The following is a 144179-nucleotide window of genomic DNA, read 5'->3' on the forward strand; positions in this document are numbered from 1 at the left end:
GCTGCAGGATGTAGCAAAGACCAAAAGTATAAATTTGTTCAGAAAACTATTGGATGGATTAATATAACATAGTTTCTGGTGGCTGTTAAGTCATTTTGTGGATACAGCCACTAGCTCGTAAGTCTCTGAAGTGGTGAATAGAAAGATATGCCAGAAAGATTAGACTCTTTCTTCTTATGTTCCTTCTGGGTTAGTTCTTGTCCTGAACTAGAAAGACTTCTATTACCTTCAACTTCTTTTCTCTTTAAGGCAGTTTTACTGAGTCCGCTAGTATTTTAGTCCAGGTAAGTCTTAACGTAGCATAGGTGAAATACTATATATTCTCCCTTGGATAAATTAATAACATTTCACTGGGCTGTGTTGAAGGAAATGTCTTGCTTATCTGATGCCATATGCGCTTATAAATTGCTACAGTTAGACATTACTCTTGAAAAGCTATTCTCTCTCTAAAAGGTTTCCAGTTTTTGTTTCAGAGGCTAACTTACTGCCTAAAACAGACCAGTAGTGTTTGGTTCTTATAACCTATATCTTAAAACCAAAAAAACTGCCTTTAGACTCTACTTACAGCCATCAAAATTTGAAGTTCAAAGGATAGAACTCTACTATTAAAAAAAAAAAAAAAAAAAAAAACAACAACAGGATGTCTTCACTAGCAATTTTTTGGCTTTACAGATTTACATTATGGGATTTCAACAAACGATAACCTGTTTTTTATTGCAGTGCTGTCATTGGTGAAATTGATGAAGAGACAGACTCAGCTCTTGACTTGGGGAATATTCGAGCAGAACCTTTAAACTCAGTTGTGCATTGAAAAGATGAAAATGCACAGGGACTTTGTAAATGTTTGGTTGTACAGACCTATTTAACAACATGGAATATTTTTACAAATTGTGTTTAATTTGTTTAGTCACCAGTTTTTTATTATGAATATGTTGTAGTTTTGCATGTAAATTAAAGTTTCTACGTTTTACTAAAGACGCTTTCATTGTATTTCCTTTGCGGTTACATGCTGCATAATTTTGCTGTAAAATAGATACTGGGAAATGCAAGCAATATCAGTGATAGTCCTGATAATGTGTATATATACCTCGTTCTTAAAATAAGATCTCATTCCTAAAGGTAAATCAAGGCTTTTTCTGTTAACTCAGGATTATTTGGGGGTAGATTGTGTGACAGTCAATTTAACCATCTCTAAATGTAGTTCCAGCTGTAAGTAGAAAACTAGCTTTTTTTTTGGGGGGGGGGGTGGGTGGGGTGGGGTGGGGTGTAATGTAGACAGCAAGAATGTTAAAGGATTTCACAGTCAAAGCAATGACTTATGCATCTAATAGGGTTTTTTTGGTTGTTTATCAAACATTGTTCTCTAGTCCCCAAACTATACTAGGGGTGCAGGAGTTCTTAGTGCCTTAAAGCTTGCAGAGAAATTAAATTGGAGAAAGAAAGGCTTCCGAGCAGGAGCACAGAACCGAAACCAAATATATACCTTTATTTGAAGCCCATTAAATTCCAGACCAACTCATTCTCTATCTTCTCCTCTCAGCAGCTGTCATGTTGCTCAAAACTTGGGTAGGATCTATAGAAAAAATTGTGTGCTTGCAAATGTGTAACTATTGTCTTGCTAGAGTGTAGTTTAGAAGACACAGGAGTACTTTAGATAGAGAAATTATTTCTTTTGAATGAAATTTGCCATATTGAATATAAGGATCACATATAACCATAATAGTCCTCCTCTTACACATCAGCAGCAGCTAAGTGGGACAAGGTCTGTGCAGTATATTGTGTTTTAGGCCACATCCTATTCATTACCCAGCAAAATACTGGTATGGTGGCAGCAAGAGGAAGTTGGTACTATTGGACAAAGTCGTTTTCCTTGTCCTCTAGTGTGCCAACAGGTCCAGTATTTTTCCCCTGCTATATAAATGTGCTGTCAAAAAAAAAAAAGTTATTTTTATGTGCGTATTTGGTTTTTTATATTGATTTTAATATTATATTTGGTACTTGTCCTTGCAAGTTCACTGTTTGGAAACGAAATACATTGAACTGAATATATTTTTCTCCATGAAATCTGGCTCTCAATTCTTGTAGCTTCCAGCTTGTTTTCTGAGATTGTTCTTGGTGGAGCATGTGAAGCCCAGCAAACCTTTTTCTCCTCTATCCATCTTGTGACCTAGGAAAGTAATGTCTTGTCGTTTTCTGTCCCCATTTGTGCAGGGAATTGCTGAGCAGACAATGAATAAGGCAAGTCAGGGTTTTTCTGTGATTACTGAAAGTCCGTAAAGTCTGGCTATAATCCATTATGTCAAAAGAATCGACCAGTTTCATTAAACAGTGAACAAAAATCATGTATAATGAAAAGCACTTTTGCTACTGAAACACTGATATCAGCACAAGAGAAAAGAAAGTATAGAAAGTGAATTGTATTGATAAAGGACAAATAAAGCAGATGATTATGTAAATTAGCTACTTTAGGGCTCAGCAGAAAAAATGCAGAGGCAAACAGTAGAACCGGGATGAGCTGGTTTTAAATGCACTACTTAGCCTTGGATGTATTAGGAGAGTTATAGTTGAAGAACGTAGGTTGAATACTTGTAGGAGCACTGGAATGACTAAGGAAATCTGTTGCTTTACAGCTGAGGAATTAGTTGCAAGCTGGGTTATGGAATGTTAATGCATATGGGGACCATCTGCCTGGAGCACACCATTTGCAATGCAACTCCTTGGTCCTGTGTTTGGTTAAGGACTTAAAATATGATGAGCTGCTGATGTTAGTTGAAACTATTTTCTCTGTCCTTGAAGTGATGATTTCAGATGCAAGGCTGTGGAACCAAGGCGGTGAAGCTGATCAGTAAAATCCAGGGAGTGACCAGATGAGAATTCCAAGTAGCTCAGGAGTTACTGAAGCAGGAAAAACATGATCTGGAAAATAATAGTTTCACACAGATGTTTAAAACCCAGATTGCAAACCCTGTCTTCTTCCCTGCAGCTGAGTGACCTCAGGTCTTGCATTCATTTTTTCTGGACCTGTGAAATTGTGTGTGCAGGGTAGGGGGGGGGGGGTACAGCTCAAAGAAGTTAAAATGTGTTATCACTCACAGGCTGGCCTAAACTTAGGGCATTCTCCAGGGGATTGAGAAAGATAAGTTTAAACTTCCTTTCAGAAAAGGATCGTAACAAAAACTGGCTGCACATAGCCCAAATGGGTTGATATGCAGTGCATTGTCAAATTGATTCTTCTGCAATGAGATAGGCAAAGGCTGGCCAGCTCGCAGCTCGGACTGGGATTGTGGGCAGTAACTCAGCCCTGCCAAGACAGAGCCTGCTCAGAAGCAGAGCTCTGTCTGAAACCTTAAAACTGGCAGCTGTGGAGTTTGCTTACGTTCATGCTTAGACAGCAGCAATGTAAAGCTTTTCAGAGTTGTGATTTTTTGACTTACGCTCAAATTTTGTTTCAATTTCTGCACCAAATTTTGCTTCAATTTGATGCCATTGGTTTTGGTCTGGATTTGACCAAAACCTCTTCTGGATGTACTGGTGAAGGGATCAAAGGCAGGAGACACGGTCAGAAGGGGTCTCTTGAAATCGAATCTAGGGCCCAATATGCTTTTAAAATTTATAAGATGAAATTGCAGCCTTGTAAACTTCTAGGACCTCTAATCTGTAGTGGATAACTAGGTCCCTGTAAGTATATGGTGGAGACAAAGCACTCAGGAAAACAGTATTTGATGCAGGAAATTGAATTATAACAAGTCAGAAACAGTATTTTTATTGAATCAAACCTGTTACGCAGTCCAGCTAAAAAATAGGTCACCAATAAAAGTTAATTTTTTTATATCATTAATTTACTTTCATAAAATGAATCAAAGTAGGAAAAAAAATGTGACTGAAACTAGAAAGTGGATGTAGAGTGATGGCCTTATATTAGTCATTCTAAAAAAAGAAAGCTAGAGAATATTAGTCCCCAGAGGAGGAGGAGGAGTTGTCTGGGGGGGAAGCTCAGCAAGTGTGAAGGCTGTGTAAGTGCCTTGACTAGGTGAACCCACACTGCAGCTAGTGTAGCAAAAGTGTTGAAAGTAGTAAAGAGGTAAAACGTAGAGCAAGTGAAGCAGTAGGGCTGAATTTTTGAGAGGAAAAGTTATCTCCTCAGGTGCTGAGGAGGTATGAAAGAAGACTGGAACGGAAAAAGCACCACGGATCACTGTTGTGTTGAGCAGCGGTATGCCAGTCGGTGTGTGCCAGCCGGCTGGGGTGCAAGTTCTCCTTGCTGTTTCCCGCTAATCATACAGATGCAGCAAAGCAAATGTCTCCTAGGAGACGAGGAGTAACATCGTCTGCAAAAAGCCTTTGCTTTAGTCTTGCTGGAGGGAAAAGTACTTTCAAGAAAAAGAGAGTAACTCCCTTTTCAGACTTGAAGGCACTCGCAGTGAATCCTGACCACTGTGGCCATGGCTGTCAGCTGGATCCTGGGTACATGAAGAGCCCTGCTGAGATAGGAAAAAGGGGTCATAGTCCATAGTGTCCTTGGAAACGGTCTTTTCCTGCAAAGAGCCTAGATTAAAGATCCAATAAATAACAGGTGATGTTCAGTAAAATCCAGTGTGTCCTTGTAGAGTAATAAACCCATTTTACAAAAATGACCACGGCAGAGAAAGGTGATGCTAAGGACAAAAGGAAGTAAGGCTGAATTGGAGGTAATCGTCATATTCCATTAAGTTTCCTGCATTGCCCTAGGTTGGTCACTTCCTTCTTTTGTTTGTTTAATAGAGATCTTGGAGTGAAAGGACAAGCCTTGACTAGTGCTGGAAAAGTACGCCTCCAGTGAAATGACTGAGCTGGCTTATGAAGAGATTAATTAAATTCATTTGGTGTGCATGAAGTAATGCAGAAGGTGGTCCAAGGGCAACTTCCCTAATTGCAATCCATGTGAAGTGCCTCCCTGTCCACTTCACATATTTGCAATCAAAGTTCTTTAAATATTACATGGCCTACAGGCAGGTTACTGGATTGAAAGAACACGGATTCTGTTTTGAGGACGTGTTCCGACAGTGGAGAATTTCTGTATGACTCAACCTTCACTATCAACTACAGCCTGTTATCCTTAGTCCCTGGCGTTAGTGTTATCCTCCAACTCATTTTATAAGTAAAGCGATAGAGAGACGTATCAAACACACTGTGCTAGAGCCGAGGATAGAACATGGGTGGTTTGTTTGACAGATTTATGTCATGACCATCGCCATACTACTTTCATAGCAAATGTACCAGATGTGTATGCTTGAGTAGATGCTTTGTACCTGTGGGAACATAATTCCACCTCTTCGCTGCTGCTGCGTGAAGCTGCACTCCACTGAGAATTTTATTCTGCAGATTCCTACAGAAGTGACCCTAAATACCAGGGTTGTGTTCTCAGTGCAATGGTAAGAGATGATTTAGTTTATTCCACAGTTAACATGACAAATACCAAGCTGTGGGCTGTTGTTCCTTTAGGAATTAAATGACAATGACCATGAAGGTGCTTCTCAAGAATGCAGAAGCCCCACTTGGAGAGACTCAGAAACTACAAATGTGATCACGTCAGTGAAGCATCAAGATGGTTTGTGCTTGCTGGTTATATGTAGTCTATAGTACTTCTGAAAAAGTCTGCCTCTTTTGCATCTTCAAGCTGCAGGTGTAAGGAGTCATGATGCCAACCGAAGAAAGCACAAGGCAAGGAGACAGACAATACTAACTCTATCTCAATTTTTGTCACCTGTGTATGCAACTCTGCTAATTTTTACTAATTGTGTTCTTGTTTCTGCTTTCCAGTTGGGGAAACTGCAGTTAGTGATTAGAACCATGAAAATAAGCCTGTGGACTTTTTTTTTTTAAGTGGAAGAGAGTTCCTCAGTCAGAGTAAAGATCCAGAAAAGCTGTGTCATATCAATCAGTCTCAGCTTCCCTGTTGCTTAAATAGTAAGATATACTTCATGTATCAGGTATCTGATCTGAATTCTCTCAGTGCCAGGAGGCACACAAGGCGCGAACATCATTCTTCCACTTCGATCGGTCTGCGGCTGCGTGCTCTGGAGTCCCAAGGGCCACAGCGCAGTCTTCTGTTGGTTTTTTCCTCAAGACATGACCGATCCAGCTCCATCTCCTCCTCCTCACTTCATTACTGATTTTCTCCATCTCCGAGCTGATGCTCATCGTTTCTGCAACTTTTTATTTTTTTTTTTCCGGGAGGAGGTAGTTGGCCTCCTGCCCAACCCCCATGACTTGGAGGGCCAGTGGTTTTTCTGTCAGGGTGGCCTTCCCTTAGGCTGCGTTGGTTCGCGGCACCTTCTTCAATTTTATCCGGTGCACCCTCCAGAGAGGGATCCCCTATCCACCACCCAGGGGACGCGCCTTCTAGCCGTGCAGCCCCAGCCGAAGGTGTATCAGGTATTCACAGACAAAAAAAAACCCACAAAACCCAGATGTGCCAGAAGGTGGTATCTCTACAGACCAAGCCTTGAGGTGAGGGAGGGAAAACTGGTACCAGGCTTAGGTTAAAAACATATGACAGAAGATAGTAAAGAGCCAGGCATTTGTCCTGGAAATCCTGTTCCTGATAGCCTCTTCCAGTGTGCTATATTGTATCTCAGGGTCCTTTTCAGAGGCCTTTTTTTTTACAGTAATTTTTATAGAAATGCTGACATTTCTTCCAGTAGTAGCACTTTGCCTGAAGAAAAGCTCCACTTACAAAGGTAGAAATCAAAGCTGAAAACAAAATAGCATTCAGACTTTTGCCAAGAACTACTTGCTAGCACTAAAAGCCTGACCTTATCTAGGCGGTAATATCTTCCTTCCTGGAGCCTTGCAGCACGTTCCAGGAACTCTGGAACTTGCGTTGAACAACGTGCTGCTGCCGTTCAGCCTTACATCAGTAACGGTGCCACTGATTGCCAAGAAATTTCACTCCACCTGAACTTCTTGCCTGCTACTTGCACTTTTATCTAAAAGGTGTTCGTTACTGGAGGGAGCGCAAGGGCACGTGCATCTACTGGTTTTGTCCACTAAAACATCTTTAATGGTTGTCCTACCATCTTCTTTTTGTTCTGTACTCTAGATTTATCTTATCTTTGATTCAGTGTTGATTTTTCCAGCAGTGATGATTACGGTGCTCTGCATAGAAACTGGTTTGGAATTTATACAGGTGGAGACATCGAAGAAGCTGGATTTGAAGTAGTGAAATTCATAAAAAATAGAAGTAAGCAGGATAGAAACCTGTTGAACATGGACAAAGTTAGGTTTTACAGCACTGCTCATTATAGCCAAGTTCTCTTTAACACAGATACAATTATTGTGCATGTCATTCATATTGTAATACTGAGAAACTGTGAGAAAACATTCTCTACTCAGAAATATTTTAAGGCACTGTAATTTCATATGGAAGCTTCCTATCCTAAAATGTTATTTTTTAATTATGCATCTTGCTTTGGATTTTTGTGCTTCAATCTTTGGGAATTCTCACTTGTATAATTTCAGACTTCAACTCTGCTTATGATGCAGATGGACACCTGTATGCAGATGAACACTATGATGTTTCTGCAAACTGTCCGACCAGAGTTGCTGGTGATACATGGCAAGGATCTGGAGTATTTTGCACTGATGGGACATGCAGGTGACATAGTGTCCTCAGATACAGGGGACAGATTGCTAAAATTGTATTCAAGGCAACATGCGTGCAAAAGACTAGGAAAAAACATGCAGCATTGAAAACCCTAGCTCTTTACAACCATTTCAAACTCAGTTTACAGCATTTCCAATGAATAAAACCAGTTCTTGCCAACTGCCACCTAGGTACCACTGCACCTACACCATTTCATCTCCACAGACGGGATTTATGGGAGTTCTGTTTTGCAGCAAGTTGCAGTGCTGAGCAGAAGCCAAGGCAGGAAGTGATTATGGCTAAGGAGCTGATGCTGATTGAAAATGTGTGATGCTGCGGAGGAAATATCACACAATAGAACCTCGGTTAGTTTGGAAATAGATTTCAAAAACAGGGCACATTAAGATGTAAACAGTCAATAGGACTGGGGCCCGCCTTTCTCCTAACAATCAGATCATCAGCAGTAGGAGCGTGCAGAATGATTTCCATGATTAAACTGCAAGTGCAAAATGCGTGAAAGCGCGTGCTCATCAACGCCAAACGGAAACAGCCTTCTTGCTTTTTGCCATGTTTCGTCTACTGCTTGTCGTAACTCATCCTGGATACAAGAGTCAGGCGTAAGTGCAGCTTAAATCTAGGAAGTGCAAATGCGCAAGGTCTTTGAAAAGGCAGGCTTAAGATTCTTTTGTGTAACTATAATGGTGTGGGATTGCCCTCTGGAATTGCACTTCTGATTTTCAAGACTGCTTCCCTGAAAAGTCATCAGTTCACATTCAATTAAAATTGTCAGGATCCGAGTGGAAACAGTCTCTGATGACAAATGGAACCAAATTCTAATACTTGGTAGAGTTAGCTATTTTTGTAATTTAAGTGATGATTGTTATGTGGGTGAAGGGGACAGCTTCCTGTTTTATCTAGAGACTAGTTTAACATCTTGCATAGTTTATAACATCCGTCAAGTAATTTTGAGTTTTATGCTCTAACTTCTCATTCTACCATTTTTCAGAAGTCCAGCCAGTGCAGAAAGCAATAAGAAAGACAAACTTCAGTCTGGGAGTCGTACCATTTTATTGTGGATAAGACATGTATGATGCTCTACAACCACATTGTGGATGTCAGTAGTTTGGGTTTCATTCTAATTACGCTTTTTCTGAGTATCAACAGCAAAGCAGAGATGCCAGCAGAATTGCCCTTAATTGCCAGGCTACCCTACTCCTAATGCCACACTTCAACACACAGATGTACCCAGAGCAATGTTTAGAGCCTCAGCCCTTCCTGGCTGGCCCTTCATCATCTTGGGCCTTTAAGCAGCAGAGCATTATTTATGAAACGACTGAAGTTTCCATGTACTCTGCCATGAGCCACCTGAGCCTTAGAAACTTCTAAGATGACAAAAGTTCTACTACAGCACCAATAAAGGCTTAATCAGTGAAGATAATCCAGACATAAAGAAGTATAGATAAGTTGCAAACACCAGTGATCCATTCATTTTTTCTTGCATTTCTGGTACATATTTTTCTCTGTTTGATCCTGTCTGTGTGCCCAGAACACCTACACATCTTGTCTTCCGTGTCCAAAATGAAAGCTGATTTTTCTCACAGTGGCGTGGGCCCCTCATGTGACAGATGGCAAAATGCAGGTGCAGGATTTTGCTTCAGGAATAAAGCTGAAAAGTAATACCGCCAATCGTTTATAGAGAGGGGATTAAATTCAGCCCATGTCAAAGTAACTTCTTCCTTGCCCCAAAATAGATGGGTAAAACAAAAATCCCAAATATGTCCTTTTCTTGATTGAAGAAGGCTCAGCTCCATTGTGGATGCCAAGAAATAAATGAGGTTTTAAAGCCCAGCTTCTCTGAAATATTGGTGCGTTTCCAGGATACAGCCCTGCAACTCTTGAAAATTAGAGGACAGCATAAAACAATTCAAGTTTATTAACAGTAAATACAAAGACACATTGATGATCAGGTTGGTCTGAAGAATTGTATGGAAAAGGGAGCTGGAATGGGCCTGTGTGATTCAGGATTCCTTGGTAAATAATCTCTGTTGGGGCTACCTTGCTGCTGTGAAAGGACTGTTAGCTTTGTACTGCGTTATTTTTCCCTCAGTGCTCTAGGAATATGTAAGCATGATCCTGTTTCATGAAAAGCCATTGAAGAGGAGCATTTGAGTTGGATTTGTCTATGCATTCTTGCAACAGGGAATGCAGTTGTATGCACAGGATTTTGACAATATAACTGGAGAATAAAGTGACTTTTTGCTAAGGCTATGGCAATCGGCAGTTCATCAGCAAGAAAGTGACTGGCAGTAGTGTCCCTGTAGATGGCACGAGTGTCTATAAATGTGAAGGAGGCATTTTTCTGTTTGTTTACAAAGATGCCTAAAGCTCTGTTCTACATAAAGGCATTGCTATAGACGCCTGGGGATGGGCCTATGAAGTGGGAGCCAAATTTGTACTCCATTTCTATGTTTAAAACAGAAATGGCAAGAGAAGATAAAAAGTGAAAATTGTCATTTGTGATACACAGCTGTGCTCATAAGGCCTGACTAGTATGTGGTCCAAATTATCCTGAATAAAAGATGGACCGTGCTGCTTGCCTGTGTAACAGTCACTGTCCTTGTTGTGCTTGTAGCAGTGATTAAATTAATAGCAATAGTTAATGATTAATAATTAATCGTAGTTAATAGGTAGTAGAATGGTCAGCTATTATAGTAACATCAGCTAAAGTAGTGCTTAAGTTTAGGGAAAGGTGGTGCTATCAATGAAAAGCAATTTGCACATTCAAGGGACAGTGTCAAGAACTATAGTTATCAGCTTGATTTGCAAGTGCAAACAGTGAACACCATCTGCTACGGGCAACATGTAACCAAAGGGCGAGAGGAGGCATAAGCCAAACTGACGGTACGGTAAAGGCTGACTAGCAGGTTGTTGTCAACCCCTTGTCCTAGGGGCCTTTTCCAGGTATCACGCGATACCTCCCAGTACCTGCAGGTTGTGCTGGTGGGCTTCTGGCTGTCATTTAGAAGAGGTCTATTGCAATGATGATTTTCATAATCTTCTCAAACGAGCTGTGCTGGGAAAAGGCATGCAAAGACATTATAATTATAAGCAGATTAAGAAGGAGTCTTTCACACTGCTATTTCTTTAAGCATTCTGCATTGTTTATCTGTTTCAGAAATTAAATCGGTGAGCAAACAGCAACATTAGGTTAACAGACACTGGGATTACAAAAGATTGGGACAGCCACAAAGACTGTAAACTGACATCGGCCAAAGGTCGTCTTGCCAATTATTTTGGGTTTTATGGGTAAATAATGGGTACAAGTGACACAGCCGTGAGAAACCTGACCCCTGTGCAGGCTGGAAGGCATTGAGGCACTGCGGAGTTAAGTGTTGGGTTATGTGATAAAACCTCCTCTGCTTGAGGATGGTGATGGTGGGGAGGAAGGGACACTGGAATAAAACCCTGCTCCAGCTGCACCCAGGCCCATCTACACCAGCCCAGGGGAGCAGAGAAGCCCAAGGGTGGGCGGGAGCCCAAATTAGGGACTCAAAGGAAGGTACTTGCTGTCTGGGCTGCTCCCAGGAGAGCCTCAGCCCCATGATCCAGGTGTGAAACCATCAAGATGAGACACCAGCTCAGCTACAGGGCAGACTGACTGTCTGTGCTCTGCTGCTGGAGGGATCCACACTGTATGTACCTACATCTAGATATCTATGTGTAGAGACCTATCTATATGCATATACATATCTTTGTATCTATAGCTATACATATCTTTGTACCATCCCCATCAGGCTACTGGGTTTGGCAGCTTGCTCACAGTAAGCACTGGGTAGCTGGACTGCCCTGTTAGGATGAACTGTAAACAAGTAAATGATCTTCCAGACAAAAGAAGAGCCCCTAACAGGGCTGAGGACGTGCTTGATCCTCTTGTAGGACAGCATACCTAAATCAGAGAGTTCAAGGCAATAAGAAATGAGCTTTCTGACAGGAGTCCTGGGTAACCGGATGAGTTGGTGCTGCTGAGGAGAAAAGCTGATTGATTCACTGTTGGTTCAGCATCGTATCAAGCCTGTGCCTCATGAACACTGAAGACCTGTGGGCTGATGCTGCAGCCTGGCCCTGCCCAGCCATCCTGGGGCTGTGTCTGACCCCAGTCACCCTCACAAGGCCTCATCCTGAAGCTGACCCTGCCCTGGGGACAGACTTCCCAGCCGACTTGTTACCCGGAACTTGCCTGGTAATCTGCACTCCTGGTTGGACCTGGCCACAATCTTCAGGTCCACCCTGCTTGCCTTGCTCCAGAGTGGTGGGACTGGGCTCCGGCTGACAATACCCCTGCTCCCACAGCTCCATCACTGCTCACAGCTGGAGCTGCAGCTCAGTGCTGGGAGGTACCTCCAGGCCAGACCTGGGTGGTCCCAGTCCCAGCAGCCGCTGTCAGGTACAGCCTCTTCCGGGCCTCAGGAGCTAAAGCCATGGTCTCAGGAGGGTTTCTTCTGCTTCGCAAGATTGACACCAGGTGCACAACTGCCTGTTCAAAAGAATTGGCATCTATGCCAAGACAGATATCCAGACCTCTGTTTTGGCCCCCAAAGATCCTCATGCGTGGCTAGGTTTTCAATGGAGACCTTGCCCTTGGCTTCCTCTTGATAGTATATCACCACTGAAGACCAGCGAGCAGTTCAGTGTGCCCATTAACATCACACCTCTCCACCCTGGTTTCAAGCATCACGGACACCAAAGCTGTTGAGATGTACCAGTGGCTGGCTGCAAGACATGAAAATATCGTTCGGCCTCTGTAGAAACTGAAGAACATGGCATGAAAAATAGCTTGCTATAAAAAATGAAACCATATTATCTGTTCCTGAAACAAGATCTCTAAGTTTTAATGTCATTGGAAGGCACCAAAGGCTACACATAGCCATGTACTGGTGCATTCAAGGCTTTACAGAAGGCACATCTCATATGGTGTTTCCCTTTTTCATAGCTGTGATGCTCCAGAGCAGCTGGAGTGGTATAAATTACAGAACCAGGATTCCCTCCTGTCATGGAACCTCATGCTGCAATTCCAGTATATAAGCCATAACTGTCCAGCACTGAAGCTTTCTTTGGTGATGGCAGACTGGGAAAGGCAAGGTTTTTTGCCCTGTGTATCTGGAATGGCCTCAGACTCCGATTTCTCCAACAATCTAATTTGACCTTTCAGGACTGAATCAAGACTGTTCATCTTTCTTCTTACTACTACCATGTAAGACATCAGGCATGTAAAAAAAATTGCTTAGTTTGAAAGGATGGGAACACAGGAACTATAATATGAATAAAATTGTATAATATGCTGAGAAGCAGACAATGGCTGGAGCTGCAAGGGTTGGAGAGAAGAGACTGGAGACTGCGTGTTGCATTGCAAAGGAAAAGACACTGCCAATGCACAGGTAGACTGGCATACCATAAACAAGTAGCTGGATGTTATTTCCCAAAGTACGGAAAACAAGGCTGCACCTTGCCTGGAAGAGGACTGCCTGACACTATGCTCTGGAGCTGAAGGCGCGATGGATATGGAAGAAGAGAAAGCTTACGTTAGAGAAAGAGGTCCCTAAATAGGCACAGTTGAAGAGATGCAGTTTGGTAGTGAGAAACATTTCTTCACATGCTGCATTTTCTTGTTCAAAGTCTCATACAGTTCAGTCTTGCTTAAGAAAGGCATTCTTTGTCTGATGCAGAGCCAAAACCCCTTTGTTCTGGAGTGGAAAAAACAGCAGCAGCGGGGTGGAGGAACAAGCTGAAATTCCTTTGTTCACATTCAATTTGCCTATATTGCTTGCATTGTACAAACCAACAAAAAAAAAAACCCTCAACATGCACCCGCTATGTGCCAGTAGTACGTGATCAAGCACTAAGACACCAGGGAACTGGACCAGAGGCTTAGACAGAAATTATGAAAGACAGCTGCAGAGAAGATTGATTCCCTGTTTTATAGAACAAGATACAGCTCTGTTTCAGGATAAATAGCAACCTTGTGTATTGTCATGTAATGTGGTAGCAGCACCACTCTCAGGGCAGCTGGGGCTGCTTCCAACAAGCAGCAAGAACCAGGTACCCACTTTTGCAAATAGGTTTTTCATTAGCGAACAAGAAAGCAAACACATCAACTTTGGAGTTAATTAATTGAGTATACTTTCCTTTACCCGCTACCCTCATGGTAACAGTTACGAACAACTGTTATGCTAGATGTTAACACTGGCTTTCAGTTCAGTTTGTCCAGCAGCCAATAACCTTCACTTCTCACTAAGAGCCAGCAGTAAAGAAGCATTTACCATTGGCTTTTATAGGGAAATAGAACTTGTAGTTTGTTTCTAGTAACAGGTGGTTTATCTCTATATCCTGGGTAAGGGTGCTGAGAGATGCCTCCAAGGTAAAAGGGAAGGTGAAAACAGGACCAAGTTGGTCAGTATGCTTATAGGAGACCAGATTTAGATTCCCTCTGCAAAGCACCAGTGAAGCAGTTGGAGCAGCAGAGGTCAGCAACGAATTATAAGCAGATGCCGGAATATCTCATAAGTCAAGATGGACACACCACCACTATGGTGGTGGACACATTAGTGCTATGGCAGCACTACTCAAACAGCCTTTAATCGATCTTTCAAGCCACCACTCTGCCAATGACTAACAATGAAAAACTCATGTTTTGTGGCCACAATTCAACGCAACATTTTGAAAAGAGCAAAACCTGGACAACTTCTTACACTGCTCTTGAGGAAAAAACAAGTGGCATAATGATATTTTCTGAAACAGAATTGTATATTCTGTGCAACTGATTTTAAATATCTAGCAATCCTCTTATAGCTACTGGCCCGAAAGTGTTTCTAGCATACCTTAGCAAAGAAATTAAGAAACACACTTGCTTTCTATTTGGAAAGAGATCAGGAATTTCCAAAAGCTGAACTTGACTGTTACGGTGCAAGCCAGAGAAAACCTTGCTAAAGTCAAGATAAGCAACATGCACTGCTATTCCTCTGTCCACTGAATTACTCACAACATCGTAGAAGGCTACCAGATTGGCACGGCATGATTTCCCCCTTTGCAAACTCATGCTGACTCCTCCTTATCACCTTCTTCTCCCTAACATCTTTGGAAATGGCTTCCAGGAGGATGTGCTCCATGACCTGACAACTGGCAGCACAGGGCAGGTTAAGAACAAACTTGAAAACCAGTCATGTCCGAGTTTATCACAAGGACAACACAAAGTGAAGGCCAAGATGTCCTGCACCTGCTTTCTCTGTGGAGAGACTCTAGAAAGTACTAAAAGCTGAACTTCTCTTTGACCGCTCCGGTGCGGGCTGAAGAAATTTCTTCACACCTTTTCCCTTTGCAGGCTACAAATTGGTCCACTCCCCATGGGATCAAAACCTGTGGGATTTGCCAGCGTTTCATGGCTACCAGAAGCTCACCCACTACCTTCTGCCCAGAGCACAAGGATTGCTCTAAACCAGCGGAAGAGTCTGGGAACTGATTCTTTGCCATACCTCAACTCCAGTCCACGATCTCAACACAATTGTGCTTCAAGAGGAAAAGGACACAGACGCATGCTGGCCATGTGCCTGGCCTCCAGGACAAGCTGCAGACGCAGCTGTGAACAGAGCTGAAGTGAGCAGAGGCGAGCTCTGGAGAGCTCTATGGGCAGGGAAGGGGGTGGAAAGCAAAGCCAGGAAGGGGAGCAATAAAACAAAGACATGTACTGGATTACAAAGTTTATTAAATATTAAGTGGGAACAGAATATCTAGAATGAAATAGAGTGTCTTACCTTCACAAAAAATGTCTTAATATAAAAAGGAACAGAGTGTCACAGCAGCATTCATTGCCTTCCTCACTGCTTGTTAACTCAAGTCCTTGAATTAGTGGGTAAAACCCCCAAATTTTTCCAGTCTTAATTCATCTCGCTACAGCCATTCTTACTTTTCCAGAACTGGGACTTTGCTCTATCATCTTCTGATCGCTAGTGACTTTTGCAGACACAAAATGACAACTGCAGACCTTCAGTGCCAGCAGGCAGCTCCCTGAAATAAGTAAAACTGCGTGTTTTATTGACACAAATTTCCCACAACACTGGCCAACGTCTGGGCTACAGCCACCATGTCATCAGCTGCTAGCAGCAACAAAAAGATTGGCTATGCTATCACACAAGTTTTGGAAAGCACTGAGGAGACTGAAGGTCGATAGATGAAGATTCCTTTTTTCCCCATATGAAGTGTTTCAGGTGCACCACAGGTGTTGACATAGGAACTGCAAATGTCTAAAGCTGCGGCAGTTTTGGATAAAATCACCATGAATACCATGAGAGACAATGGGCTCAAACAGAAACACAGCAGGTTCTGTCTGAACATCAGGAAACACTTCTTTACTGTGGGGGTGACTGAGCAGTAGCCCAGGTTGCCCACAGAGGCTGTGGAGTCTCCATCCTTGGAGATATTCAAAAGCCAACATGGTCCTGGGCAACCGGCTCTAGGTGATCCTCCTTGAGCAGGGAGGTTGGACCAGATGACCTCCAGAGGTCCCTTCCAACCTCACTCATTCCATGGTTCTGTGATACAAGACAAACGTACCAAAAAGACCACGTAACAACTGTCTTGGCACCTCCTATACGCTCGGAGTGTTTTTAAACCTGAGGCGCATGAAGGGACAGCAGTGTAAAGTGCCCTATTCTCCAGCCTGAACACCGGTAAAACTTCCGCTTCACCAGCAGAAATACTCGCTGCATCAGGACTGAAGCAGCGGGCTCAAAGCACATCAAGCAATGTCCTAGGCATTAAAAGAAACACCGGAAACATCCAAAACACATAGAGGGAAAGGATTAGACAGAACAGAAGGAATGCTTTTGTTCAAACGCAGAACAGAAGTGGAGCAAAACAATGCATCTACCTTAATAAGAAGCATTTTGATAGTTCTGTCAAGCTCAAGACTCAAGACCAGTCAATCTGCTAGTCAGAAAAAATAGATGCGGTTCTTATTGTGAGTGCAAAAGAAAGCAACTACGCATCCATAAACCAACAGGGAAGTGCAATGTGCTTGACATCCATTGAATAGACTTAGAGTTGACATTCCGACGGCAATAAACACGTTTTCACATCTGAACCGTGGAATGGGAAACCCTAGATGCACTAGGTAAACAAAACGATTTCCAGAGCCTTTCCCTAGCATTTTATTCAAATCAGGTAATTTTTGGTTAAAACATCACGGTACTCCTGTATTGCCCTGGAAAGGGGATCCTGGTCAACGTGGAACTTCTTTGAAGAACCGTCAGTAGACACCATGGGAGAAGCTCCAGCAGATCCAGTTTCAAGTTCAGCAGTGGCTAGGGAGAAAAGAGACAAGATTCCTGGTGTTATTTTCACAGTAGACAGGGCCATATAAGTCACTGCAAAAACATTACGGGTAACTGGAGAGACTACAACCCAGAAAGAGATTTAAAAACTTCCAAGGGAACTTAATAATGAAAGGGCTAGGCACAAAGGAAGAAACAGCTTTTTTTCCACATTGGCTTATCAGTCAACGGTATTTCTAAAGCTAGTGAAAGACATTCCAGAGGCTACGAACACTGAACCTCTTCAGGGAGTCCACAAGCAACTTCTGCTTACACCAGTGCTACATTTGGCCCCCTGCAGACCTCTTCAACCTCAAGTGCCTGTCTTCCTTAAATGTTCAAACCCGTGATTTATTGGAACACTACTCCTAAAAACCAGCTTCTGCATTCGCTGTGACAAACGTTAAAGGAATCTGCCTGTGAAAACGCAAACACCTTTGCACTGCAGTCAGGCCAGGCCAAGTCTCCCAGGCTGGCACCTTCTCTGAGGGGCGTCTTTGTAACTCGCTCTGGCACAACCCTCTTTCCTCCATGAAAACCCATACTCCATGAAAGCAAACCCACCTTTGCCATCTTTCTCCGGCCACCTTTTTCAGACAAGGTCCCCAAACCAAACACACTCTATGACTCCTGGCGGATGCGCAATTCCATTCAAAATGCACATGGATGCAACGCAATGGCTTTGCGTCCATTCAGACACACAGAAAGAGCTATGAAGCAACAGCTGAACACTATATGATTAAAAGCATTCAGGAACAGAAGGCAATGCTTTGAGGGGCTACCTGCTTTGAAATAGGACCAGTCACTGCAAAGCAGTCACTCTGGAGGAACGATTGTCATGAAATGGGTGGAATTCCTCTTTGGACACCTGGCCTCAGGTTATGGAGCATGTTTTATGCTATGTATTCGAGGCAATCAACTCATCGTATGCTTGCCTAAACACTACTGAATGATCTTTTCCTAAAGAAAGGATGCACTTTGTCATGGATTATATTCTTCTTGCTTATTCAAAAAAGACTGCAACATAATTCTATATAAGCTACAAATACAAGCAAAGAGTAGGAGACATAGCAAAAATCAAGAACTAACAGCAGAGAACGTGTATGGTAGGGTTTAGTGCTGAATGCAGTTGATGTCCATGGAAGAAGTAGTGATGGCTGAGGTCTATAAAAATTTTATCTCGGGGCCTCTTTTATGTTTGATGTTTGTGCTTGAGGATTAACTGTAGTGAAAGGTGACTTCAGCTTAATCCACGTGTATCTGTGGGGGGGAAATGGGTTCGTTTGCTTTGCACTTGTTTTTTTTCATGCAACTGCATAACGTTCTATACAATGTTTTGGTAAGCAGGAAGTTTTCACATTCAAGTCTAAACCGGAAAGCTAGCGGAAAAAAACCTGTGCTTAGCACAGGAACTTGACGACTTTCAAGCCATTCTTTTCAAGAGCTAGGAACAGTCATCTTCTTCCGTAAAAACACTCCTAACATAATGACACATTACCCTGTTCAAGTTCTTTAGTGATTTTTTCATCCAGTTCCCGCCGTACCTGGAATTATATAGGAAATATACAGTTAATATTTTAAGTTACATTTTGTAACATTAAACTTCTAAAACACTCTTAAAACCTGTACATAACACGGGAGAAAAACGAAAACTATCATCCCAAATAGAGACACCTTGGTTTGGGGTTTGATTTTTAATGACGAGAAACTCGTGGTCAGCCAGGCTGTAGCATCTCACGGCTGAGCAACATTAACTGTAGCACAAACAGTCTGTAACTCACCAGTCGGATTATAAGAGGGCATTTAAAAAATATACCGGAAGAAAGCACAGTAGAGTTATTGCAATGAAGGTATGGCTAAAGTCTATCACCAAATACACAAGCAGAACGTCAGCTGAATGCTGAGATATGCACAAATGCCACCCCTGGGGACAAATTCAGTCGAGGCTGGCTTCTGCAACTTCATAAGAGACGAGGTGCAACAGCAGCTGCCGCAGGATTGACATAGTCCATTGTCCAGAAAGAAGCATGCACCAATATTCTTTTCTCCGCCTTAAGATGGAAGCTTGAAGGAGCTCCTCCAGATCATGCCAAGACTTTTCTTTACTGTTACTGCAAATACCGTGACACACATACATAAAAATATACAAACACACACAACTTTTTCTTGCAAACTTTGTACTAAGAAAAGATGGCAACAGCCACAGCTTCTACACAGCAAGGGCTGTGGGTTTTATTATGTAACCAAAATCAGCTTGGATGACTAGAAAGGAACACTTACCCCTTTCTCCCCTAGGTGGTGGTTATTGCTACCAATTAACTTATTCTCACTTATGATTCTGACTTCAAAGTCTTCCTAAGAAGAAACCAAATCTTTTGAAGAGTCATAGTCCAAGCGCTGTATGCCGTTGTTTACATTTGATGATACTTGTGACTCATAGATGTGTTTTTTTGATCAAGTCTGTGACACCCAGAAGTGATTTTCAAAATAGGTACCACACAGCTTCCAGGCCTATGGCGGCCACGAAGATGCCGAAGGGCTTGGACCACGTGAGCTATGTGGAGAGGCTGAGAAAGCTGTGACTTTCTTTACTGGAGTAGAGAAAGCTCAGGGGAACCTTATCTATGTGTATAACTACGTGGTGGGGGCAGTAAAGAGGATGGAGCCAGAGTCTTCTCAGTGGTGCCAAGTAAAAGAACAAGAGGAAGGGGCACAAATCGAAACAGAGGCAATTTCATTCCAACATAAGGAAGTTTTGTTTTCTTTTCCTTTCAATTGTTAGCGTGGTCCAACAGTGGAACAAGTTTCCCAGAAAAGGTTGTGGAGTGTCCGTCTGTGGAGATGTACAAAAACCCGGCTGGACATAACCCTGAGCAACCTGCTATGGCTGACCCTGCTTTGAGCAGGGGTGGGGTTGGACTAGGTGATCTTCAGAGGCCCCTTCCACCCTCACCCATTCTGTGCTGCTCTGATTTTAGTACCGAATCCCTGAGGGAATAAGTATTTCTTTTATGAAATGAGCAGGCCCACCTAGCAACATACCAACAAAGAGAAGAACAGAAACACTGTACAAGGTACTCAACGGGCCACAGAGAGTAAAAGCCTCAGTAAGGGAAGCACTCTGCAAACCCTCACAAGAGGAGCAGTAACAGGCAGAAACTCCAAGGGGCAAAGAAGTGGGTCTGTAACTACAGTCCACAGGACTGGAAAGCAGAACAGTGATTGCTCTCCCTTCTGCACTAAGTTCTACACTGAGGTACTTCTCATCTCACCGCACATCTCTTCAGGCAGTAAGATACTGGGTTCCCTTGCAGCAGTCACCTTCTCAGTAATTCTTCTTCAGAAAGTGGTATTGACTTACTGCTTACCCACAGGGGCTTACTGAGCACAGACTAAGTTGGATCTTGTAAGACTCCATGAGCTGATACTCAGAGTCGAGGAACTCAACTTCAGAACAGTACCGGCACTCCAGACACAACCGCTGTTACTACCAAGAACTGTTTGAACGTCCGAACTAGCAAGGAGGGTAAACCAGCCTACTCCTATAGTTTAAAGAAGTTCCGTTGTAACAGATGAAATCCAGACACTGTCGCCTCACAGCTGGTTGACTGCCACAGAATCCATAACATGACAAATACATAAAGCATGAAAGTACTCTGCAGCAGTCATTCTTTCACTTGGACAAACTAACAAGTTCCAACTCTTTGCAGTGTTAGGAAAATGGGAATGCATCAGTAAGTTTTAATCAAAACCTAACAGCATAGACAAAACATTTCCAGCATGACATACCACCCAACATTAAACAATGCTGGCTACAAACCTTGTTGTGTATCTGGCTGCAGAGAAGAGAGAAGAGGTTTTTTTATTAAGGAGCTGAAGAAGAAAGAAAAACAGCCTTCAGTTCAAAGGGCTTCAGTGCGAAATAAGAACATGGCCTACATGTAAATGATGCAAGTAAAAAAGCTAACAGTACAAAGACTGCTACAGTACAAGAGTGCTTCTACGCATAGTATACGTCCCGCACTGAAGTATCAAGTGAGAAGTTATGTGATCCTGTTCACATCCTCCTATTTTTCAAGCATCCCTTTGTTGGTATTAATGTACTAAAACAAGTTCCAGCAAAGCAACTGCTAGAACGAAGATCAGTGAAGAACAAAAAGGTGTCTCAGACAAAGCTGCCTGATAGGATTTTGCCCTCGTCATCAAGTTAGCTGTTTTAAAGAGGTCATACATACTACACATTAAAATTTCACAAAGAGCTTAGCTGGGAACTTACTATGCCACAGTATTCTTTTTCACAGTTTCTCTTGTCAAAGAACGTAGTTACACAGTTTGTTATTTAGCTGTCAGTATTTTGTGGTCTTTGAGCACTCTTGGAAATTTGTGCGACCCTGACGACCAAAAGTCTTCACCCTTACCACATACAGTTGCGTACCGTTTTGATGATTAGCAGTTGTTTTGGCGTATTAGACCATAGGGTTTGGAACTCGAAATGGATTCTAACTTTAGGCTAAAAAGCATAACCTTGCTTAGGGATACTCTTCAGCAGGAGTTGAGAACAGTATTTCAAAATGCCTACCTTAGCCACATAGGCTTCAACACTGTTTCTTGATGATAACGCGTTCCCGCTTGGGCTTAGGAAGCTTCCTCCTAGACTCAGACTTCTGTTCAGTGCCAAATTGTCGCCAAGATGTCCCGGTTCAGTTGAATACAGAACTGGACTTGCATCCAGACCTCCACTGACAGTGCTGCTTGCGATTAAAGATTTGCTTCTATGGCGCTCCTGAAGGAGCTTAGCGTTGGCTTCTGCTAGTCTCTCATTAGCTCTGAAACATTCAGAAGCATACAAAGAGTTATCTTTGGTAGTAACGCTTTCACAGTTACCCTCCAGGTCCTTGACTATTATTTGACTCCTGACAGTGGAAGGGATTAACAGCGTCCAAAACAGGAATATCATTTGATCTGAGGTTTTTTGGAGAACTTCTTTCGAAGAAGTCACACTACGTGCAAGGAGCAGCAAGAGTGACCAACAGTGAGGACTTCTCAGCATTAGGGCTTCAAAGCCATCTGCAAATGCCATGTGTTTACATAGCTTCTTGTGAAAGGAGCGTCACCTGCATAAGAACTCTGGGCTACCCTCCCTTTCCCAAGGAAAGCTCAAACCTCAGACACGCTGTTAAAATGGAAGCCAAAAAAGACTTTTTTTTTTTTTTTTTGCTTCACAGAATCAAATTCTGTCCTCTGAAGGGCCTATCCTTATCCAAGCAGTAAAGGACATGAAATTTATCTTTTCTGCCATACACAGAGTAAGAGGAGGAGATTATTAGAGATTGGCAAAAAGGCTGCCTGTTAAAACACAATCAAGTTAAAAAACACACTATGAATGCCACGATCAGTGGTGTTACTGCTGGAATATTACAGAGAAATGAAGACAGTTCTAACGAAGGGGAAGGGTCTTAAGGTACTTTCCTCACAAGTATGCCATTTTATGCTTACGTACAGAATGCTGACCAGATGTAGAAGAGGGATTTTAGGAGGAAAATGCATGAGGAAGAAGCAGCATCTTATTACCACTCCAAAAAAGCACAGGCTTACCTTTCCAGTTTATTCGCTAGGCCTCTTCTAATTTTGACTTCCTCCTGATACAGCTCTTTGTACCTTTCCACTTCTGCCTGTGTGGATTCTTTTTGAAACATACTGTCTTGCTGGGTATTCTTTATCCTGTCCAATTCACATTCGAGATCTCTAATTCTGTCTTTTAGCTGGTTTCTCAGTGAAGCATGGTGACTGGCTCGGGTTTGTTCTAATCTGTCCTGGGAGGCTGCCTGCATCTGAAGCAGATAACGCACCTTCAACGACCGCAAAGAAGAAGAGATCTCTCCCCGCCAGTTAATTGCATGTACCCAATTTCAAGGGCCCAGCTTTACTGAGTGGGGCAACTGTGCCTCCTCACTACCATCAGCAAAGAAGGCAGAACCCTGGAAATACCACGCTAAGTCATTCTTTTAATTCAGAAAGAAGCCCGCTCTTAGCACTATTATTCATCAGAGCTACTAATGAAAGAACACTATCTCTGTAGGACAGGGCATATAGAAAAGGATTCCTCAAAGAAATTAGGAGGATCCCTCACCTCCACGGCCCCATATTCTGCCCTGCCCCCCGCCCCCCAACTTTGGTGAAGTATATAATAGAGACTACAGACACAAGTGAGAACTTCACTTACCTGCAAAAAGAGATTGACTTCTTGCAGTTTTTGTCTTATTTCTTGTGTGGCTCGTTCTTCCATCTCTCTCTTATATTGTTCTATTTGGCTGTGATCCACCATGTTAGTCTCCAAACGGTGTTTGAGGTTAGCCACCTCTTCTTTCAGCTGGCATCTGCTCTTCTCCAGTTTTTCATGGTTGCCACGCATGGTGGACAACTCTTCTCGCAAATCCTGATTTTGCGCTTCTAGCTGCATGCATTTGTTAGACTCTGCCTCCAGCTGCTGGGAAAGTTCACCAACCTGTAGACAGAAGAAAAACAAACAAAAAAAGGAACTGAGAGGGATCTGAAACGAGTCAATTGTGTGAAAATCCGTACAGGGGTTGGCCATCGAGACTGTATTTGTCATCTGCTGACTCAGCATTACAACCAAAGTGAAACCGGGCCCTTCTTTCAAACCAAGAACAGCTTTCACATCATTTCTGATGGGATGGGAACCTGAGGGATCCTTTCTCAGTCCTTCTGCAGTAGGTCACAGACCAGGAGGGAGCAAACTAGCAGCATTTCACCCATAGGGCTAGGTGGAAAAGCACTAGGGCCATTCTTCCGTGAGATGCTCCTATGCTCATGGGAAATCAAACACACCCATACCTAGCCACCTTCTGGTTTCATCCGAACCAACATGTATCATGCTTTAGAGGAATTTCTACATGCTGTCAGCACAGTCAGAGCTTCATTACAGAACTGACAAGACAAGAAACAGATACTGTTTTTTTCCCATTCCACTGAAAGATTTGTAAATAGTGGTTTTACTTTAGACTTACTTAAAACTGCCTAGATTCAATGCCCTTCCCTGTCATTCAAAATAACTCTTCCACCTGAACCACAAAAACAGTACTAACTTTTGGACTGAACATGAGCCACTGCAAAGGCAGCTGACTTATTCTCCAGTACCTTCTACACATGAACAGAGCTCTGAAACGTGGCTGCTTTAGCAACAAACCTGAGTAACGAGCGGAGAAGCAGGTAAAAGGTTACATGCTACTGAACAGGCAGAGCGACCTCAAAAGCACTTCTGGGAACTTTACTTCGGGGTGCCTGTGACAAGGGAAAGATGGGCTGCGACCACTTCTAGTGAGCAACAAGTTACAGAACTTTTTCTGCATCACCTCACCGCATCGTGGCCTGGGAAGCAACGACACAGCAAAACCTGAACTGCCTGCTGCTCCACTTGTGCCGAAGACAGGGCTCAAGGGGTGATCTTGGGCAAAGCCAACTTCATATAGTTGTTTGAGTTATGGCGGTGTTACTCCCCTCTCTTCCAGAGAAGGAGTTCATCTGTCAGCCCTAGAAGATGCTGCCACCGCCTCAAGCTGCAGCCAGGCCTGTGCCGGGCCACATTGCTCTCAGCCCTGACCCTCACCCCTGGACGTGACTGGGAGGAATGCAGACCTGCGTGTCGCTACGGACTGGCCTGGCGATCTGTACTCTTGGCTGACCCCGCTCACTGTCACCGGACCTGTTGTGCTCTTCTTGGTGAGGGCCTGTGGGACTGCTCCCTGGCCCGTGAGCACACGGACCTTGCCACCTTGTCACGAACCCTGCCAGTCTTGCTGCGACTGTCAGCTTGTCCTTCCTCTACAGGACAGCTTGCCCTTGATGTGCCCTTGCAGATACTGCTTTGCATATAGAGTTTTCATCCTTACCCATAACAATAACTACATCAGTATTAGTTATAGTCGTCTACTAGTGTAACAGTAGAAGGAGCATCAAGAAAAGTCAATCAATTCCAAAATATAGCCAAGAAAAAAAAAAAATCACCAACATGAGAAGAAGTATAGGGAAAGAATAACAGAGGTTTCAAAAGAAAAAAACACCACCACCAAAAATACCCCAAAGAAACCAGTGCTCACCTTTGTTCTTAATCTACCAACTTCATTGACAATTTCAGAATACCTGTTCTTCATTTCTCCCTGCAAATTAAGGTGGGACTCTCTCTCTCTCTCCTCATACACCCTTTGTTTCTTCATAGCTCTGTTCAGAAGCCTCTTCAACCTGCACAGCAAATTAGTAAAGAAAACAATGAACAAACTGTCCTTTTTCACATACTCTCATGCAAAGAGCGCAGACATAGCTTGCTCCATCTTTAACATGCTTGACACACCAGGAATTACTGAGAAAAAACAGCATTCCCGTACTACAAGTCACTTGCAGTGTCCAAACTTCACCTTAAAAGAGGAATAAGAGACTTTGTTCCCTCCCTGGAAAACCGAAGGGCAGCCTGCATTTGCAGTTCTTTTCACAGCTATTGAAAACTATAGGCTCATGTACAGAAGCGCCTTGCAAGAACTAACATGGGGCTTGAATTTGCTCCCCTAGAGTTACGTACACCTATTTTTTACGTTAAAGTTCAATAAAGCTTGACTTCTACTCGGGGATACCTCTTTGCCATGCTAAAAAGCCATACCTCTTACAGTCTTTCTGCAGTTCAATGTTTCTTTTCATTTCTTGGTCCAGACGCAGTTCGACTGGGCGTTTCAACTCTACCAGCTTTTTCACTTTCTTTCTTTCACTCTCACACTTTCAAAATAGAAAAGATACATGACACGCAGAGCATAGGAACAGTGTCTACATGCAGTATGTGCATCTCGCGTTCTCCACAGGGAAGCTGCAGTATGTCTCTATCTGTTAGCCAAGCTCCACAGAATGCCAAGGGACAGAACTCCTGAGAACATTTAATCACTTCAGGTTTTACATCAAACAGGCCAATACCTAACAACAGAAACAGATGCCCCCACGGAAGCAAAGGCCACCCTCTTCTAATGCTTCAAGGCAAAAAGGTGGAAAAGATGCTGAAGAACACTTCCAGCAGTTCCTCTGCTCATTGCAGGGATTATGTAGGTATGCACATCATGGGAGAGCATAGGTCAGTCTAGAACTTTTGTGGGATCTTCAGTGACCAGCAGGCAGGGACTTGCCAAGGAATCTGACCTTTGGGAATTCTTCAATGTTTTATTCCCCTCTGCCATTACCTCCATCTCCTCTTTGTTGGGATTTACTTATTCTCATGTTGTTCTTCCTCTTGGCGTTTTCTCAGCCAAACCAGAGGAGAGCTGGCAGCTGTTTTGACTTTGTACTTCCATTTTTCCTCTTGGAAAAGGAGAAAAGGGAAAGACTGCCCCTTGGAAACTGGCAGCCATTTCTTGTTTCCTAAGCACCAGGTTCATTTGGCCAAAATTCCTTCAGTATGCTTTTCTGCAAGGCTTTTAAGCTCCTGCTACCCTGAAAACATGCAGCAGCTCCTCCAGGCATTACACTGGAAACATGTAGCATTTTAACCCTGCCCAGAAACCACAGGGTCAGAAGATAACCAGAAGGAATCCAAGGAAAGAACTGGGGAACTGCAGACTTGCTCCATGTGCTCAACTGATAGTAAACCACACTGAGAACTCTTTCTAATAGAGCCACTCCAGAATTTACACAAAGATACCCAGCTAGCTTTTATTCGCTTCCTGGATGATCCCCAAATCACAAGATATTCAGTGCCTGTATGGTAGGGATAACAGAAAAAGCTGAGCATGTCAGAACTCAACAAAAAGGTGAACACAGTTCTCCTAGGTATGGACTAGGTGTCTGAAGAATTTTCTGGGCTCACCTGTTCCAAGAGTTCAGCCTTCTCCCTGTCAAGCTGAGCAACACGCCCTTCAAGGTGGGATCTTGACTTCAACTGCTCTTCCCACATGCTGTGCAAGTCCTTTGATGTCAGAGTCAGCACATTCTGCTTTTGCATCTGTGAAAGCAACAGCGTAAAACAGGAAACACAACCAAGAACAGCAATTGAAGCTGGTGGAAAGAATGAACACTCTACAAGTAACAAGATGAGGGTGCAACTTTGGGGGAAAAGACATACACAGAGGCATGCACAAAATCACTCTACAACTTTCTTCCAAAGGTCCTCCAGAGTTCATAATGATACATGCTTTATAATCTAATAATTCCTCTAGCGCCCGCCACAGAAAATACCCTACCCTTGCTGCTTCTGTAACAACTGTACATCTCCTGAGAGCACGGAAATGCTTTCAAATTGGCAGTGCTACTTATGCTTCTCCCCGAAGGGGCAAAGGTTTGCCTAACAGATGCATTTGAGTGGAACAGAACTTGCTGATTCCGTTCCAAGCATAAAGAACGCAAGTTGACTAGATGCTTTTAGTGGCATTCTGTAAGAAAAAAAAATGCCTACCGATCTACAGAAAGTCATGAAAACCTTAGCACAAAGGCTTAGATAAGAAATCCTCAGGGTGTACACTTTCTCAAGCGTCCTTACAGAGCAGGTGAAACACTGGGTCTTACAGCAGAAGCTCACAGGGTCTCAAGGGCAAGCTCTGACAAAGCTGCAAAGATACCATGGCTCTCCCAAGTCCAGTCTCCTCTCTCAGCTTTCAACCACAGATCTCCCCCCTGCCCACAGCATCCATCCTATCCATCATCTGCCATGGTTTAACTCGAGTAGGCGGCTAAGCACCACACAGCCGCTTGCGCACTCCCTCCCGGTGGGATGGGGGAGAGAATTCATCACATGAATCCTGCTGATGAAGACAAGTATCTTGCACGCCACCACACAGATACAAAAGACAGCAGCAGGGGAAGGAGGAAATGTACAGCCTTTTCCCTTGAGGGTGCCTTGCCCTAAAACTAGAAGGGTATTTGTCAGCTGAACTGTACCTACACAGCCCACTTGGTCTTTTCATCAATTACCTGCTCCCAGAAGATTCAAAGACTAAAACAGTCATTCACAGATGCCAGTCACGTACCTGCTGCTGGTGGTGGTCCTCTGCAGCTGCCTGTGTTGTTTGTAAGCCAGTTATCAAGTCTTCTAGGCGATTGTGAACCTACAGAAGCATTAAAAGAAGCAAGAAGGCACACTGTGACTTGCCAGACTGACGTTCACACCCCATTACCAAAAAGAAATATTACAGAGACCTCTTCATTCCTATAGTGTTCACACGCAGCACCAGTGATCAAAATGGCCTTAGCTTGATGCCACTGTAAAACTGTTAGCAATTACCGCCTCCGCCGTTTGCTTCAGGGAGAGAGACCACCACGTGGGATACAAAGACTCTTCAATGAAGACAGAGAGAAATAGCTTTCCTCATCCACAGGACACTTGAAAACCATGCCCTATTAACCAAGGGGGAAGGACCAGCACTGTGACTGCCTTTCCTCTTCTCTTGTCAGTACCAGTACATTACAAAGTTCAACTTTCACATGGAGTTATTTTCAGAATCTCTTCAGCACTAATTAATAACTACAGCAGCAACAAGAGCCCTAGCTCACTGGTTACCATACAAAAATAATATGCTTCGTACAGGCCACAGGTGAAGGCACCTTATCTGAGCTAAAATTAACCGCTGCGTAGGGGCACTGGTAAATTCCAAGGCTCTGCAAATGATGCCACAGTCATTCCTCTTCACAGTTTCATGGAAACAAACACACACCGAGTGGCCAAAGCAGAAAAGCACTTCTGCCCAGCAGAAGCTCTGGGGAGTATAATTTTTGTTCCAGTCTGATGATGCCAGTCAGGCCTGTGGCACGACGCCCTTGCCATCAATACCCCCTGTGGAATTTCCACAAGTTCACTTGATGAATACCTTTAACGATACGCGTTGCCACAAGTGTCTGAAGCAGCATCTGATGTCATGACGGGTCTAAAGCAGACAATAGTCACACCAGTGTATTGGTGTCAAGTCCTTACCTTTTACAGCGTTAAGTAGGACTTGCTATAGTGGCATGGGAAAACTCTCAAAACCAGAAGACTGGGGAATGGACCAGGCTGCTTTCCAAGCAGCCTTTATTCAGTAGAATGCAGGAACTGAGTTCCCCATGGCTCTCGAGGAAAACCTCATCTTAAAATTTCCCCACAGAAACAGGTAACTGGGCTCGGGAGCTCACAAAAAGGGAAGTCTATGACCAGCTTACTGAGGCAGAGGCTTGCAGGTCTCTGTGAAGGGCTTCAATCCTATTGCTTTGTTGCTGGACTGTGGCTTCCAGTCTGGCATTTTCAATTTCCAGGCTTAAAAAGAAATACAGGTCTTATTGCGGAAATCCACCAGAGCACCAATTCTGAAAGAACAGCGTGAAATAACACAATCTAAAAGAAAAGCGGCCTACAAAATCGTGTTTTAACTTGCTGTCATGCAACAAGGCTATCCCGTTGTTTGCACGCAATCCCAGAAAGCGACAGACAACTTGCTTCGCCGTGTTCTTTTCTTACCGTTGCACGTGTTCTTCCAGTTGTTTTATAGTAGTAGTAGTCCCAGAAGATGCCAGCAGGAGGTCCTGCAGTTTCTGGGAAGAAGCTATTACTTCTCTTTCCTTATGATCCAAGGCAGCCTTCAAGTCACGAACACAATGCTCAGACTGAAGATGCTCTTCTTCCAACTCCCGCACCTGTAAAATCACAGTAAGAATCCACAGTAGTCAGGTGAGCTTTTACACAGAGGAGTCAACTGCTGCCGAAGAAGTTGAGTACTGCATATATCTGCACATACCCTCTACCCAAAGAACTGTAATCCTTTCAAGTCCCTTCAAACCTTCACTTCTACTCGCAAATGAACACCAACTGTGTTACTTCATCACCTTTTAGACTGGCCTCTCCCATCCCTACATTGATGTCCTATAGCACACTTCTAAGCACCGACACTGCCCCTCCCACCCTTTCAGTGACTCCTGACACTCTTTGTAGCCACTTGTTTGCTCCTCCATTGAAAATCTGAATGAAAAAGTTCATCCTTCTCCTAAAGTGACTTCAAAACTGCCTCCTAAGGAGATTTAAGGTGATTTCTATTTCAGCACTCCGAGGCCTCTATACTTCAGTTTTTGTAAGAACACTGCAAAAGGTGGTCCCCGCCTCAGAAAGGAGCTTACAATTCACTTGCAAGAAAGCTGCTTAAGGCTGGCAAATTACAGCAGGGCCAAAGAAGGGGAAGGAAAGAAAAAAAAAAATATGCAGAATAAGTTACAAAAGCATTCAGAGTTGACAACATGTTATCTCGTGCTGGGGGAGTGGGGAAAAGCATAGAGAGCATAAAAAAGCCCAAATGCAGTCCACTAGTTCTACTGTTTTTCAGAAATCAGATAACCTGCTTGGTCAAGCCAAATGCAATAAGCTATAGACACATCAGTTGATTTTGCAAAGCACCTTAGCAAATATAAAACTTTGTTCAAGTAAGGAGATAGTATTCTCATGTCAAAGACCTCCCAATCATGGACACCAAGGTTATAAAACAGTGCAATTCATTCACACATCATATCTATCCTGTTGAAGTTTTTTCTAGGTTTTAAGACAACATTCACTCCTACTTTCAACAGCCACCCTCAGATTTATTCATATAGTTACAGACATTACATACCTTGTTTTTCACCTTTTCCAATTCCTTTTGCAAGCGCAATTTGTCTTCCTCTAGGTCACTGCGGTACCGTGTAGTAACTTCAAGTGAAGCTTCTGACATAGATTGCCTTTTAAGAGCATCAGCAAGCTCCTGCTGCAGCTGTCTTACCACGCCCTAATGAAATAGTTAAATGAGCCTTCAGAAAACTGTAAGACAGTGAAATATGCCTTTAACTTATTTGATTATACAGTTAGAACTGTCTTAGACCTGTCTTCAGATTGAACTCAAAGGTATGAAATTTTGCCTGCCAGCAGGAGGCATCTGCACAGATTATGACCTCTCTTCATCTTTCTCAGCTGAGCACCTCCAAACTATCAGCAGCTGTTCATGAGCATTTCTGTTTCCTAATACATAAAAAAGGGTCATGTATTATTCTTCTTGGAACAATATACAAGCACACCCTGCAGTCATATTTTTGGCTAACAAAACTCAAAGAAATCTGTTGCAATGTAAGAGCTATAGTTTGACTGCAGATATTACTCTGATGACCAAAGGTAGGACTTTGTACTAGATCATTCTTTGTTCTATTCCTCCACTATACAAATATAAGTAAATGAATACATACATCTGAAAGCTCTTTTGAAATACACTTTAAGTGTATGTTGAATCACATCCTCTTGCAGTCTATTTACCGAGTTCATTTTAGAGTAACAATTGCCTTTATACTGACAGATTAGGTTTACAAAAATCTGGACAGTTTATCTACATATCTAGTATCTTCAAAAGGAACCTGTTATTTTGGTAGTAAGAATACAAAGCAATTCACTGATTAAAATCATCGACAGCACTGCTCGAGTTCTTTCCCCCTGCCCCGCCTTAAAGTAACTGACAAATGAAGAATAAGGTGGTTATCTGAGACGTGCAGGTATTTACCTCACTCAAAAAGTCTGGATTTTTTATGAAGAAATGTAATTTTAAATCACTATTTAAATCATTAAGGGAGACAAACCTTACACCAGAGTGTCTACATACTGAATGTGATTAGTTCTATTTTCAAGAAAGTAAAGAAAGATTAAACAAAATGGCTATGGCAACTTTTAAATCATTGCTCTACCTGGAATTGGTAGAATACTCTATCAATAGAGAAGACCCTACCTACTACTAGGAGGATATATAATAATGCATTCTCCCATTACCTATAACTTTTTCAACTGTCTACCTATTCCTCACTCCAATCCCCACCTTTATTTTCTTCCGCCCTTTTTCTTGAAAAAAAACCCTCTACATGCAGAAATGGGAGCAACACTTGGTTCATGCATACTTGAGTGACATAAAATTATGCTAGTGCTCTGCATAGGAGCACGTTTCATACTCATGTACTGTGTCAATTTGCAGAAAGACAGTTTAACTGATTTCCTAATTAGTCTTCTGTTCACTTAATTAGTCTTTCACAGAGCCACAAAGAAAGAACACATTCAAGTATGGCTACATATCGTAAAATATAGAAGAGAAAGCTTAGGTCAGTGTTTGAAATGAACTTGTCAAGGAACAGGCAGGCCCCTTAGAACTCCCAAAACACATATATAAATTAACACTTGGACACTACTAATACTCTTCAGTTTTTTTGAGAAGCTTTTTTTTATCTCTGTTGGAGCTTAATATAAATTCATCCCCCATCACTTCACTTGTCTGCATCTTCATTTCTCAGCCCTTGCATATTGGATGGTTCTTCCTTTGATACCACTCTTATTCATGTCATCAGTGTAATACATATATAAACCCCATCAAATACATAAAACCATTCTATAGGACATAAAATGGACAAAGGAAAAGAGATGAAAAAAGTTCTAGAGAAGAATCACCATTCTTGATCAAAGCTTAGACTTGGATACTTTTTTTTCTGTTCTCTGCTCAGATTTGAGCATTAACATCCTGTTTGCCAAAACCTTCCACAATTCCAAGAGAAACACAACAAATCAGAAAAAATCAGCATTATTTGGTCCCATGCATATAACATATATTAACTGGTATACTTTAGAAGTATAAAATAATTTCAAGAACTGACAAACCATAAATTGTTCTTTCTAAGTGCATAGTTTACCTCTCTCTCTACTTTGTCAGTCTCATATTTAAAGACTTGTTCTCTTAAATCAGTACACTTGGCATTTAATTCCTTGTTTCTCTCTTCCACTAGGTAAACTTGCTTTTCAGTATCAGCTCTGAGTTTGTTGAAAATATCGTTAAACCGGTCCTGCACATCATTCACTACTTTTTCTTTGATGATCCCCTTGTTCTGCATATCTTCCAGTTGCTGGCGGAGTAAAAGGTTTTCACTCTGGAGCTGGGCCAGTCGTTCCTGCATGGATTCCTGCTTTATTATAAATTTGCTTACTTGATCTTTTTCAAGTTGTCGAGCATGATTGCATTCCTTTGCCTGAGACTGGGCTTGACTTAATTCTTTTTGTGTCATTTCTAAAAGCAATGTTTTTTCTGTGAGTATTTGTTTCGACTGGTGAAGCTCATTTTCTAGACTATTAGCTTTGCTTTCAGCTTTACTCAGCTGCTGAGACAAGTTCTTATTGGTTTCTCGCACATCAGAGAGGTCATGATGGAGCTTGTCTTGCAAGCGAAGCCATTCATCACGTTCTCTCTGAAATGTTCGTTCAACATCACTTTTTGATGACTGATGACGTTCAAGTTCTTGAACAGTAGTGTTCAGGCGGGAACGAAATGATTCAATTTCTGTCTCTAGTCTGTCTTTGCTTTCTTTTGTTTGCTCAAGTTTGGAAGTTAGCACTGCAGATTCTGTCTTTAATAAGTTCAGCTGTCCATTGTACTGAAAAACTGTTTGTGTTAAGGCTTCCTCATTCAGTTTAAGTTCCTTTTTGAGATCTTCATTTTTTTCTTTCAAGGTCTCATTTTCCTCTAAATATTTTCCTTCTTCCTCCTGGTGCCTAAGTCTTACTTGATCAAGTTCTAGTCTTAGCATAGCAATCTCATCTTGTAGTAACTGATTTTTGAACAGCAGATCCTTTTCTCTCTCAGTGTCAGATTCCTGAATGACAGGGAACACGAATAAATAGCCAGTTGGGAAATGAACCTACAAAACAACTTCAACATCAAACTGCATTTTAACATTCCTAATACTGAAGCATGACTTCAAAAGATGAGAGTGAAGTTTCAGGTAATACATAAGCTACTCTACGAACCCATGCACATGTACAGCGTGTGTGCAGACTAACATACCCTTAAAACCTAAATGAACATCCCAAGTATACAATGCCTTCCCCCCCCCCCCCCCCCCCCCAAACCAGCAACCAAATAATAAAATTATTTAAAATATCTCAGGTATAAAGCTTCTAAAATGACAGTGCTTTCTTGTACGTGCATGCCTTTAAAATATTCCCTTTAAGGTTAATTTAGCTGTGTTACAAATCCAGTAAAAACAAGGCTTTTTACCCTTTCACCTTTTTAGGCTATTTTCCTTCTGGGACATTTAGCAAAATTGCAACAAATATAAATGCTACCTTTCATCTTGTGTCAGTTGTCAAATGTCATCTTAACATTTATCTTTTGTATTACTGAAAGTTAGCTATACAAGTCAACCATCCCCAGAATGCAATAGTCTTGTTATTTCCTGTTTATTATATATACAACCTTTTTCCACATAAACATATTCACCCTACATTTATTGCGCAGCACAGCAAAGAACAAATAATTCTTCCAAGCACTGCACATTCCTAGTAAATTCGGTAATCTCTTTTCAAGATTTTTTTTTTTTTATACAGTGTTTATGATTGCTTATTCTCCTCCAATTATTCTAACTCCTGCAGAGAGTTTAATTAATTGCTGATACTCCTTCATAAAATTTTAGTATGTTGAGGTGGAAAAGAAAGGCATACTTGAAGTAAGCAAGTTTGGTAAGGGAGTAAGTCATTAAAAAAAAAAAACAAAAACCACCAAACAAAAACAAGTAATGGGAACACAAAGAGTGAGCATCAAACAACTTTCTTCCTGGTCAACCTTGACGTAGGTAGCTAGGTGTTTTGCTGCCAGAAACCTTAAAAAGTGATGATAAAATGTCTATGAAATGAAAAATAACAGATAGCTTAAGAAATGGGGTAAATAGTGTCTTCTATTAGTTTCCTACTTGCACATACAATTCAGGTACACACAGGACTGATGATGTTTTCTAGAACTTTTAAAGACATAAGGGAAAACAGAAAGGGTATTTACACAGTTAAGTTACATTGGTAAACTGTAAATAATCCATCAAGAAGCAGAAAAAAATTGTATAAGATTTATTATGACTTTAGAACAAACATGATGAAATTTAATTAATTAGAAAAACACCTTGCTTACCTCTGAATTTTTTCCTATAGTTCTTCTTGTCTCTTCTTCTAGTTCCTTCTGTCTCCAAAGGTGGTTGTTCAAAATTCCTTCTTGCAAGGCTCTGGCACTTTTTTCCTGAGAGAGCTGTCTCTGTGTTTCATCACGCTCTTCTTCAACCTATAGTAATAGAATTAAACTACTTGCATCTTGAGAAAAATCAGAGCTAGCAATACCTTCCCACTCTCCTTTGTATTCTTTCAAATATTTTTGCTTCCCCACAGTTACGATAATTCATCTGTAAATAATAAATTTTAATTTTCTTCTGAAAAATTAAGAAGAAATACAGAATGTTTTGTAGTAATTTAGAAAAATAACTCAAAATGGGGCTTTGCCTGAAATACAAGTGAAACCTGAATTTTGAAAGAGGAGAAAAGGAATCATGACTTTGCAAATTAAAAAAAGAAAAAAGAACAGTCACTTGTTAACCAACTGTTCACAACTGTCCTCAAAATTTGGCAGTAGTTATCCAATGCCTCTTCTGTGAACAAAGCACCTCCTTCTTTAGCCATACTGGAATACAATGTCAATTAAAAAGAAGCAAAAAATAAGACAAGTGTTTAACTCATTATTTAATATACCTGTTTCAAGAGCTTTCTCAATGTTATCAGCTCCATTTCTAAATTCCTTGAGTGTAACTCAAGTTGGTGTTTCTCCTCCATCTCTTTACAATATTGATCTTCTTTCCTTCTGAGTTTTTCTCTTGTTTTCTCATACAGTGTTTCTGCTTTGAGCCTCTTTTCCTCCTCTTGTTTCAAAGTAAATCTGGGATTTAACAGAATATTTGAGAAAGTAAAGCACTGATATAAAAAGTAGGTATTCCACATTCTGAACTTGCAGAGACAACTTAAACCATAAAGATGTTAAATCTTTTCAGATTTAATATTTTTGCTGTAATTTAAAGAGTTCTAACTTCATTCTATTATCCATGGTATCAGTTGTACAAGATACAGAAATAGACCACTGAGTGATTTATTATTTATTTGTAAGTAAGTTTACATAGGTAAATATACAGTAGAATGCACATTTCTGTAAATTCTCAAAAAAAATCTTCATATTACAGACACTTAATTCAAAATGAGTTCGTTGTCTTATCAGATCAAAGCACAATAAACTATTATGATTAACATACATTTTCTTCTTATGCTGAGCATTGCCTACATATTACTGATTCAGTGACTGCAAGTAATACTGATGAAGCGGCACACCACTTATCTATGAAGACAGGAAGAGTGAGCAGTTTCTATTTACTCAAGAGTGAGGTCAGTGTTCAAAAATAGATTTAGAAATGCATAGGGTTTAAAACTTAATACGATTAAAAATAGCTTTAAACCTCAATGGATCTACATCTGGGAGAAACAACAGCCAATTTAATTTTGAAGCTAATTTATAATGAAAGCCTTAGGGAATGTCAACTTCTTTACTATCTGAAATAATCAGCAATAAGCACCAACACGGTAAAAAATGGTCCATGGTGTGTCCATGGTACTCAAACAAGAAAGTAATTTTATGTTTGATAATTATTTTGAATATTTTTTCTGATATCCTTGCAACAGTGAACAAGAAAAAAATCAAGTATTAACATAAGGAAAGAGCTGCCAATTGAAAATCTGCTTTAGAAATTCTGCAAAACAAGTATCAGCAACCACTAACAAATTATTCGAAAGATTGACAGTAACATTTATATTTGAATGGTATATATTGCAAGGAAAAAACTTTACATATAATTTGTAGTGTAATTTCACAAAAAGTATAGCTTTTATAAGTGTAAAGGTAACATTGCTTTAAGAATTTATTTTGAATGAAAAAATTAATTCTTTGTAATCAATAGATATTCGAGAATTTTGAAAAACAGTTGGGAGTCAAATCCAGGCCAAGTTGGGACTGGCTTTGTTTTCCTCATAATCCTCTTCCACATACTGGGAGGCACAACTCCTTGAAGCTCAGTTCCCTCAGCCTCTCCTCACAGGGCTGGTGCTCCTGCTCCCTGACCAGCTTGGTAGCTCTCTGCTGAACTCACACATATTGATTAAAATCTCTCTTGTCCTGGGAGGCCAAAAATTGGACCCAGTGCTCTAGACACAGTCCAGTGAGTGCTGAGTAGGGGCAAACAATCACTCCCCTCAATCTCCTGGCTCTGCTGCTCTTATTTTTTTAATTAATTAATTAATCTTAAAATGCCATTGGCCTTCTCAGCTGCCAGCTCATGCTGGCTCATGTTGAGCTTGCTCTCTGCCAAGACCACCAGAGCCTTCTCAGTAGGCTCCCCAGCCAGGCCATCCTATGGTACATCATCACAAGGGCATCTTTCTTCCCAACTGCAGGTCTTTGCATTTGTCCTTGCTGAATTGCATATGGTGCCTGCTGGCCACTCCTGTCTGAAGTGATGTGAACAGTGATTAGAAACCTCACACCATCCAGGTCTAGCTCAGGAGTATGGGGTAAGGAGCAATCCCAAATTTGACTTTTCCAATAAACAAACAAGCAAGCAAACAAATGCTCTAAACGCTGTTCTGAGTTTCATTCCGTGGAGTTACCAGAACTCCTGATATTATACACCAACAGAAGCTGCGAAGACAAAATAAAAAACCAAACCAAAACAAATCTCATTTTACCCATATGTACTCTCTTGTTATATTCTCTTGCTATTAAAAAAAAGTTAAAACAACATCCAGAAGATTTTACATGAAGCTAATATCCAGGCATTTTTCTCCCCTGACATTATGTCCTTTATAACATAACTTGCCCATGGGATTAAAAAAAAACAAACCCAAAAGACTAGAAACTTCTCATCCTATTGCCTGTACCATCAGCATCTTCTGCAACATGAACACTGACAGGATAACACATTATCAGAATGCAAGGTTACATACTTAAGGCTTTGGATATCACTTCTCCATTCCACTTCTTGGTGAGCCAATATGGATTTCAAATCCTGAGTCTCTTCTGCTATTAACTGTGACTCCTCCTTTTCACTTTCCAATTTCCTTACTTCTCTCCAGACAGCTGTATACCGATTTTTTTCACGTTCTATGATCTGTTCATATTCAAGAAGTATGTTTTGAATTTTCAACAAAATAGCAGAACCTATTTTGAGATAGAAAAGACACAAATCTGCACATACATACAAATACTTTCCCATGTATAAATTATTTAAGGCTTTGCTGTATTGGGTGTCGGTGGCAAGGTTTTGGTAGTGGGAAGACTGCAGGTAGTGGGGAGGTCTCTGTGAGAAGAGGCCAGGGGTTGCCCTGTGCTGGACACAGCCAGTTCCAACGGACCCACTGCAGGGAATAGCTGAGCCTCTTTGCCACTCTGGTGGCACCTCAGGGAAAATATATTTAGGGAAGGGCAAAAACGCCACGCAGGCAGAGGAGAAGGGGAAAAGAATGTGAAAAACAGCCCTGTGAACACCCAGGTCAGTGAAGAAGGAAGGGGAGGAGGTGCTCCAGGTGCTGGAGCAGAGATTCCCCTGCAGCCCATGGAGAAACCATGGTGGAAGAGGTATTTCCCTGCAGCCCCTCGAGAGGACCGTGCTGGAGCAGATATCCACAATGCAGCACTGTGGAGGATCCCATGCCAGAGCAGGTGGATATTTCCTAAAGGACCTGTGGCCCATGGAGAGCCCAGGCTGGAGCAGATTTTCCCTGAAGGACTGCAGCCCCTGGAAGGACTCACACTGGAGCAGGGGAAAAGTGTGAAGAAGGAGCAGCAGAGGGAAACTGCTATGTCCTGACTGCAGACCCTAGCCTCCCTGTGCTGCTTGGGGAGGGGTAGGGGAGTCAGGACTGAGGGAATGAAGTTGAGCTTGAGGAGGGGGCAGGGGGGAGGTGTTCTTTACATTTTTTTGTCTTGGTTTCTCATTATCCAAACCTATTTTAATTGGTAATGAATTAAGTTAAGTTTACTGGAGTCTGTTTTGTCTGTTACAGTAACTGGTAAGTGATAGCCCTGCCTTTATATTGATCCTCAAGCTTTTTCATCCTACTTCATCCTGTTGAGGAGGGGCAGTGAGAGAGCAGCTGGGTGGGAGTTTGGCCTTTAGCCAAGGTTAGCCCTTGCCTAACAAAATTTTAGCATAGTTTAATAGGTGTAGTAAGTGACGCTTATGTTTATATAATGCTATGTGTATATATGCAAGCATTTTATGACACTTGATTTTATATATATACACATATAATATTCAAAGCCGTTATTTTGCTGCACTCTTTGTCGTTAGCTATTGGGTGGATATAAAGAGGAAAGAGGAGATCTTGCTAACTTCTGATGACTGCATTAGAAGGAGCTGAACTGTACTTTGCAAGAACCTGCTTCTCCAGCTCTGACTAGACAAAGAACCAATGATAAAGTAAGGCATGTTTGCTGACAATACAGGCAGACATCTAAGGTTAGGTGAGATAATGTAACGTCTTTTGAGGGGGATCTCTAATCATAAAGAAATACCAGATCAAAATATAAAACTGAAATAGCTAGGAGTGCCTATAAAGAAATCATGTTTTAAAAGAGGAACTTGTAACAGTGGAAGACAAAGTGACTTGAAAACATACCCGTATGATCCACACTAAGCTGTTCTAGAAGCAACATAGCCTCTTTGTAGGTTGAAGTTGGTAATTCGACATCCTCTGAAGTTGTGTCAGATGAGTGACTTAAATCAAGGTCATCAGTTACATCCATTTGTATGCCCACCTACAAACAATACAGTATTTTCTGTATACAACTATACAGTATTACAGATCACTACAAATGCATGAATGATTCATTCTGTCATTCACAGCCCATATATTTGTCTCAAATATGATAAAGTTGCATACTAGCAGCACTTTGTGCATCTGGTTGATCACTACATAAACGCTGTTTCCATCTAAGTGATTAAAAGCTGATATAAACTATTTATCAGGAAACTAATTTTACAGTACCTTGTTCTTTTCACTCCCTGTTTTTGCTGCAGGTCTGGAAAACAGAAATATATTTCAGTACTGGAATGCTTATATTGCATTATGAACAATATCTAAAGTTGCTCTGAAAACCTCATTTCAGAAGTGAATTAAGCTAAAATTTAATATAAGAATTTTGTTAGATGTAGTTGAAGACTGAAAAAAATTGTGTACTATTACGTCTATTGGAAGGCTATTTTTCTGACAAGATATTAGGCAAATAGTTGAAATAAATGTTCTCTGCACTTCACTCAAAATGATAGGAATCTTATAGCTACAGATAGGTAGATATACAAATATACAGTTTTGTGCATTCCCTGTTTAATGCTAGAGGTTAAGCTCTCTTCAGTATTGAGAACCCTTCTCTTGCAGGTCAAAGAACCATAATTTTGGATTCTCTAGTATACTGGGTCTGGCTGGGATGGAGTTAATTTTCTTCACATAGTGCTGTGTGTTAGATTTCTGACTAAAACAGTGTTGATAACACACCAATGTTTTAGCTGTTGCTGAACAGTGCTTGTACAGTGTCAACACCTTCTGTTTCTCACTTTGCCTCCCACACAAGTAAGTTTGGGGTGGGCAAGAAGTTGGGAGGGGACACAGCTGGGGCGGGGAGGGAGGGGGCAGGAGGGAAAGGGCAGAAAAAACTGAGATACCTGCAATGAAAGAGTAATTTTGCTCTTTTATAAGTCTCTCCTCACATATATTTATGCACACACTCAGGTAATTCAGAATTTGTGCACATCTGACCTTATGATTAACTTGGCTAGTATGTTGAAAGCACTCTCAGCAAAAAGAAAGTGGTTTTGAACACAAAAGGCCATCAGGTAGTGTTACCACAAAGAATAAGAATCATTGTACACATCAGGTTTACAAAACTTACCTTTAGCTTTCAGGTCAATTTGTACCATTAAGTAAGTTTTAATTATAACATTCCTTATATTCAGTACCTTCCTTCATCTTGAGATGTTTCACTGAAAGTGCTATCATCCAGTACTTGAAAATGATTCCCACTGGAAGAGCTCATGTGCTGATTAGCCTTCTGCTTTGAAGTCTGTCTTTTATTTTTCTTTGCAGCTTTGGCATTCAGGGCAAATTTACTACATTAAACAGAAAAAAAAAAGTAAATCACCAATTGAGTAGCTTTATATAAAATATTTCTGTGAAACAGACATACTTAAGATGATGTCCAGAAACAACTGAGATGAAAAATATATATGACAAAACACAGACTTGACTCCAAAGATCATGGAAGATACCTAAGTATTTAAAAAACCTTCCCCTAGGAACGAGGGAGGAATGTGGAATCTGAGCTAGATTCAGGTAAGCTGGAACATATCTGATATCCTCATTAGAGGAAGTATCTAGAGTGGAGATTCCTTTGAAGGACAGACAGGAAAAAACTCCTGCTTAGGGTTACATAAAAACATCTGTGCCTTCTTCAAACTTTTGAGATTGGTTTGGTAATATCATCTTTTCCCTTTTCCTGACAAAGAGCATCTGAACTTGAAAAGGAAAACACTAACTGCATGGAGATCACTGAAACCACCTAGAAAAGGGAGAAAGCAAAGTTAAACGCAAGTTCCCACTTTTCTTTTCTGGATAGCCATTTCCTACAAAAATAACTTTTTTCCAGTCTTCAACTCTGGTTTTGAAGATGTGTTTTGCCTCAGTATTGACAAGGAAATCCACAGGAATTTGGTTTCTCTCTTTTTTTTTTTTTTTTAAAGAGGACAATAAATTTGAACCTCCATTATGAGCTCAGTTTTTTCTTAAAAAAAAAAAAAAAAATATTTTTTTTTCTTAAACGTTTGAGAAACAGTGGACTACTCAGTCCATTTAGCACTGAGGAAACTACTTCAACTACTACAATATCAGAAAACCTGAAAAATACTGAAGTAGTACTACAAATAAGGATTAGAGATTATTTCCTTAGTTTACCCTTTCATTGGCATTTTAATCAATTTTGATCTCTTCTCAGATGCAAAATTCTTTTTGTCTTTTTCTTCTATAGTGTTTTCCTTCTCCATTTTCAAACAGTCATTCTTCCTCAGAGTAAGCTTTTGTTTCATTTGCTGATTAGTAACGCTGCCTGCCGGTGTATTTAATTTATCAAGATCTTCCTGTTCTGCCACCGCCTGCATTTCGAAACATCTTTGTTTGCTTTTTTCCTTCTCAACCTACAAAAAGAAAGTTAAGCTTCATATATTTCTCTGTATTTCTAGAAGAGCGAAACACCTTATCCAAGATCAAATAATTCAGGCTTTACCTCTGAAATCATGTAAAATGAAAAAAAAAATTTAATTCAAATAGAGAAGCATTTTCACAAAACTACACTACAAAGTGTATCAAGTAATTGAAAGTATTTTGAATTCACCTATGATTAAGGACATAAGAAAAACATAGCCCTTATAAAGAAAACAATAGGGTATCTTAAAACATGAACAACAAAAAAGTGAAAGCATTACTGATAGACAAAGAGTTAGAAGGACTGCACAACGTTAGTTGTAAAAACACAGCGGGGGGGGGGGGGGGAGGGGGATCAAATGGAAGTGCGTGGGGCTACTGCTTCCTTAATGTGGGGGACGGGATGTGTGGGGGGGAAAGAGATCCCAAACCCGCAAGCAGAATTGGTTTCACAGCAAATGAATTTTAGTGAAGGGCAATGAAGACACATCATGCAGAAATCACAGCAAATTAACAGATTAGTCAAGACCCTGTTCAGAAGCTATTTTCATTCTTTGATTCAGAATCAGAACTGATGTAACTGTGTGCATGTCTTTTTATGGCAATGAAGCGGTAACTACTTACACTGGGACTGAGTGCCACCTATTGTTAAACTGGAACAATAATGCATTTTGTGTTTTCCAAAAACCTTCTAATCACATAATGGGGAAAAGGACAACTCTCCACTGCTCTCTTTATTCATAAATAATGTACTTCCATTAAAACAAACCCAATTTGCACAAAGCATCTTCCCTTAATGATGAATAGCTAAAGTGAACAGGACCATTGATATGGAGAAAGACTAAAGAATAAGGAGTAGCAGGTGAACTTCTACCTCTTTTTGCAGCTGTACCTTCTCTTTCTCCAAAGCCAGGAATACTAGTTGCAGCATTCCTACCTTACTCTTAAATCTTTCCATATCTTGTTTTAGTTCTTCATCAAGATTCCTTTTCAGCATGCCACATGATTGCTGAGCATTTGCAAAAAGACTCTCAATTTCTGTTTCTCCTATTTTATTATTGTCTATAAGGCAGTCCCTGGGAACATCATCATTAAATCCAGAGTCTTTTCCAAGTTTCCTTTCTGTTACAAAAAGTGCATTTTCATCACTTGTAGAAACAGGTCTTATTTTAGGAAGAGTATTAGAAACGTCATCCAAAATACTTGTTTTTAAGCTACGTCTCAGGGAGTATTCAGGATTTCCCTCTACATTTCTATTACTTCCATTTTCATTCTCTTCCATTTCCATAGTAGGCATTTTCTTTTCTGCTCCTTTTGCCAGAGGCAGCTTTGTATTATCTGTATCGTTTGTGCTGTCTTCTTCATCTGTACTCCAGGTATCTTCCACGTTTGCATTTAAGTTATTTTGATCACGAAGGACACCAAGACTTGGAATTACAATTTCCATTTTGGGTTCTTTTCCACCTAGCATAGGTTTAATATCTCCAAATTCACCTTTACTTTCTAACTTGTTATTTGATTCTGTTGCATGAGATGAAACAACACGGGAACTCTTCAATTCTTCACTGAAGGCATCTTCTGACATTTCTTCCACAAGGGAAGTAGTTTTCCCAGTTTCATTAATTTCACCAAACAGCTGCTTCAGCTCTGCTGTAATGTTTTTAAAATTTGTTTTCAATTCCCTTTTCTCATTTTCAACCCACATTCTTTCATATCTTTCTTCCCAAGGTTTTGGACTTAACTGCTTGGCAGCACTGTGCGATTCCTCATTTTCTGCTAGGGCTTCCTGATGTGAAATTTCTGCTTTGTCAGTCTGATTTTCATGTGCTGTTTTTTCTATCAAGTTGGTAGTTTCTAAAATATATTTATCCTTAAGTAAACAGGTACAGACAGAAAGATTACCAAGAAAAAGGAAGTTACAGTTAATCTAGGTAATTTCTGTTGCAAACTCATCCTATCATATAACAGAAATAATAGAAATAAGACATTTTGAAAGCAGCTGTTTATAATAAAAACCAAGGGATACTAAATTAAAGGTTCACTGAATCATAATTTTCTTAAAAATAGAGGGACTTACTTGAAGACAACAGTTTTTCTTGGATTAGATTTGTCTGGACATTAGGGTTGCTTTTACCTTTTAGCCTGCCTGCTTTCTGTACCTGGTGGCATTTGTCACAAAGCAATGTGTTTTTTCACATTTTGTTGCTTTAATACCATTTTTCATTACAACTGCCTACTTTTTCCCCATTCTCCATCCTCCATCATTCTCTGGTCTGGTATTTTACCCTGCCAGCTGAGCTAATACAATGTAAATGAACATGACAAGCTTTTACTGTCCCCCACAAGGAGAACTGGCTAAGTTAGGACTATTTCTTCACCCAAGACTGAGAAATATTAAATTCCATTCCAAGCTCCAAAGAAAAGCATTTATTAGGGAAACCTGTCCATTCCTTCCCTTATCCCAAAAATCAGGAACCCAATCTTGTATGAAAACCGTACCATGCCTCAACCCCACCCACCCAGTCTCCTCACGTCCCTGACCCCATGCTCTGCTCCTCAACAGTTCTGACTGCTCCTGTCATGTGTCACACTCCTCCCAACATGCTCCCTCCCCTCATGCCTCCTTAGTTCGTGGTCCTTTTTAAATAGGGCCTGCAGCACTGGTGTCCCAATGGGCTAAGACCATCCAACTCCTCACTGTCTTTTCTCGTTAGCCAGGCCCTTTTCTCCCTCTGCAAATTTCCTCCTTTCAGAACAGAGAAAGAGCACCTCAGGCAGTCACCATCTGTCTCAGCCTCTCCATTCCCAAGTTCATTGCTCAACTACTACCATCTTTCAATAGGCTTAAGTTCTGCGCTCCGCCTGTTAAAATTAAGCACGTCCCTCTTTCATGGTGCCTGGGTGTGGGGTGGAAATTTGCCCCACTGTCCCTTGAGGTGTTACAGAAGACTCCAGATCCCTCTGTCCAGCCCTGTTCTTTATGCTCAACACAAACAGGATGCCTACCTTATTCCCCTCTAGAATGCCCTCTGGAAAAAACCCTTTTCAAACACTTACTAACATGCCCAAACAAGGGTATATTTTGCAGAGGCAGGGAAAGCATCAGGAAGGTCACCAAATTGAAATTTTTTTTTGTTTGACCTTTCTCTTACAAAGGGGAAGACCGGGTGTGTTTAATCAAACAGATCAGAAGATTACAGACAAATCTCCCTCTTCACCTGAATGTGCATTTTGCATAGGGCAAAAAATGCATTTGACTGCACTGTTTCTCAACACTGCACAAAAGCAAAAGCACTGGTCAAAATTTAAGCAAGCCAGCTGGACATAAATCAGTATAACAGTAAGTATCCAACAAATGACAAGGACTTTACCCACCATAAGAAGATTGCATCCACCTTTACTTCAGACTATAACACAACCTTCTACCTACATGACTCTCCTTTCAGCATTACTCGCTGACTGCTAAGTCTTCTTTACCTTAGTGTTTGTACACAATTTACCAATTCAGACTCTAATTCAAAATATTTGGTTTTACATTACCTGCATCCCATAGTTTTCAATGGCATCCTTGATGTCTTCTTTTTCAGCTGATGATGACATATGAAAGGTAGATCCTGAGTACTCACCTACAGTGAAAACCACATATTTTTATAACCAGCATGACTTCATACTACTTATTTACATCCAGAGTGCATCTTGAATCATCGTATTTGTAAGAAAAATCTTAACACAAAATAATACATACCTCAAATTTGTGAACTCCTAGAGAGAAAATTATCATAATACAGATTTAAGATGCATCTGTGTGAATTCCTTTCTTCCATAGCATTTTACTTTTTAATGTATAAGGGAAATTTGCTGAAAATCACTATAAATGGTCACAAATAAACCATTCCTGTTTCTTAAGGGAGGAGGTGGGGGGAAGGGAGAGAGGGAGAGAGAGATGAAATGCTGTGTGCCATGCAGTAACTAGCTACATTCCTCCAGCAATTTTAATTTCCCTATGTGTCGTGCACAGAAAATCACGAACAACAAAATCACAGGCTTGAAATCTTTAAGGCCCCAGCTTTACTCCATGCATGAAACAAATCTGTCTCTAGACATGGATTTGGACTGAGTATTTCAAACTGCTGCCTCATCTGTTGCAGAAGAATCCGATGGAGCACTGAATGAGAGACAGGCTTGTGAAATGTTGAGAAACAACCCATGATCCAAACGTTTCGCTTGTACCGTTGAAAACTGGATTCCACCCTTTCCTCTCTCAGAATTTCTAAGTAATATTGGACAGATCACGAACTCCTCAGAAGCAGTCACTCGGTCTGGGCTCCCCATTATGGGGTGCCTACCTTGAATCTCCTTACATCCTGAGAACTGGACTCCAAATAGTCCCACATACAACTCAGAAGCAGCAACTCATTGTCATTGTTTGCGTGAAAGGCACACTGAACGCTTTGAAGTAGCAAATATTCAGAAAGAAACAAGTTCCAGCAGCTCAAGTGTGGCATCCAAAAACAGAGATGGAGGCTTTTCACCTTAATCGCTCTGCACCTCCTTTTCTGCTCCATAATTCTATGGTTTCCATGCAATAGCCTTTCTATACACAAAGCTTCACTGCTAAAGAGGAACACAATATTCTATTCTTCCTATAAGAAAAAGTGAGCAAGACAGGAGAAAACAGGTATCATCATAAACATACAAAAGGTCCAGTATTAACAAGTCACATGGACAAGCTCACTTCTGGCATTTTCTGCTTTAGGTGACTCCTTTTGCAAGCTTTCATTTCTTGAAGGGGATTACATTGGATACAAGATTAGAGTTACAACTCTCATGTCTGAATTGAGAATCTAAGCTCTTCAGTCAGTCATACAGGTCTCCAGAGGTCGATTCTAACCTCATGTTACATGGTGTGAAATAACAACCTTCTCCTCCCACCTCAACCACTGGTGGGTGCAATTTCCTAGATCTTTCGTAAATTTGTTTTTTGGCTATTTTAGCACAAGGCATTTCCCAACACACATTAGTCATGAGTGGGTTGACAGCACTAATTTCACAGGGGTTTTATGATGACCTGTTGATGACTATGACGCATTTCAGACAGTCTGATGAGTATTAAACATAATAATAACAACAATAATTGATTATCTAAGGATAGTGTTCTATAAGGAAAACAGGCATTTTTTGCTTTTACTTCTTTTTCAAGATCACAGAGTAGATTTAGCCTTCACTGATGCTTGTAGATATCCCAATACCAAGCTGTTTGCTGGTGCAGATGAAGGCTCCAACCAGCATTAGAAATAGAGGACAGATGTGCTGGTGGTCAAGGAACATTTGTAGATAGCACCATAGAAGGTACTGTAGACAGTGTCATAAATTACCAATACCAAGACGCTTAGAATAAGTAAATGCTTAGCTCCTATACAAATAACCTCCATAATTTGGAGATCAACATCTTCCTTTCCTCCAATAGTTATGCATAGTTTTTGTAATGGGTCCTTGTCCCTCTTACTAGAATTGTAATGGGGCTGGATAATTTGAACCAGCAAGTCCCTCCCTCACTGAGCATACAGTTCTGGGAGTGCCAACTGGAAGGGGTGGCCAGAAGCACTGGAGCCTGATGAAATCCAAGACAAGTATCTGCACAGACGTCACACTGATTTGTAACATCCTTTCAGAAAACAAAAGGAAAATAACTCATGGGAGCAAAATAACTCAAGAGAGCAGAACTGGGCACAGTCAGGCACCCAGTACATTGGTAATTTGCACATAAGCCTCTTAGGTGGTAACAGTATCTCCTAGAAAGAAGAGTCTAAACACACCAGTATGCTCGGAGTTTCTGCTACTCCTAGAAACCTCTCCATCCCAAGCACAGCAGGCGGTGGTCAGTCTCTCAGACAGATAGGGCTGCTCCTACACGGTTTCCATAAAGGTATGCTTACAAGATTTCTTCCATCACTTCATCAATGTTCATTCAGGTCACAAACTGCAACATGCATGCAGCTTCCCACCATACAACCTGCTATGTGTGATCACTCCCACCATGTAACATGGGCACCACAATTTTGCTTAAAAGATAGACTAAGTCTTTTGTGAATGCAGGAGAGCTCTGACACCTTTTCTGAAGAATACTGCACAACACAGACTGAACAAGCTTTTCTGGTTGACTGTATCTGCCTGAAAGCTGGATAAAAGCAGACCTGACAGCACCCAGAGTTTTGTACTGACCTTCTAAATATGCAATTCACATTCTCTATTCAGGGTATGTAGGTTTCTTAATGTTTTGGATTCTGTTTCAGAGTCCAGACACTTCAAAATTAGGTGCCATAATGCTATAATCAAAAGCAATCCGAACTCCTATTGAGTCTTATCTACCATGGTCAACAGTAAAATTTTCAGCAACAACTATTTGAGTCTGAAGTCTCAGTCTTTAGATAAGATTTTAGGCTCTGTGGAGCCCATAAGATTTCTTTTCCATAGGGTTTAATCAATCTTGAAATTTCTGTACGATGGGAACAGAACAAGGAAAAAGGTGGAAAAGATGAAAGGCAACAATGTTCTTTCATCTGTAAAATTCCAGTTCTCACAGTGTCAGTAACTCTAAGCCACTGGAAAAATAATTCAGAAACATATTCTCCCATTAGCTGTTGCAAGTAAAATTTCTTCTCTTCTTGGAGCAGTAATTAATGAGTGTGTTCTGTATTACTGGCTTCTGTCAACACTGTGAAAGAGGGATGACTCCTCATTGTCAAGACTTTCTCATTTTTAGCACAGGGAGAAATTTTTAGTTAAAGCACTGGTAGAACCCTAGTCTGAAGCTTCTGAAGAGCCTGTCATTTAAAAAAAAAAAGTATATCAAAAATTCATAGAGTAAATTAAATTCCAGTATTTTTGCCAGTCATTTATTACTAGCATGTGTTTTTATTAATGGGTACCTGCAGTCCGGTTCGATGAATCTGGCTTCGTGCCTAACACATAAATACACAGAAATCCCTGTGCATACAAAAGATGCAAATCCCCCACCTTTTACTCTGCCTGTTCTCTAGCTAGCATTGAAAGATGACTTTAGTGTTCTTTCCAATTAGCCTTTACCTCTCCTCTCTCTTCTGAGACTTCCCTGCTCATGAATTGTCTTACATAATGACTTTTTGCAGATTATAGTGCAAAGCAGCTACTCTTCTATACAGAAAACATGAGAACACCACTACTTAATTTTAACCCAAAATAGATTTTAAGAAGCTATTACTATGAGTCAGTAACGAAGTAAATAGAATGGGAAATTTAATCTCTCATTCAACATTTAATTGTGCAAGATACTATACCTGTTTTCCAGATTTATGAAATAAACTTGTGAAGGGTGGCATTCAACCCTTTTAAAGTTAGAAATATTTGTGCCACAGGAATCATGATGCTTTGCTGAAGCAATCTAAAGTGCTTAAACCCAAATTGAAACATAAAAGTTTGAAAGAAATTTTCACATGTACTTCTTAACACCTGATCTTCAAGATAACACATGGGTAAAAAAACACATGACCTAAATCAATAAAGACACATAGGAAAAATAGCTGACATGAAACAAGCTATGAAAAGGCAGTCTTTACGTTCTGCATTTGTAATTTTATGACATACTGGTACATTATGGGGCTACATTTCACATTACCGTGTAACACAGACAAAACCAAAACTCATGTTTTAACTGAACAACTTTTAACAATCCTCTATGCATCTTACAAAAACACTATCACTGCAAAATAAAGGGCAAAAGAGGACCTGTTATTGCTTACCCATTGTGAATACATGAGAGAGAGGAGGAGGAGAGAGAGATTTTTTCTTAGAGAGAGGTTTAATCTCTATTATTGTCAAAAGAACAATGGTACTTTTTTCCCCCCTAATACAAGGATGCCAAAGAACTTGGAACTATTTGTATTCCATACCTAGAAGTTACAATAATTTAAAAAATTATTTCCAATTACCCACTTTCTTGCCTACATATCTGTTCACCTCTCTCTGGTTTATATTTTCACTAGCTGATTGTAGAAACTCTAAAACCAGAATGGGAAATTGTTTCTCATCTCATTAACAAATATGCAAATGAATAAATGTTAGAAGAAAGAAACTAAAAAACCAATAAAGTCATATATCCTCTCTCCAATACATGGTGGACTAGCTAGCTGCTTCACTTATAGCCTTGTTTCCAGAGAAAAGAGAATTCCTGACAATATGCTGACACTGTAATTTCTTCCACCTTGTCTCTCTCTTCCCCATTTCCTTCCCCTACCTCTCAACCTGCTGGTCAGCTTCCATGAAACAAGAGGGGGAGGCCACAGAGAAATGTATTTGCTACATGTTTCGAAACAACTGCCAGACAGGTAGAGAAAAGCCAGGCAAGTAATAATTCCTGCTAAGTGCAGCTACAGCATGAGCCCAAGAACTACCCTTTCTGTCTCACCTGCAGCTCCTGGACAGCTTAGCTTCCAGATCCCTAGCCTGGAGTCAGCCACAGCACATGCTCAGAGAACCAGGAATATCAGGAAGGGTTTTTTTTGAGAAACTGGAAGGAAAGCAAACTTGAGGAATGCCTGAAAAGGGGAGATGACAGCAGATATGGTAGAGGAAGCCTACATCATGGAAGGGTATTTACAGTGTTGAATGGCAGACTACAGGAGGGAGCACACACATGTATAGAGGCATATTTCAGTAGACCTTCTGCTCCCAGAACACCTTGCTAGAACCATTAATCTAGTATTAGGAAAAAATTTGCAAGTACAATGTGTCTGTCCATAAAAGAACACTACAAGAAGACTGTTATGAATACCTTCAATATCCTCTCCATCTCCTAAACCAAATTCCTCCAACAGATCTGCAAAACAAATAAGTCATATGCTTTATTAAATACTACTATCCAGAAAGATTATGAAGCTAAACCCAGAACCACGTGAAGTGAACACTACCTGATTTCTGCTGCCTTCTTTTAGGAGAGGTTTCATTCATTTTCAAAATGGATTCAGGAATCTTCAGCTATGAAAGACACAATCCAATGATTAAAAAAAAAAAATTAAAAATAACCACATATTATTTAATGAGCAGAACAAGTAGTCAGTCTGACATGAACCAATACTTACTTGGGAATTGTTGGGTTTCTCCAAAAAGCCTAGAGGTGAAAAATGTTTTGGGAAGTGTTATTTAATTGAAGGTATCTTTTACTCCATTCAACACCAGTAGTTTCTACAACTAAGTATTAGTTGCAAGCATTATTTCATCAAGAGCACAATACCTAACATTCAATTTACCTCATCATACACCATACAAGAAATGGACAATGTGCACCATTGTGCACCTTGGATTTAAAAAATAATAATCACAGAACTAGGACAATTCATGTGAAGCAATAAGGTCATGCTCGTTAACAGAACAAGATCAAAATATTTAGTCCTTTTGAGGAGCTGAATTCTGCTTTCTAAAAGGATTGTTTCAAAGCCAAAGCTGGTCTGCTGTAATGAATAATCATAATACAGTCCAACAGCACTATGACTGTGATTATCCTACAAGCGTTTAATGTTGAGGAGTACTTTCCTTTCCATTGATGGAACAGAGAAAGCACGGGTGCAGACGCAGAAACCTCATACATGTGTCATTCAGTGAGGTAAAAATCAAGCTAGTTCTCAACAGATTGTTCTGGTTTAGCTTGCAAGGAAACAAAAGAAACAAATGTTGTTTGATTGTAATCTCCATTTATAGCATAGTTCCAAATACTTTTTTTTTTTTTTTTTTTTAATTTTTTTGTCCAGCATTAAATCATTTCCAAACCCATACAATCTACTGGCCCACCTATATTTCTCAAATCCTCTGCTTTAGTCATCTTACAGTTTGAGTCCCGTCATGAAAGAAGTATATGAAATGTTACTAAGAATGGCTCACCAGCAGAATTTTTATATTTAAAAAAAAATCATTAAAAACCAAACAGTATTTGATTTCAGTAAACTTGGTGGTCTAGCAGTATGGAAATACCTTAAAAAGATTACTATAATCACCTTTTACCCCCTTTTCACACCAATTTTAAACTTATCTTAGTAGAATCATACAAAGCAGACTTTCATGACAACTACTCAATATGCAGGTTTTACTTCCAGCTTACTAAACTAAAACAGGATTAGCTTCTTCAGCTATTCTATTGTACGCATACTGCAAGCAGGACTGACAAACCATTTGTTAGAGGAGAAATCCTTCAGAAAAGAATTCTATCCCAATAGCAAAACTTCCCTACCATCCTATGCTCAGGATGCTAAGAGACAGTGTCACAAACTACAGGCAGAAACCCATAGCAACAAAACATGAACTTTTAGCCACATTTTAGCTCCTAGGCAAAGCACAACAGAAAGCTATCAAAAATTAAGCTAGGAAAAAAAAATGGTTAGCCAGATCACAGCTTTCTTCTGCTGCATTATCATCCAAGAATGTTTGAATTTTCAGACATGTCAGTCCTAAACCACATACACTTTCATCACTATGCAACAAGAACCTGAATCAAAAAAAAAAAAATACAAACACGTCCAAAGAACACACATAATGCAAACAAGACAACTTCCTTTACAAACTGGCCAGCAAGTGCTGTGATAACTTGTGTTAATTAAGAAATACTAAGCACTTCATTGCTACAGCGCACACCCACATCATAACAGCATTCCTAAGACAGACACTGACAAAAGTTCACTTTAGCCTATAAATGCTTACAGACAAACATTTAGTCCACCATGAAGTTACCATTGTCGCATTCCCCTGAAACAATCTGTGAGCATGCTCCATGTCTGTCTGCAGCTGGGAGCAACACACCGGATGATACTTTTCTCAGACTTTCAGAATCCGTCTGTATAATCTAAAACACATGCACGAGAATTGGTACAAATGCATTTTCAACTCATTTCTGTGTAAAAAGCTCCTGCTAAGCCAACTTGCATAGCATCGTTTATCAAGTATATTAGAGATACAAAACCTTTGATAAGACCCTTGGAAAGGACACATTGAGGCACAGTATATTGGAAAATCACAGCAGTTGGGTATGTTTTCAGATATTAGGCAAAAAACCTCACAAGTCATCTAAACTATCCTGTCAGGTTGATAAACCTTGACAGACTGGACAGCCACAAAAGAGCATTAACATGGTAACTCAAGATGTGGGCTGTGAACCAATAACTGCAGTTCTGTGGTGATCCAACATTTGTACTGAACTTGTACCTGACATTTAAGTTTGTGTTTATGTTCCCTAGGCGCGTATCCTGCAGTGGTGAGTGAACGCATCACTGTTCCCAACGGCAAGGGTGATTTGGGTTGAACAAAGACTAGCAAGGCATATCTTACAGAAACAAAGGCTAACAACAACAAGAAAAATTTAGTTTTGTATTTTTAAGAAGGGGGTGAGGAAGAGTTCATTTTTCCTCACAAGAAAAGCCAGAGGGGGTTAGCTACAGACTCCAGTCATTTTCTTCTAGCCCATTACCACAGACAAAGAACTAAAAGGGCAAACACAGACAGCATGTGTGGTATCTCTGTTGAACATGACTTTCAAAAAAGGGCTGAAGTATACCTACAAAAGGTAGAGAGGATCTATTCAGAAGCAGCTAACCGTCTAGGTTGTAGACCCTAAGAGCTGCTACAGACCAGTTCAGCAGAATAGAGCTGTATGATGAAAAAGCAACAATCCTGCCAGCCCCTGTGAAAAGCTCAGAGTATTTTAAGCAGCAAGAAACTTCACTGCTTCAATACTATAATAGAAACCAAATTCAAAGGCCAGTTGCTATGAGACCCAAGTTGCTAGCTTGACCTAACTTCATCCCAATCCTAACTGAACAGCTGGCCTAGAGCAGAAGTATTTCAAGGGCCCCCAGTTAAAAAACATACAGCAGAAGCAGAGGAAATAAGCCTCATCAACAGTAGGGCCCAAGTCAAAAGTAAGCTCTCAAGTGCTTCTGGATCTTACTCCTACCCTCCCCACACTCTGGTGGGAACCTCCGTGTCCTTCACAGAAAGTACCTCAGAATCCCAGGGAGATTCAGCATCTTCCTCTTCCTCTGCTCCCACTGCTGGCAGGGCACCTACAAACGAGGTAAGAAGTGAGACGCTGAGTGTTTATATTTCACTCTGCTTTTCCCCATCAGTCAAGCCCTGCATCCAAAAGATGCGCAGTGGTTCTATTGCTGAGGACAAACTAAGAAGTGAGTGTTATTCAAGGGTTTCTTCACACCCAGCCACATCATGGTATTTCCTTTACATTGCCACCTCCTCTTGCCTCCTTTCCAGTGGAAGATGGCTACGCACAACAGCAAACACAGCTACAAGCAACACTCAACACATGTTTGGGTAACATTCAGGAAGAGACTCCAGAACGCTGCAGCCCTGTGGTACACAGAGTTTAGGTCACCTGCCCTCCAGCCTACAGCTCCTGAATTTGGCATTTACTACCACTTTCCACTGTACAGGAGGTACCATAGAAACACTATCCAAAACATCCTCACACTAACATCACTAAAATCACCAAGAAACAATGCTCCTTTTGTAGTGCTACCAGGAAAGATCCTCCTTGACAGAGAGTTGTTAACCTGCGCTTTCCCAGAAGCCAGACACCCAAGCATTGCCCTTTAAAAACAGAGTAGAGGCTCAAAGCTTAAACACTCACCCCAAACACACAAAAGCCATTTCTGTCTCAGGTGGTTAACATCCAAGTCTCTTCTCTACCAGACAAACACAAGGCTCAGTCTCAGTGGGTTTCTGGCCAGACGAGACTATCTTCATTTCTCTGTTTTAATTAGGTAAAACTGATTCAGGATTCACTCGTGTGGAGACATACACACACAGAAGGGGGAAGGAACTGGAGAGGAGTGAGGGCAGTGAGGGCACCCACCCCAGAAGAGGGCAACTGCTGGTTCCAGCCTGGGTTCTGATTACTTACACTATACCAAACTCAAGCTTACAGTAAAATGCATAGAGACAGAAGAGCATGTATAGGCACAACACTTGAACACAGCAGGTTCTGCCAGGCCCCCTGTGTAGCATTTGATCAGCAGCTACACATGCTCTGGTAACATCCACCACACCAAGCTACTCTCTGGAGACAGACAATGGAAACAGTGCCTTCTCCTCCTGCTCTAAGACCTGAGGTGAGTATCAAAGTGCTCAGCTCTGACCAAGATGGTAATGCTTTCAACCACACACAAGTGTGGCACTGGAGAGACCTTCTACATTCTAAAACTGGACTGGAATAAGGCACTGGAATAGAACAGCTATCTCTCAGCTTGACTCAAATCTTTCCCAGGCTTCAGCCAAGAGCAATCACAGCTTTTCTATCCAACAGTACAGCCCAGAAACAGGAACACTACTGTCACACCCAAGACACTCTAGTCCTCCTCCTCTTTTTCATCTGCGCATTTTGTTCAGACTGCTTCAGGGAGAACACAGCAATAAAAGCAAGAATGGCCCTTGCTTCATATAGCATCATTTGGAATCCAACACCACAATTTCAGTTCTTCAAGAATGAATGAAAAGGAACAAAAGCTGCTTTCCTTCTCTGCCAATGCCCACTAGGATTCACAGGCAAGGGAAAAATTTGCTATCTCAGAAATCAATCAGCATTTTAGTTCATGTACTGTGCATTAATATTTATAGAGGAGAACTGGGATCAGAACTCATTTCTCTCACCAGCATTGTCTTTTGAAGCATTGTGGACTTGATGACTATCATTACAAATAGAATTTTTCACACCCTCAACAACTGCAGTTTGTAGCTCTTCACCCATGTCTTCCTTCTCCTGCTCTTCCTCCTCTTCTTCCCATTCAGGTGATTCTTCCTAAAAGAGATTGACCAAAACAGCTGGAAAAAACAGAAACAAGCATCTTCACAATCCATCAACAACTTGAAAACTACTTTTCTTGTGTAAGACAAAAGGGAAACTTTGTTGAGCTTTGTTTTACAAGGCATTCAGTTTTTCCACAGGAATCTGTATGAGTAGACAGCAATGTCTAATGTTATAAGTCTCACCCCTGGTTCTGCAAAGCCCCTGAGAAGCACTTCCTCATGCCAGTCTAACTCTAGCTGCATTTAAGGTACATCCTCCTTTTGCCCTACTTTGCTCCAAGGAAAATCACTAGCTTCCTGCTCTCACTCTTACTCAAAGTTCTTTGTTTCCTCACTTTCAGCCATCACACCATGAATTTTATTAAATGGCAGTTAAAACTCCACAGATAAAATCTGTACATACAACTGAGAAAAAAATCTAATTGATTCCAGAAAAAGTCTACTGCCTATTCTTTTTCCTGTAAAACCACTGTAATCAATAGAAAAAAATCATTGAAAATACTGCCTGATGATATTCTTACACCTAAGAAACTGCTTTGGCTAGGAGTAAGATATTTTCTAATATGAAAAAAGGATGATCAAAAGATGGATATATGTGAAGAATAAGTATTAACAGAAATCCAGTTTACCATTTGTTTCTTACCTATAATACCCTTAGAAAATACCCTTGTGATTGAATCATTCCTATATACTTACTTTGGTGCTTGAGTGAAATGCTGCTCTTAAATTTTCTTCACACCTATTTAAGCACAAGTTTTCACCTTCTTGTTTCAGTGCTTCACAGACTTTATCGTCTACTTCTTCATATTGCTCTTCTTCAGTATCTTCATTATCCACATGTTCAAGAACGACAGAGTTCGGTCTTTGACTTTCAAGCTTTGGGTTTTTTGCTGCTGACCAAGAATTATTACTACTTTCAAAGCCATCACTGAAGCTTGACTTTTTCTCCTTAAGACAACTATCTGAGAGACGCTGAGGTATCTCTTTTTTAATTTCAGAGTCTGCAAAACAGGAGTCAGCATTTCTGTGAAACTTCTCCTGAATCATGCTTTTCCTGTTCCAGCTTTCTTGTGTATCTTGCAAATTATTTAGATTTTGAAAGACAGCTTGTTTTGGTACCGACTTGCAAGATACTTCATTATTCATTCTCTTTGGCGACATGGCAGTTATATTTTCTTGCAACCTTTCATAACACCCAGCTATAAAAGACACAGGAGTATCAACAGATTCCTCCACGTTTTCATCAAGTTCTTTATTTCTTTTATGATCATCATCACAGACATCTCCAGTTCCACACTGAGCTTCCCCTTCATACTTAGTGTTACTAAAATACACCAATTTCTGATTAATTTCCCCTTTAGGTTCTGTTTTCTCCCCCTGCTTCTCCTCCAGTATGTCATTAGACTGAGTTTCTTCATCTTCCAGATCTTCCTCCTCCTTTTCATCTTGAGTAAGATCTTCATCCTCCTCCTCTTCTTCCTCTTCCTCCTCATAATCTTCATCATCATCTCCATTGTCATTTTCATCATCATTTTCCTCCTCCTCCTCCAATTCTTCTTCCTCCAGGTTGCTTGCATCTGAGACATCTTGATTCAACAATTCTCCACGTTCTCCTTTGTTCACGTTTGCATCTGATGGGGTTCTTTGTTTGAGGCTTTTCTTTGGTGACTTAGGACTCCCAATTCTAGAACCATCACCATCATCTTAAAGCACAAGAAAAAGAAAAATGCATGTGAACAAAAGGAGTTATGCAAATAGCAATACACATGTTACCAGATTAATGCACAGGAGAGGACTCATTTGGGAATGTCTGAAAAAGCAGTCAGGTAAGGGACAGGCAGGATGAAGGAAGGCCTTGACCAGGGACAAAGGCTTCATTTTAATGATAAGACTTTTTTTTTTTTCTGGAATGACTAAGTGCTGTGTTTTCAAAATGCTACTTTTCTCATTTACAATAGCAAAAAACCAAAACAAACAAACAACTTAGCAAGTCTACTTTTATATATCAGTATATCATGCAATCTTTGCCAAATAGCTTACTGTTTTTCCTGAACTGCTGGGAAGCATTCATTAACAGTGTCAAGTTTGGCTTCTGCAGCTTCTGTAAATAAAGATTTATTTAAGCAAAAACATTTTTTTTAAACAGTAACAACAACAAATCCTTTGTTCACATCAAATCTTGAACAGTAAATATAATCAGGCTGTCTTTTTGATAGTGCTCAGGTGATGGCTCCATCCTATAGTTGTAACTACACAAACACTCCCCACATATGCAATTCAGTGAGTATTTTACCCCAAAACAGTATGCAGGCACTCTTCTGCAAATTGTTTCCAAAACTATGCTGACATGCATAACAGTTCTCAAAATCTGTTTTTAATATTTGTAATACTTAAGTAAAATTCAGCTGTATTTAAGATTGCAGCTTCAGGATGCTTACTTGCAAATGTGCATAACGCAAGTAGCTGTTAAGATCCTTAGACTTAATGCATTAATTAGTCCCTGCAAATACACTTACCAAAATATTCCTACATTTCAAAATCATGCCAGAAAAATGCATCATTTCTATTTAAATCAGTGCAGGAAAATGAAATCATGTTAAAACTAAACATGCTTGCATCTCCAGCATTACAGAGTGGGTTTAACTACCACACTCAGGTTCCTCATTACTGCAGAATCCCAGTGCAACAGAATAGATGCTCCAGACACCACTGAAGAAGTTGATGACCCTTCAGAACATTAGTAAAAACAGTATGCATGAGAGCTTCTAGCTGACAAAAAGAATACTACCCGAGCGTTCAAAAAAGAGGGAAAACATGCAATGTGAGATTACATGCAAGATCTCATAGAAGAAAAAAAGAGGACCCATTTGAGTAACTCATCCACTGAGTGCTCCTGAGGAACCTGACGAGGAGGAAAGGAGAACTAGGTGATGAAGGATTTCAGTAGATCTTGATAAATAAATGCCCTTTTTCTTTATCAGTTAGGATTCAGTTAGGATCACCGAATTTACAGGAAACAATAACAATGTTTGGAGAAGAATAGAATAGGTTATAATAGTAACTTATAAGCTTTTAGAGTCTGCAAATCTGACTCAAATGAACAAGAACAAATAAAACAATGTGGTGGTTTATCTCATCCCCTATTGCTCTTTTGCCCCAAACCACAAATCTACTGCATGCTCTGCCACAGCTACAGGTCTTTTAGGAAAAACTCACAGCAGAAGAAAGGCTGGCAGGCCAGAGACTGCTTCTAAGGAGAAAACAATATTGGCTGGAACTGCAGTTTCTTTCAATCCCAGAGAAAACTTGCCTTCAAGTCACTTATTTTCACAGGATATTTTTCCTGTAAACGCACCATACCTTGGGGGCAAAATCGAGTTCTTCTTCCTCGGAAGTATGCCAACTGTCATCACTCCCCTCTTTCTCAGAGCTTCTTAAAAAGCAAAGCAGAATGAGTACTGTGTCTCTCAAATCATTCCTCAGGTAAGGGTTAGGCATTTTTAAAGTCTCACCTTATTGAGTCTCCTTGGGAGAAGTCATCTATTGCTGTTCAAACATTAATTGACATGTTGAAATTAGATTTGGCATGCTAAAAATTAACCAATACATATAAACATTTAACATGGACAACTCTACAGGTCTTAACAGAATGAAACTTTGTGTTGAATTGACTAGCCAAGACAGCATGAATGAATGCATTTCAAAAACAACTGCTTTTCCAAGCCAAACTGAAAAAAAAAAGAAAACAAAAAAGACCAGAGTTGTATCTCCTTTGGACCCTCATACCTAGAAGTTTAAGAAACATCTCTAAACTAAAAAAAAAAAAGCATAGCATGAATATGCTATTTTAGTAAACAGCTAACAAAATGGTGGTCGTGTAGCAAGACAGTAAGTAAATGAACCTCCGAAGTACTCATATTACACACAAATACACATCACATACAGAGATTTTACTATTTTATGTAATATTATGTATAACATTATGCTATATACTACACCCTCTGCTGCTCTACCCAGTTACAGGTTATCCTGAAAAGGTAAAGAAAATCAAAAAGCATCATCAAGATCTAAAGCTTATCCTCAGGTAGAAGAATCACCAGAAGTTCTTCACTGCACCAAAAAGGGTACTCAACAGACAAAAGGGGCATAACCAGGGCATTCTATACTATACGCCAAGCTTTCATCAGTGTTATAAAGGCAACTTGGCCATAGGATCATAGGATAAATCAGGTCGAAGGGACCTCAGGAAGCCTCTTAGCCAACCGCCTCAAAGCAGGCTCAGCTAAGAGGTCAGATAAGGTTGCTTAGGGCTTCATCCAGTCTGGTCTTGAACACTTCCAAGGAGGGAGACTGTACAACCTCTCTGTTTTACTGTCCTTATCGTGGTGAAGCTTCTCACATCCACTTAGAAACTCTGTTTGCATTTATTCCTCTGGTATCTCTGCCTCCTGTCATGCACCACTGGAAAGCACCTGGCTGTGTCTTCTCCTCACATGTACTGGAAGCTGCTGCTAGATCCCCTTCAAAGTCACCTCTTCTCCAGGCTGAACAGGCCCAGTTTCCTCAGCCTCTCCTCAAAGGGGAAGTACTCCTGCCCCTGCCAGGTTTGATGGCCCTCCACTGAACTTGCTCACTGTTGAAAGACTAATCTCTCTTGCACTGGGGGCTCAAAATTATACCCAGGCAGCTGGACACAATCCAGTGAGTGCCAAGTAGGGGCGGACAATCACTTTCCTCAGTCTCTTGGCTATGCTGCTCTAATCTGAACTCTACAAACCCAGCTGGAAGAGCGCTAAAACCTCTCAACTATCAACAACTAAGATGAAATAAAAGGGCTCTTCAATTCCCCAGACAGAAGGGAAAAAACAAACAGATATAACCTCCACACAATAGCTATTTCAGCATTCCTCAAGCTCTCAATGACTAATTCTTGTTAACTATCGTAACAAAATGAAGTTGCTTATAAACAGGGATAGATGACCTTCCATAAAGTCACATGACGACAACCAAACCGAGGTCTTGGATAAAATCATTAGAGGGAAAAGAAAACAAAGGCATACCATGCCTGAAGACATCACTTTTACTACCAGTAAACCACAAAGGAGCATGGAAATTTTGTCTGTCCTAAAGACAGGGTTTATGTGGGCACTTTGATGAGTACATCTCTTGACCTGAACAGGGCTTTCAGACAATGAAATAGAGTATACATGTTCAGTGCAGACATGTCGTGTCGACAAAACCTAGAGGCTGAAACTTCCAGTGCGAGGACAAGCTAAAACAGTTAAAATACCAAACACAGTCTCTGATTTTTAATGTTTCCTATTACAAACACAAAATATTTAAAAATAGTAATTAGTTTTATATACCATAGTTTTCTGTTAACACACTCAGTACCCACAGTCTAATCTACCTGTTAACCTCTCAAGCTGAATGAAAACCTGTCTCTCAGAACTGGGTGGATAGGGTAGAGCACTCAGTTATAAACTCTTGACAGGTGACTTCAGTTATATTTTCAATTAGTGCAGTTTTAATTAATCAAACCAACTAAGTTATCTGAACTTTAGCTTTCAATGTATCAGTTATCTGAACTTTTGCTTTCAAATGTAAACTTTAAGCAATGATCAAAACCAGGTCCTACTGTCCTTTAGAAGGCAACAGAGGAAGTTCATGAGCTAGCTTTCAGACAGACCTTGATGCCCTACCATAGAAATGGGATCTAGAAAAGCAGCCTTTGGGGATTGCTTGTTTCCACTTTAATTGAAGTCCATTTCCATTTTGGAGCAACAGAAGAACATATTTTTTAAAAAAATTATTTACTATCACTAATGACACAAAGCAAACACTCAATTCAATAATACAGGACTCATGCAAAACATGCAAACAAATAAAAAGCGCCCAAAGCCTGCTGTCAAATCTAATTTATAACATCAAACCCATCAAAACAGGGTCCTCCAGGATAAAAAACCATCACAGATGTGTTAGTATTTGTATATCATACAACATGTTTCATATTTGAAATGCTACTGTACAGAATACCTTTCCTTGATTTTCCTGTTCTCGATGTCTGGTTAGGAGATTGTTGCATTCCTATATCCATTTAGGAGAAAGCATGGAAAGGACAGACGGAACAACGACATCAGAATAAATCTGAAATCCCAGAAATTTGGAGAACATAAGCAGCACATCAACAAAGCTATAGCAATGGGAGAATGTACTGTGACTATCACCCTACTCCACAGTTATAAGCGCTAGAAACAAAACCAATCACAATCTACGGAACTCTACTCTCAAGTGACAGTGTCAAAGTGTCACTTAATTTACTTGCTCCAAGTAAAATACCCACATTCCAATATTTTGAAATACTGCAACAGATATCAGAAATTTACTCTACTCCCAACTTGACCAGTCCTCATCTAGAACAGACTGCAAAGGCAACTCCTTCATATTTGTAGAGTGCTTTATACATACAGCACACTTGAAATCCCTCCCTCTAAGTATCTGAAAAATCCTTAGCTGCCAACAACTAAACTTTGGAGATACACTATCCAGAAATTTTTAAGGAAATCTCGGCTCCACCACCACACAACTTCTAGCCATTAGGTTATTTACAATCACTCATCTCAAGTTACAGATTTAGCATGTTTGTTATCCCTCACTAAAAAAGTAACCCAGAAACTTGTTGCCTTAAACCAGCTCACCTAAGAAGTTGTGTCAGTTGGTGCCTGATGCAAACATAGGCCTCTCCTACCTCAGTCTGAAGATAAGAGAGTCCTGCTTATATTGATCTGACCATGCTGAACTGTTCACATATAGAAGCTATGCCACCAGCCAGAACGCAGACATGACAACCAGTGAGAACGAATACCCTGTTCCTCCAGTGCTGTAGGGCAGGCCACAACTGGACTAAAACACACGCATTGACTGGTGTGAGTGTCATGCACGAGTGCTTGTGTGCATATGCATGTCTTGTGTGTTGTGGAACACAAGTTTTAGACTATAAACCACTATTCACCTGCACTGCCCATCCTACTTAATAAAATTTTGTATTTTAAGTCAACAAATGGTGTGGTTCTGTTATTGCAGCTACCTGACACCAAATTTCTTTGTGATAAGGCCATAACATTTGTCTCCGAGCAGAAGGGAGTCCTGCTTATATTGATTTTACCACAAATTCATGGAATGGATGTGGCAAAAGGACTCCTATCAAAAACATACACTTAAAAAGTTAAGAAAGGATCTCAAGATGGTTTCTTATCCCTTCTCCATTTCTCAGTTTTCTTAAAAGGTGATACAGGACAACTTTTCCTCACCTCAGCAGATGTAAATCACACTGAAACACTCATTTCTTTTCCAAGAGCTCTACGATTCAAAACCAGCAGTTTCTGTAGGGGCTCAGGGAAACACTGAAGGAACAATACACTAATATACAGCACAGTAGCCAAAAAAAATGCTGCCACTGCAGACATACTAGAAATCTGAATCCTTGCCTTTAGAAAAACTTCATAATTATTATTTTTTGCTAAAGAAATTCCAACTTCACATCTAAGAAGTCTGTCATTCAATATGCTAGGGCTGGAAGCCATTCATCTAGAGGTTTTTGCAAACCCGTCTGTGATTAATAAAAAGGTTCATGTTCTGACAAAAAGTATACATTCAAATAAGCATGAGCCAACTTCTTAAGTATGCTGACTTGCTCATTAGAGGAGAATATTTTGAAGAATGTTCAACAAGTGCAAAAGCAGCAAAAGGAATAAGGACAACACTGAAGATCCCAGAAAAATACTACAGAAGAGCAAAAGAAAAGAAAAGAATTCCAAAGTGGGTGCTTCTCTGGTCTCTCAAGATCATTTCAGCTTCTCCTTTAACAGAGGCTTCAAAGCCTGTTACTGCAGCATATCAAAGGGACTCTCATGATGCAGGACCTGTGCTTTGTGGGTGCAAGCCAAAGACTATGCAATTAATGCCAATAAATGTCCCCTATATGCTACTAATCTCTTTTGCTCGGCACGCTGAGGTCATCTTTTAAGAGACTGAGCACCAGGAGAAAAGTATTCACACTACTCAGAAGAAAAAACAAGCCCTACTAGAAATAGACTGAGAACAGAGCATACTTTTTCTCCTCACAAGTCCTTAATCCACATAACATTCTCCTCACACTTACTATGCCTCTTCAAATGAAGATAAGTAAAGATTTCCCATAATATTGGGGACTTATATTAGTAGTATTATAATTTTCAAGGAATGGGGCAAATTATTTGATTCAAGAACCCGTATTTCCCTGAGGGTATGTCAGTTTTGGAATCACACAACAGTATTCTTCTTCAAGCCACATATTTTAAAATAACCCAGGCCTGTCAGCCACTACAATGTGGTACCACAGAAATTATCTACGTGCACAGGAGGCAGTAACAGAGAGCGCTGTTTGGGTGAAAGCAATATTTTGCTGATTAAACTAACTGTACCAAGCCCTTTCCCCCCCAAAACAAACAAACAAACAAAATCTTCCTTCAATCTATCAAGAAACTTTACAAATCTCTGCCTAGATCAAAGCAACTGTTCCCAAGTCAAAGGAACAAAGTTTGACTCTAAATTCTCTGAATTAAATTCCCATATCTGGGAAAAGTCAATGAGGAAAAATATCCCACGTTTTGCTCATATTTCTTGACATATTTAAAAAAGGAGTAATGAACTGTGTTTGAACACTGTCTGCTGCCCATTTGTCACATAGTTCTACATAACATCCTTAAAAAAACAGAAAGAATAAAACCTCCCACTGTCGCGCCTGAGATCTAAAGTACAAGTCAATTTCATTTATATGAAAATATTAATTTTCTAAGATTACTCTAGGACTGTGTGAGCTCACAAGCATAGACTGGATTTTATAAACTCACTGGAGGAGTTAATTTTTTGATCACAAGGCAATTTAATTGTTTTTCTGGATCACAAGGTATTATGGATTTTTTTGAAGTTTATTTTATAAAATTACTGAAAGTGGAAGAAAAGCATTATTTTTATTGCAAATCCAACTATGTCCAAGAAGATATGGTATACACAGACATGGCATTGTTGTTGCTAACAAAGTTACTTCTCCAAGACAATTTTTCCTAAATACATCTCTATAGCACCTACATGGAAACAATTGTACCTGATGCTGAGAAATAAGATGACTCACTAAAAAGAAGCTTAGCACAGGTGAAGCTAATATTGAAACAAAGACACACAAATTCAGTGGAAATCAGCAACACATATATTTTCCTGCTAACTCATCTGTTGCTTCCCAACTACAGAAAGATGAACAACTACTCAGGATGAACCTACTCCTATTGCAATTGGATTTTCTGAATGGCCATCTATAGGTAAAAGTACACACCTGAAAACCAAAACTGCTCTGCTCCAGTGCTTTCCCTGTCCCCCTTCTCTCTCTCTAGAGGAAAACCTATATAGATGGGCAATCTGACAGGCAGAAGACAACAACCCTATAAGCGGACATGTAGAATGCAAATCACAACTGCCTCCACAGCCTGACAAGAAGCACCTCCACCTAGCAACAAATAAGCACACTCACAAAACTCTTGTGCTACTCCATCTGATGCCTCTGCTAAAGTCAGTGGTGAACACAATAAGCTTTAACAATACAAACCACCTAGAGAAAAGGCCATAGTGATTTTCCTCATGAGCTCCTCAATGGTTAAGGATCCTACCTCCTCTGTCCACAGCAGGTGCACCCAATGTAAAGCCAGCAGCTCCTGACCGGTGAGGAGTGTTAAGTACCATGATGCCTTGTGGACCACCTGCAGAAGTTTCTCCTGTGTTTTCCCAGTCTGTGTATTCTGCCAGTTGTTTACTAAGACTATACAGAGAAAGAGAAGAAATATATTTGGAAAAAATAACCACATACTTGCATATACCATTTAATAGAATAGTTAACAGCCACTTATTATCCATTCTACACATATTCATAGCCATATGAATTCATATAGTCATATGTTTTCGCTAAGGGTAATACACACAGCACTTATTGCATGATTATTACATGCTTCAATATTCACTACAGTCATGTTCATTCTATAGATGCACATTCATACCTACGAAGTTATTAACTCCTACTTGGTACATTTTTTTCAGCCTAGCTTTTAAAGCACACATAACCACCTTAGAGAAGGAACACCCACAAGTACAAAGCTATGCGTAAGAGGAGTAAAACTGCTTAAGAGTTTAACCAAAGGTGTATCAGTTAGATCTCCTCTGAAGCAAAAGCCTGGTAGTTCCTGGTCATTGTAGTGGGAGTCAGTAAGGACAATGGTGCTCGTCTGAGGGGAGGGTTTACATGCATTTCAGTTTGCCAAGTTCTACCTCTGGAAAACTGTAGACTACAGACACTTCTTAGAGTTTATACTGGGCAGATGTGAGCTTAGTAACAAAACTTGAAATCTAACAGAGAATCCTGGGTGGAAATTTTCTTCAACTTCCAAATTAACACTAGACACAGGAATGATATGTATCAGAAGACATCACTGAGCACAGCTTCAAGATGGTCTCAACACACTATTAAACCTTGGTGCTGTTAGCAACAATGTTCAAAAAGCACACTGATAACTGACAACTTACTCTAACGATACACTTAAAAAATTTACCTAGAGTATCCATGAATAACAGCATAATCCTCAGCTGTCCATCCATTAGTGTCTTTATGGGAAACATCAGCACCATACTGAAGAAGAACTTTTATCAGATTAAGCTCCCCACCAGAAGCAGCAGTCATAAGTGGGGTTCTGAAACATCCAAAATATGAAGCGAAATAGATCATTTTACACAGACGCTGTAATTATTTTTATTCCTATTTGCTCTCCAAAAAGTATTTTCCCCATTACTTTAAAATGAACAAAAGAAAAAGTAGTTTTCATTAAGTATTAAAAGCAACAATAAAATTGGACAGGGAGTCAAAACAATAAAATGTTCAGTCTTCAGACAAAGCTTCCACATGGACAACACTTACATACAAACTATGCTGCTATGCAGGAGGGGCGTTTCTGAATTGAGGCAATGCTGCTGAGCAAATGGCACGTTTCCTGCCAGAAGGGCCACCACAGACAATGCCTTCCTGCAATCCTCAATGCGAAAAGCATCCACTGAGGTACGACAGCAGCCAAGTGCAGACCTGCTTTCACAAGTCACACAGAAATCGCTCCTTCTCTGTGGCTCCTTGGTTTTTTTCAGAGCATGCCTCTCATCAATCCAACCTAAAGAATACTAGAGACACCTGTGCACAGTTTTGACAAATCCCTCACCTTTCACACTGATCTCGAGCATGCACATCAGCTCCTTTTTTAAGGAGAAACTCTACCATCTCTCCATGATGTTCGGAGACGGCAAGAATAAGCGGGGTGTATCCCTCCTGAAAGGACAGACAAATAAATCAAGTTAAAAATCAAAGTCAAAAAACCCTTCAAGAGAAATATTAATGCAACTTTTTGAAAGAACTTGCTTAACAAATAAAAAAATTTACCTTATTCTGGGCATCAATATTGGCATTATGCTCAAGTAACAGCCCCGCTATAGTTGTATTAGGAGATATGACAGCAAGGTGAAGGGCAGTGTTGCCATCAGCATCTGCCAGATTTGGGTCAGCACCATGCTCTAGCAGAATAGCCACACATTTTTCTTGCTGGCACTGTACTGCCTGGGAACAACACACAAAAAAGACAAGACTTCCAACATTTACATTTCACTGTGTTACAATTCTCTCAGCTTCCCAATGCTGGAAAATAAGAGCATCTTCAAAGATTAGCTAACATATGCCTATTCCACACCAAGTACAACATGCATGTTTCTACACAGTTCTGTGTAAAGAATCCTGCAAGATACATATCATTTAGTGCATAATCAATAAGCCCTACTTGCAAGAACATAACACGTTCCACATACCTTCATCAGTGGCGATCTGTTATCATTGTCAAAAAGATTTAGCTTACACTTGTTTTCTACGAGATATGTAACGACATCCACATGGCCGTTTGCACAAGCAAGATGCAGAGGTGTCCTAAAAATTAAATATATTAAATTAGCACAGACAGACAACTAAAGAAATCATTTCAGGCCGAGATAAATGGATATGGCCACAAGTTGCACTTTGCAAAAAGCCAGCTTAAGAAAAGATTTCTCATTCCATTACCAGTAACAGCAGTTGCACCCCAAATGCCTGAGGCTGGCTAGCAAAAACCCTCCACAGCATCTGTTTAGTAAGGTGACATTTCCTTCACTGTGGAACTGAATCTGCACAAACAGATTCCTGTGCCCAGGCATTGATCACCTCCTCCAGCAGGACTACACACATGCCACAGCAACACAGACCAAAGCCTGGGAATCTTAGGACTATGACAAGTAAACCTCTAAGTTCTTCTATGATCACTCACATGTCAGAAGCATATCGGAGATGTAGGAGATGGGTTTTATAGCAAGAATATTCGTGTTTCCCTGCACTTTGAGAATTTCTGCTTTTTCTCTAGCTTGCTTACTACTGCAGCCAACACAAGAACACACTTGCACCAAAGCACCTCTGATGACATGTAGCAAATCAGACAGCAGAACACTGTAATCTTGGCTACAGGAAAGTAATATTGGACCTTCCTGACACGTATAACTATCATAGTCATAAAAAGCCTACTACAGAGGAAGTCCTCTCCAAGGAGGGAAGACTGTGTTTCCACAATACATGACCAGCATAAGAAAATGAAGCTTTTTTCTTCAAGTTAAAGCCTTGCCAGAAAGAAAAGGGCTCCTTCAAACCACAGAACATCTTAGGTCTGATGTCAATTAACCTGCCTACTTGTACCCAAAGACACAATCATCCAGAAAGTCCTTGCATGTGTTTCCCTCTAAATCACAGGCACAAAGCAGCTCAAGATTTGCTCTGTGCAGAAGGCAAAGTGCCTGCTGCTCTGCAGGACACCTGTCCCAACAGAGCAGGAGACAAGCTAGAAAACAGCCGGGACCTTCCCCCGTTGAAGGTGATGCAATAAAAATCCTGCAGTTCCTCAAGAACTGAGGGGGATGCCAGCACTAGTTTTGAATCGCATCACTGTGGGTAGGTCCTTCTCTGTATTTAGGAGAGCTCAACTAACCTTGCAATTGTTCTGGTACCTTGATGAGAGACAGGAGCACAACAGCTCACTGGCTAAGTGGGAAGGGAAAGGGAGAGGTACACATATGCGGTGGCATGTGATGCAGAAACACAGCAGTTTGTAATGCAGACACTTGTTACAGGGCAGCTGATGAGCCTCCTCCATGGCAACAAGGATGAGGACAAGAAAAACACACAAAACTTCAAAGAACTTGTACATCTTGCTACAGACAGGGAACAGACTGAAGCATCAACAGAAAAGAGTCCCTCAAGAGCTACTACCACTACTTACTTGAGAAATTCCTATGTAAGTATGCAGGATCCCTCACCTCTGAAGAAATGACTGACTGAGATTACCTGAAAGCTAACCAGAACTGGTTATGAAAGAGTCCACTATCATCAAAAAGCTGCTACTACCAAGCACTAGGAAACATGACAAACCTGAAGACGTCACTATAAACTTTGCAAACAGAAAAGCCTTTGGGAAACCTGCAGACTCATTGCTGCTCTCCTCAACCAAGCCTCTCAGTCTGCCAACAGCAAAGGAGACGGCTCTGCTTGAAGCAAGGCCTGCTGAGCTCCGCAGAAGATCCACTTCACAGAACAGGCTGGCAGAGAACACGGGAGTGTTCACAGCTGCCTGGACCCACAAGAGGCCTCCAGTAACACCAAAGCTGTTCTGCCACCCAGCCCTAGGGACCCTGCCCAGGCTCTGCTTCTCCTGCTGCTGCAATCCTCCGCTGATCACCCATGGGGTAGAAGAGAACTGCTGGTACCTGAGCAGCTGCAAAACGACCCCCCTGGGAGACCACAGGGAAACAGCAGGTTGGTGGCACGTATTTCCAACAGCACTTGAGCTGACGACCCAGCAGCTACAACCTAAGCAATGAAAAGCTCTATGGTTCACTCTGACAGACAGCTGACAGGGTAAATCTCTCTCAGAGATTAGCTTTGACCCAGGATTCATGATTACCCAGCATCGTGCCCACAGTGCTTCCAACTCTGCTGTTTTGCCCATCTCTTTCAGCAATGCTGTTCCAAAAGCATTTTTTGGGAATTCCTGTGGGCTACAGGACCCACTTTATGGAAGGAGCCTGTAGGTGTGATACTTGCCACATCCCTGATGCAGGATTTTGCTTTTGGAAATCCTGAGGAGCAGAACCGAGAAATTCATATGAACAATGCACACATTTTAGCCATTACTACCCACATTTCCTATTCTTTACATCGATTTCCAGTGATGTCAACTCTTTCAGTCCCTGGAGGACACGATGAAGCTCTGAAACACAATTGCATCTGGTGGTCACTCATGACACATATCACACCCACAAGCACTAAGAGGGCATAGGTGGGCCTGCAACTCTCATGGCTGGTATAGCGTACAGGGGCTGCAGCACACAGGCAGACTCCGTCCACTGAATTCCTCTCAGGTAAGCTTTTCAGCAGCTTTTCAGCACTGGGCATTGTCACGCCAAAGCCATCACAGTGCTCTATCGTACTTACAGCACCTTGTTTTTTTTACAGTGTGTTACTTTATTTGCCCAGTTGTAACACTGATAAAAGCATGACACACAGAAGGAAACCCTTCCAGAGGAAGCAAAGCTTTCTAGACGAGATGAACTTAAAATGCAAAAACTAGCCAAATTTCATACCAGGGTCTGCTAAGACCTGATGACTGACTTAATCAGCGACAGTGAAAAAGAACATAGTAAGAAGAAAAAAAGAGAAACAGTCAGCAGCTATTTCCCTAAATGTCATTGAGCACCTTGACTCAGGCAGCTGAAGTATGCACAAAACGCACTCCGTCCACCTTAAACTGCATCCCTCATCTCCAGCTGCATAAACAAACACTGACTGGCAACACTCAGGCACACAAACCCCATTACTAAAGTGCATGCTTACTGTGCTCTTCCTTGCTTCTCCTACAAATCTAGGTGGTTTTAGGTGTTTTCAGGGCAATAAGCTAGCTGGCTGGCAAAAGTCCAGTCTTCAGGATAGACAGCCTAGGAAGCTGAGCTACTCTGATAAAACGAGCATGTCTTCAGAATATCATGAAGGTTTTGATTCTGAGTCTTTTCAGAAAAGGCATTAAAGGGTTGACACATACAAGACCCAAAAACTTCAGCTGATTTCCTTATGGAAATCCAATGGATCACTAGGAGCTATGCTGCAGTCCAGGGCTTCTCCTTAAGATATAATTGCCAAGTAGTTGCTGTGCTTGACTCAAAAACCCACACAATAACACCTGCCAGAAGAAGCAGCTTCTCCTGAAAAGCGCTGCTGAGATCTTCCAATCCAAGGTGCTGATTAGCTGTACCAAAGCCTCAGAGCAAACAACCAGCTAACTGCCACCTCATATCAGACTGCTGCTTTGGCTGCCACATCACAGTCACAAAAGGCACATCAGGCAACTGTGCATGCAGAATCAATATACAACACATTTATTCTGTGCCATCTCTCTTTCCTAACTGCTGTGCCTACCTCTCCTTAAGTTACTCCCTGTTAAGGCAGTGCAGCTTTCTCAGCTCAACTACTAAACCTGCATGCTGGGCCCCCAAAGACGCACAGAGATGCATGCGACTGCACTTTGACTTCAAAGCATGGCTGGAGAACAGCCCTGAGGCTCCTTCTGCAACCCACCTTTGCCAGGCTGCTGCCAGCTCCCCTCCAACTCCTGCGCCCCCAGGCAAGGAAATACGACTCCGGGAACGAGGGCACTGAGGAGGCCGGGGCAAAAGGGGCGAGGCGGCAGCGGGATGCTAGGCCGACTTCAAGGGTTCCTGGCAGCGCAACCCCGATTCCCACACCCAGCCCGAGGGCCGAGCTCGGCTGCGGAGCAGAGCCCTCCCGCTCCTCGCAGCGACGCGGCCGTTCGCCCCCAGCACCCCTGAGCTGCCGGGGGCTGCGGCCCGAGGCCCCTGGCGCTGCGGGGACCCCCCACCGCGCCTCAGCGCCCGCCCGGCGCTGCTCCCCGCTTACCGCTCCGCCTTGTCCCGCCCGTCGATGCCGTACTTCTTCAGTCCCTGCCGCACCTGGGCCAGGTCGCCGCTGGCGGCCGCGCGGTGCAGCTTGCCCAGGTCCTTCTGCCGGAGCTCGTAGGCACCGGCGGAGCTGGGCAGGGAGGCGCTGCCAGACGGCGGCTGCCCCTTCCTCTTCCTCCCGAAGGCGAAGATCCTCTTCATCCCGCGGCGGGGACGCGGGCACGGTCCCCGCTCAAGGGAGCGACAGCGGGAGGCACCCGGCGGGCTGCGTCGGGCCCCGGGCAGGGGCAGAGGAGCGGAGCCCCGAACAGAGGACTCCTCACAGTACGGCTGCTGCGGAGCGAACCGCCGGCGGGCCGGAGCCCGAGGACCGGGGCGCAGCCCCGCGGTGACAGCCGCAGCCCCCCGGGCCCCCGCCTCCCCCACGACGGCGAGCCCCGCGCAGGCGCGGCGGGAGGAGAAGGGAGGAGAAAGGCCCGCTCCGCCCGCCGAGCGGGGGGCGCGCGCGGGTCCGCGCATGCGCGGCCGCGGGAGGGCCGGGGGTGGTAGCGGGGCGCTTAAATCCCGAAGCGGGTGGCGGCCTGCCTGGCTGAAGGTCAGTTCCTGGTCTGCGCGTGCGGGTTGTTTGCCAGGTGCGTTAAACGGTGAGTGGCGCCCCTCTCTGCCCCTCAGGCGCCAGGCTGCGACGACGGGTCCGGAGAAGGAGGCGCCTGGCTGCGGCTCTGCCGAGCGCGGCGGGGGCGGGGGGATCGGGCACCCCACGGAGCGCTCGGGGACCGCTGCTCTGAAGCTCGTGGGGGTGTCGATGGACCTGGCCGCAGCAATTCCCCGCTGGCCCCCGGCGGGGTCTGTGCTGCGAGCGCATGGGGCGGCTCGGCCTAGTTTGCTTTCAAAGCAAATCGTGCAAACTGAGAAAGCGCATTTAGTGCAGAACAAGGAAATCTCATAACGGAGTTACGGACGAAGTAATTCTCTGATGAAATTCACGTCCTGGTTTATTTAGCAGTACTGCTACAGTGCTGTTACCAGGCTTGGGTGAATGGATGGCAAAGGCACAAACAGTAAGGATTAATATAATGAGAAATGTGATGGAGAGGGACTTCAGATATCATCTAGTTAGATGCCTTACTCATGACAGAATCAGTAAGTTACTTTCCAGTAAATGTGGCTGAGTTGGCACCGCCATCAAAGAGTACAAACATGCACGCACACTGTACAAGAATGTAGTACAGAAATCAAAACACAGGTCGTGCCTTTGGTATAGATAAGTTGGGAGTCATTCTCAGTATTGTCCTGCTACAGTGATGCCGCTAGGTAGTTCAGAGTGGTGAAACCTCTCTATAAGATACCATATGATTTTGGGGTAATGTCATCGTACAGTATGCCCTAGATTATTTGGCTAATGGAATGCCTTGCTAGAACACTTCTTCCTATCTTTAGGAACTGCTTCTTGCTTGTGAATTTGTGAACAATGAAGAGATTGCAAACAAAACCTAATTAAAACAGAGGGACACATTTCACTATGATTAGCAGTGAAAATATTTATTGCAACAGAACAGGAATATAGTGCCGCTTTTCAGGGAGGAGATTCAGCCCTTTGAAATATTTTCTTCTCCTTCATCACTAACAATGGTACAACTATTAAAACCTTCCTTTTTCTTTCCAGAATGAGTCTTTACAGCTTTATCAAGCCTGTTTGCTTCTGGCAGTGTTCTCTTGTACCAAAGTGGCTGATGTACAGTCACTTTTCTTAATTGATTCTCAGTGTATTAGAAGTGTTTTGTTGTTTCAGACCTGATCTCTAGAAGAAAGAGCTAAAATAATAATAATAATAATAATTTTAAAATGACAGAAAAAAACCCTTTTGCTGAAACCACAGCTAAGTAAATTCAGTTTGCAAAACCTAAGTTCTATGAGTATTGGGAAATGGCTATGAGTAGCCATTTTGAGAGTATCTCTATAATTTGACCATTTAAAGGAGAAATGGAGAGCAAAATGCATTTTTTAATTGGGTAGATTTCTTTTCTTCCAGACATCTTAGAGGAAAGGCAGGATTTTATTTACAAGATGGCAATATAGAATAAACACAATCCATCTCTACCCTCTTTCCAGGAGAAAGTATTTCTTCTCAAGTTCTTTTTCAAGTGGACATATGATCAGCCACAGAAACTTTTGCTTTTTGCAGGTCACGCCCCAACGAAGACCAAGAGACCCTACAGTCCCTGTCAAATGTGAAGCATTTCAGAATAGTATCAGTAAAAGACCCTGTGATTAGAGAGTCAGCTTTAGTTGGTAGGGACTTTGGTAGCTGGTTGGGCTGAAATTTAATTTAATGCTTTGAAAATAAGGGGGGCTGATGGGGCCTGTGGATACAGTCATATGGGCACAACAGGAACTGTTCATGCATTATTAGCCAAAAAAGATGCAAAATGAATAGCTGGAATCTATCACTAAATCAATTATCAGCTGTTTGTATTAATTTTTGCCAGCTTTTGGATCTTTTGTTCATACTATTTCTTTAATTTCTTTGGCTCATGCGTGATGTTGAACATACCAATTTTTTGTGCTTTAGTTTTAATCTGTTCCTATTTTTATTTTTTAATACTTCCTTTTTTATTTGTTTTTGTTTGTTTGTTTGCTTGTTTTTTTAAGATGTTGGTATTTCCTAATGTGTTGCTTTGTCCTTTCAATATATTCTATATAGCTTACCTGTAGCTTTCTCTCAGTACCATCTAGCAACTACCGTTCCTATTCCTGTCTACATGAAATGCTTCATTCCTGTTCTGATACCCTGCACAAGACCCGTGTACCACAGGAAGCTTTCCAAATACGGCTTAAGTGCGGCTTAAGTGTTGCGTAAGCCTTGGTATTTGAGTTAGTCTGCTAGGTACACCTTTCCTTTGACGTGATTCACTGTAGCTGGATAATTTACCTCACAGTCTTTGTACTGCTGAGGTACAAAATGGCAGTCTAAAATTCCCTTTTTCCAATCTGTATTTTCCCCCTATTAAATCACCCTGTGTATTTTGTTTACCAAGAAGGAAAAATTTCAGTAAAGACTTGTTGGGCTCATAACCATATGCTGCTAGTCATCTAATTTAGTACACCTGCTTTACAATCACTGCATTTGTAGGAGGATTGGTACAACTCAGAAAAGCTGCCTGGCAAGATTGCATTTCTTGGCATTGCTTGCCCTGAGGCTTTGAAGAGAACTGGGTTGTTACAGGTATCCTGCAGGCAGTGACTGTAACTGCTTTTGCTCTGTCTAGGTGGAGAGCTGGAGCTGTGGTGGTGCTTCTGGCTTGCTACCTCTGGAGGTCTGTACAGTCAGTGCGTATGCTGAGTTGAGTAGTGGCAGTTTTACTTGTTCCCAGTCCAGTCTGACACTCACACCATATCCCATGCGCACATGTGCACACAGTAGGGTTAACAGCTAGCTTTCTATTGACAATGTGGAATGGATTTCTTTTGGCTTCCTGTAAGTGATGGAAAAGAAATGTTATTTTTCTTTTCAATACTGTAAAAGACTTAATGTGTAACAGAAGAGACTTACTAGCATATTCAGAACCACATAGATTCACTGGTTCACACTTTTTGGGCAAGCACATGCATATTGTACCTATATACAGTTATTGAAATGGACTTATTGCGGAGCCAGGTAGATGATAATTGGATTTATTAGGTTTCGTTCCATTTTAGTTGAGAACAAAGCGCAGTAAAACTTTTGTCTTCCTTCTTTTAATTAAACTGCTTACAGATTCTAAACCATAAGAAAGTGAGAAATGTCTGCTAAAAGTAGGACTGTAATGCATTGAGAATTTATTTCAATTCCCGAAGGAATAGAGAGTAGCATTCCTGCTAATGTGGTTATTCTCAACATTTTTTAAAAATCATGTCCTATGAGTGTATACCTGCTACTAAAATTGTTTTTTCTTATGTTTAAATGGAATTTCCTGTATTTCAGATTTCAGTTTGTGACCCCTGCCTCTCAGCCTGTCACTGGGTGCCAAAAGGCTGCTGTTCTTCTTTACTGCCCCCTTCCCCCCTGACTAATGATTCGCCTTGAGCCTCCCCAAATTAAATTCATTACAAAAAGCTCTTTACTACCTTGAGGCCTCTCCTGTTCTCATACCAAGAAGCAATAGAAGAATGGTTTTGTTGCCTCTGTCTCACTCATTTTTCGTTCCAGTCTATTGATCATCCTGAAAAATGCTGAATGCTCAGAATCCAGTCACAGGAAGACTTTACATACCAGTTCAATATAAAGTCTACCAGTGATTCCAGTGATGTTAGTGAAATTATTTGAGCTACGATGCTTTGTTGGGTCAGAGCTATGGTTGGGTTTGGTGCATCCACACACTTGATGTAACATATCAGTTATTCTGAGTCTACAGTGTTCATATCAGAGCCCTGCCCGGAGGCGTTCATGAGTATGAAGAACTTGTGAGAAAGATTCTGCTGGAGAGGTATGGTGACCTTATTCATTCCAGCAGTAGACCACTATAGCAAACAGAGTAGGCAGAAGGTTAATGATGTATTTATTATTCGCTTTGTTGGTTGCTGAAATGCATAGTGTTTGTGCTTAGAGTTTGTGCCAGCTGTATTTCAGATGTTGATAAACTTGAGTCTGGAACGGGCTTAGAGATTGTTTTCCCTTAGTGTTGAGGAGGAGAACCATGATTGTTCCCAGTAAAGTGCCCTGAAAGCTTCAGTGGGTAAATGGTTTTTCTGTGAGCCTCACATACTGATTGCATCTACCACATCTACCCGTCTTTCAAATGCCTGCAGGGATGGGGACTCAACCACTTCCCTGGGCAGCCTGTTCCAGTGCCTGACTACCCTTTCAGTGAAGAAATTTTTCCTAATATCCAGTCTAAACCTCCCCTGGCGCAGCTTGAGGCCGTTTCCTCTTGTCCTGTCGCTTGTTACCTGGGAGAAGAGACCGACCCCCACCTCGCTACAGCCTCCTTTCAGGTACTTGTAGAGAGCGATAAGGTCTCCCCTCAGCCTCCTTTTCTCCAGACTAAACAACCCCAGTTCCCTCAGCCGCTCCTCATATGACTTGTGCTCTAGACTCTTCACCAGCTTCGTTGCCCTTTTTTGGACATGAAATTTCGTATCTTCCAAGGGCCATTTTGGTTTTCCAGCCCAAGACATTCACTAATAGGCATAACTGTGAAGGGTGATCACCTGGAGAGGAGGTGGAACATTATTTCCATGTGTTTTTGCCAAGTGTGCTTCGGTGTACATGTGCAGGGTGATTTGTCGAAGTCGTAATGCCTGTCTTCCTGCATTTGAGGACATGAGGACTGGTTAGGTGGACTTCCATAGCTGGCTGCTTCCCAGCCAGACCTGGAAAGTGGTGGCTCTTCTCTACTTCCAGGTATCAAATAGCACTGTAGAAAACAGAAGTCCAAAAAGTATGAAAATGTGGCTGCGCGTCGGATTGTGGCAAGCCGAATGAATCTAATTGAAAGCAGATCACTGCAGCTGTTAACAGAAAACACTGTGACAGGATAGAACAACTCCACGTAATGGACACTCAAGGGTTATAATGCAGCTGGTTTCGCTTGGTGAGCAACCAGTGTCCACGGGGGTGCACTCACTCCGAGGCTGTGGCGTGATTTTTGGCAGTAGTCTGAGAAATTGCCACTCCTAGCTGCTTGCTGCTGCGCTCATGCTGCCTTCTGCATTGGCCTGACAAAAGCATGGTGGAAAACTGATTTGGCTGAGAGATACTAATTTCTTTCTGCTGGAGCATTTCCACAATCCTGGTTCGGCATGTAGCAGCACAGGCACCTGTACTGGTCCACAGCAGAGAAGTCATAAACTGGTGGTGGCAAGGATATTAGCATGAGGACAGATACTTTGTCGCTGCCACCCAGCGGTTGCTCACCCACCAGCGCTTCTGGGGCGCTATCTCAGCAGCTCAGAAGGTACACAGATGAGATGAAGAAGAAATGGGTGGGGAAGTGGCAGAGTTCCAAAAGGCACTTTCCTCATGACCTGGATTTAGAAATCAAGGTTTCCTTGGCAAACTCTATGGCCATTCTTCAGTGGTGGCGTCACGCCTCACAGCATGACTTTGTGCCTAAGAAGGGTGTTCTCATCTTTGTGCCTTTGTGCTTGCAGATGTTGAATACATTCTGCAGTTCTTTTGTTTGTTGCATGTAGTCAAATGAAGCCTACAGTTAAAGCTGAGATTAGGCCAGACTCAGGCAAAAGGCTCATTACATTGGGCAGGAGGTCTAGCAGAATAAAATCAGGCCTGCAACTTGAAAGTTTAGGATCACTGGAGACATTTGCCCTGTTTTATTTTGGCTGTAAGAGCAAAAAGCTGCTAACAATAGGCTTTATCCAAATTTGTCTGGCCAGTCTTAGGGTGGTACGTTAGACACAGCTCTGCTGTTACAAGAGGTGCTGTGTGTGGGCAGGTCTCGTGCACAATGCAGTATGCTGTGAAGATCCCGTCATCAGTGCTGCACATTCTGTGTCTTCCAGGCCTCAGGAGCCTCCCCCGACTGCCACGGCCTTTCCAAGGTCATCAAGAGTGGCCCCACAGTGACACGGGAGATGGACTTGCAAGTGAAGGAATTGACTGGACTTCTCTTCACCCCTTCACCCCCACCCCATTGTGACTGCCGTCAACTCCCGTTACGCCAGATGCCAACGCTGAATTTCCATTCTGCTGCACCGCCAGCCAAGAACTTTCCCCTCTCGCTGACAACTGGCAGCACAGGGCAGGTTAAGAACAAACTTGAAAACCAGTCATGTCCGAGTTTGTCACAAGGACAACACAAAGTGAAGGCCAAGACGTCCTGCACCTGCTTTCTCTGTGGAGAGACTCTAGAAAGTACCAAAAGCTGAACTTCTCTTTGACCGCTCCGGTGCGGGCTGAAGAAATTTCTTCACACCTTTTCCCTTTGCAGGCTACAAATTGGTCCACTCCCCATGGGATCAAAACCTGTGGGATTTGCCAGCGTTTCATGGCTACCAGAAGCTCACCCACTACCTTCTGCCCAGAGCACAAGAAGGATTGCTCTAAACCAGCGGAAGAGTCTGGGAACTGATTCTTTGCCATACCTCAACTCCAGTCCACGATCTCAACACAATTGTGCTTCAAGAGGAAAAGGACACAGACGCATGCTGGCCATGTGCCTGGCCTCCAGGACAAGCTGAAGACGCAGCTGTGAACAGAGCCGAAGTGAGCAGAGGCGAGCTCTGGAGAGCTCTATGGGCAGGGAAGGGGGTGGAAAGCAAAGCCAGGAAGGGGAGCAATAAAACAAAGACATGTACTGGATTACAAAGTTTATTAAATATTAAGTGGGAACAGAATATCTAGAATGAAATAGAGTGTCTTACCTTCACAAAAAATGTCTTAATATAAAAAGGAACAGAGTGTCACAGCAGCATTCACTGCTTTCCTCACTGCTTGTTAACTCAAGTCCTTGAATTAGTGGGTAAAACCCCCAAATTTTTCCAGTCTTAATTCATCTCGCTACAGCCATTCTTACTTTTCCAGAACTGGGACTTTGCTCTATCATCTTCTGATCGCTAGTGACTTTTGCAGACACAAAATGACAACTGCAGACCTTCAGTGCCAGCAGGCAGCTCCCTGAAATAAGTAAAACTGCGTGTTTTATTGACACAAATTTCCCACAACACTGGCCAACGTCTGGGCTGCAGCCACCATGTCATCAGCTGCTAGCAGCAACAAAAAGATTGGCTATGCTATCACACAAGTTTTGGAAAGCACTGAGGAGACTGAAGGTCGATAGATGAAGATTCCTTTTTTCCCCATATGAAGTGTTTCAGGTGCACCACAGGTGTTGACATAGGAACTGCAAATGTCTAAAGCTGCGGCAGTTTTGGATAAAATCACCATGAATACCATGAGAGACAATGGGCTCAAACAGAAACACAGCAGGTTCTGTCTGAACATCAGGAAACACTTCTTTACTGTGGGGGTGACTGAGCAGTAGCCCAGGTTGCCCACAGAGGCTGTGGAGTCTCCATCCTTGGAGATATTCAAAAGCCAACATGGTCCTGGGCAACCGGCTCTAGGTGATCCTCCTTGAGCAGGGGGGTTGGACCAGATGACCTCCAGAGGTCCCTTCCAACCTCACTCATTCCATGGTTCTGTGATACAAGACAAACGTACCAAAAAGACCACGTAACAACTGTCTTGGCACCTCCTATACGCTCGGAGTGTTTTTAAACCTGAGGCGCATGAAGGGACAGCAGTGTAAAGTGCCCTATTCTCCAGCCTGAACACCGGTAAAACTTCCACTTCACCAGCAGAAATACTCGCTGCATCAGGACTGAAGCAGCGGGCTCAAAGCACATCAAGCAATGTCCTAGGCATTAAAAGAAACACCGGAAACATCCAAAACACATAGAGGGAAAGGATTAGACAGAACAGAAGGAATGCTTTTGTTCAAACGCAGAACAGAAGTGGAGCAAAACAATGCATCTACCTTAATAAGAAGCATTTTGATAGTTCTGTCAAGCTCAAGACTCAAGACCAGTCAATCTGCTAGTCAGAAAAAATAGATGCGGTTCTTATTGTGAGTGCAAAAGAAAGCAACTACGCATCCATAAACCAACAGGGAAGTGCAATGTGCTTGACATCCATTGAATAGACTTAGAGTTGACATTCCGACGGCAATAAACACGTTTTCACATCTGAACCGTGGAATGGGAAACCCTAGATGCACTAGGTAAACAAAACGATTTCCAGAGCCTTTCCCTAGCATTTTATTCAAATCAGGTAATTTTTGGTTAAAACATCACGGTACTCCTGTATTGCCCTGGAAAGGGGATCCTGGTCAACGTGGAACTTCTTTGAAGAACCGTCAGTAGACACCATGGGAGAAGCTCCAGCAGATCCAGTTTCAAGTTCAGCAGTGGCTAGGGAGAAAAGAGACAAGATTCCTGGTGTTATTTTCACAGTAGACAGGGCCATATAAGTCACTGCAAAAACATTACGGGTAACTGGAGAGACTACAACCCAGAAAGAGATTTAAAAACTTCCAAGGGAACTTAATAATGAAAGGGCTAGGCACAAAGGAAGAAACAGCTTTTTTTCCACATTGGCTTATTTCTAAAGCTAGTGAAAGACATTCCAGAGGCTACGAACACTGAACCTCTTCAGGGAGTCCACAAGCAACTTCTGCTTACACCAGTGCTACATTTGGCCCCCTGCAGACCTCTTCAACCTCAAGTGCCTGTCTTCCTTAAATGTTCAAACCCGTGATTTACTGGAACACTACTCCTAAAAACCAGCTTCTGCATTCGCTGTGACAAACGTTAAAGGAATCTGCCTGTGAAAACGCAAACACCTTTGCACTGCAGTCAGGCCAGGCCAAGTCTCCCAGGCTGGCACCTTCTCTGAGGGGCGTCTTTGTAACTCGCTCTGGCACAACCCTCTTTCCTCCATGAAAACCCATACTCCATGAAAGCAAACCCACCTTTGCCATCTTTCTCCGGCCACCTTTTTCAGACAAGGTCCCCAAACCAAACACACTCTATGACTCCTGGCGGATGCGCAATTCCATTCAAAATGCACATGGATGCAACGCAATGGCTTTGCGTCCATTCAGACACACAGAAAGAGCTATGAAGCAACAGCTGAACACTATATGATTAAAAGCATTCAGGAACAGAAGGCAATGCTTTGAGGGGCTACCTGCTTTGAAATAGGACCAGTCACTGCAAAGCAGTCACTCTGGAGGAACGATTGTCATGAAATGGGTGGAATTCCTCTTTGGACACCTGGCCTCAGGTTATGGAGCATGTTTTATGCTATGTATTCGAGGCAATCAACTCATCGTATGCTTGCCTAAACACTACTGAATGATCTTTTCCTAAAGAAAGGATGCACTTTGTCATGGATTATATTCTTCTTGCTTATTCAAAAAAGACTGCAAGATAATTCTATATAAGCTACAAATACAAGCAAAGAGTAGGAGACATAGCAAAAATCAAGAACTAACAGCAGAGAACGTGTATGGTAGGGTTTAGTGCTGAATGCAGTTGATGTCCATGGAAGAAGTAGTGATGGCTGAGGTCTATAAAAATTTTATCTCGGGGCCTCTTTTATGTTTGATGTTTGTGCTTGAGGATTAACTGTAGTGAAAGGTGACTTCAGCTTAATCCACGTGTATCTGTGGGGGGGAAATGGGTTCGTTTGCTTTGCACTTGTTTTTTTTCATGCAACTGCATAACGTTCTATACAATGTTTTGGTAAGCAGGAAGTTTTCACATTCAAGTCTAAACCGGAAAGCTAGCGGAAAAAAACCTGTGCTTAGCACAGGAACTTGACGACTTTCAAGCCATTCTTTTCAAGAGCTAGGAACAGTCATCTTCTTCCGTAAAAACACTCCTAACATAATGACACATTACCCTGTTCAAGTTCTTTAGTGATTTTTTCATCCAGTTCCCGCCGTACCTGGAATTATATAGGAAATATACAGTTAATATTTTAAGTTACATTTTGTAACATTAAACTTCTAAAACACTCTTAAAACCTGTACATAACACGGGAGAAAAACGAAAACTATCATCCCAAATAGAGACACCTTGGTTTGGGGTTTGATTTTTAATGACGAGAAACTCGTGGTCAGCCAGGCTGTAGCATCTCACGGCTGAGCAACATTAACTGTAGCACAAACAGTCTGTAACTCACCAGTCGGATTATAAGAGGGCATTTAAAAAATATACCGGAAGAAAGCACAGTAGAGTTATTGCAATGAAGGTATGGCTAAAGTCTATCACCAAATACACAAGCAGAACGTCAGCTGAATGCTGAGATATGCACAAATGCCACCCCTGGGGACAAATTCAGTCGAGGCTGGCTTCTGCAACTTCATAAGAGACGAGGTGCAACAGCAGCTGCCGCAGGATTGACATAGTCCATTGTCCAGAAAGAAGCATGCACCAATATTCTTTTCTCCGCCTTAAGATGGAAGCTTGAAGGAGCTCCTCCAGATCATGCCAAGACTTTTCTTTACTGTTACTGCAAATACCGTGACACACATACATAAAAATATACAAACACACACAACTTTTTCTTGCAAACTTTGTACTAAGAAAAGATGGCAACAGCCACAGCTTCTACACAGCAAGGGCTGTGGGTTTTATTATGTAACCAAAATCAGCTTGGATGACTAGAAAGGAACACTTACCCCTTTCTCCCCTAGGTGGTGGTTATTGCTACCAATTAACTTATTCTCACTTATGATTCTGACTTCAAAGTCTTCCTAAGAAGAAACCAAATCTTTTGAAGAGTCATAGTCCAAGCGCTGTATGCCGTTGTTTACATTTGATGATACTTGTGACTCATAGATGTGTTTTTTTGATCAAGTCTGTGACACCCAGAAGTGATTTTCAAAATAGGTACCACACAGCTTCCAGGCCTATGGCGGCCACGAAGATGCCGAAGGGCTTGGACCACGTGAGCTATGTGGAGAGGCTGAGAAAGCTGTGACTTTCTTTACTGGAGTAGAGAAAGCTCAGGGGAACCTTATCTATGTGTATAACTACGTGGTGGGGGCAGTAAAGAGGATGGAGCCAGAGTCTTCTCAGTGGTGCCAAGTAAAAGAACAAGAGGAAGGGGCACAAATCGAAACAGAGGCAATTTCATTCCAACATAAGGAAGTTTTGTTTTCTTTTCCTTTCAATTGTTAGCGTGGTCCAACAGTGGAACAAGTTTCCCAGAAAAGGTTGTGGAGTGTCCGTCTGTGGAGATGTACAAAAACCCGGCTGGACATAACCCTGAGCAACCTGCTATGGCTGACCCTGCTTTGAGCAGGGGTGGGGTTGGACTAGGTGATCTTCAGAGGCCCCTTCCACCCTCACCCATTCTGTGCTGCTCTGATTTTAGTACCGAATCCCTGAGGGAATAAGTATTTCTTTTATGAAATGAGCAGGCCCACCTAGCAACATACCAACAAAGAGAAGAACAGAAACACTGTACAAGGTACTCAACGGGCCACAGAGAGTAAAAGCCTCAGTAAGGGAAGCACTCTGCAAACCCTCACAAGAGGAGCAGTAACAGGCAGAAACTCCAAGGGGCAAAGAAGTGGGTCTGTAACTACAGTCCACAGGACTGGAAAGCAGAACAGTGATTGCTCTCCCTTCTGCACTAAGTTCTACACTGAGGTACTTCTCATCTCACCGCACATCTCTTCAGGCAGTAAGATACTGGGTTCCCTTGCAGCAGTCACCTTCTCAGTAATTCTTCTTCAGAAAGTGGTATTGACTTACTGCTTACCCACAGGGGCTTATTGAGCACAGACTAAGTTGGATCCTGTAAGACTCCATGAGCTGATACTCAGAGTTGAGGAACTCAACTTCAGAACAGTACCGGCACTCCAGACACAACTGCTGTTACTACCAAGAACTGTTTGAACGTCCGAACTAGCAAGGAGGGTAAACCAGCCTACTCCTATAGTTTAAAGAAGTTCCGTTGTAACAGATGAAATCCAGACACTGTCGCCTCACAGCTGGTTGACTGCCACAGAATCCATAACATGACAAATACATAAAGCATGAAAGTACTCTGCAGCAGTCATTCTTTCACTTGGACAAACTAACAAGTTCCAACTCTTTGCAGTGTTAGGAAAATGGGAATGCATCAGTAAGTTTTAATCAAAACCTAACAGCATAGACAAAACATTTCCAGCATGACATACCACCCAACATTAAACAATGCTGGCTACAAACCTTGTTGTGTATCTGGCTGCAGAGAAGAGAGAAGAGGTTTTTTTATTAAGGAGCTGAAGAAGAAAGAAAAACAGCCTTCAGTTCAAAGGGCTTCAGTGCGAAATAAGAACATGGCCTACATGTAAATGATGCAAGTAAAAAAGCTAACAGTACAAAGACTGCTACAGTACAAGAGTGCTTCTACGCATAGTATACGTCCCGCACTGAAGTATCAAGTGAGAAGTTATGTGATCCTGTTCACATCCTCCTATTTTTCAAGCATCCCTTTGTTGGTATTAATGTACTAAAACAAGTTCCAGCAAAGCAACTGCTAGAACGAAGATCAGTGAAGAACAAAAAGGTGTCTCAGACAAAGCTGCCTGATAGGATTTTGCCCTCGTCATCAAGTTAGCTCTTTTAAAGAGGTCATACATACTACACATTAAAATCTCACAAAGAGCTTAGCTGGGAACTTACTATGCCACAGTATTCTTTGTCACAGTTTCTCTTGTCAAAGAACGTAGTTACACAGTTTGTTATTTAGCTGTCAGTATTTTGTGGTCTTTGAGCACTCTTGGAAATTTGTGCGACCCTGACGACCAAAAGTCTTCACCCTTACCACATACAGTTGCGTACCGTTTTGATGATTAGCAGTTGTTTTGGCATATTAGACCATAGGGTTTGGAACTCGAAATGGATTCTAACTTTAGGCTAAAAAGCATAACCTTGCTTAGGGATACTCTTCAGCAGGAGTTGAGAACAGTATTTCAAAATGCCTACCTTAGCCACATAGGCTTCAACACTGTTTCTTGACGATAACGCGTTCCCGCTTGGGCTTAGGAAGCTTCCTCCTAGACTCAGACTTCTGTTCAGTGCCAAATTGTCGCCAAGATGTCCCGGTTCAGTTGAATACAGAACTGGACTTGCATCCAGACCTCCACTGACAGTGCTGCTTGCGATTAAAGATTTGCTTCTATGGCGCTCCTGAAGGAGCTTAGCGTTGGCTTCTGCTAGTCTCTCATTAGCTCTGAAACATTCAGAAGCATACAAAGAGTTATCTTTGGTAGTAACGCTTTCACAGTTACCCTCCAGGTCCTTGACTATTATTTGACTCCTGACAGTGGAAGGGATTAACAGCGTCCAAAACAGGAATATCATTTGATCTGAGGTTTTTTGGAGAACTTCTTTCGAAGAAGTCACACTACGTGCAAGGAGCAGCAAGAGTGACCAACAGTGAGGACTTCTCAGCATTAGGGCTTCAAAGCCATCTGCAAATGCCATGTGTTTACATAGCTTCTTGTGAAAGGAGCGTCACCTGCATAAGAACTCTGGGCTACCCTCCCTTTCCCAAGGAAAGCTCAAACCTCAGACACGCTGTTAAAATGGAAGCCAAAAAAGATTTTTTTTTTTTTTTTTTTGCTTCACAGAATCAAATTCTGTCCTCTGAAGGGCCTATCCTTATCCAAGCAGTAAAGGACATGAAATTTATCTTTTCTGCCATACACAGAATAAGAGGAGGAGATTATTAGAGATTGGCAAAAAGGCTGCCTGTTAAAACACAATCAAGTTAAAAAACACACTATGAATGCCACGATCAGTGGTGTTACTGCTGGAATATTACAGAGAAATGAAGACAGTTCTAACGAAGGGGAAGGGTCTTAAGGTACTTTCCTCACAAGTATGCCATTTTATGCTTACGTACAGAATGCTGACCAGATGTAGAAGAGGGATTTTAGGAGGAAAATGCATGAGGAAGAAGCAGCATCTTATTACCACTCCAAAAAAGCACAGGCTTACCTTTCCAGTTTATTCGCTAGGCCTCTTCTAATTTTGACTTCCTCCTGATACAGCTCTTTGTACCTTTCCACTTCTGCCTGTGTGGATTCTTTTTGAAACATACTGTCTTGCTGGGTATTCTTTATCCTGTCCAATTCACATTCGAGATCTCTAATTCTGTCTTTTAGCTGGTTTCTCAGTGAAGCATGGTGACTGGCTCGGGTTTGTTCTAATCTGTCCTGGGAGGCTGCCTGCATCTGAAGCAGATAACGCACCTTCAACGACCGCAAAGAAGAAGAGATCTCTCCCCGCCAGTTAATTGCATGTACCCAATTTCAAGGGCCCCGCTTTACTGAGTGGGGCAACTGTGCCTCCTCACTACCATCAGCAAAGAAGGCAGAACCCTGGAAATACCACGCTAAGTCATTCTTTTCATTCAGAAAGAAGCCCGCTCTTAGCACTATTATTCATCAGAGCTACTAATGAAAGAACACTATCTCTGTAGGACAGGGCATATAGAAAAGGATTCCTCAAAGAAATTAGGAGGATCCCTCACCTCCACGGCCCCATATTCTGCCCTGCCCTCCCCCCCCGCCCCCCAACTTTGGTGAAGTATATAATAGAGACTACAGACACAAGTGAGAACTTCACTTACTTACCTGCAAAAAGAGATTGACTTCTTGCAGTTTTTGTCTTATTTCTTGTGCGGCTCGTTCTTCCATCTCTCTCTTGTATTGTTCTATTTGGCTGTGATCCACCATGTTAGTCTCCAAACGGTGTTTGAGGTTAGCCACCTCTTCTTTCAGCTGGCATCTGCTCTTCTCCAGTTTTTCATGGTTGCCACGCATGGTGGACAACTCTTCTCGCAAATCCTGATTTTGCGCTTCTAGCTGCATGCATTTGTTAGACTCTGCCTCCAGCTGCTGGGAAAGTTCATCGACCTGTAGACAGAAGAAAAACAAACAAACAAAAAAGGAACTGAGAGGGATCTGAAACGAGTCAATTCTGTGAAAATCCGTACAGGGGTTGGCCATCGAGACTGTATTTGTCATCTGCTGACTCAGCATTACAACCAAAGTGAAACCGGGCCCTTCTTTCAAACCAAGAACAGCTTTCACATCATTTCTGATGGGATGGGAACCTGAGGGATCCTTTCTCAGTCCTTCTGCAGTAGGTCACAGACCAGGAGGGAGCAAACTAGCAGCATTTCACCCATAGGGCTAGGTGGAAAAGCACTAGGGCCATTCTTCCGTGAGATGCTCCTATGCTCATGGGAAATCAAACACACCCATACCTAGCCACCTTCTGGTTTCATCCGAACCAACATGTATCATGCTTTAGAGGAATTTCTACATGCTGTCAGCACAGTCAGAGCTTCATTACAGAACTGACAAGACAAGAAACCGATACTGTTTTTTTCCCATTCCACTGAAAGATTTGTAAATAGTGGTTTTACTTTAGACTTACTTAAAACTGCCTAGATTCAATGCCCTTCCCTGTCATTCAAAATAACTCTTCCACCAGAACCACAAAAACAGTACTAACTTTTGGACTGAACATGAGCCACTGCAAAGGCAGCTGACTTATTCTCCAGTACCTTCTACACATGAACAGAGCTCTGAAACGTGGCTGCTTTAGCAACAAATCTGAGTAACGAGTGGAGAAGCAGGTAAAAGGTTACATGCTACTGAACAGGCAGAGCGACCTCAAAAGCACTTCTGGGAACTTTACTTCGGGGTGCCCGTGACAAGGGAAAGATGGGCTGCGACCACTTCTAGTGAGCAACAAGTTACAGAACTTTTTCTGCATCACCTCACCGCATCGTGGCCTGGGAAGCAACGACACAGCAAAACCTGAACTGCCTGCTGCTCCACTTGTGCCGAAGACAGGGCTCAAGGGGTGATCTTGGGCAAAGCCAACTTCATATAGTTGTTTGAGTTATGGCGGTGTTACTCCCCTCTCTTCCAGAGAAGGAGTTCATCTGTCAGCCCTAGAAGATGCTGCCACCGCCTCAAGCTGCAGCCAGGCCTGTGCCGGGCCACATTGCTCTCAGCCCTGACCCTCACCCCTGGACGTGACTGGTAGGAATGCAGACCTGCGTGTCGCTACGGACTGGCCTGGCGATCTGTACTCTTGGCTGACCCCGCTTACTGTCACCGGACCTGTTGTGCTCTTCTTGGTGAGGGCCTGTGGGACTGCTCCCTGGCCCGTGAGCACACGGACCTTGCCACCTTGTCACGAACCCTGCCAGTCTTGCTGCGACTGTCAGCTCGTCCTTCCTCTACAGGACAGCTTGCCCTTGATGTGCCCTTGCAGATACTGCTTTGCATATAGCGTTTTCATCCTTACCCATAACAATAACTACATCAGTATTAGTTATAGTCGTCTACTAGTGTAACAGTAGAAGGAGCATCAAGAAAAGCCAATCAATTCCAAAATACAGCCAAGAAAAAAAAAATCACCAACATGAGAAGAAGTATAGGGAAAGAATAACAGAGGTTTCAAAAGAAAAAACCACCACATTTCTTAGTTATGCCTAAAGGGAGTAAGTGTGTCCACTCGCCAGAGGAGCACTTCTTCCTCTTGTTTGTAATCAGCACCATTTACCAGTGTTTTTTCCAACAGGTGCATGGACAAAGAATTAGTACCAGCATTTGGAATAATAGCAGGGTGAAGTCTTTCCACCTCCTTGCCCCTGAAGCTATTTAAAAACTTTTGCACAACCCAAATTCACATAAACATCCTCCTCTTCAGAATGGCATGTCCTCCTTCTTCAAATAGCCTTTCTCCCCTTGAGGAAGGGACTGACACGAAATCTGCACAGAGCGCTTTGACTCAAAGAAGAAGTGCAAGACGACTGCCGGAGGCACACTGCAATTGAAGCGCCTTAACTCCCTGTCCTTATGAGCTTTGGTGGCAGGAACACTTGTAATCTCCAGCCAAGGCGGCACTGCTCAGCTTGAATTTAAAGGCAAGACAAATTCTGTAGAAGGGAACCAGGCTACTGGAAAAACTCTGAGGCATAACTGAAGCAAACGGTGAAGTGAAGAAAAGCCCGAGAGTCATAGAAACTCTTCTGTCTTTAAACAATCCGATGGACAGGCAGAGGACTAAGCAGCACAACCGGCAAAGTACTTCAAAATAGCCTAAAACTGTCATCTCTGAATTCTTTCCTCATGCTCCAACTTGTCTACTGAATGACACAGGACTCCTGCAGAAATGACAGCACAGACTGTGCTCTGATAATTTGGCATTTGGAAACTGAGCGAGGTTCACCACCCGTTGTTGTACGCAGAGGGATACAGGCAGTTTTTCCCTTTTGTTACTTCCTGACTTAAAGCCTTTCTTGCAATGTGGGTGGGACCACTGACCTGAGATGGACTTAGAAGTGAAGGAATACTGCCCCCATTCATTCAACCACAGAATATGCGAGGGATAGAACACTGACTGAATAGAGCAGCTTGTCCACGCCTCAGTCCTGTGCTAGGTGGGAAACTGATTACCACTATTGAGACCTGCTTTCCAAATCTCATGATAAAATGTGCACCATTCTGCGAGGGATGGGCTAGCACGCTGACTGCTAATTACAGGGCATTCTTTGACCAGGGGTATTGCAGAGGTCGCAGCATTGCTGCAAAATTAGAAAGCTGTGAAGACTTCCTGAGGAGCAGTTAACTTCACCTTTTCATGTACTAACACATAGGAGGAACTACAAAAACAAATGCCTCCTACGCATAGTATACGTCCCGCACTGAAGTATCAAGTGAGAAGTTATGTGATCCTGTTCATATCCTCCTATTTTTCAAGCATCCCTTTGTTGGTATTAATGTACTAAAACAAGTTCCAGCAAAGCAACTGCTAGAACGAAGATCAGTGAAGAACAAAAAGGTGTCTCAGACAAAGCTGCCTGATAGGATTTTGCCCTCGTCATCAAGTTAGCTGTTTTAAAGAGGTCATACATACTACACATTAAAATTTCACAAAGAGCTTAGCTGGGAACTTACTATGCCACAGTATTCTTTTTCACAGTTTCTCTTGTCAAAGAACGTAGTTACACAGTTTGTTATTTAGCTGTCAGTATTTTGTGGTCTTTGAGCACTCTTGGAAATTTGTGCGACCCTGACGACCAAAAGTCTTCACCCTTACCACATACAGTTGCGTACCGTTTTGATGATTAGCAGTTGTTTTGGCGTATTAGACCATAGGGTTTGGAACTCGAAATGGATTCTAACTTTAGGCTAAAAAGCATAACCTTGCTTAGGGATACTCTTCAGCAGGAGTTGAGAACAGTATTTCAAAATGCCTACCTTAGCCACATAGGCTTCAACACTGTTTCTTGACGATAACGCGTTCCCGCTTGGGCTTAGGAAGCTTCCTCCTAGACTCAGACTTCTGTTCAGTGCCAAATTGTCGCCAAGATGTCCCGGTTCAGTTGAATACAGAACTGGACTTGCATCCAGACCTCCACTGACAGTGCTGCTTGCGATTAAAGATTTGCTTCTATGGCGCTCCTGAAGGAGCTTAGCGTTGGCTTCTGCTAGTCTCTCATTAGCTCTGAAACATTCAGAAGCATACAAAGAGTTATCTTTGGTAGTAACGCTTTCACAGTTACCCTCCAGGTCCTTGACTATTATTTGACTCCTGACAGTGGAAGGGATTAACAGCGTCCAAAACAGGAATATCATTTGATCTGAGGTTTTTTGGAGAACTTCTTTCGAAGAAGTCACACTACGTGCAAGGAGCAGCAAGAGTGACCAACAGTGAGGACTTCTCAGCATTAGGGCTTCAAAGCCATCTGCAAATGCCATGTGTTTACATAGCTTCTTGTGAAAGGAGCGTCACCTGCATAAGAACTCTGGGCTACCCTCCCTTTCCCAAGGAAAGCTCAAACCTCAGACACGCTGTTAAAATGGAAGCCAAAAAAGATTTTTTTTTTTTTTTTTTTGCTTCACAGAATCAAATTCTGTCCTCTGAAGGGCCTATCCTTATCCAAGCAGTAAAGGACATGAAATTTATCTTTTCTGCCATACACAGAATAAGAGGAGGAGATTATTAGAGATTGGCAAAAAGGCTGCCTGTTAAAACACAATCAAGTTAAAAAACACACTATGAATGCCACGATCAGTGGTGTTACTGCTGGAATATTACAGAGAAATGAAGACAGTTCTAACGAAGGGGAAGGGTCTTAAGGTACTTTCCTCACAAGTATGCCATTTTATGCTTACGTACAGAATGCTGACCAGATGTAGAAGAGGGATTTTAGGAGGAAAATGCATGAGGAAGAAGCAGCATCTTATTACCATTCCAAAAAAGCACAGGCTTACCTTTCCAGTTTATTCGCTAGGCCTCTTCTAATTTTGACCTCCTCCTGATACAGCTCTTTGTACCTTTCCACTTCTGCCTGTGTGGATTCTTTTTGAAACATACTGTCTTGCTGGGTATTCTTTATCCTGTCCAATTCACATTCGAGATCTCTAATTCTGTCTTTTAGCTGGTTTCTCAGTGAAGCATGGTGACTGGCTCGGGTTTGTTCTAATCTGTCCTGGGAGGCTGCCTGCGTCTGAAGCAGATAATGCACCTTCAACGACCGCAAAGAAGAAGAGATCTCTCCCCGCCAGTTAATTGCATGTACCCAATTTCAAGGGCCCAGCTTTACTGAGTGGGGCAACTGTGCCTCCTCACTACCATCAGCAAAGAAGGCAGAACCCTGGAAATACCACGCTAAGTCATTCTTTTCATTCAGAAAGAAGCTCGCTCTTAGCACTATTATTCATCAGAGCTACTAATGAAAGGACACTATCTCTGTAGGACAGGGCATATAGAAAAGGATTCCTCAAAGAAATTAGGAGGATCCCTCACCTCCACGGCCCCATATTCTGCCCTGCCCCCCTCCCCCCCCCCCGCCCCCCAACTTTGGTGAAGTATATAATAGAGACTACAGACACAAGTGAGAACTTCACTTACCTGCAAAAAGAGATTGACTTCTTGCAGTTTTTGTCTTATTTCTTGTGCGGCTCGTTCTTCCATCTCTCTCTTGTATTGTTCTATTTGGCTGTGATCCACCATGTTAGTCTCCAAACGGTGTTTGAGGTTAGCCACCTCTTCTTTCAGCTGGCATCTGCTCTTCTCCAGTTTTTCATGGTTGCCACGCATGGTGGACAACTCTTCTCGCAAATCCTGATTTTGCGCTTCTAGCTGCATGCATTTGTTAGACTCTGCCTCCAGCTGCTGGGAAAGTTCATCGACCTGTAGACAGAAGAAAAACTTCTGTCTGACTTATTCTCCAGTACCTTCTACACATGAACAGAGCTCTGAAACGTGGCTGCTTTAGCAACAAATCTGAGTAACGAGTGGAGAAGCAGGTAAAAGGTTACATGCTACTGAACAGGCAGAGCGACCTCAAAAGCACTTCTGGGAACTCTACTTCGGGGTGCCCGTGACAAGGGAAAGATGGGCTGCAACCACTTCTAGTGAGCAACAAGTTACAGAACTTTTTCTGCATCACCTCACCGCATCGTGGCCTGGGAAGCAACGACACAGCAAAACCTGAACTGCCTGCTGCTCCACTTGTGCCGAAGACAGGGCTCAAGGGGTGATCTTGGGCAAAGCCAACTTCATATAGTTGTTTGAGTTATGGCGGTGAAGTTATGAGTTACTCCCCTCTCTTCCAGAGAAGGAGTTCATCTGTCAGCCCTAGAAGATGCTGCCACCGCCTCAAGCTGCAGCCAGGCCTGTGCCGGGCCACATTGCTCTCAGCCCTGACCCTCACCCCTGGACGTGACTGGGAGGAATGCAGACCTGCGTGTCGCTACAGACTGGCCTGGCTATCTGCACTCTTGGCTGACCCCACTTACTGTCACCGGACCTGTTGTGCTCTTCTTGGTGAGGGCCTGTGGGACTGCTCCCTGGCCCGTGAGCACACGGACCTTGCCACCTTGTCACGGACCCTGCCAGTCTTGCTGCGACTGTCAGCTCGTCCTTCCTCTACAGGACAGCTTGCCCTTGATGTGCCCTTGCAGATACTGCTTTGCATATAGCGTTTTCATCCTTACCCATAACAATAACTACATCAGTATTAGTTATAGTCGTCTACTAGTGTAACAGTAGAAGGAGCATCAAGAAAAGCCAATCAATTCCAAAATACAGCCAGGAAAAAAAAAATCACCAACATGAGAAGAAGTATAGGGAAAGAATAACAGAGGTTTCAAAACAAAAAAACACCACCACGACGTTAGTCTCCAGATGGTGTTTGAGGTTAGCCACCTCTTCTTTCAGCTGGCATCTGCTCTTCTCCAGTTTTTCACGGTTGCCACGCATGGTGGACAACTCTTCTCGCAAATCCTGATTTTGTGCTTCTAGCTGCATGCATTTGTTAGACTCTGCCTCCAGCTGCTGGGAAAGTTCATCGACCTGTAGACAGAAGAAAAACAAACAAACAAAAAAGGAACTGAGAGGGATCTGAAACGAGTCAATTCTGTGAAAATCCGTAAAGGGGTTGGCCATCGAGACTGTATTTGTCATCTGCTGACTCAGCATTACAACCAAAGTGAAACCGGGCTCTTCTTTTAAACCAAGAACAGCTTTCACATCATTTCTGATGGGATGGGAACCTGAGGGATCCTTTCTCAGTCCTTCTGCAGTAGGTCACAGACCAGGAGGGAGCAAACTAGCAGCATTTCACCCATAGGGCTAGGTGGAAAAGCACTAGGGCCATCCTTCCGTGAGATGCTCCTGTGCTCATGGGAAATCAAACACACCCATACCTAGCCACCTTCTGGTTTCATCCGAACCAACATGTATCATGCTTTAGAGGAATTTCTACATGCTGTCAGCACAGTCAGAGCTTCATTACAGAACTGACAAGACAAGAAACCGATACTGTTTTTTCCCCATTCCACTGAAAGATTTGTAAATAGTGGTTCAGAATACAGCTTCTACAGCAGGAAGACGTATTCTCTCTAGGTCAAAGCTGCAGTTTGTTTTCAAGAAGTTTCAGGAAATATCAGACTCTCAATAGGTCCCAATGGTCAACTACAGCTCCATCCTCCTCTTCTCCCCTCCAGAAACATACCTTTCCTATACCTATTTAACATCCTGAACACAAGGAAAAAACTTTTCACGATGAGGGTGGTGAAACACTGGAATAGGTTGCCCAGAGAGGTGGTAGATGCGCCATCCTTGGAAACATTCAAGGGCAGGCTGGACGGGGCTCTGAGCAACCTGACCGAGTTGAAGATGTCCCTGCCCATTGCAGGGGGATTGGATTAGATGACCTTTAAAGGCCCCTTCCATCCCAAAGCATTCTATGATTCTATAAAACATGATGTTCTGTCTTTTCTTAAAAAAGTAGTGGAGCAAACTAGCAGAGTAAACACTTGAAAGAGTCTCTAACAGAAAGTAGAATCTTCAGACTTATTTAAAACCGCCTGTGGACCTTGCCACCTTGTCACGGACCCTGCCAGCCTTGGTGCAGCTCTTGGAGCAGAGAGCTCATAGCAGGCATTACGTAGGTACACACATCAGAGGAGAGCGTAGGTCAATTTAAAGCTTTCGTGGGATCTTCAGTGACCAGCAGGCAGGGGCTTGCTGAGGAATTTGATCCTTTGGAATTCTTCAATGTTTTCTTCCCCCCTGCCATTACCTCCATCTCTTCTTTGTGGGGATTTACTTATTCTCATGTTGTTCTTCCTCTTGGTGTTTTCTCAGCCAAACCAGAGGAGAGCTGGCAGCTGTTTTGACTTTGTACTTCCATTTTTCCATGTTTTTACATGCTTTATAATCTAGTAATTCCTCTAGCGCCCGCCACAGAAAATACCATACCCTTGCTGCTTCTGTAACAACTGTACATCTCCTGAGAGCACGGAAATGCTTTCAAATTGGCAGTGCTACTTATGCTTCTCCCCGAAGGGGCAAAGGTTTGCCTAACAGATGCATTTGAGTGGAACAGAACTTGCTGATTCCGTTGCAAGCATAAAGAACGCAAGTTGACTAGATGCTTTTAGTGGCATTCTGTAAGAAAAAAAAATGCCTACCGATCTACAGAAAGTCATGAAAACCTTAGCACAAAGGCTTAGATAAGAAATCCTCAGGGTGTACACTTTCTCAAGCGTCCTTACAGAGCAGGTGAAACACTGGGTCTTACAGCAGAAGCTCACAGGGTCTCAAGGGCAAGCTCTGACAAAGCTGCAAAGATACCATGGCTCTCCCAAGTCCAGTCTCCTCTCTCAGCTTTCAACCACAGATCTCCCCCCTGCCCACAGCATCCATCCTATCCATCATCTGCCATGGTTTAACTCGAGTAGGCGGCTAAGCACCACACAGCCGCTTGCGCACTCCCTCCCGGTGGGATGGGGGAGAGAATTCATCACATGAATCCTGCTGATGAAGACAAGTATCTTGCACGCCACCACACAGATACAAAAGACAGCAGCAGGGGAAGGAGGAAATGTACAGCCTTTTCCCTTGAGGGTGCCTTGCCCTAAAACTAGAAGGGTATTTGTCAGCTGAACTGTACCTACACAGCCCACTTGGTCTTTTCATCAATTACCTGCTCCCAGAAGATTCAAAGACTAAAACAGTCATTCACAGATGCCAGTCACGTACCTGCTGCTGGTGGTGGTCCTCTGCAGCTGCCTGTGTTGTTTGTAAGCCAGTTATCAAGTCTTCTAGGCGATTGTGAACCTACAGAAGCATTAAAAGAAGCAAGAAGGCACACTGTGACTTGCCAGACTGACGTTCACACCCCATTACCAAAAAGAAATATTACAGAGACCTCTTCATTCCTATAGTGTTCACACGCAGCACCAGTGATCAAAATGGCCTTAGCTTGATGCCACTGTAAAACTGTTAGCAATTACCGCCTCCGCCGTTTGCTTCAGGGAGAGAGACCACCACGTGGGATACAAAGACTCTTCAATGAAGACAGAGAGAAATAGCTTTCCTCATCCACAGGACACTTGAAAACCATGCCCTATTAACCAAGGGGGAAGGACCAGCACTGTGACTGCCTTTCCTCTTCTCTTGTCAGTACCAGTACATTACAAAGTTCAACTTTCACATGGAGTTATTTTCAGAATCTCTTCAGCACTAATTAATAACTACAGCAGCAACAAGAGCCCTAGCTCACTGGTTACCATACAAAAATAATATGCTTCGTACAGGCCACAGGTGAAGGCACCTTATCTGAGCTAAAATTAACCGCTGCGTAGGGGCACTGGTAAATTCCAAGGCTCTGCAAATGATACCACAGTCATTCCTCTTCACAGTTTCATGGAAACAAACACACACCGAGTGGCCAAAGCAGAAAAGCACTTCTGCCCAGCAGAAGCTCTGGGGAGTATAATTTTTGTTCCAGTCTGATGATGCCAGTCAGGCCTGTGGCACGACGCCCTTGCCATCAATACCCCCTGTGGAATTTCCACAAGTTCACTTGATGAATACCTTTAACGATACGCGTTGCCACAAGTGTCTGAAGCAGCATCTGATGTCATGACGGGTCTAAAGCAGACAATAGTCACACCAGTGTATTGGTGTCAAGTCCTTACCTTTTACAGCGTTAAGTAGGACTTGCTATAGTGGCATGGGAAAACTCTCAAAACCAGAAGACTGGGGAATGGACCAGGCTGCTTTCCAAGCAGCCTTTATTCAGTAGAATGCAGGAACTGAGTTCCCCATGGCTCTCGAGGAAAACCTCATCTTAAAATTTCCCCACAGAAACAGGTAACTGGGCTCGGGAGCTCACAAAAAGGGAAGTCTATGACCAGCTTACTGAGGCAGAGGCTTGCAGGTCTCTGTGAAGGGCTTCAATCCTATTGCTTTGTTGCTGGACTGTGGCTTCCAGTCTGGCATTTTCAATTTCCAGGCTTAAAAAGAAATACAGGTCTTATTGCGGAAATCCACCAGAGCACCAATTCTGAAAGAACAGCGTGAAATAACACAATCTAAAAGAAAAGCGGCCTACAAAATCGTGTTTTAACTTGCTGTCATGCAACAAGGCTATCCCGTTGTTTGCACGCAATCCCAGAAAGCGACAGACAACTTGCTTCGCCGTGTTCTTTTCTTACCGTTGCACGTGTTCTTCCAGTTGTTTTATAGTAGTAGTAGTCCCAGAAGATGCCAGCAGGAGGTCCTGCAGTTTCTGGGAAGAAGCTATTACTTCTCTTTCCTTATGATCCAAGGCAGCCTTCAAGTCACGAACACAATGCTCAGACTGAAGATGCTCTTCTTCCAACTCCCGCACCTGTAAAATCACAGTAAGAATCCACAGTAGTCAGGTGAGCTTTTACACAGAGGAGTCAACTGCTGCCGAAGAAGTTGAGTACTGCATATATCTGCACATACCCTCTACCCAAAGAACTGTAATCCTTTCAAGTCCCTTCAAACCTTCACTTCTACTCGCAAATGAACACCAACTGTGTTACTTCATCACCTTTTAGACTGGCCTCTCCCATCCCTACATTGATGTCCTATAGCACACTTCTAAGCACCGACACTGCCCCTCCCACCCTTTCAGTGACTCCTGACACTCTTTGTAGCCACTTGTTTGCTCCTCCATTGAAAATCTGAATGAAAAAGTTCATCCTTCTCCTAAAGTGACTTCAAAACTCCCTCCTAAGGAGATTTAAGGTGATTTCTATTTCAGCACTCCGAGGCCTCTATACTTCAGTTTTTGTAAGAACACTGCAAAAGGTGGTCCCCGCCTCAGAAAGGAGCTTACAATTCACTTGCAAGAAAGCCGCTTAAGGCTGGCAAATTACAGCAGGGCCAAAGAAGGGGGGGGGGGGCGGGGGGAAGATGCTGAGATGCTGCTTTGCATATACAGTGCAAACACCCCACCTACAAACAAGCTCTGCTTCTTGCTTAGTTCAATCTACATGGTTCTGACACCTGTACTATAAAAAAAAGCCCAAACCCTACCAACTCTTCAAAAGGTCCTTCAAGCATGAGGAAGGTTCACATTGTTTTACACACTGTGTAAAGACAAGGACCTTCACAATTATTTAGCAAGCTACAAATAAGGAACATCTGTTGTATACAAACAGAAGAATATAAAGAAAGAGTGCAATATCCTGCACAGGGAAATAGTGCCTCAGAGCAGAGGTGAGTTTTGAGAGAGAACAAACTGCTCTCTTCATACCTGGCCACCAGAAGGCTGCTCCTAATGCACTGCCTTGCCCCTCCAGCTTGCGAGGAGCTCGCCAAAGGGCCAGGTGCGTTTATCACCAGGGTAGGGGAGGAAGAAGGGAAGAGAAAGGCTATTGCTGCAACACTACCCCAGAGCCTGAACAAGAGCTTGTGCCGTGGGGTTGACGAGCAAGATTGTCTCTTACTTGCAACAGAGACCAGTTGGCTTTTTGATGATTCAAGTAACACTGTCTTGCACTCTGGAAGAGGAAGAGGGGGCCACCTGGCTGAAGGTTTCACTGGCTTCACGAATGAAGGGGATCATTTAAACTTCCGTAGCTCTCTCTCCTACTGTCTCCCAGCATACTGTCTTGTCCTTTTTCACAATGTACAGGAAGGAACAGCCAGCCACAGGTTTATTCCTCTAGCGACAGACTTTCCATACCTCAGCTTCAACCCTGTCCAATTCCTGTTGCAAGCGCAGCTTGTCTTCCTCCAGGTCACTGTGGTAGCGTGTAGTAACTTCCAGTGAAGCTTCGGCAGTAGCTTGCTTTTTAAGAGCATCGGCAAGCTTCTGCTGCAGCTGCGTGACCCAGTCCTAAAGAAATGTTGTTACATGAGCACGAAGAATGCGATAAGAACATGAGAATATTAGGAGTGCTTTTACTTCTTAGGTTACGTAATCGGGTCAGTCTTCAGAGTGAATGCAAAGATAAGAAATGTTGCTCGCCACCAGCAGGCACCTGCAAAACCGATGGCCTCTCTCCATCTTTCTCAGCTCAGCACCTCCAAGCTACCAGGGGGAAGCAGGGGGAAACTTCACTCCTTTTATACTACACTAGAAACGAAACTCAAAGGCCAGTTGCTACAAGACCCAGGTCATCCGCTTGACCTGCCTTCGTCCCAGTCCTAAATGAACAGCTGGCCTGGAGCACAAGTATTATTTCAGGGGCCCCAGTTACAACTGTGTGGCAGGAGCCGCAGAAGAGGTCAACGAGCCCAGAGGGAAACAAGCCCAAAAGCAAGCGAACCTAGGGGGACCCCACTGCGTCCCTCACAGATAGTACCTCGGAATCCCCAGGAGATTCAGCATCTTCCTCTTGCTCTGCTCCTCCCACTGGCAGGGCACCTACAAAGGAGGTAAGAAGCAACACACTGTGAGTGTTTATCTCACTCTGCTTTTTCTCATCATCCAAGCCCAGCATCCAAAAGACAAGGAACGGTTCTACTACAGGCCACAGCGATTTTCCTCATCGGCTCTTCCACAGTTATGGATCCTACCTCCTCTGTCCTGAGCAAGGGCAGCCCATGTAAAGTCAGCAGTCCTCACAGGGCAGGAGCTGCTGAGAAATGCCTTGTCTGCTGCACTGCCTGCAGAAGATTCTTCCACGTTTTCACTGTCCGCGTTTTCCACCAGCAGCTTACTAAGAATATAAACAGAAAGAGAGAAAGTAGTCAGTAAAAACAACCACATCTTTGCATACATGCTTGACTAGGACAGCAACAGCCATTCCTTACCCAGCCTCTCCATTTTCATTGCCAGCTGAGAAACGGTAACACCACCACCCCACCCCCCCACCCCCCCACCCCCCCTTACTCTTGCACTGCTGCAAGAGTACGTGATGAAATATTCGCTGCAGGCATGTTCATTCTCTAGATATTGGTATATTGCATATTGGTTATCTGTGAAGCACTACAGCCCTGCTGGCTACAATCTAAACTGATAAACAACCCCTCCATAGGGAGCACTACAAAAATTAAGAAGCCCTCTGGCAGATTCACATCTAACTGCAAGGGTGCTACGTCCGCAGGATGCTACATTAATGCTGCGACTATTCACGTCAAGCCAGCCTATGGTCTCCTCAAACGCAGTCCTGACTTGGAAGGACTTCAGAAACCTTTATGGTTAGTCTGAGGACTTGAGAGTTTAGACAGCTCCTAAGTGTGATCAAGCGGCGGTTGCATCCTGAGCGCTGCATGTGTTAAGTACGTTGAATAGGTGTTCTGACAACCTTGGGAGAGAGTAAATTGGGGCTCCTGAGAGAGACCCCTTTCAGGATTGCTTTTTAACTGAAGCTTAAACTCGCCCCAGCAACAACAAAAAAGCACTCGCTCAGACCAAGGCTTCTTTGAAAACCAATGCATTAGCACAACGTTTATGCTGTGCCAGAACACTGGAGTAAGGAGCGAAGATCATCATTCCATCATCTATCAGCGGTCCTGGCTAATGGGGGAGGTCCCAGCTGACTGGAGGTTAGCCAATGTGACACCCATCTACAAGAAGGGCCGGAAGGAGGATCCAGGGAACTACAGGCCTGTCAGCCTGACCTCGGTGCCAGGAAAGGTTACGGAGCAGATCATCCTGAGTGCCATCACACGGCATGTACGGGACAGCCAGGAGATCAGACCTAGTCAGCATGGGTTTATGAAAGGCAGGTCCCGCTTGACTAACCTGATCTCCTTCTATGACAAGGTGACCCGCCTAGTGGATGAGGGAAAGGCCGGGGATGTTGTCTACTTGGACTTCAGTAAAGCCTTTGACACCATTTCCCACAGCATTCTCCTGGAGAAACTGGCTGCTCGTGGCTTGGACGGGCGTATGCTTCACTGGGTAAAAAACTGGCTGGATGGCTGGGCCCAAAGAGTGGTGGTGAACGGAGTTAAATCCGGCTGGCAGCCGGTCACAAGTGGTGTTCCCCAGGGCTCAGTACTGGGGCCAGTTCTGTTTAGTATCTTTATCAAGGATCTGGACGAGGGGATTGAGTGCACCCTCAGGAAGTTTGCAGATGACACCAAGTGGGCCAGGAATCTTGATCTGCTGGAGGGTAGGAAGGCTCTACGGAGGGATCTGGACAGGCTGGATCGATGGGCCGAGGCCAGCTGTATAAGGTTCAACAAGGCGTGCTCCTAGGGATAATGTAGTGCTTTCAGCTGGCTACCACCATGAAGAAAAAGGGCTATTTTCTTCAGCCTAGCTTTTAAGCATACATAACCGCCTTCAAGAATGAACGCCCATGGGTGCAAAGCTAGGCACAAGCAGATCCCCACTGAAACAAAAGGCAGGTAGTTCCTGGGCAGGAGGGTTGCATAGAGCTTAGCAACACCTGTGGGAATTCTAAGAGAGTGTTGTGGGTGGAAATTTCCACATCCACTCTTGACATGGGAAGGAGATGTATCAGAAGACATCCATTGAGCCCAGCTTCAACAAAGGTCTCAACACATCGTTAAACCTTGGTGCCGTTACCAAAAAGGTTCATAAATCAGTGCAGACACTCTGGCAACTCAGCCCCTTTAATGATAACGTAAACCATTTACCCGACATGTGTAGACACGCGAGCATAATCCATGCGGGCACAGCCATGAAGCCAGAGTTATCTTTCTAAGAGTATCAGCACCACGCCAAAGAAGAAGTTGGATTGCATTCATATCCCCTGCAAATGTGGCAACCGTAAGAGCAGTCCTAAAGCATGTAAAAGGTGATATGAAATATACCCTGTTTCTGCAGGCACTGCACTGCCATCATTTTAATCCCTGCTTGCTCCCCAAACAATTCTTTCCGCCTTTCCCACAAGCACAGCGAAAGCAAAGCCAAATACAAGGAAGCGTTGGAGAATTCAGGTTGGAAGGGACCTCAGGAGGTCTCCAGGCCAACTGCCTCCCCAAAACAGACTCAGCTACGAGGTCAGGCCACGCTGCTCAGTGCTCCTTCTGCTCTGCTCTTCAAAGCCTCCATGGATGGAAATCGCACAAACTCCCAGGGCAAGCTGTTCGACTGCTTGACCGTCTTCACACCAAGAAGTTTTCTCCTTACACGTGGCTGGAAGCCCTCACGTCTCACTTTATGCCCCTTGTCCCTCGGACAACATTGCCTCTCTTTCTCCCAGTGCTTCCGCTGACAACACCTATGCACCAACTATGCCTGCACTTAAAAGATGCTCTCTTGCAGAGCAGCGATGCTGCTGAGCTAGTGACGAGTTTCCTGCTGGGCCTGTGTCTGGGCCTGTGTCTGGGCCCGGGCCTGTGTCTGGGCCTGGGCCTGTCTCCGGGCCTGGGTCTAGTGGGGAGGGGGCACCACAGGCAACGCTTTCTCATAGTCCTCAGCATGGAAAGTATGAGAGCAGTCGAGGTGTGAGAGCAGCCAAGTGCAGACCTGCTTTTACAAGTCACACAGAGAACTCCTTCCATGTGGCTTCTTCTTTTTCAAAGCGCATCCCCACGCCTCTCATCAATCACACTTGCAGCCGACTAAGGAGATGTATGTGCCGTTTTGACAAACCTCTCACCTTTCACGCCGATCTTGAGCATGCCTGTCAGCCCCTTTGCTTTGAAGAAACTCTACCATCTCCTCATGGTGTTTGGAGACAGCAAGATTAAGGGGGGTATATCCCTCCTGAAAGGATAAATAATCCCAGTTAGAAAATCACAGACAAGTTCTGCACCTTTTCAAAAGAGCAGCTTTACCCAAATGCCAAGGTTACCTGGTTCTGAGCATCAGTATTGGCATTATGCTCAAGTAACAGCCCCGCTATAGTTGTATTAGGAGATAGCACAGCCAGGTGAAGGGCAGTGTTGCCATCAGCATCTGCCAGATTCGGGTCAGCACCATGCTCTAGCAGAATAGCCACGCATTCTTCTTGCTGGCACTCTACTGCCTGCGAACAACACACAAAAAAGACAAGACTTCCAACATTTGCGTTTCACTCTCTCACAACTGGCCCAGCTTCTGAATGTGGGGAAAGAAGAGCATCTTCAAAGATGAGCTAACATATGCCTACTCCACGCTGATTACAACATGCATGTTTCTACCCAGGTCTGTGTAAAGAATCCTGCCAGACACCTCTCATGTAATGCGCAGTTGATGAGCCCCACCTACAAGTGCATGATGTTCCACATACCTTCATCAGTGGCGATCTCTTGAAATTGTCGGCGAGGTTCAGCTGGCAGTTCTCTTGTACTAGAAGTCTAACGACATCTGCATGGCCCTTTGAACAAGCGAGATGCAGAGGTGTCCTAAAAATGAAGCGTGATGAGCTTAACATAGACCGACAAGGAAAGATCCAAAGCTATGTCACCACCCAGCCCTGGGGAGCCTGCCCAGACTCTGCTCCTCCCCCTTGCTGCTGCTGCAGTCCTGCACTGATCACCCACAGGGCAGCCGAGAATTGGTGGTGCCTGAGCAGCTGCAAACCAGCGCTGCAGGGAGACCACGGCTAAGCGGCGGGTCGTTGGCACGCACTTCCAACAGCACTCGGCCCGGCAGCTACAGAGTAGCTCTAGAGTTCGCTTTCCCAGGCGACAGGGCAAATCTGGCTTTTCAAGCAGTTAGCTTGAATGTGATCCCACACAAAGCCTTAAGGGCAGATGCTTCCACATGGCATCCAAAAGCTGCCAGGGGTGTTGGTCGCGCCATGCTGATGCTCCCACTGGATCAGGAGGCTCTGCATCGTAACAGACTGCTTGTGCTCGAGAGAGGGCTGCTCCTGAGAACCTCCCGCAGCAACGCCTGCCAGAAGCAGCCAAGGTGTCCATCAGCGGCCCACAGCCCCTCACCGCTTCTCCTTGTCTCGCCTGTCGGTGCCGACTCTCTTCAGCCACCAGCGCCACTGCTTCAGTGAGGCCTGGTCGCCGCAGGCAGCCACACGGTGCAGCCCGCCCAGGTCCCCGTCCCAGAGCTTGCAGGCACTGGTGGTGGTGGTGGTGGCGGCGGCGCGGGGCTGCCCAGTAGCGCTGCCGGAGGGCGACTGCTGCCGCTTCTTGCTGAAGAGCCCCATGACCCTCTGCATGCTGCGGCGCATGCTGCGGCGCATGCTGCGGCATGGGAATGGCCCCACTGGCAGCCACCAGCAGCAGGACGCATCCATGGGACTGCTGGGCCCCGGGCAAGGGCAAGGACAAGGACAAGGGCAAGGGCAAGGACAAGGGTGAGGGCAAAGGCGAGGGCGAGGGCAAGGGCCAGGAGAGGCCCAAGGGAGATGAGCTCGCCGCGAGCAGTGGCCGCGGCCTGGAGCCGCCGCGGCGGGGGTCAGGGACGCACCGACGCTCCCAGCCCGCGACGTGCTGCCGCTCCCGCAGCGGCGGCGACAGCACTGAGCGCCTGCTGCATGCGCCAGCAGAGGGCGCGGCACAAGGGCGGCGCGCACGTTCGGGGGCGTCACAAGGGGGCGTCACAAGGAGGCGTCACAGAGGGTGGGGTGACGCCGGCGCCGCGCGGGCCGTGCGGGGGCGGGTGGCTGCGTGCAGAGGCCTGGCGGGCGGGTGCGAGGGCGGCGCCGGGCTTGTGAGGGCTGGCAGGGGCGCTGGGGAGAGGGGTCTCTGCCGCCGCGACAGGGCCCGGGCTGGTCCCGCCTGGCCAAAGGCTGCGTCACATGCTGGAGCAGCTCTTGCCTCACCAGCTCCTGTTTTTTCCCTCAGTGCATGGCGAGGGTGCCTCAAGACTCGCATCCCTGAAATGAGGCTTGAGGTGGGGTCAGAGCCCAGCTCCAGCAGCCAGGGGCCGCGGGAGCTCTCAAGAGGTGCCTGCTGATTGCTCCAAGGCTGCCATGCTGCAGCTCCAGGACGATGTGCTTTCCTCCAACCAAAAGGCGGCCTGAGCTTCCTGCAGTGTGGTGAAAGTCAAGGACCCAGTCTCGCTGTGCTGGTGGCTGCTGCTCACCCGCTGCACAGAATCACGGCCTGTAGTTCCCTGGGTCCTCCTTCTTGCCCTTCTTGAAGATAGGAGTGACCTTTTTTTTTTTTTCTGCAGTCTTTGGGCACTTCTGCCAGTCGCCATGATCGATCAAAGAGTACTGAGAGCGGCTTCACAATGACATCAGCCAGCTCCCTCGGCACTCCTGAGTGCATCCCATCAGGGCCCATGGACTTCTGTGTGTCCAGTTTGCTTAAGTATTCCCTGACCTGATCCTCTTCCACCAAGAGTACATCTTCCACGCTCCAGATTTTCCCCTGGTCTCTGGGACTTGGGCGTCCTGAAGGCTGGCCTTGCTAGTGAAGATGGAGGCAAAGGCGGCATTCAGTACTTCTGCCTTTTCCATGTCCAGTGTAACCACATCCCCCGTCTTGTTGAGCAATGGGCCCCCATTTTCCTTGGTCTTCGTTTTGTCGCCTACATGCTTCAAGAAGTCCTTCTTGTTGTCTTTGACATCCCTGACCTGATTCAATTCCCTTTGGGCTTTAGCTTTCCTAGCTTCATCCCTGGATGCTCGGACAAAGTTTCTGTATTCCTTCCAGGTTACCCGTCCTTGCTTCCCCCCTCTGTATGCTTCCTTTTTGTGTCTAAACAAGGAGCTCCTTGTTCAAGCCGCCCATGCAGGCCTCCTGGCATTCTTGCCTGACTTGCTGCTTGTGGGGATGGAACTCTCTTGAGCTTGGTGGAAGTGATCCTTGACTATTACCCAGCTTTCTTGGGCTCCTCTTCCTTCCAGGGCCTTGTCCCATGGGACTCCTCCAAGCAGATCTTTGAACAGGCCAAAGTCTGCTCTCCTGAAGCCCAGGGTTGTGAGCTTGCTTTTCACTCTCCTCTGTATCCTCAGGATCCTCAAGTCCTCCATCTCATGGTCACTGCAGCCAAAGCTGCCTTTGATTTTCACGTCCTCAACGAGCCCCTTGTTGTTAGTGAGTATGAGGTCCAGCAGAGCACGTTTCAGTTGAGAACAAAGTGCAATAAAACTTTTGTCTTCCTTCTTTTAATTAAACTGCTTCCAGATTCTAAACCATAAGAAAGTGAGAAGTGTCTGCTAAAAGTAGGACTGTAATGCGTTGAGAATTTATTTCAATTCCCAAAGGAATAGAGAGTAGCATTCCTGCTAATGTGGTTATTCTCAACATTTTTTAAAAATCATGTCCTATGAGTGTATACCTGCTACTAAAATTGTTTTTTCTTATGTTTAAATGGAATTTCCTGTATTTCAGATTTCAGTTTGTGACCCCTGCCTCTCAGCCTGTCACTGGGTGCCAAAAGGCTGCTGTTCTTCTTTACTGCCCCCTTCCCCCCTGACTAATGATTCGCCTTGAGCCTCCCCAAATTAAATTCATTACAAAAAGCTCTTTACTACCTTGAGGCCTCTCCTGTTCTCATACCAAGAAGCAATAGAAGAATGGTTTTGTTGCCTCTGTCTCACTCATTTTTCGTTCCAGTCTATTGATCATCCTGAAAAATGCTGAATGCTCAGAATCCAGTCACAGGAAGACTTTACATACCAGTTCAATATAAAGTCTACCAGTGATTCCAGTGATGTTAGTGAAATTATTTGAGCTACGATGCTTTGTTGGGTCAGAGCTATGGTTGGGTTTGGTGCATCCACACACTTGATGTAACATATCAGTTATTCTGAGTCTACAGTGCTCATATCAGAGCCCTGCCCGGAGGCGTTCATGAGTATGAAGAACTTGTGAGAAAGATTCTGCTGGAGAGGTATGGTGACCTTATTCATTCCAGCAGTGGACCACTATAGCAAACAGAGTAGGCAGAAGGTTAATGATGTATTTATTATTCGCTTTGTTGGTTGCTGAAATGCATAGTGTTTGTGCTTAGAGTTTGTGCCAGCTGTATTTCAGATGTTGATAAACTTGAGTCTGGAACGGGCTTAGAGATTGTTTTCCCTTAGTGTTGAGGAGGAGAACCATGATTGTTCCCAGTAAAGTGCCCTGAAAGCTTCAGTGGGTAAATGGTTTTTCTGTGAGCCTCACATACTGATTGCATCTACCACATCTACCCGTCTTTCAAATGCCTGCAGGGATGGGGACTCAACCACTTCCCTGGGCAGCCTGTTCCAGTGCCTGACTACCCTTTCAGTGAAGAAATTTTTCCTAATATCCAGTCTAAACCTCCCCTGGCGCAGCTTGAGGCCGTTTCCTCTTGTCCTATCGCTTGTTACCTGGGAGAAGAGACCGACCCCCACCTCGCTACAGCCTCCTTTCAGGTACTTGTAGAGAGCGATAAGGTCTCCCCTCAGCCTCCTTTTCTCCAGACTAAACAACCCCAGTTCCCTCAGCCGCTCCTCATATGACTTGTGCTCTAGACTCTTCACCAGCTTCGTTGCCCTTTTTTGGACATGAAATTTCGTATCTTCCAAGGGCCATTTTGGTTTTCCAGCCCAAGACATTCACTAATAGGCATAACTGTGAAGGGTGATCACCTGGAGAGGAGGTGGAACATTATTTCCATGTGTTTTTGCCAAGTGTGCTTCGGTGTACATGTGCAGAGTGATTTGTCAAAGTCTTAATGCCTGTCTTCCTGCATTTGAGGACATGAGGACTGGTTAGGTGGACTTCCATAGCTGGCTGCTTCCCAGCCAGACCTGGAAAGTGGTGGCTCTTCTCTACTTCCAGGTATCAAATAGCACTGTAGAAAACAGAAGTCCAAAAAGTATGAAAATGTGGCTGCGCGTCGGATTGTGGCAAGCCGAATGAATCTAATTGAAAGCAGATCACTGCAGCTGTTAACAGAAAACACTGTGACAGGATAGAACAACTCCACGTAATGGACACTCAAGGGTTATAATGCAGCTGGTTTCGCTTGGTGAGCAACCAGCGTTCGCGGGGGTGCACTCACTCCGAGGCTGTGGCGTGATTTTTGGCAGTAGTCTGAGAAATTGCCACTCCTAGCTGCTTGCTGCTGCGCTCATGCTGCCTTCTGCATTGGCCTGACAAAAGCATGGTGGAAAACTGATTTGGCTGAGAGATACTAATTTCTTTCTGCTGGAGCATTTCCACAATCCTGGTTCGGCATGTAGCAGCACAGGCACCTGTACTGGTCCACAGCAGAGAAGTCATAAACTGGTGGTGGCAAGGATATTAGCATGAGGACAGATACTTTGTCGCTGCCACCCAGCGGTTGCTCACCCACCAGCGCTTCTGGGGCGCTATCTCAGCAGCTCAGAAGGTACACAGATGAGATGAAGAAGAAATGGGTGGGGAAGTGGCAGAGTTCCAAAAGGCACTTTCCTCATGACCTGGATTTAGAAATCAAGGTTTCCTTGGCAAACTCTATGGCCGTTCTTCAGTGGTGGCGTCACGCCTCACAGCATGACTTTGTGCCTAAGAAGGGTGTTCTCATCTTTGTGCCTTTGTGCTTGCAGATGTTGAATACATTCTGCAGTTCTTTTGTTTGTTGCATGTAGTCAAATGAAGCCTACAGTTAAAGCTGAGATTAGGCCAGACTCAGGCAAAAGGCTCATTACATTGGGCAGGAGGTCTAGCAGAATAAAATCAGGCCTGCAACTTGAAAGTTTAGGATCACTGGAGACATTTGCCCTGTTTTATTTTGGCTGTAAGAGCAAAAAGCTGCTAACAATAGGCTTTATCCAAATTTGTCTGGCCAGTCTTAGGGTGGTACGTTAGACACAGCTCTGCTGTTACAAGAGGTGCTGTGTGTGGGCAGGTCTCGTGCACAATGCAGTATGCTGTGAAGATCCCGTCATCAGTGCTGCACATTCTGTGTCTTCCAGGCCTCAGGAGCCTCCCCCGACTGCCACGGCCTTTCCAAGGTCATCAAGAGTGGCCCCACAGTGACACGGGAGATGGACTTGCAAGTGAAGGAATTGACTGGACTTCTCTTCACCCCTTCACCCCCACCCCATTGTGACTGCCGTCAACTCCCGTTACGCCAGATGCCAACGCTGAATTTCCATTCTGCTGCACCGCCAGCCAAGAACTTTCCCCTCTCGCTGACAACTGGCAGCACAGGGCAGGTTAAGAACAAACTTGAAAACCAGTCATGTCCGAGTTTGTCACAAGGACAACACAAAGTGAAGGCCAAGACGTCCTGCACCTGCTTTCTCTGTGGAGAGACTCTAGAAAGTACCAAAAGCTGAACTTCTCTTTGACCGCTCCGGTGCGGGCTGAAGAAATTTCTTCACACCTTTTCCCTTTGCAGGCTACAAATTGGTCCACTCCCCATGGGATCAAAACCTGTGGGATTTGCCAGCGTTTCATGGCTACCAGAAGCTCACCCACTACCTTCTGCCCAGAGCACAAGAAGGATTGCTCTAAACCAGCGGAAGAGTCTGGGAACTGATTCTTTGCCATACCTCAACTCCAGTCCACGATCTCAACACAATTGTGCTTCAAGAGGAAAAGGACACAGACGCATGCTGGCCATGTGCCTGGCCTCCAGGACAAGCTGCAGACGCAGCTGTGAACAGAGCCGAAGTGAGCAGAGGCGAGCTCTGGAGAGCTCTATGGGCAGGGAAGGGGGTGGAAAGCAAAGCCAGGAAGGGGAGCAATAAAACAAAGACATGTACTGGATTACAAAGTTTATTAAATATTAAGTGGGAACAGAATATCTAGAATGAAATAGAGTGTCTTACCTTCACAAAAAATGTCTTAATATAAAAAGGAACAGAGTGTCACAGCAGCATTCACTGCTTTCCTCACTGCTTGTTAACTCAAGTCCTTGAATTAGTGGGTAAAACCCCCAAATTTTTCCAGTCTTAATTCATCTCGCTACAGCCATTCTTACTTTTCCAGAACTGGGACTTTGCTCTATCATCTTCTGATCGCTAGTGACTTTTGCAGACACAAAATGACAACTGCAGACCTTCAGTGCCAGCAGGCAGCTCCCTGAAATAAGTAAAACTGCGTGTTTTATTGACACAAATTTCCCACAACACTGGCCAACGTCTGGGCTGCAGCCACCATGTCATCAGCTGCTAGCAGCAACAAAAAGATTGGCTATGCTATCACACAAGTTTTGGAAAGCACTGAGGAGACTGAAGGTCGATAGATGAAGATTCCTTTTTTCCCCATATGAAGTGTTTCAGGTGCACCACAGGTGTTGACATAGGAACTGCAAATGTCTAAAGCTGCGGCAGTTTTGGATAAAATCACCATGAATACCATGAGAGACAATGGGCTCAAACAGAAACACAGCAGGTTCTGTCTGAACATCAGGAAACACTTCTTTACTGTGGGGGTGACTGAGCAGTAGCCCAGGTTGCCCACAGAGGCTGTGGAGTCTCCATCCTTGGAGATATTCAAAAGCCAACATGGTCCTGGGCAACCGGCTCTAGGTGATCCTCCTTGAGCAGGGGGGTTGGACCAGATGACCTCCAGAGGTCCCTTCCAACCTCACTCATTCCATGGTTCTGTGATACAAGACAAACGTACCAAAAAGACCACGTAACAACTGTCTTGGCACCTCCTATACGCTCGGAGTGTTTTTAAACCTGAGGCGCATGAAGGGACAGCAGTGTAAAGTGCCCTATTCTCCAGCCTGAACACCGGTAAAACTTCCACTTCACCAGCAGAAATACTCGCTGCATCAGGACTGAAGCAGCGGGCTCAAAGCACATCAAGCAATGTCCTAGGCATTAAAAGAAACACCGGAAACATCCAAAACACATAGAGGGAAAGGATTAGACAGAACAGAAGGAATGCTTTTGTTCAAACGCAGAACAGAAGTGGAGCAAAACAATGCATCTACCTTAATAAGAAGCATTTTGATAGTTCTGTCAAGCTCAAGACTCAAGACCAGTCAATCTGCTAGTCAGAAAAAATAGATGCGGTTCTTATTGTGAGTGCAAAAGAAAGCAACTACGCATCCATAAACCAACAGGGAAGTGCAATGTGCTTGACATCCATTGAATAGACTTAGAGTTGACATTCCGACGGCAATAAACACGTTTTCACATCTGAACCGTGGAATGGGAAACCCTAGATGCACTAGGTAAACAAAACGATTTCCAGAGCCTTTCCCTAGCATTTTATTCAAATCAGGTAATTTTTGGTTAAAACATCACGGTACTCCTGTATTGCCCTGGAAAGGGGATCCTGGTCAACGTGGAACTTCTTTGAAGAACCGTCAGTAGACACCATGGGAGAAGCTCCAGCAGATCCAGTTTCAAGTTCAGCAGTGGCTAGGGAGAAAAGAGACAAGATTCCTGGTGTTATTTTCACAGTAGACAGGGCCATATAAGTCACTGCAAAAACATTACGGGTAACTGGAGAGACTACAACCCAGAAAGAGATTTAAAAACTTCCAAGGGAACTTAATAATGAAAGGGCTAGGCACAAAGGAAGAAACAGCTTTTTTTCCACATTGGCTTATCAGTCAACGGTATTTCTAAAGCTAGTGAAAGACATTCCAGAGGCTACGAACACTGAACCTCTTCAGGGAGTCCACAAGCAACTTCTGCTTACACCAGTGCTACATTTGGCCCCCTGCAGACCTCTTCAACCTCAAGTGCCTGTCTTCCTTAAATGTTCAAACCCGTGATTTACTGGAACACTACTCCTAAAAACCAGCTTCTGCATTCGCTGTGACAAACGTTAAAGGAATCTGCCTGTGAAAACGCAAACACCTTTGCACTGCAGTCAGGCCAGGCCAAGTCTCCCAGGCTGGCACCTTCTCTGAGGGGCGTCTTTGTAACTCGCTCTGGCACAACCCTCTTTCCTCCATGAAAACCCATACTCCATGAAAGCAAACCCACCTTTGCCATCTTTCTCCGGCCACCTTTTTCAGACAAGGTCCCCAAACCAAACACACTCTATGACTCCTGGCGGATGCGCAATTCCATTCAAAATGCACATGGATGCAACGCAATGGCTTTGCGTCCATTCAGACACACAGAAAGAGCTATGAAGCAACAGCTGAACACTATATGATTAAAAGCATTCAGGAACAGAAGGCAATGCTTTGAGGGGCTACCTGCTTTGAAATAGGACCAGTCACTGCAAAGCAGTCACTCTGGAGGAACGATTGTCATGAAATGGGTGGAATTCCTCTTTGGACACCTGGCCTCAGGTTATGGAGCATGTTTTATGCTATGTATTCGAGGCAATCAACTCATCGTATGCTTGCCTAAACACTACTGAATGATCTTTTCCTAAAGAAAGGATGCACTTTGTCATGGATTATATTCTTCTTGCTTATTCAAAAAAGACTGCAACATAATTCTATATAAGCTACAAATACAAGCAAAGAGTAGGAGACATAGCAAAAATCAAGAACTAACAGCAGAGAACGTGTATGGTAGGGTTTAGTGCTGAATGCAGTTGATGTCCATGGAAGAAGTAGTGATGGCTGAGGTCTATAAAAATTTTATCTCGGGGCCTCTTTTATGTTTGATGTTTGTGCTTGAGGATTAACTGTAGTGAAAGGTGACTTCAGCTTAATCCACGTGTATCTGTGGGGGGGAAATGGGTTCGTTTGCTTTGCACTTGTTTTTTTTCATGCAACTGCATAACGTTCTATACAATGTTTTGGTAAGCAGGAAGTTTTCACATTCAAGTCTAAACCGGAAAGCTAGCGGAAAAAAACCTGTGCTTAGCACAGGAACTTGACGACTTTCAAGCCATTCTTTTCAAGAGCTAGGAACAGTCATCTTCTTCCGTAAAAACACTCCTAACATAATGACACATTACCCTGTTCAAGTTCTTTAGTGATTTTTTCATCCAGTTCCCGCCGTACCTGGAATTATATAGGAAATATACAGTTAATATTTTAAGTTACATTTTGTAACATTAAACTTCTAAAACACTCTTAAAACCTGTACATAACACGGGAGAAAAACGAAAACTATCATCCCAAATAGAGACACCTTGGTTTGGGGTTTGATTTTTAATGACGAGAAACTCGTGGTCAGCCAGGCTGTAGCATCTCACGGCTGAGCAACATTAACTGTAGCACAAACAGTCTGTAACTCACCAGTCGGATTATAAGAGGGCATTTAAAAAATATACCGGAAGAAAGCACAGTAGAGTTATTGCAATGAAGGTATGGCTAAAGTCTATCACCAAATACACAAGCAGAACGTCAGCTGAATGCTGAGATATGCACAAATGCCACCCCTGGGGACAAATTCAGTCGAGGCTGGCTTCTGCAACTTCATAAGAGACGAGGTGCAACAGCAGCTGCCGCAGGATTGACATAGTCCATTGTCCAGAAAGAAGCATGCACCAATATTCTTTTCTCCGCCTTAAGATGGAAGCTTGAAGGAGCTCCTCCAGATCATGCCAAGACTTTTCTTTACTGTTACTGCAAATACCGTGACACACATACATAAAAATATACAAACACACACAACTTTTTCTTGCAAACTTTGTACTAAGAAAAGATGGCAACAGCCACAGCTTCTACACAGCAAGGGCTGTGGGTTTTATTATGTAACCAAAATCAGCTTGGATGACTAGAAAGGAACACTTACCCCTTTCTCCCCTAGGTGGTGGTTATTGCTACCAATTAACTTATTCTCACTTATGATTCTGACTTCAAAGTCTTCCTAAGAAGAAACCAAATCTTTTGAAGAGTCATAGTCCAAGCGCTGTATGCCGTTGTTTACATTTGATGATACTTGTGACTCATAGATGTGTTTTTTTGATCAAGTCTGTGACACCCAGAAGTGATTTTCAAAATAGGTACCACACAGCTTCCAGGCCTATGGCGGCCACGAAGATGCCGAAGGGCTTGGACCACGTGAGCTATGTGGAGAGGCTGAGAAAGCTGTGACTTTCTTTACTGGAGTAGAGAAAGCTCAGGGGAACCTTATCTATGTGTATAACTACGTGGTGGGGGCAGTAAAGAGGATGGAGCCAGAGTCTTCTCAGTGGTGCCAAGTAAAAGAACAAGAGGAAGGGGCACAAATTGAAACAGAGGCAATTTCATTCCAACATAAGGAAGTTTTGTTTTCTTTTCCTTTCAATTGTTAGCGTGGTCCAACAGTGGAACAAGTTTCCCAGAAAAGGTTGTGGAGTGTCCGTCTGTGGAGATGTACAAAAACCCGGCTGGACATAACCCTGAGCAACCTGCTATGGCTGACCCTGCTTTGAGCAGGGGTGGGGTTGGACTAGGTGATCTTCAGAGGCCCCTTCCACCCTCACCCATTCTGTGCTGCTCTGATTTTAGTACCGAATCCCTGAGGGAATAAGTATTTCTTTTATGAAATGAGCAGGCCCACCTAGCAACATACCAACAAAGAGAAGAACAGAAACACTGTACAAGGTACTCAACGGGCCACAGAGAGTAAAAGCCTCAGTAAGGGAAGCACTCTGCAAACCCTCACAAGAGGAGCAGTAACAGGCAGAAACTCCAAGGGGCAAAGAAGTGGGTCTGTAACTACAGTCCACAGGACTGGAAAGCAGAACAGTGATTGCTCTCCCTTCTGCACTAAGTTCTACACTGAGGTACTTCTCATCTCACCGCACATCTCTTCAGGCAGTAAGATACTGGGTTCCCTTGCAGCAGTCACCTTCTCAGTAATTCTTCTTCAGAAAGTGGTATTGACTTACTGCTTACCCACAGGGGCTTACTGAGCACAGACTAAGTTGGATCTTGTAAGACTCCATGAGCTGATACTCAGAGTCGAGGAACTCAACTTCAGAACAGTACCGGCACTCCAGACACAACCGCTGTTACTACCAAGAACTGTTTGAACATCCGAACTAGCAAGGAGGGTAAACCAGCCTACTCCTATAGTTTAAAGAAGTTCCGTTGTAACAGATGAAATCCAGACACTGTCGCCTCACAGCTGGTTGACTGCCACAGAATCCATAACATGACAAATACATAAAGCATGAAAGTACTCTGCAGCAGTCATTCTTTCACTTGGACAAACTAACAAGTTCCAACTCTTTGCAGTGTTAGGAAAATGGGAATGCATCAGTAAGTTCTAATCAAAACCTAACAGCATAGACAAAACATTTCCAGCATGACATACCACCCAACATTAAACAATGCTGGCTACAAACCTTGTTGTGTATCTGGCTGCAGAGAAGAGAGAAGAGGTTTTTTTATTAAGGAGCTGAAGAAGAAAGAAAAACAGCCTTCAGTTCAAAGGGCTTCAGTGCGAAATAAGAACATGGCCTACATGTAAATGATGCAAGTAAAAAAGCTAACAGTACAAAGACTGCTACAGTACAAGAGTGCTTCTACGCATAGTATACGTCCCGCACTGAAGTATCAAGTGAGAAGTTATGTGATCCTGTTCACATCCTCCTATTTTTCAAGCATCCCTTTGTTGGTATTAATGTACTAAAACAAGTTCCAGCAAAGCAACTGCTAGAACGAAGATCAGTGAAGAACAAAAAGGTGTCTCAGACAAAGCTGCCTGATAGGATTTTGCCCTCGTCATCAAGTTAGCTGTTTTAAAGAGGTCATACATACTACACATTAAAATTTCACAAAGAGCTTAGCTGGGAACTTACTATGCCACAGTATTCTTTGTCACAGTTTCTCTTGTCAAAGAACGTAGTTACACAGTTTGTTATTTAGCTGTCAGTATTTTGTGGTCTTTGAGCACTCTTGGAAATTTGTGCGACCCTGACGACCAAAAGTCTTCACCCTTACCACATACAGTTGCGTACCGTTTTGATGATTAGCAGTTGTTTTGGCGTATTAGACCATAGGGTTTGGAACTCGAAATGGATTCTAACTTTAGGCTAAAAAGCATAACCTTGCTTAGGGATACTCTTCAGCAGGAGTTGAGAACAGTATTTCAAAATGCCTACCTTAGCCACATAGGCTTCAACACTGTTTCTTGACGATAACGCGTTCCCGCTTGGGCTTAGGAAGCTTCCTCCTAGACTCAGACTTCTGTTCAGTGCCAAATTGTCGCCAAGATGTCCCGGTTCAGTTGAATACAGAACTGGACTTGCATCCAGACCTCCACTGACAGTGCTGCTTGCGATTAAAGATTTGCTTCTATGGCGCTCCTGAAGGAGCTTAGCGTTGGCTTCTGCTAGTCTCTCATTAGCTCTGAAACATTCAGAAGCATACAAAGAGTTATCTTTGGTAGTAACGCTTTCACAGTTACCCTCCAGGTCCTTGACTATTATTTGACTCCTGACAGTGGAAGGGATTAACAGCGTCCAAAACAGGAATATCATTTGATCTGAGGTTTTTTGGAGAACTTCTTTCGAAGAAGTCACACTACGTGCAAGGAGCAGCAAGAGTGACCAACAGTGAGGACTTCTCAGCATTAGGGCTTCAAAGCCATCTGCAAATGCCATGTGTTTACATAGCTTCTTGTGAAAGGAGCGTCACCTGCATAAGAACTCTGGGCTACCCTCCCTTTCCCAAGGAAAGCTCAAACCTCAGACACGCTGCTAAAATGGAAGCCAAAAAAGACTTTTTTTTTTTTTTTTTTGCTTCACAGAATCAAATTCTGTCCTCTGAAGGGCCTATCCTTATCCAAGCAGTAAAGGACATGAAATTTATCTTTTCTGCCATACACAGAATAAGAGGAGGAGATTATTAGAGATTGGCAAAAAGGCTGCCTGTTAAAACACAATCAAGTTAAAAAACACACTATGAATGCCACGATCAGTGGTGTTACTGCTGGAATATTACAGAGAAATGAAGACAGTTCTAACGAAGGGGAAGGGTCTTAAGGTACTTTCCTCACAAGTATGCCATTTTATGCTTACGTACAGAATGCAGACCAGATGTAGAAGAGGGATTTTAGGAGGAAAATGCATGAGGAAGAAGCAGCATCTTATTACCACTCCAAAAAAGCACAGGCTTACCTTTCCAGTTTATTCGCTAGGCCTCTTCTAATTTTGACCTCCTCCTGATACAGCTCTTTGTACCTTTCCACTTCTGCCTGTGTGGATTCTTTTTGAAACATACTGTCTTGCTGGGTATTCTTTATCCTGTCCAATTCACATTCGAGATCTCTAATTCTGTCTTTTAGCTGGTTTCTCAGTGAAGCATGGTGACTGGCTCGGGTTTGTTCTAATCTGTCCTGGGAGGCTGCCTGCGTCTGAAGCAGATAATGCACCTTCAACGACCGCAAAGAAGAAGAGATCTCTCCCCGCCAGTTAATTGCATGTACCCAATTTCAAGGGCCCAGCTTTACTGAGTGGGGCAACTGTGCCTCCTCACTACCATCAGCAAAGAAGGCAGAACCCTGGAAATACCACGCTAAGTCATTCTTTTCATTCAGAAAGAAGCTCGCTCTTAGCACTTATTGGCTCTTATTCATCAAAGCTACTAATGAAAGAACACTATCTCTGTAGGACAGGGCATATAGAAAAGGATTCCTCAAAGAAATTAGGAGGATCCCTCACCTCCACGGCCCCATATTCTGCCCTGCCCCCCTCCCCCCCCCCCCCCGCCCCCCAACTTTGGTGAAGTATATAATAGAGACTACAGACACAAGTGAGAACTTCACTTACTTACCTGCAAAAAGAGATTGACTTCTTGCAGTTTTTGTCTTATTTCTTGTGCGGCTCGTTCTTCCATCTCTCTCTTGTATTGTTCTATTTGGCTGTGATCCACCATGTTAGTCTCCAAACGGTGTTTGAGGTTAGCCACCTCTTCTTTCAGCTGGCATCTGCTCTTCTCCAGTTTTTCATGGTTGCCACGCATGGTGGACAACTCTTCTCGCAAATCCTGATTTTGCGCTTCTAGCTGCACGCATTTGTTAGACTCTGCCTCCAGCTGCTGGGAAAGTTCATCGACCTGTAGACAGAAGAAAAACAAACAAACAAAAAAGGAACTGAGAGGGATCTGAAACGAGTCAATTCTGTGAAAATCCGTAAAGGGGTTGGCCATCGAGACTGTATTTGTCATCTGCTGACTCAGCATTACAACCAAAGTGAAACCGGGCCCTTCTTTCAAACCAAGAACAGCTTTCACATCATTTCTGATGGGATGGGAACCTGAGGGATCCTTTCTCAGTCCTTCTGCAGTAGGTCACAGACCAGGAGGGAGCAAACTAGCAGCATTTCACCCATAGGGCTAGGTGGAAAAGCACTAGGGCCATCCTTCCGTGAGATGCTCCTATGCTCATGGGAAATCAAACACACCCATACCTAGCCACCTTCTGGTTTCATCCGAACCAACATGTATCATGCTTTAGAGGAATTTCTACATGCTGTCAGCACAGTCAGAGCTTCATTACAGAACTGACAAGACAAGAAACAGATACTGTTTTTTTCCCATTCCACTGAAAGATTTGTAAATAGTGGTTTTACTTTAGACTTACTTAAAACTGCCTAGATTCAATGCCCTTCCCTGTCATTCAAAATAATTCTTCCACCAGAACCACAAAAACAGTACTAACTTTTGGACTGAACATGAGCCACTGCAAAGGCAGCTGACTCATTCTCCAGTACCTTCTACACATGAACAGAGCTCTGAAACGTGGCTGCTTTAGCAACAAATCTGAGTAACGAGCGGAGAAGCAGGTAAAAGGTTACATGCTACTGAACAGGCAGGGCGACCTCAAAAGCACTTCTGGGAACTTTACTTCGGGGTGCCCATGACAAGGGAAAGATGGGCTGCGACCACTTCTAGTGAGCAACAAGTTACAGAACTTTTTCTGCATCACCTCACCGCATCGTGGCCTGGGAAGCAACGACACAGCAAAACATAAACTGCCTGCTGCTCCACTTGTGCCGAAGACAGGGCTCAAGGGGTGATCCTGGGCAAAGCCAACTTCATATAGTTGTTTGAGTTATGGCGGTGTTACTCCCCTCTCTTCCAGAGAAGGAGTTCATCTGTCAGCCCTAGAAGATGCTGCCACCGCCTCAAGCTGCAGCCAGGCCTGTGCCGGGCCACATTGCTCTCAGCCCTGACCCTCACCCCTGGACGTGACTGGGAGGAATGCAGACCTGCGTGTCGCTACGGACTGGCCTGGCGATCTGCACTCTTGGCTGACCCTGCTTACTGTCACCGGACCTGTTGTGCTCTTCTTGGTGAGGGCCCGTGGGACTGCTCCCTGGCCCGTGAGCACACGGACCTTGCCACCTTGTCACGAACCCTGCCAGTCTTGCTGCGACTGTCAGCTCGTCCTTCCTCTACAGGACAGCTTGCCCTTGATGTGCCCTTGCAGATACTGCTTTGCATATAGCGTTTTCATCCTTACCCATAACAATAACTACATCAGTATTAGTTATAGTCGTCTACTAGTGTAACAGTAGAAGGAGCATCAAGAAAAGCCAATCAATTCCAAAATACAGCCAAGAAAAAAAAAATCACCAACATGAGAAGAAGTATAGGGAAAGAATAATAGAGGTTTCAAAAGAAAAAACCACCACATTTCTTAGTTATGCCTAAAGGGAGTAAGCGTGTCCACTCGCCAGAGGAGCACTTCTTCCTCTTGTTTGTAATCAGCACCGTTTACCAGTGTTTTTTCCAACAGGTGCATAGGCAAAGAATTAGTACCAGCATTTGGAGTAATAGCAGGGTGAAGTCTTTCCACCTCCTTGCCCCTGAAGCTATTTAAAAACTTTTGCACAACCCAAATTCACATAAACATCCTCCTCTTCAGAATGGCATGTCCTCCTTCTTCAAATAGCCTTTCTCCCCTTGAGGAAGGGACTGACACGAAATCTGCACAGAGCGCTTTGACTCAAAGAAGAAGTGCAAGACGACTGCCGGAGGCACACTGCAATTGAAGCGCCTTAACTCCCTGTCCTTATGAGCTTTGGTGGCAGGAACACTTGTAATCTCCAGCCAAGGCGGCACTGCTCAGCTTGAATTTAAAGGCAAGACAAATTCTGTAGAAGGGAACCAGGCTACTGGAAAAACTCTGAGGCATAACTGAAGCAAACGGTGAAGTGAAGAAAAGCCCGAGAGTCATAGAAACTCTTCTGTCTTTAAACAATCCGATGGACAGGCAGAGGACTAAGCAGCACAACCGGCAAAGTACTTCAAAATAGCCTAAAACTGTCATCTCTGAATTCTTTCCTCATGCTCCAACTTGTCTACTGAATGACACAGGACTCCTGCAGAAATGACAGCACAGACTGTGCTCTGATAATTTGGCATTTGGAAACTGAGCGAGGTTCACCACCCGTTGTTGTACGCAGAGGGATACAGGCAGTTTTTCCCTTTTGTTACTTCCTGACTTAAAGCCTTTCTTGCAATGTGGGTGGGACCACTGACCTGAGATGGACTTAGAAGTGAAGGAATACTGCCCCCATTCATTCAACCACAGAATATGCGAGGGATAGAACACTGACTGAATAGAGCAGCTTGTCCACGCCTCAGTCCTGTGCTAGGTGGGAAACTGATTACCACTATTGAGACCTGCTTTCCAAATCTCATGATAAAACGTGCACCATTCTGCGAGGGATGGGCTAGCACGCTGACTGCTAATTACAGGGCATTCTTTGACCAGGGGTATTGCAGAGGTCGCAGCATTGCTGCAAAATTAGAAAGCTGTGAAGACTTCCTGAGGAGCAGTTAACTTCACCTTTTCATGTACTAACACATAGGAGGAACTACAAAAACAAATGCCTCCTACGCATAGTATACGTCCCGCACTGAAGTATCAAGTGAGAAGTTATGTGATCCTGTTCACATCCTCCTATTTTTCAAGCATCCCTTTGTTGGTATTAATGTACTAAAACAAGTTCCAGCAAAGCAACTGCTAGAACGAAGATCAGTGAAGAACAAAAAGGTGTCTCAGACAAAGCTGCCTGATAGGATTTTGCCCTCGTCATCAAGTTAGCTGTTTTAAAGAGGTCATACATACTACACATTAAAATTTCACAAAGAGCTTAGCTGGGAACTTACTATGCCACAGTATTCTTTGTCACAGTTTCTCTTGTCAAAGAACGTAGTTACACAGTTTGTTATTTAGCTGTCAGTATTTTGTGGTCTTTGAGCACTCTTGGAAATTTGTGCGACCCTGACGACCAAAAGTCTTCACCCTTACCACATACAGTTGCGTACCGTTTTGATGATTAGCAGTTGTTTTGGCGTATTAGACCATAGGGTTTGGAACTCGAAATGGATTCTAACTTTAGGCTAAAAAGCATAACCTTGCTTAGGGATACTCTTCAGCAGGAGTTGAGAACAGTATTTCAAAATGCCTACCTTAGCCACATAGGCTTCAACACTGTTTCTTGATGATAACGCGTTCCCGCTTGGGCTTAGGAAGCTTCCTCCTAGACTCAGACTTCTGTTCAGTGCCAAATTGTCGCCAAGGTGTCCCGGTTCAGTTGAATACAGAACTGGACTTGCATCCAGACCTCCACTGACAGTGCTGCTTGCGATTAAAGATTTGCTTCTATGGCGCTCCTGAAGGAGCTTAGCGTTGGCTTCTGCTAGTCTCTCATTAGCTCTGAAACATTCAGAAGCATACAAAGAGTTATCTTTGGTAGTAACGCTTTCACAGTTACCCTCCAGGTCCTTGACTATTATTTGACTCCTGACAGTGGAAGGGATTAACAGCGTCCAAAACAGGAATATCATTTGATCTGAGGTTTTTTGGAGAACTTCTTTCGAAGAAGTCACACTACGTGCAAGGAGCAGCAAGAGTGACCAACAGTGAGGACTTCTCAGCATTAGGGCTTCAAAGCCATCTGCAAATGCCATGTGTTTACATAGCTTCTTGTGAAAGGAGCGTCACCTGCATAAGAACTCTGGGCTACCCTCCCTTTCCCAAGGAAAGCTCAAACCTCAGACACGCTGTTAAAATGGAAGCCAAAAAAGATTTTTTTTTTTTTTTTTTGCTTCACAGAATCAAATTCTGTCCTCTGAAGGGCCTATCCTTATCCAAGCAGTAAAGGACATGAAATTTATCTTTTCTGCCATACACAGAATAAGAGGAGGAGATTATTAGAGATTGGCAAAAAGGCTGCCTGTTAAAACACAATCAAGTTAAAAAACACACTATGAATGCCACGATCAGTGGTGTTACTGCTGGAATATTACAGAGAAATGAAGACAGTTCTAACGAAGGGGAAGGGTCTTAAGGTACTTTCCTCACAAGTATGCCATTTTATGCTTACGTACAGAATGCTGACCAGATGTAGAAGAGGGATTTTAGGAGGAAAATGCATGAGGAAGAAGCAGCATCTTATTACCACTCCAAAAAAGCACAGGCTTACCTTTCCAGTTTATTCGCTAGGCCTCTTCTAATTTTGACCTCCTCCTGATACAGCTCTTTGTACCTTTCCACTTCTGCCTGTGTGGATTCTTTTTGAAACATACTGTCTTGCTGGGTATTCTTTATCCTGTCCAATTCACATTCGAGATCTCTAATTCTGTCTTTTAGCTGGTTTCTCAGTGAAGCATGGTGACTGGCTCGGGTTTGTTCTAATCTGTCCTGGGAGGCTGCCTGCGTCTGAAGCAGATAATGCACCTTCAACGACCGCAAAGAAGAAGAGATCTCTCCCCGCCAGTTAATTGCATGTACCCAATTTCAAGGGCCCAGCTTTACTGAGTGGGGCAACTGTGCCTCCTCACTACCATCAGCAAAGAAGGCAGAACCCTGGAAATACCACGCTAAGTCATTCTTTTCATTCAGAAAGAAGCTCGCTCTTAGCACTATTATTCATCAGAGCTACTAATGAAAGGACACTATCTCTGTAGGACAGGGCATATAGAAAAGGATTCCTCAAAGAAATTAGGAGGATCCCTCACCTCCACGGCCCCATATTCTGCCCTGCCCCCCTCCCCCCCCCCCCCGCCCCCCAACTTTGGTGAAGTATATAATAGAGACTACAGACACAAGTGAGAACTTCACTTACCTGCAAAAAGAGATTGACTTCTTGCAGTTTTTGTCTTATTTCTTGTGCGGCTCGTTCTTCCATCTCTCTCTTGTATTGTTCTATTTGGCTGTGATCCACCATGTTAGTCTCCAAACGGTGTTTGAGGTTAGCCACCTCTTCTTTCAGCTGGCATCTGCTCTTCTCCAGTTTTTCATGGTTGCCACGCATGGTGGACAACTCTTCTCGCAAATCCTGATTTTGCGCTTCTAGCTGCATGCATTTGCTAGACTCTGCCTCCAGCTGCTGGGAAAGTTCATCGACCTGTAGACAGAAGAAAAACTTCTGTCTGACTTATTCTCCAGTACCTTCTACACATGAACAGAGCTCTGAAACGTGGCTGCTTTAGCAACAAATCTGAGTAACGAGCGGAGAAGCAGGTAAAAGGTTACATGCTACTGAACAGGCAGAGCGACCTCAAAAGCACTTCTGGGAACTCTACTTCGGGGTGCCTGTGACAAGGGAAAGATGGGCTGCAACCACTTCTAGTGAGCAACAAGTTACAGAACTTTTTCTGCATCACCTCACCGCATCGTGGCCTGGGAAGCAACGACACAGCAAAACCTGAACTGCCTGCTGCTCCACTTGTGCTGAAGACAGGGCTCAAGGGGTGATCTTGGGCAAAGCCAACTTCATATAGTTGTTTGAGTTATGGCGGTGAAGTTATGAGTTACTCCCCTCTCTTCCAGAGAAGGAGTTCATCTGTCAGCCCTAGAAGATGCTGCCACCGCCTCAAGCTGCAGCCAGGCCTGTGCCGGGCCACATTGCTCTCAGCCCTGACCCTCACCCCTGGACGTGACTGGGAGGAATGCAGACCTGCGTGTCGCTACAGACTGGCCTGGCGATCTGCACTCTTGGCTGACCCCACTTACTGTCACCGGACCTGTTGTGCTCTTCTTGGTGAGGGCCTGTGGGACTACTCCCTGGCCCGTGAGCACACGGACCTTGCCACCTTGTCACGGACCCTGCCAGTCTTGCTGCGACTGTCAGCTCGTCCTTCCTCTACAGGACAGCTTGCCCTTGATGTGCCCTTGCAGATACTGCTTTGCATATAGCGTTTTCATCCTTACCCATAACAATAACTACATCAGTATTAGTTATAGTCGTCTACTAGTGTAACAGTAGAAGGAGCATCAAGAAAAGCCAATCAATTCCAAAATACAGCCAGGAAAAAAAAAATCACCAACATGAGAAGAAGTATAGGGAAAGAATAACAGAGGTTTCAAAACAAAAAAACACCACCACGACGTTAGTCTCCAGATGGTGTTTGAGGTTAGCCACCTCTTCTTTCAGCTGGCATCTGCTCTTCTCCAGTTTTTCACGGTTGCCACGCATGGTGGACAACTCTTCTCGCAAATCCTGATTTTGTGCTTCTAGCTGCATGCATTTGTTAGACTCTGCCTCCAGCTGCTGGGAAAGTTCATCGACCTGTAGACAGAAGAAAAACAAACAAACAAAAAAGGAACTGAGAGGGATCTGAAACGAGTCAATTCTGTGAAAATCCGTAAAGGGGTTGGCCATCGAGACTGTATTTGTCATCTGCTGACTCAGCATTACAACCAAAGTGAAACCGGGCTCTTCTTTTAAACCAAGAACAGCTTTCACATCATTTCTGATGGGATGGGAACCTGAGGGATCCTTTCTCAGTCCTTCTGCAGTAGGTCACAGACCAGGAGGGAGCAAACTAGCAGCATTTCACCCATAGGGCTAGGTGGAAAAGCACTAGGGCCATCCTTCCGTGAGATGCTCCTATGCTCATGGGAAATCAAACACACCCATACCTAGCCACCTTCTGGTTTCATCCGAACCAACATGTATCATGCTTTAGAGGAATTTCTACATGCTGTCAGCACAGTCAGAGCTTCATTACAGAACTGACAAGACAAGAAACCGATACTGGTTTTTCCCCATTCCACTGAAAGATTTGTAAATAGTGGTTCAGAATACAGCTTCTACAGCAGGAAGACGTATTCTCTCTAGGTCAAAGCTGCAGTTTGTTTTCAAGAAGTTTCAGGAAATATCAGACTCTCAATAGGTCCCAATGGTCAACTACAGCTCCATCCTCCTCTTCTCCCCTCCAGAAACATACCTTTCCTATACCTATTTAACATCCTGAACACAAGGAAAAAACTTTTCACGATGAGGGTGGTGAAACACTGGAATAGGTTGCCCAGAGAGGTGGTAGATGCGCCATCCTTGGAAACATTCAAGGGCAGGCTGGACGGGGCTCTGAGCAACCTGACCGAGTTGAAGATGTCCCTGCCCATTGCAGGGGGATTGGATTAGATGACCTTTAAAGGCCCCTTCCATCCCAAAGCATTCTATGATTCTATAAAACATGATGTTCTGTCTTTTCTTAAAAAAGTAGTGGAGCAAACTAGCAGAGTAAACACTTGAAAGAGTCTCTAACAGAAAGTAGAATCTTCAGACTTATTTAAAACCGCCTGTGGACCTTGCCACCTTGTCACGGACCCTGCCAGCCTTGGTGCAGCTCTTGGAGCAGAGAGCTCATAGCAGGCATTACGTAGGTACACACATCAGAGGAGAGCGTAGGTCAATTTAAAGCTTTCGTGGGATCTTCAGTGACCAGCAGGCAGGGGCTTGCTGAGGAATTTGATCCTTTGGAATTCTTCAATGTTTTCTTCCCCCCTGCCATTACCTCCATCTCTTCTTTGTGGGGATTTACTTATTCACATGTTGTTCTTCCTCTTGGTGTTTTCTCAGCCAAACCAGAGGAGAGCTGGCAGCTGTTTTGACTTTGTACTTCCATTTTTCCATGTTTTTACATGCTTTATAATCTAGTAATTCCTCTAGCGCCCGCCACAGAAAATACCCTACCCTTGCTGCTTCTGTAACAACTGTACATCTCCTGAGAGCACAGAAATGCTTTCAAATTGGCAGTGCTACTTATGCTTCTCCCCGAAGGGGCAAAGGTTTGCCTAACAGATGCATTTGAGTGGAACAGAACTTGCTGATTCCGTTGCAAGCATAAAGAACGCAAGTTGACTAGATGCTTTTAGTGGCATTCTGTAAGAAAAAAAAATGCCTACCGATCTACAGAAAGTCATGAAAACCTTAGCACAAAGGCTTAGATAAGAAATCCTCAGGGTGTACACTTTCTCAAGCGTCCTTACAGAGCAGGTGAAACACTGGGTCTTACAGCAGAAGCTCACAGGGTCTCAAGGGCAAGCTCTGACAAAGCTGCAAAGATACCATGGCTCTCCCAAGTCCAGTCTCCTCTCTCAGCTTTCAACCACAGATCTCCCCCCTGCCCACAGCATCCATCCTATCCATCATCTGCCATGGTTTAACTCGAGTAGGCGGCTAAGCACCACACAGCCGCTTGCACACTCCCTCCCGGTGGGATGGGGGAGAGAATTCATCACATGAATCCTGCTGATGAAGACAAGTATCTTGCACGCCACCACACAGATACAAAAGACAGCAGCAGAGGAAGGAGGAAATGTACAGCCTTTTCCCTTGAGGGTGCCTTGCCCTAAAACTAGAAGGGTATTTGTCAGCTGAACTGTACCTACACAGCCCACTTGGTCTTTTCATCAATTACCTGCTCCCAGAAGATTCAAAGACTAAAACAGTCATTCACAGATGCCAGTCACGTACCTGCTGCTGGTGGTGGTCCTCTGCAGCTGCCTGTGTTGTTTGTAAGCCAGTTATCAAGTCTTCTAGGCGACTGTGAACCTACAGAAGCATTAAAAGAAGCAAGAAGGCACACTGTGACTTGCCAGACTGACGTTCACACCCCATTACCAAAAAGAAATATTACAGAGACCTCTTCATTCCTATAGTGTTCACACGCAGCACCAGTGATCAAAATGGCCTTAGCTTGATGCCACTGTAAAACTGTTAGCAATTACCGCCTCCGCCGTTTGCTTCAGGGAGAGAGACCACCACGTGGGATACAAAGACTCTTCAATGAAGACAGAGAGAAATAGCTTTCCTCATCCACAGGACACTTGAAAACCATGCCCTATTAACCAAGGGGGAAGGACCAGCACTGTGACTGCCTTTCCTCTTCTCTTGTCAGTACCAGTACATCACAAAGTTCAACTTTCACATGGAGTTATTTTCAGAATCTCTTCAGCACTAATTAATAACTACAGCAGTAACAAGAGCCCTAGCTCACTGGTTACCATACAAAAATAATATGCTTCGTACAGGCCACAGGTGAAGGCACCTTATCTGAGCTAAAATTAACCGCTGCGTAGGGGCACTGGTAAATTCCAAGGCTCTGCAAATGATACCACAGTCATTCCTCTTCACAGTTTCATGGAAACAAACACACACCGAGTGGCCAAAGCAGAAAAGCACTTCTGCCCAGCAGAAGCTCTGGGGAGTATAATTTTTGTTCCAGTCTGATGATGCCAGTCAGGCCTGTGGCACAACGCCCTTGCCATCAATACCCCCTGTGGAATTTCCACAAGTTCACGTGATGAATACCTTTAACGATATGCGTTGCCACAAGTGTCTGAAGCAGCATCTGATGTCATGACGGGTCTAAAGCAGACAATAGTCACACCAGTGTATTGGTGTCAAGTCCTTACCTTTTACAGCGTTAAGTAGGACTTGCTATAGTGGCATGGGAAAACTCTCAAAACCAGAAGACTGGGGAATGGACCAGGCTGCTTTCCAAGCAGCCTTTATTCAGTAGAATGCAGGAACTGAGTTCCCCATGGCTCTCGAGGAAAACCTCATCTTAAAATTTCCCCACAGAAACAGGTAACTGGGCTCGGGAGCTCACAAAAAGGGAAGTCTATGACCAGCTTACTGAGGCAGAGGCTTGCAGGTCTCTGTGAAGGGCTTCAATCCTATTGCTTTGTTGCTGGACTGTGGCTTCCAGTCTGGCATTTTCAATTTCCAGGCTTAAAAAGAAATACAGGTCTTATTGCGGAAATCCACCAGAGCACCAATTCTGAAAGAACAGCGTGAAATAACACAATCTAAAAGAAAAGCGGCCTACAAAATCGTGTTTTAACTTGCTGTCATGCAACAAGGCTATCCCGTTGTTTGCACGCAATCCCAGAAAGCGACAGACAACTTGCTTCGCCGTGTTCTTTTCTTACCGTTGCACGTGTTCTTCCAGTTGTTTTATAGTAGTAGTAGTCCCAGAAGATGCCAGCAGGAGGTCCTGCAGTTTCTGGGAAGAAGCTATTACTTCTCTTTCCTTATGATCCAAGGCAGCCTTCAAGTCACGAACACAATGCTCAGACTGAAGATGCTCTTCTTCCAACTCCCGCACCTGTAAAATCACAGTAAGAATCCACAGTAGTCAGGTGAGCTTTTACACAGAGGAGTCAACTGCTGCCGAAGAAGTTGAGTACTGCATATATCTGCACATACCCTCTACCCAAAGAACTGTAATCCTTTCAAGTCCCTTCAAACCTTCACTTCTACTCGCAAATGAACACCAACTGTGTTACTTCATCACCTTTTAGACTGGCCTCTCCCATCCCTACATTGATGTCCTATAGCACACTTCTAAGCACCGACACTGCCCCTCCCACCCTTTCAGTGACTCCTGACACTCTTTGTAGCCACTTGTTTGCTCCTCCATTGAAAATCTGAATGAAAAAGTTCATCCTTCTCCTAAAGTGACTTCAAAACTCCCTCCTAAGGAGATTTAAGGTGATTTCTATTTCAGCACTCCGAGGCCTCTATACTTCAGTTTTTGTAAGAACACTGCAAAAGGTGGTCCCCGCCTCAGAAAGGAGCTTACAATTCACTTGCAAGAAAGCCGCTTAAGGCTGGCAAATTACAGCAGGGCCAAAGAAGGGGGGGGGGGAGGGGGGAAGATGCTGAGATGCTGCTTTGCATATACAGTGCAAACACCCCACCTACAAACAAGCTCTGCTTCTTGCTTAGTTCAATCTACATGGTTCTGACACCTGTACTATAAAAAAAAGCCCAAACCCTACCAACTCTTCAAAAGGTCCTTCAAGCATGAGGAAGGTTCACATTGTTTTACACACTGTGTAAAGACAAGGACCTTCACAATTATTTAGCAAGCTACAAATAAGGAACATCTGTTGTATACAAACAGAAGAATATAAAGAAAGAGTGCAATATCCTGCACAGGGAAATAGTGCCTCAGAGCAGAGGTGAGTTTTGAGAGAGAACAAACTGCTCTCTTCATACCTAGCCACCAGAAGGCTGCTCCTAATGCACTGCCTTGCCCCTCCAGCTTGCGAGGAGCTCGCCAAAGGGCCAGGTGCGTTTATCACCAGGGTAGGGGAGGAAGAAGGGAAGAGAAAGGCTATTGCTGCAACACTACCCCAGAGCCTGAACAAGAGCTTGTGCCGTGGGGTTGACGAGCAAGATTGTCTCTTACTTGCAACAGAGACCAGTTGGCTTTTTGATGATTCAAGTAACACTGTCTTGCACTCTGGAAGAGGAAGAGGGGGCCACCTGGCTGAAGGTTTCACTGGCTTCACGAATGAAGGGGATCATTTAAACTTCCGTAGCTCTCTCTCCTACTGTCTCCCAGCATACTGTCTTGTCCTTTTTCACAATGTACAGGAAGGAACAGCCAGCCACAGGTTTATTCCTCTAGCGACAGACTTTCCATACCTCAGCTTCAACCCTGTCCAATTCCTGTTGCAAGCGCAGCTTGTCTTCCTCCAGGTCACTGTGGTAGCGTGTAGTAACTTCCAGTGAAGCTTCGGCAGTAGCTTGCTTTTTAAGAGCATCGGCAAGCTTCTGCTGCAGCTGCGTGACCCAGTCCTAAAGAAATGTTGTTACATGAGCACGAAGAATGCGATAAGAACATGAGAATATTAGGAGTGCTTTTACTTCTTAGGTTACGTAATCGGGTCAGTCTTCAGAGTGAATGCAAAGATAAGAAATGTTGCTCGCCACCAGCAGGCACCTGCAAAATCGATGGCCTCTCTCCATCTTTCTCAGCTCAGCACCTCCAAGCTACCAGGGGGAAGCAGGGGGAAACTTCACTCCTTTTATACTACACTAGAAACGAAACTCAAAGGCCAGTTGCTACGAGACCCAGGTCATCCGCTTGACCTGCCTTCGTCCCAGTCCTAAATGAACAGCTGGCCTGGAGCACAAGTATTATTTCAGGGGCCCCAGTTACAACTGTGTGGCAGGAGCCGCAGAAGAGGTCAACGAGCCCAGAGGGAAACAAGCCCAAAAGCAAGCGAACCTAGGGGGACCCCACTGCGTCCCTCACAGATAGTACCTCGGAATCCCCAGGAGATTCAGCATCTTCCTCTTGCTCTGCTCCTCCCACTGGCAGGGCACCTACAAAGGAGGTAAGAAGCAACACACTGTGAGTGTTTATCTCACTCTGCTTTTTCTCATCATCCAAGCCCAGCATCCAAAAGACAAGGAACGGTTCTACTACAGGCCACAGCGATTTTCCTCATCGGCTCTTCCACAGTTATGGATCCTACCTCCTCTGTCCTGAGCAAGGGCAGCCCATGTAAAGTCAGCAGTCCTCACAGGGCAGGAGCTGCTGAGAAATGCCTTGTCTGCTGCACTGCCTGCAGAAGATTCTTCCACGTTTTCACTGTCCGCGTTTTCCACCAGCAGCTTACTAAGAATATAAACAGAAAGAGAGAAAGTAGTCAGTAAAAACAACCACATCTTTGCATACATGCTTGACTAGGACAGCAACAGCCATTCCTTACCCAGCCTCTCCATTTTCATTGCCAGCTGAGAAACGGTAACACCACCACCCCACCCCCCCACCCCCCCACCCCCCCTTACTCTTGCACTGCTGCAAGAGTACGTGATGAAATATTCGCTGCAGGCATGTTCATTCTCTAGATATTGGTATATTGCATATTGGTTATCTGTGAAGCACTACAGCCCTGCTGGCTACAATCTAAACTGATAAACAACCCCTCCATAGGGAGCACTACAAAAATTAAGAAGCCCTCTGGCAGATTCACATCTAACTGCAAGGGTGCTACGTCCGCAGGATGCTACATTAATGCTGCGACTATTCACGTCAAGCCAGCCTATGGTCTCCTCAAACGCAGTCCTGACTTGGAAGGACTTCAGAAACCTTTATGGTTAGTCTGAGGACTTGAGAGTTTAGACAGCTCCTAAGTGTGATCAAGCGGCGGTTGCATCCTGAGCGCTGCATGTGTTAAGTACGTTGAATAGGTGTTCTGACAACCTTGGGAGAGAGTAAATTGGGGCTCCTGAGAGAGACCCCTTTCAGGATTGCTTTTTAACTGAAGCTTAAACTCGCCCCAGCAACAACAAAAAAGCACTCGCTCAGACCAAGGCTTCTTTGAAAACCAATGCATTAGCACAACGTTTATGCTGTGCCAGAACACTGGAGTAAGGAGCGAAGATCATCATTCCATCATCTATCAGCGGTCCTGGCTAATGGGGGAGGTCCCAGCTGACTGGAGGTTAGCCAATGTGACACCCATCTACAAGAAGGGCCGGAAGGAGGATCCAGGGAACTACAGGCCTGTCAGCCTGACCTCGGTGCCAGGAAAGGTTACGGAGCAGATCATCCTGAGTGCCATCACACGGCATGTACGGGACAGCCAGGAGATCAGACCTAGTCAGCATGGGTTTATGAAAGGCAGGTCCCGCTTGACTAACCTGATCTCCTTCTATGACAAGGTGACCCGCCTAGTGGATGAGGGAAAGGCCGGGGATGTTGTCTACTTGGACTTCAGTAAAGCCTTTGACACCATTTCCCACAGCATTCTCCTGGAGAAACTGGCTGCTCGTGGCTTGGACGGGCGTATGCTTCACTGGGTAAAAAACTGGCTGGATGGCTGGGCCCAAAGAGTGGTGGTGAACGGAGTTAAATCCGGCTGGCAGCCGGTCACAAGTGGTGTTCCCCAGGGCTCAGTACTGGGGCCAGTTCTGTTTAGTATCTTTATCAAGGATCTGGACGAGGGGATTGAGTGCACCCTCAGGAAGTTTGCAGATGACACCAAGTGGGCCAGGAATCTTGATCTGCTGGAGGGTAGGAAGGCTCTACGGAGGGATCTGGACAGGCTGGATCGATGGGCCGAGGCCAGCTGTATAAGGTTCAACAAGGCGTGCTCCTAGGGATAATGTAGTGCTTTCAGCTGGCTACCACCATGAAGAAAAAGGGCTATTTTCTTCAGCCTAGCTTTTAAGCATACATAACCGCCTTCAAGAATGAACGCCCATGGGTGCAAAGCTAGGCACAAGCAGATCCCCACTGAAACAAAAGGCAGGTAGTTCCTGGGCAGGAGGGTTGCATAGAGCTTAGCAACACCTGTGGGAATTCTAAGAGAGTGTTGTGGGTGGAAATTTCCACATCCACTCTTGACATGGGAAGGAGATGTATCAGAAGACATCCATTGAGCCCAGCTTCAACAAAGGTCTCAACACATCGTTAAACCTTGGTGCCGTTACCAAAAAGGTTCATAAATCAGTGCAGACACTCTGGCAACTCAGCCCCTTTAATGATAACGTAAACCATTTACCCGACATGTGTAGACACGCGAGCATAATCCATGCGGGCACAGCCATGAAGCCAGAGTTATCTTTCTAAGAGTATCAGCACCACGCCAAAGAAGAAGTTGGATTGCATTCATATCCCCTGCAAATGTGGCAACCGTAAGAGCAGTCCTAAAGCATGTAAAAGGTGATATGAAATATACCCTGTTTCTGCAGGCACTGCACTGCCATCATTTTAATCCCTGCTTGCTCCCCAAACAATTCTTTCCGCCTTTCCCACAAGCACAGCGAAAGCAAAGCCAAATACAAGGAAGCGTTGGAGAATTCAGGTTGGAAGGGACCTCAGGAGGTCTCCAGGCCAACTGCCTCCCCAAAACAGACTCAGCTACGAGGTCAGGCCACGCTGCTCAGTGCTCCTTCTGCTCTGCTCTTCAAAGCCTCCATGGATGGAAATCGCACAAACTCCCAGGGCAAGCTGTTCGACTGCTTGACCGTCTTCACACCAAGAAGTTTTCTCCTTACACGTGGCTGGAAGCCCTCACGTCTCACTTTATGCCCCTTGTCCCTCGGACAACATTGCCTCTCTTTCTCCCAGTGCTTCCGCTGACAACACCTATGCACCAACTATGCCTGCACTTAAAAGATGCTCTCTTGCAGAGCAGCGATGCTGCTGAGCTAGTGACGAGTTTCCTGCTGGGCCTGTGTCTGGGCCTGTGTCTGGGCCCGGGCCTGTGTCTGGGCCTGGGCCTGTCTCCGGGCCTGGGTCTAGTGGGGAGGGGGCACCACAGGCAACGCTTTCTCATAGTCCTCAGCATGGAAAGTATGAGAGCAGTCGAGGTGTGAGAGCAGCCAAGTGCAGACCTGCTTTTACAAGTCACACAGAGAACTCCTTCCATGTGGCTTCTTCTTTTTCAAAGCGCATCCCCACGCCTCTCATCAATCACACTTGCAGCCGACTAAGGAGATGTATGTGCCGTTTTGACAAACCTCTCACCTTTCACGCCGATCTTGAGCATGCCTGTCAGCCCCTTTGCTTTGAAGAAACTCTACCATCTCCTCATGGTGTTTGGAGACAGCAAGATTAAGGGGGGTATATCCCTCCTGAAAGGATAAATAATCCCAGTTAGAAAATCACAGACAAGTTCTGCACCTTTTCAAAAGAGCAGCTTTACCCAAATGCCAAGGTTACCTGGTTCTGAGCATCAGTATTGGCATTATGCTCAAGTAACAGCCCCGCTATAGTTGTATTAGGAGATAGCACAGCCAGGTGAAGGGCAGTGTTGCCATCAGCATCTGCCAGATTCGGGTCAGCACCATGCTCTAGCAGAATAGCCACGCATTCTTCTTGCTGGCACTCTACTGCCTGCGAACAACACACAAAAAAGACAAGACTTCCAACATTTGCGTTTCACTCTCTCACAACTGGCCCAGCTTCTGAATGTGGGGAAAGAAGAGCATCTTCAAAGATGAGCTAACATATGCCTACTCCACGCTGATTACAACATGCATGTTTCTACCCAGGTCTGTGTAAAGAATCCTGCCAGACACCTCTCATGTAATGCGCAGTTGATGAGCCCCACCTACAAGTGCATGATGTTCCACATACCTTCATCAGTGGCGATCTCTTGAAATTGTCGGCGAGGTTCAGCTGGCAGTTCTCTTGTACTAGAAGTCTAACGACATCTGCATGGCCCTTTGAACAAGCGAGATGCAGAGGTGTCCTAAAAATGAAGCGTGATGAGCTTAACATAGACCGACAAGGAAAGATCCAAAGCTATGTCACCACCCAGCCCTGGGGAGCCTGCCCAGACTCTGCTCCTCCCCCTTGCTGCTGCTGCAGTCCTGCACTGATCACCCACAGGGCAGCCGAGAATTGGTGGTGCCTGAGCAGCTGCAAACCAGCGCTGCAGGGAGACCACGGCTAAGCGGCGGGTCGTTGGCACGCACTTCCAACAGCACTCGGCCCGGCAGCTACAGAGTAGCTCTAGAGTTCGCTTTCCCAGGCGACAGGGCAAATCTGGCTTTTCAAGCAGTTAGCTTGAATGTGATCCCACACAAAGCCTTAAGGGCAGATGCTTCCACATGGCATCCAAAAGCTGCCAGGGGTGTTGGTCGCGCCATGCTGATGCTCCCACTGGATCAGGAGGCTCTGCATCGTAACAGACTGCTTGTGCTCGAGAGAGGGCTGCTCCTGAGAACCTCCCGCAGCAACGCCTGCCAGAAGCAGCCAAGGTGTCCATCAGCGGCCCACAGCCCCTCACCGCTTCTCCTTGTCTCGCCTGTCGGTGCCGACTCTCTTCAGCCACCAGCGCCACTGCTTCAGTGAGGCCTGGTCGCCGCAGGCAGCCACACGGTGCAGCCCGCCCAGGTCCCCGTCCCAGAGCTTGCAGGCACTGGTGGTGGTGGTGGTGGCGGCGGCGCGGGGCTGCCCAGTAGCGCTGCCGGAGGGCGACTGCTGCCGCTTCTTGCTGAAGAGCCCCATGACCCTCTGCATGCTGCGGCGCATGCTGCGGCGCATGCTGAGGCATGGGAATGGCCCCACTGGCAGCCACCAGCAGCAGGACGCATCCATGGGACTGCTGGGCCCCGGGCAAGGGCAAGGACAAGGACAAGGGCAAGGGCAAGGACAAGGACAAGGGTGAGGGCAAAGGCGAGGGCGAGGGCAAGGGCCAGGAGAGGCCCAAGGGAGATGAGCTCGCCGCGAGCAGTGGCCGCGGCCTGGAGCCGCCGCGGCGGGGGTCAGGGACGCACCGACGCTCCCAGCCCGCGACGTGCTGCCGCTCCCGCAGCGGCGGCGACAGCACTGAGCGCCTGCTGCATGCGCCAGCAGAGGGCGCGGCACAAGGGCGGCGCGCACGTTCGGGGGCGTCACAAGGGGGCGTCACAAGGAGGCGTCACAGAGGGTGGGGTGACGCCGGCGCCGCGCGGGCCGTGCGGGGGCGGGTGGCTGCGTGCAGAGGCCTGGCGGGCGGGTGCGAGGGCGGCGCCGGGCTTGTGAGGGCTGGCAGGGGCGCTGGGGAGAGGGGTCTCTGCCGCCGCGACAAGGCCCGGGCTGGTCCCGCCTGGCCAAAGGCTGCGTCACATGCTGGAGCAGCTCTTGCCTCACCAGCTCCTGTTTTTTCCCTCAGTGCATGGCGAGGGTGCCTCAAGACTCGCATCCCTGAAATGAGGCTTGAGGTGGGGTCAGAGCCCAGCTCCAGCAGCCAGGGGCCGCGGGAGCTCTCAAGAGGTGCCTGCTGATTGCTCCAAGGCTGCCATGCTGCAGCTCCAGGACGATGTGCTTTCCTCCAACCAAAAGGCGGCCTGAGCTTCCTGCAGTGTGGTGAAAGTCAAGGACCCAGTCTCGCTGTGCTGGTGGCTGCTGCTCACCCGCTGCACAGAATCACGGCCTGTAGTTCCCTGGGTCCTCCTTCTTGCCCTTCTTGAAGATAGGAGTGACCTTTTTTTTTTTCTGCAGTCTTTGGGCACTTCTGCCAGTCGCCATGATCGATCAAAGAGTACTGAGAGCGGCTTCACAATGACATCAGCCAGCTCCCTCGGCACTCCTGAGTGCATCCCATCAGGGCCCATGGACTTCTGTGTGTCCAGTTTGCTTAAGTATTCCCTGACCTGATCCTCTTCCACCAAGAGTACATCTTCCACGCTCCAGATTTTCCCCTGGTCTCTGGGACTTGGGCGTCCTGAAGGCTGGCCTTGCTAGTGAAGATGGAGGCAAAGGCGGCATTCAGTACTTCTGCCTTTTCCATGTCCTGTGTAACCACATCCCCCGTCTTGTTGAGCAATGGGCCCCCATTTTCCTTGGTCTTCGTTTTGTCGCCTACATGCTTCAAGAAGTCCTTCTTGTTGTCTTTGACATCCCTGACCTGATTCAATTCCCTTTGGGCTTTAGCTTTCCTAGCTTCATCCCTGGATGCTCGGACAAAGTTTCTGTATTCCTTCCAGGTTACCCGTCCTTGCTTCCCCCCTCTGTATGCTTCCTTTTTGTGTCTAAACAAGGAGCTCCTTGTTCAAGCCGCCCATGCAGGCCTCCTGGCATTCTTGCCTGACTTGCTGCTTGTGGGGATGGAACTCTCTTGAGCTTGGTGGAAGTGATCCTTGACTATTACCCAGCTTTCTTGGGCTCCTCTTCCTTCCAGGGCCTTGTCCCATGGGACTCCTCCAAGCAGATCTTTGAACAGGCCAAAGTCTGCTCTCCTGAAGCCCAGGGTTGTGAGCTTGCTTTTCACTCTCCTCTGTATCCTCAGGATCCTCAAGTCCTCCATCTCATGGTCACTGCAGCCAAAGCTGCCTTTGATTTTCACGTCCTCAACGAGCCCCTTGTTGTTAGTGAGTATGAGGTCCAGCAGAGCACGTTTCAGTTGAGAACAAAGTGCAATAAAACTTTTGTCTTCCTTCTTTTAATTAAACTGCTTCCAGATTCTAAACCATAAGAAAGTGAGAAGTGTCTGCTAAAAGTAGGACTGTAATGCGTTGAGAATTTATTTCAATTCCCAAAGGAATAGAGAGTAGCATTCCTGCTAATGTGGTTATTCTCAACATTTTTTAAAAATCATGTCCTATGAGTGTATACCTGCTACTAAAATTGTTTTTTCTTATGTTTAAATGGAATTTCCTGTATTTCAGATTTCAGTTTGTGACCCCTGCCTCTCAGCCTGTCACTGGGTGCCAAAAGGCTGCTGTTCTTCTTTACTGCCCCCTTCCCCCCTGACTAATGATTCGCCTTGAGCCTCCCCAAATTAAATTCATTACAAAAAGCTCTTTACTACCTTGAGGCCTCTCCTGTTCTCATACCAAGAAGCAATAGAAGAATGGTTTTGTTGCCTCTGTCTCACTCATTTTTCGTTCCAGTCTATTGATCATCCTGAAAAATGCTGAATGCTCAGAATCCAGTCACAGGAAGACTTTACATACCAGTTCAATATAAAGTCTACCAGTGATTCCAGTGATGTTAGTGAAATTATTTGAGCTACGATGCTTTGTTGGGTCAGAGCTATGGTTGGGTTTGGTGCATCCACACACTTGATGTAACATATCAGTTATTCTGAGTCTACAGTGCTCATATCAGAGCCCTGCCCGGAGGCGTTCATGAGTATGAAGAACTTGTGAGAAAGATTCTGCTGGAGAGGTATGGTGACCTTATTCATTCCAGCAGTGGACCACTATAGCAAACAGAGTAGGCAGAAGGTTAATGATGTATTTATTATTCGCTTTGTTGGTTGCTGAAATGCATAGTGTTTGTGCTTAGAGTTTGTGCCAGCTGTATTTCAGATGTTGATAAACTTGAGTCTGGAACGGGCTTAGAGATTGTTTTCCCTTAGTGTTGAGGAGGAGAACCATGATTGTTCCCAGTAAAGTGCCCTGAAAGCTTCAGTGGGTAAATGGTTTTTCTGTGAGCCTCACATACTGATTGCATCTACCACATCTACCCGTCTTTCAAATGCCTGCAGGGATGGGGACTCAACCACTTCCCTGGGCAGCCTGTTCCAGTGCCTGACTACCCTTTCAGTGAAGAAATTTTTCCTAATATCCAGTCTAAACCTCCCCTGGCGCAGCTTGAGGCCGTTTCCTCTTGTCCTATCGCTTGTTACCTGGGAGAAGAGACCGACCCCCACCTCGCTACAGCCTCCTTTCAGGTACTTGTAGAGAGCGATAAGGTCTCCCCTCAGCCTCCTTTTCTCCAGACTAAACAACCCCAGTTCCCTCAGCCGCTCCTCATATGACTTGTGCTCTAGACTCTTCACCAGCTTCGTTGCCCTTTTTTGGACATGAAATTTCGTATCTTCCAAGGGCCATTTTGGTTTTCCAGCCCAAGACATTCACTAATAGGCATAACTGTGAAGGGTGATCACCTGGAGAGGAGGTGGAACATTATTTCCATGTGTTTTTGCCAAGTGTGCTTCGGTGTACATGTGCAGAGTGATTTGTCAAAGTCTTAATGCCTGTCTTCCTGCATTTGAGGACATGAGGACTGGTTAGGTGGACTTCCATAGCTGGCTGCTTCCCAGCCAGACCTGGAAAGTGGTGGCTCTTCTCTACTTCCAGGTATCAAATAGCACTGTAGAAAACAGAAGTCCAAAAAGTATGAAAATGTGGCTGCGCGTCGGATTGTGGCAAGCCGAATGAATCTAATTGAAAGCAGATCACTGCAGCTGTTAACAGAAAACACTGTGACAGGATAGAACAACTCCACGTAATGGACACTCAAGGGTTATAATGCAGCTGGTTTCGCTTGGTGAGCAACCAGCGTTCGCGGGGGTGCACTCACTCCGAGGCTGTGGCGTGATTTTTGGCAGTAGTCTGAGAAATTGCCACTCCTAGCTGCTTGCTGCTGCGCTCATGCTGCCTTCTGCATTGGCCTGACAAAAGCATGGTGGAAAACTGATTTGGCTGAGAGATACTAATTTCTTTCTGCTGGAGCATTTCCACAATCCTGGTTCGGCATGTAGCAGCACAGGCACCTGTACTGGTCCACAGCAGAGAAGTCATAAACTGGTGGTGGCAAGGATATTAGCATGAGGACAGATACTTTGTCGCTGCCACCCAGCGGTTGCTCACCCACCAGCGCTTCTGGGGCGCTATCTCAGCAGCTCAGAAGGTACACAGATGAGATGAAGAAGAAATGGGTGGGGAAGTGGCAGAGTTCCAAAAGGCACTTTCCTCATGACCTGGATTTAGAAATCAAGGTTTCCTTGGCAAACTCTATGGCCGTTCTTCAGTGGTGGCGTCACGCCTCACAGCATGACTTTGTGCCTAAGAAGGGTGTTCTCATCTTTGTGCCTTTGTGCTTGCAGATGTTGAATACATTCTGCAGTTCTTTTGTTTGTTGCATGTAGTCAAATGAAGCCTACAGTTAAAGCTGAGATTAGGCCAGACTCAGGCAAAAGGCTCATTACATTGGGCAGGAGGTCTAGCAGAATAAAATCAGGCCTGCAACTTGAAAGTTTAGGATCACTGGAGACATTTGCCCTGTTTTATTTTGGCTGTAAGAGCAAAAAGCTGCTAACAATAGGCTTTATCCAAATTTGTCTGGCCAGTCTTAGGGTGGTACGTTAGACACAGCTCTGCTGTTACAAGAGGTGCTGTGTGTGGGCAGGTCTCGTGCACAATGCAGTATGCTGTGAAGATCCCGTCATCAGTGCTGCACATTCTGTGTCTTCCAGGCCTCAGGAGCCTCCCCCGACTGCCACGGCCTTTCCAAGGTCATCAAGAGTGGCCCCACAGTGACACGGGAGATGGACTTGCAAGTGAAGGAATTGACTGGACTTCTCTTCACCCCTTCACCCCCACCCCATTGTAACTGCCGTCAACTCCCGTTACGCCAGATGCCAACGCTGAATTTCCATTCTGCTGCACCGCCAGCCAAGAACTTTCCCCTCTCGCTGACAACTGGCAGCACAGGGCAGGTTAAGAACAAACTTGAAAACCAGTCATGTCCGAGTTTATCACAAGGACAACACAAAGTGAAGGCCAAGACATCCTGCACCTGCTTTCTCTGTGGAGAGACTCTAGAAAGTACCAAAAGCTGAACTTCTCTTTGACCGCTCCGGTGCGGGCTGAAGAAATTTCTTCACACCTTTTCCCTTTGCAGGCTACAAATTGGTCCACTCCCCATGGGATCAAAACCTGTGGGATTTGCCAGCGTTTCATGGCTACCAGAAGCTCACCCACTACCTTCTGCCCAGAGCACAAGAAGGATTGCTCTAAACCAGCGGAAGAGTCTGGGAACTGATTCTTTGCCATACCTCAACTCCAGTCCACGATCTCAACACAATTGTGCTTCAAGAGGAAAAGGACACAGACGCATGCTGGCCATGTGCCTGGCCTCCAGGACAAGCTGCAGACGCAGCTGTGAACAGAGCCGAAGTGAGCAGAGGCGAGCTCTGGAGAGCTCTATGGGCAGGGAAGGGGGTGGAAAGCAAAGCCAGGAAGGGGAGCAATAAAACAAAGACATGTACTGGATTACAAAGTTTATTAAATATTAAGTGGGAACAGAATATCTAGAATGAAATAGAGTGTCTTACCTTCACAAAAAATGTCTTAATATAAAAAGGAACAGAGTGTCACAGCAGCATTCACTGCTTTCCTCACTGCTTGTTAACTCAAGTCCTTGAATTAGTGGGTAAAACCCCCAAATTTTTCCAGTCTTAATTCATCTCGCTACAGCCATTCTTACTTTTCCAGAACTGGGACTTTGCTCTATCATCTTCTGATCGCTAGTGACTTTTGCAGACACAAAATGACAACTGCAGACCTTCAGTGCCAGCAGGCAGCTCCCTGAAATAAGTAAAACTGCGTGTTTTATTGACACAAATTTCCCACAACACTGGCCAACGTCTGGGCTGCAGCCACCATGTCATCAGCTGCTAGCAGCAACAAAAAGATTGGCTATGCTATCACACAAGTTTTGGAAAGCACTGAGGAGACTGAAGGTCGATAGATGAAGATTCCTTTTTTCCCCATATGAAGTGTTTCAGGTGCACCACAGGTGTTGACATAGGAACTGCAAATGTCTAAAGCTGCGGCAGTTTTGGATAAAATCACCATGAATACCATGAGAGACAATGGGCTCAAACAGAAACACAGCAGGTTCTGTCTGAACATCAGGAAACACTTCTTTACTGTGGGGGTGACTGAGCAGTAGCCCAGGTTGCCCACAGAGGCTGTGGAGTCTCCATCCTTGGAGATATTCAAAAGCCAACATGGTCCTGGGCAACCGGCTCTAGGTGATCCTCCTTGAGCAGGGGGGTTGGACCAGATGACCTCCAGAGGTCCCTTCCAACCTCACTCATTCCATGGTTCTGTGATACAAGACAAACGTACCAAAAAGACCACGTAACAACTGTCTTGGCACCTCCTATACGCTCGGAGTGTTTTTAAACCTGAGGCGCATGAAGGGACAGCAGTGTAAAGTGCCCTATTCTCCAGCCTGAACACCGGTAAAACTTCCACTTCACCAGCAGAAATACTCGCTGCATCAGGACTGAAGCAGCGGGCTCAAAGCACATCAAGCAATGTCCTAGGCATTAAAAGAAACACCGGAAACATCCAAAACACATAGAGGGAAAGGATTAGACAGAACAGAAGGAATGCTTTTGTTCAAACGCAGAACAGAAGTGGAGCAAAACAATGCATCTACCTTAATAAGAAGCATTTTGATAGTTCTGTCAAGCTCAAGACTCAAGACCAGTCAATCTGCTAGTCAGAAAAAATAGATGCGGTTCTTATTGTGAGTGCAAAAGAAAGCAACTACGCATCCATAAACCAACAGGGAAGTGCAATGTGCTTGACATCCATTGAATAGACTTAGAGTTGACATTCCGACGGCAATAAACACGTTTTCACATCTGAACCGTGGAATGGGAAACCCTAGATGCACTAGGTAAACAAAACGATTTCCAGAGCCTTTCCCTAGCATTTTATTCAAATCAGGTAATTTTTGGTTAAAACATCACGGTACTCCTGTATTGCCCTGGAAAGGGGATCCTGGTCAACGTGGAACTTCTTTGAAGAACCGTCAGTAGACACCATGGGAGAAGCTCCAGCAGATCCAGTTTCAAGTTCAGCAGTGGCTAGGGAGAAAAGAGACAAGATTCCTGGTGTTATTTTCACAGTAGACAGGGCCATATAAGTCACTGCAAAAACATTACGGGTAACTGGAGAGACTACAACCCAGAAAGAGATTTAAAAACTTCCAAGGGAACTTAATAATGAAAGGGCTAGGCACAAAGGAAGAAACAGCTTTTTTTCCACATTGGCTTATCAGTCAACGGTATTTCTAAAGCTAGTGAAAGACATTCCAGAGGCTACGAACACTGAACCTCTTCAGGGAGTCCACAAGCAACTTCTGCTTACACCAGTGCTACATTTGGCCCCCTGCAGACCTCTTCAACCTCAAGTGCCTGTCTTCCTTAAATGTTCAAACCCGTGATTTACTGGAACACTACTCCTAAAAACCAGCTTCTGCATTCGCTGTGACAAACGTTAAAGGAATCTGCCTGTGAAAACGCAAACACCTTTGCACTGCAGTCAGGCCAGGCCAAGTCTCCCAGGCTGGCACCTTCTCTGAGGGGCGTCTTTGTAACTCGCTCTGGCACAACCCTCTTTCCTCCATGAAAACCCATACTCCATGAAAGCAAACCCACCTTTGCCATCTTTCTCCGGCCACCTTTTTCAGACAAGGTCCCCAAACCAAACACACTCTATGACTCCTGGCGGATGCGCAATTCCATTCAAAATGCACATGGATGCAACGCAATGGCTTTGCGTCCATTCAGACACACAGAAAGAGCTATGAAGCAACAGCTGAACACTATATGATTAAAAGCATTCAGGAACAGAAGGCAATGCTTTGAGGGGCTACCTGCTTTGAAATAGGACCAGTCACTGCAAAGCAGTCACTCTGGAGGAACGATTGTCATGAAATGGGTGGAATTCCTCTTTGGACACCTGGCCTCAGGTTATGGAGCATGTTTTATGCTATGTATTCGAGGCAATCAACTCATCGTATGCTTGCCTAAACACTACTGAATGATCTTTTCCTAAAGAAAGGATGCACTTTGTCATGGATTATATTCTTCTTGCTTATTCAAAAAAGACTGCAACATAATTCTATATAAGCTACAAATACAAGCAAAGAGTAGGAGACATAGCAAAAATCAAGAACTAACAGCAGAGAACGTGTATGGTAGGGTTTAGTGCTGAATGCAGTTGATGTCCATGGAAGAAGTAGTGATGGCTGAGGTCTATAAAAATTTTATCTCGGGGCCTCTTTTATGTTTGATGTTTGTGCTTGAGGATTAACTGTAGTGAAAGGTGACTTCAGCTTAATCCACGTGTATCTGTGGGGGGGAAATGGGTTCGTTTGCTTTGCACTTGTTTTTTTTCATGCAACTGCATAACGTTCTATACAATGTTTTGGTAAGCAGGAAGTTTTCACATTCAAGTCTAAACCGGAAAGCTAGCGGAAAAAAACCTGTGCTTAGCACAGGAACTTGACGACTTTCAAGCCATTCTTTTCAAGAGCTAGGAACAGTCATCTTCTTCCGTAAAAACACTCCTAACATAATGACACATTACCCTGTTCAAGTTCTTTAGTGATTTTTTCATCCAGTTCCCGCCGTACCTGGAATTATATAGGAAATATACAGTTAATATTTTAAGTTACATTTTGTAACATTAAACTTCTAAAACACTCTTAAAACCTGTACATAACACGGGAGAAAAACGAAAACTATCATCCCAAATAGAGACACCTTGGTTTGGGGTTTGATTTTTAATGACGAGAAACTCGTGGTCAGCCAGGCTGTAGCATCTCACGGCTGAGCAACATTAACTGTAGCACAAACAGTCTGTAACTCACCAGTCGGATTATAAGAGGGCATTTAAAAAATATACCGGAAGAAAGCACAGTAGAGTTATTGCAATGAAGGTATGGCTAAAGTCTATCACCAAATACACAAGCAGAACGTCAGCTGAATGCTGAGATATGCACAAATGCCACCCCTGGGGACAAATTCAGTCGAGGCTGGCTTCTGCAACTTCATAAGAGACGAGGTGCAACAGCAGCTGCCGCAGGATTGACATAGTCCATTGTCCAGAAAGAAGCATGCACCAATATTCTTTTCTCCGCCTTAAGATGGAAGCTTGAAGGAGCTCCTCCAGATCATGCCAAGACTTTTCT

At 44.0% G+C, this 144179-nt stretch overlaps 2 protein-coding genes across 3 annotated transcripts in view; one reads left to right on the forward strand and one right to left on the reverse strand.

The window, feature by feature from the left end:
• Window positions 1-969, forward strand: part of LSM8 (LSM8 homolog, U6 small nuclear RNA associated) — a 4847-nt gene extending 3878 nt beyond the window's left edge. For both annotated transcript variants that reach the window (XM_082310367.1, XM_082310366.1), the window contains one exon: window positions 721-969. In XM_082310367.1, the coding sequence (XP_082166493.1) occupies window positions 721-811 (91 nt within the window). In that variant the 3' untranslated portion in view covers window positions 812-969. The remainder of the gene's footprint in view (window positions 1-720) is intronic.
• Window positions 970-16805: 15836 nt separating this feature from the next.
• Window positions 16806-72381, reverse strand: ANKRD26 (ankyrin repeat domain containing 26). The gene is made up of 39 exons (XM_082308380.1): window positions 72027-72381; window positions 67853-67967; window positions 67434-67607; window positions 67216-67322; window positions 66562-66699; window positions 65629-65777; window positions 61964-62014; window positions 59440-59473; window positions 59288-59360; window positions 57968-58028; window positions 56624-57630; window positions 55763-55919; window positions 54110-54171; window positions 52844-52946; window positions 51205-51233; window positions 51034-51100; window positions 50898-50942; window positions 45629-45714; window positions 42963-43958; window positions 41843-42081; window positions 40852-41001; window positions 39884-39917; window positions 39515-39653; window positions 37841-38054; window positions 35549-35732; window positions 34941-35087; window positions 32680-33633; window positions 30600-30752; window positions 29462-29637; window positions 29167-29260; window positions 28002-28079; window positions 26846-26980; window positions 25658-25770; window positions 25104-25245; window positions 23210-23491; window positions 22582-22817; window positions 21566-21812; window positions 18485-18530; window positions 16806-16977 (listed from the first exon to the last, which is right to left on the reverse strand). The coding sequence occupies exons 1-39, from the start codon at window positions 72227-72229 to the stop codon at window positions 16829-16831; spliced, it is 7569 nt and encodes a 2522-aa protein (XP_082164506.1). The 5' UTR covers window positions 72230-72381; the 3' UTR covers window positions 16806-16828.
• Between the last annotated feature and the right edge of the window lie 71798 nt (window positions 72382-144179).

The sequence above is a fragment of the Platalea leucorodia genome, assembly GCF_965183815.1.
Source record: "Platalea leucorodia genome assembly, chromosome: 4".
In the NCBI taxonomy this organism is placed as follows: Eukaryota; Metazoa; Chordata; class Aves; order Pelecaniformes; family Threskiornithidae; genus Platalea; species Platalea leucorodia.

Excerpts from the sequence above, each read along its gene's own strand:
- ANKRD26 (XM_082308380.1), bottom strand. The coding sequence starts at position 72,229 with ATGAAGAGGATCTTCGCCTTCGGGAGGAAGAGGAAGGGGCAGCCGCCG. Across the intron at positions 35,088-35,548 it reads TGAGAAAGCTCTTGAAACAG|GTTGAAGAAGAGCGTGATGA; the intron begins GTATATTAAATA and ends CTATTACTATAG. Across the intron at positions 29,261-29,461 it reads CTGGAAGAACACGTGCAACG|CCTGGAAATTGAAAATGCCA; the intron begins GTAAGAAAAGAA and ends TTTCTTTTTAAG.